The following is a 144179-nucleotide window of genomic DNA, read 5'->3' on the forward strand; positions in this document are numbered from 1 at the left end:
AGGCTCAGCTAATCTCAATGTACACATGTTGTACTTTGACAATAAAGGTTTATTATTATTATTATATCACCATGCTCGGAATTGCATATGAGCCTAACGTCTGCAAAATGTCACTGCATTGTTGCGTGGGGTTTTTTTTTTTTTTGGGTTTTTTGGCCAGGAGATGAGGGAGGGAGGTGTTTGATTCAACAGCTGGGTTTGCAGATATTGTTTTGCTAATTATTTAGTATTCCATCCTTCCTACCAGGAACTCAATGACAGGCCTGATGTTTCCCATTGACTTCCCATCCCATTATAAACCAGATCCAGTCCTGCTTTATTTCAGAGACAGAATTGTCACAGTCTTGGCTTTAGCTCTTCTCTCTGTCATTTAGTAATTGTCTTTATTCTGTTCATTCATTGGTTCACTTTACAAACTTTCTTGGGGATTCTAGTTGTACATTCCATAAGAAGCAACAGGTGTCAAGAATATGTTGGCAGGTAGTCCTCAAGGTACAGCCACTATTGACCCCAAAGTTTCTGTTGCTAAACAAGACAGTTGTTAAGTAAGTTGCAACCCATTTAAAGACTTTTTTTTGGCCACAATTAATTATTAAGCAAACTACTGCAGTTCATATGACTATGAAGCGAATCTGGCTTCCTCCATTGACTTTGCTTGTCAGAAGCCGGCTGGGAAAGTAACAAATGATAATCATATGACCCCCAGCACAGGGCAACTGTCACAAATACATGCCAGCTGCCAAGTGCCCAAATTTTTATCATGTGACCATGGGGATGCTGCAACAATCATAAGGATGAAAACTGGTTTTAAGTCACTTTTTTCAGTGCTGTTGTAATTTCAGACAGTCACTGTTTTAAGTTGAAGGCTCCCTGCATATGGAATTTGTTGAATGGGCTGGGTTCACAGAGGAAATGGTACCATGGAACTTACTCATGGGGGTGTAATGGGGGAGTAGTTATATTAATAAGGACAATACAATTCAGATGAGAAAATAATATACCCAGCACATTAGGCAGTTGTTTTTACCTCTAAGCCACAGGATCTCTCTCGCTTTGTTAGCTTGAGAAGCAAGGGGAGATATGTGTCAAATGCTTGTTAACTATTTAGATTAAACAACTGCCTAATGTGCAATCAGCCCAGGTTCGAATCTCAGAAGGGTATGGCTGACTGATGAAAACTAGTAAGTTTGAAATGCATATCAGTCTCCCTTAATTCTTTGTTAGCAATTTACACAAATATATGAGCTGTCACCGGTGTGACTACTGCCTGTTCGATGGCCTTCAAGATAGGCTGAAACAGGAAATAAAGATTTGCCCCATGTTTGGGGCCTAGCGAGGTAATCTAAATAGTTAACAAGCATTTGACACATATCTCCACTTGCTTCTCAAGCTAACAAAGCGAGAGAGATCCTGTGGCTTAGAGGTAAAAACAACTGCCTAATGTGCAATCAGCCCAGGTTCGAATCTCAGAAGGGTATGGCTGACTGATGAAAACTAATAAGTTTGAAATGCATATCAGTCTCCCTTAATTCTTTGTTAGCAATTTACACACACACACACACACACACACACATATATATATATATATATATATATATATATATATATATATATATATATATATATATATATATATATATATATATGTGTGTGTGTGTGTGTGTGTGTGTGTGTGTGTGTGTGTGTGTTAAATGCCTGTTAACTATTTAGATTACCTTGCTAGGCCCCAAACATGGGACAAATCTTTATTTCCTTTAATTCTTTGTTAGCAATCTAAAATTTACACACACACACACACACACACACACACATATATATATATACACACACATACACACACAGACACACACACACAGAGAGAGAGAGTATGTATTTGTGTATGTGTGTGTGAGAGAGACAAAGATATACTGTATATACTGTATATGTATGTCTGTGTCTGAGGGACCACTAAGATTGGAGCAACTAAAAACCCAGCAAAAAATAAACAAAGACAGTCCCCTGCAATGACTAATTTTTCATCTCTCACATTTGGGATTAATGGTCCCTTCTCCTGTCAGCGCTGATGGACCTCATTGTTTATTACATGCACTGCAACACAGCACCTGGTTTTAGTTTAGATCCCAGGATGCTGAAAAAGCCACATGCTATTTTAGCAGCCAACTTAAGCTGTAGGAAACCTCCAATGCTGGGTTTGGTTAGGAAGGAAAAGATTTGACTCATGCCTCAAGATGTACTAGAACAGATCTAGGTCTGGAAGCAATTCAGGATGTCAAATTGAGATCAGACAGATAAAGCTAGATTTGTACAGTGCAAAATTAAAGACAAATTCCTTCTGGCATCTTCCCAAATAAACTGCTCCCACAATGATGTAGGTCTAGAAAGGGAAGCATGTATGCCACTAGTTTTCTCTCATTTCTTTAGAAACACATACAATGGCTAGTCCAGAGCCATTCACGAGGTTTAGTGATGTGAGATGTGAATAAATTTGCTGCAATATTTTCAAAATACATTGACAGTATAAAGCCAGAAGCTTACTAGAGAGGATGGTACAGTTTACTCCAGATGTTGCTGAACTTCTGTTCCCAGTTATTCTATTATAAGTAAATCTGGAAGTTGTTATTCAACATCTGGAGGGCCATGAGTGCCCCACTTAGCTTTACAGTTAGTGTTCAAATGAATATAGTACAGCCTACTTGTCTTTGATTCTAAAACAAGGACAGAAACCTTAGTATTTTACAAAAGTTTAGCATTTTCAGTACAAATGGGCCCTCGCCAATTGATGAACAGAGACTGTAGGGGCTGTAATTATACACTGCTGAAGGACATTAAGTTGCCTACTCCTTCCTTAAAAATATATCTTTGGAAATACCCATTTTAATTCAGGTGGACCTTATTTGTCACAGTAGCAAAATAGTGTCTACTGAAGCTACTTTTCCACATGAAAGCAATTTTATATTATGGGTCACAAAATTGACCTTGCATGCCAGTTAGTCAAAGATACGTACAGTATAAGCCGATGATTAGGCCACTATAACAGTTGTAATTACAATACTGTAACAACAGCAATAAAATCATTCAATGATTAATAGCGAAAAAACCCAAACTTAAAAAAAAATCATTTAATAGGGACTGCCTTCCATACATACTACCTGTGTGTCAGTGTGCATTTAATGCTTTTTAATAACTTTTGTGATAGTCCTGTCATTGAAAAAAATGCAACTTCAGTCTTGCTCTTCAACAAAAGAACAGCCATTTAGCTCTGTGTTTTATTAAAAAGGTATTGACTGCCACTATTTGAAAATGTTTCAATTTTTTTTTAGAAAAAAAAATCAGGACCCAGCTAAGACTAATGCTTCCTGGAGGCATTTTTGGCATGCTGTGATATAAATCCTTTGTACATGTGGCCAAAAAGAATAACATCTTGTTGCATTGTGCAAAAAGAAAACACTTCTCCTTCCTATATTCATATTTCCAATGTATATAAGCAGATGGCTGAATAAAGACAAAAGACTTGCCTTGGAACAAAAGAATGAAACCCACCTATCAAGGGCACAACTTCAGAGGAACAAGATCAAATCACGTGTGCGCTTTCCCACTCATTCAAAACAAATTTTGCTTATAACATTTCCCTCCTAAAAACAAAACAAAAAACCCACTGATACTATTGTGTAGTGGGTCCGACGCAAGGAAGAGACGCCAGCCGGAGTACGTGTTCAGCTCTTTATTGGAAGGGGGGGTAGCGTACTGAGGGAATGAGGGTTACCTGGCCTCCTTAAATACCTAGCCAGGTAAGCGGCCAGCCAATGTTGTTGGCCCTAGGTTTCCCGCCGAAACTGGGTTTCCTGCCAAAACCGTTCAGGCCAACGCCCCCTGGTGGCTGTTGCTATGCAGGTGCCTGCATACATAACAGATACAGTATTTCTCCTTTTTGCTGCATGCTCATATTGTTGTGTTTACCTCAGGCCACTTTATTTTTAGCTGGAGATGAGAATTGTTATTAATGTTTAAATGGGTGATGGCACTGCTAGTGAGATGGTGCTGCCAAAGTTCTCAATTACCTTTCTTCAGAAGATAAATGTGTCCAACTTCATAAGGTTCAACTACAAGACAAATTGAGCAGCATAAGGGAAGCCTTTAGGTGTATATAATAGCTAAGCTAAGAGTTCCAAAAGCTGAAGTAAGATACATTGTAGAGTAGAAACTACAACTCTGATGAATCTTGGAAATTCTTGGACATTGGATTGGAGTTAACAGCTACAGTAGTTCAAGATGTGATTGCAAGTTATCCTTCTCCAGGATAGTTACTTTCAAATACTATTGTAATAAGTAATAGAGTGCATCATTTTCGAAAGGCAGGCACCATACTGAGCAAGATTAAATATAACTGCTTTACTGAAACATTTCATTTTTACTGTCTGCTATTAGCTTCATAACTGATCTGAGGTCAGGAAGACCGATCTAAGTGTTTGACCAGACACACCAAGAAGCTATTTTGAGAAACTTTTATATCTGCCTCCTAATTTAAGTGGACATTTATCATCTGGCTGAATAGTGTTGTAGTTACCACAATGCTGCGATAGTAGTTAACAGTTACTTTTTAGTCTGTTTGTATGTAACATCGAATAAATTGTCAAAGATGTACAAAGGTATTTCAAATGTATGGTGGAAATGTAAATGTAGAGAATGAATTTTTTTAACCATCTTTGGAGGACTTGTGATAAAGCAAAGAAATATTGAGGTAAGATTCATATTTTAATACAGAACATTCTTAAAGTAAATATAAGAATTAGACCAGAGATCTTTCTTTTAGGCTTAATGGACAAAGAACTTGGGGGAAAAAAACCCTTGTTGACAGCAACAAAAATGCTTTATGCACAAAAATGGAAAGAAACTTTAATTCCCACAATAGATGAATGGCTGGAAAAACGGATGGAACTAGTAGAGATGGTTAAATTAACTGCTTTAATCAAGAAAAAGAATACATCTAACTTTAATTCCACTTGGAAACTGCTTCTGGATTTTGCACTTGAGATGGAAAAAAAATGAAAGGCTGACTTTTGAGTTTTGCTGCTTAGATAAGCTTGTTGTTGTTATAGAAATGGCTAAGTATGTCAAAATAAAAAGATGGGGCTGTAATATGACGTTATTCTACTGCACTAAAAAGTGTAAGGAAGTCAATGCTTTTCTTTTTTTCCTCTTTACCCTACACTTCTTACTTTCTTCTTTTTCCCTCCCCCAGTTTCCCACTATTTTATACTTTGATAAGTTTAATAAAATATTAATTAAAAAAGATTGTTCTTTTACAGTATTTGTTCTGAACCATTGTACTGTTGTTCAATGAATAGTAAAGTGAAACTACAGGTAGTCCTTGTTTAACAGCTACAGTATGTCGGACAACAACTGCTCACAGTTAGGATGGTGATGAAAAGTAACTATGGAACAAATCCTTGAATTTAGGACCTTCACAGGTCTTCAAGCAAAGGATAATTGAAGTATAGGTAGTCCTCAACTTATCACCACAATTGGGAATACAATTTCCATCATAGGTTGTTGACCGTTGCAGTTGCCAAGTCATCGTGTGACCAGACCCGATTTTATGGCCATTTTAATCTGGTCATAAGTCAAGTCATAAGTGTGTATCCAGCTTAATCAGTGGCGTTTTTTGCTGGAAACCAGAAAAAAAAGCACTGCAAATTGCACTTATGCGACCACAGGATACTGCAAGCAGTCATAAATGCAAGCCAGTTGCCAAGAGCCCAAGTTTGCAATCATGTGACCATGGAGACAGAGCAGTTATAAGTTTGAATTTAGGTCATAATTGATTTTTTCAGAGGCCATCATTAATTCAAATTATCATTAAGCAAACAGTCATAAGTTGAGGTCTACCTGTAAGTTTATAAGCACAGTTGCAGTTTTACTACTTTGCTTAATGATCAAGTTGTCAGTCGCAAATTGTGGTTGCTAAGCAAGGACTACTTGTAAGTCGCATTCATGATAGCTTCAGTGTAGTAACAGCCATCTTGGTTATATTATAGACTTTTTCATACTGAACTGTTTCATTTCATAAAACAAAGTTTCTCTCCTGAAGTCCATATATTTGAAGTTAAAACTGTTTACACCAAATAATTCCTTTAAGATTTGTGCATAAATTCCCAGTCTATCATATCCTTCCTTTGGCCAAATACTGAACATTCTTTTCTTGCCCTAGCTGTTGTCTTTGGCTATAAGAATCAATGTTTCCATTTTAAATAAAGTCCCTGAGTCTTTAATAGAGCATATCCAGTTTTTGAATAAACATTAGCTTTTTATCAAAACAGCTGTTTTTAGTCACTGTAATGTAAGCTTAATCAGATGGAATTAGTTAATGATTGGTGTGTGTGTGTGTGTGTGTGTTGTATATGCATAAAGAAGCTTAAAGCTGCATTGCTGTTCTATTGCTGAAATATGAATATAACCAACTTATTTAAAATGGAGGTTTGCTCCAAATTAAAATCATTCAAGAAAAGTAAAATGTTAGGTTAATATCATACACACTCTGTATATAATGATTTGACTTTATAAGATGCAACCTATATTATCATTGTAGGGGTGGGCGAAGGAAGCAAGAGTGAAAGGTGCATTGTCACTTGTGACACAAACTCCATCTTGTACATACTTGCATGTGATGTTAAGCAAGTACATAATCATGATCTCACAACATACATGTCATTATAGTTAGCTGTGGTTGCCTTTATTATCACTAGTCAGGCTCCAGCATCATACTATTTGAATGCCATGAGAATTATTATTATTAGTACCCAGCTTTTATTATTTTTACAAATAACTCAAGGTGGCAAAAATTTAAGTTCCTCTGACATATCTAAGTTTGGGTTTCAAGAGTTTCAGCTTTGCTACAGTAGCAGATGGTTTAAGCCTCCCAGAGTTAAATCTAAGAGGTGATCCAGGATGATTACAAAGCCCTGACTGTAGAGTTTTTGCTTTTACTGTACTTGCTTGTCTTTTCAGTCATTGCCATGTTTTCGAGTGTTCCTGTGACTTTGGGTCTACATCCATCTTGGCCTCTCAATCCAAGTTTGCTGCTCTGTCCCTTATTGGTGCTTGTCTTTTGGGATTATGCATTCACTTTTGACTTGATTGTCCAAATACTTCCTTATATTCACAAAAATTAAACATTCAAAAGTCATCTAAAATGTATTAAGAAACATCTGTTAACTCCAAGATAATATATCTTTGAGCAATTGGTGATACGCTATTGACCAAATATAAGGGCATCATGTACAGTGGAATGCACAATATGATTCCTTTGGCCTTAAGCTTAGGAAGAATTCATATAGGATTGATGTGTGGAAACCTTAACAGATGTCTCTGCTTACTCCTGTAGATCTCATCAATATTCATTATCTCCTTCCCCTTTGGAGATTTGAATGAGAGTAAAGAAGCTGAACCTCTTATAGATGAAATACAAACACTGATGGTTGGGAAATTTGTTGATGCTCTATACTAGCTTACTTGGGATGAGATTTAAAAATCCTTCTGAAAAAAAATTGGTTTGGAAGTGCTCCTGGCTTCAGCAGTATCTTTATGTATCAAATAATATAAATGGTTAGGAATGACTTTTACTAGCTTTTGCTAGTTGCATACTAATGGCCTGATTAGAAGAGAATTTGTTTTCAGTTGCTATGATCTATTTTCACATTATGCTTTACTGAGATAAGCTATAGTAGCACAGCAGCTAGGTTCACACATCACAATATAGCTCAATACAATTTGCTTGTTTTGGTTTAGAATGTGTGTTAAACTATCCTTCATAGTTTAGGGTTCTATGAGAGCAATATCTTGTCAGGTTCAGAAAGCATAATATAATCCCAAAGTCCTGCTTAGCACAATGTATGAATGTAACCCCTCTATATAATGCTGTCTAGAAAAACAAACTGGCAGCTACATTTAATATAAAATGCAGTTGTATCGTGATGCCTGTCCTTGATCAATTTATTATCTCTTTTTTAATATTCACTTTAAAATACTAGAGATGACCTTTATTGCCATACAAGGGCACCTGAATGGGGTAATGAAAACTGTTATTCAAAACATCTTGAGAATGTTTTATTTGTATTTACTTATTTAGCTTTATATGCTACTTGATTACATTTGTAGTTTTATTAAAAAAGATTAAATATGTGTAGAATATTCTCACGTGTCACACCAAGAAACAACAAAAACTTATCAGAAAAACACTTCCCACCCCTCACAGATGGAATCGCCACTACTATCAGCTCTAAAGGCCTCTTGAACCCTAAAAGTGGAGGTGATTGACAGAAGTGACTATCCCCGTTGTTGGTAAGATCTTTCCTTCCTAGGAATAGGTACCTCCCTTCCAGATATTATAAGGCACACAGATAGTATCAGGAATGTTTTAGCCTCCACCCCACTAAACATCTTTGTTACTCTTCTCTGCAACTTTTTCTTAAGAGTCTCAACATCTTTTTTGTAACATGGTGACTAAAACTGGATGCAGTGTTCCAAATGCGGTTTTACCAAAGCAGTATAAAGTGGTACTAAAACTTCACGTAATCTAGATTCTATCCCCATTGATGCATTCTAAAACTGCACTGGCTTTTTTGGCAGTTGCAGCACACTGCTGGCTCATGTGGTTGTCCACTAGGACTCTTAGTTACTACTGTTGAGCCAGGTACCACTTATTGTATACCTGTGCATTTGTCTTTTCTTGCCCAAGTATAAAATCTTACTTTTCCCACTGCTGACTTGCATTTGTTAGATAGGGCCCAGTACTCAAGTCTGTAAATATCCTTCTGGATCTTGAGCCTAAAGTGTTGATTATTCCCCCCAGTTTGGTGTCGTCAGCAAATTTGATGAGTTCCCTTTCTATTCCCTCATCTAAATAATTTACGAAGATGTTGAAGAGTACTGGGTCTAGGATAGAACCTTTGAATACTTCACTGCTTACTTCCCTCCATATACACGTAGTTCCATTAAGGACTACAGGTTGAGTGTGGTTGGTCAGCTAATTGCAAATCCATCTGGTGGTGATACTGTCAACCCACACGCCTTATAAAGAAGTAGGTTGCAGTCTACTTTGTCAAATGCCTTACTGAAGTCCAAGTATACTATGTCCACAGCATTTCGCTGGCCCACTAATGTAGTCATTTTGTAAAGAATGTAATAAAGTTTGTCTGGCAAACCCATGTAGTCTTCTAGTAATAGCTTTGCTTGTTTTCTAAGTGTTTCTAATTGGATAATAATGAGGGTGTCAATCAGTGTAAATTACAATAGGTAGAAACATAAATCAGCTAATACTTCCCCATGTCACTTATGCAATGAAATACTTCTCTTTTAAGGATTATGCAAAAAGTAAAATAGTAAAGCGTGTATGTGATTGAGTTCTTTCAGCAGAGCCTAAAATTCAGTACTCAAAAGGACCCACGCACATCACAGTGCAATTCTGTAACCGCAGTGAAAGAAACTCGACCTTGTTTAGCCTCAGCGTACTACGTTGGAACACAATACTGGATAGATCAGGGGCAGGCAACCTCGGCTCTTTTATGACTCATGGACTTCAACTCCCAGAATTCCTGAGTCAGCTACGCTGACTCAGGAATTCTGGGAGTTGAAGTCCATGAGTCATAAAAGAGCCGAGGTTGCCTACCCTTGGGATAGATGCACCAATGCCTAAATCAGGCTTTCTCAATTGAGAGTCTTTTGAAATGCGGCACGCTAAAATCCCCCACTGTGCTCCCATCAGTGGTAGTTGCTGTAATCCAAAGCCATCTAAACGGGCTCCAGATTGGAGAAACCGGATCTAAACCTCCGCCCTGGGAAAAATACTGTCCCGTTTCGAATACGGGTACAGATAGGGTCAGCACCAGGCGTGCCCACGCCAATCTCACCCGCGCTTCAACCCCCCCCCCCCAGTAATATCTGGTACAGCCGCTCGCCTCTGAACCTCAGCTCAGGCTACCCGAAATGCAACGCGCTTGGCGTCGAGCGTTGTATTTCGGGCAATCCAAGATGGCGGGCGGCACGGGTTGAGCGGAGCCGGGTGTCGGCTCGGCTTCAATTTGGAAGCGCCGCAGCCTACTCTCTCTCTCTTTTTCTCTCTCTTTCTTTCTTCCTGGAAAGTTGTCGGTGAGGAAGCCGGCGGTGAGGGATAAGGAGGGCAGGCGGTCAGGTGTGGTCGACACGGGGGTTCCTTCGGCTCCACCCTGCCCGCCCACGCGCCCACCCCACCGCTCCACCGCGCTCGAGGGGTAGCGGTGAAAAAGCCGATCTTTTGAAAGGAAGGAGAAAAGGCGGGAGCTGCTTGATAGACAGGCAAGGATCCAAGGCCGCGGCAGGAATAGGCCTGCTGTAGTTAATTAACCTGAGCTACGTTCGTAGTCCGTTAATAAAAGGTAGGCGAGGTCCTCGAGGGAAGCTCTTTCCTTTTCTTCGATGTAGCGATGGCTGTGGAGATCTGGGGGAAGTGTTGGATTTTGACAAGTAGAGAGCCCTGCTCAAAAGATAAGACTTTTCCATCGCAGTGGTATATATTTATTAATCATTGTGGCGAGATGTTATTTTAGGCCAGGGGTCTTCAAACTTGGCCCTTTTATGACTTGTGGACTTCAACTCCCAGAATTCCTCAGCCAGCTTTGCTGGCTGAGGAATTCTGGGAGTTGAAGTCCACAAGTCATAAAAGGGCCAAGTTTGAAGACCCCTGTTTTAGGCTCGTCGGAGAAGGAACTGAATAGAATTGTAGGAATCCGAAGGAAGAGGATCTGGTCTTAGTTGCAATAACAGAGTAATGTGGCATTTTCTTTTGACTGTTGCAGAACGTCATATGCTTAAAACGCTCAGCAGATTTCTACCGATTTCTAGCCCAATTCGTTGATGAAAGTACTTCGCTGTACCACTGTTAATAAAATCAGGCAGGTGGAAGATAGCTTAGGTGTTTAAATCATCGCATTAAATGGCAGTGTCTTCTGGATCCACTCCTGGAAGTCCTGAAACTCTTGTAGCCAATTGGAAGCTCAGTGTGCTGACTCCTCAAAGCTCTCTGGGAGAAGAGCCAGGTGAAATGAACCCCTTAAAAAAGGTGCATTTGGGCTGTGAGACCTTACTTCACAGAGTAGTAGCCAGAACAATGATTTTTTCCTTTATGAAATTATTTGCCCTGATAAATATTATTTTCCTGTAAAGTATCAGATTCTTGTTTTTTATTGGATTGGGTATGTTTTTAGATACTTAGGGATGTTGCTTTTCTGTGAATGTCTTTTGGATGTTGTTTTTCTGTGGATGTGTATCCCTATACAAGAGATTGGACAGCCATTTGTCTGAAATGGTATGGGGTAGGCAACCTTGGCTCTTTTATGACTCATGGACTTCAACTCCCAGAATTCCTGAGCCAGCTGGCTCAGGAATTCTGGGAGTTGAAGTCCATGAGTCATAAAAGAGCCAAGGTTGCCTACCCCTGGTATAGGGCTTTCTGAGCAGCCCTTAGTCACTTTGAAATCAGACAGGACCAAAAGGCAATCAATATAAGTAGTCCTTGTGTTACAACCATAATTGAGTCTGGCAATTACTGTTGTAAGTTGGGACAGTTGTACCATTTGACCAGATCCAATTTTATTACATTTTTCATGGCAAATGAAGCAAATATGGCAGTTGTTAAATAAACCCATTGTTTGCTGTGGTGTGTTTTTGCTGGAAACAGGAAGTAAACATCAGTTTCCAACAAAGCCATCATAAATAGCAGTCATGTGACTGTACAATATTGCAAATGTCAGTAAATACAGACTGGTTGCTTAGTGCCCAAAATGTGGCTATGTGATTGTAAAGAGAACCACATTGGAACTTCAAAATCAGGTTGTAAATAGCTTTTGGGGGTGTCTGTCATAATTTTGATTGGTCCTAAATAAAAGTGTAAATGATTCATCAGCCTTGCCTAATTATCCTTATAGGAAGGAACTAGAGTAGAGGTCCCCACCTATTGTGGCCACCAGGGACCGGTTCCGTGGAGAGAGGTTTTTCCACAGGCCAGAGGGTGCGTGGTTTTGTGTGTTGCCTGCATCCCGTGGATGGGGCTTTGCTTGTTTGTGCGGCCCAGTTGCTGGCATGCCAGGGCCCGGTACCTGTCCATGGACCAGGGGTTGGGGGACCCTGAACTAGAGTATAGGCTTAGGATTGTACACCAATATTTTTCATGCCAAGGATCCTGGGCTTAATCCCTAAGCAATGTTTGCACTGATTGGGAGATGACCAGACTGGGTAAAAGTGTTTGAGATATTTTGTAATTGAAGGTTTTCTGTTGCATTTGTCCCAGATTTCTTGCCTTGTGTGTATATTGTTTCTGCATTGGCCTTAAATGTCCTGCCTTCAAGATGTTTAAATAACACTTTTATTTCAGTGTTAGATGCCTGTGTTTCAAGTATATGAAGCCTTTTATATGAAGAGCTATTCACTTGTTAGGGTTCTTTGTGGAGAAAATGCTCTCAGTTTGAGAACAATGAGCATCATACAGGCAGCACTATAATAGAGATAAAAAAGGAATCTATGGTGCTGGTTATGTTGTCAATTAATGGCTTTTCTTACTATTATTCAAAATACTGCTGCAAAATAATTTCTTCAGTAATACCCATTCTAACAAAATAAACGTATGGAATCGGTTTCCTAATATATCTAGCTAATTTGTTTTTCTTTTATTCTTTTATTCTTCAGAAGTGTATCATTCTTGCAGTCAGAATCAGAGGAAAGACTGAGATGTATTTTTGGCCCTGTCTTCTGTCAAATCCCATCCTCTATTTGTTGCGGCCCTATACATGTCTCATTCAAGTACAAATTGGGTTTGACTCTCTTTAGATTTTTTCAGGTCAAACAGGGTTGTGTAGCTGTTCTCACCTATGGTGGTGGCCTGGCTCTGATTGTTCAATTTCTTTGAACTTTTTTGGAATATTAAAAATTGGGTTCCTATGTTGTGCAGAGAATATAAATAAGTAGGGAACTCTCCCTGTTGCAGTAGTGAATTTTTCAGTGTGGACAGCAGTGGGAATTCTAGCACACAATGGAGCCAGTAGGTCAGGGGTGTCAAACTGGTGGCCCACAGGCCGGATGCGTCACGCACAGGCCACGCCCACCCTGGCTCCGCAAAGGGAAAAAAGTCACGATATGTCACATGACGCGATCGAGTTTGACACTCGTGCAGTAGTTTGATCTCTCTTCTCTCTTGTGCATGTGTTTTTAGAGAACAATAGATGCTTGTTCTCAGCCACCAGTTATTTCTTGCTCAAACAGCAGAGTTGAAGATTTGTTAGCTTTTTTAATAGATGGCGTTTTCAGTATTGGTTTTAAGCGATATAAAAGTGATTGTCTTTACAATATTTGTAATCAAAATGATTATTTTCAGTCCTATGATTGCATCATCTAGTGTTGGAACCTTTTCTTATCCAAATAAATCTACCCCCATAAACTTATTTAACAAATAGGTGGCTTCTTGGTGGATACCGATTGGCACAATAGCTATTCTTTATATTGAGTCTGATCAGGGGAATGTATCCTGAAAAATCTGTAGATTGTTTTTACATATTAAATATTCCTCTGAAATGTTTATGTAAATATAAACTGAAGTTTTGTCAAATATTCAGTTGCTTCTAAACCAATTCATTAATAATTAGCAAACAATTGTACTAGTTGAATTTTAATTGTTATTAACTTGATGTATATGATATTATTATATCACATGACATGCCAAGCCAGAAATTGCGCCTTCTTCCTGCATATTGTCCAATTTTTTGAGGTATTGGTATATGGTTATCCTGGGGTTAAAGAATTTAGATAAATCAGGATATGTGTACAAGCATGAAGCTTCCATGTTTGAAGTCATGGGATAACTTGCTTTTTTTTGCAGTTATGTGTTCTCTGTTTTGCCTATATTTAAGCTGTACATTTTGTCTATATTTATGTTTCTCTAAATATCATTAATTTGCCTTCAATTAATGCTTGCAAAAGAATAAGCATGAATTCAAAAAAGTGATTATTTTGCTTTGAAGTTTGTATTTAAGTTTTTGGCAAGTTAATTTTCTGTTAGTTTTATCAAGTTGCATCAGGAAAATGGATATTTTATCTCCCAAAGCAGTCATTTTACAGGAACAGCCATGACAGTAAAATGATTCCATTAGCTGTTGTGGACTTATAAAATTGTTGAAAGGTAACCTGAAACATTTCAAGTCTACTGAGCAATTATATCATTATTACAGAAATAATCCAGATTTTTAAACATCTTCCATTTGTTTTATTAAAATCTGTAAGACAAAGAGTAATTTGAACATTGTTGAGTGTATGTTTTAAGAATCTTTTTTTCCTTAAATGCTTGCCAAAAATTATTTATACAAGTCTTATGCAAGTGAAGAATTGCAAATAATTCATGGAAAGGATGGTCTATGAACAGGCAGTATAGAGAAGAAAAAGATAATTGCTTATCAATGACAATTTTGTCTTGAAGTGTTTAGAAATCGTTTATTTTAATTTTGTTTAGTTTCTTATAATCATAGTGTTTTGAATTTGCAGTCTTTTGGAAGAAGTAGACATAGATTCTGTAATGACATTTTTCCATTCATTTTATAAATGTTGATCATTACATAAAACCTTTTTAGAGAATTTTTGTTCAAAAAGTAGCATTGGTAGTTGAATCTTATGAATACCAATAGTAAAAATAACCAAGTGACATGCTAATATAGTTAATGGCACAACTGAAAGTACAAAATTAATACAATCTGATTTTGTTAATACAAAATATTATTTTCTTCCTGGAAACCATAAAGTCTGTGAATCAAATAAATTGAAGTTAAGAATTTGGAAGAGAAGTTTGAAGAAATGAACACAGGCTAGGATCCAGAGGCCTGTGGAAGTAATTTTGAAAGCCCCTAGGAGGATTTGAAATTTCATATGTTGAAGTGCTCTTGGAGCTAAAAAGAGAGTTGTGAAGCCATTTGTGCTTTGTTGTGAGAATCAGAAACCAAATTCACAAGAGCTCATGCAAACTCTGCATGATATAAAACAGCCAAGATATTGAATTTCTACCAAAGATGTATATCCGTATGTAGTATGTACATTTATACAAAAAACTCATCAGAAACCAGTGTAGGATCAAGTAGAAAGTATGCTGATATGCTGGGACTTTTTTTTTCTCAACCAAAGATTTTGAAGACATACTTTATGCAGGACTGAAGAGAGAAAAAAGCATCTCTCAATTCTTCATTCTGGTGATAGAAACCTTTATTCGGTTCTACTGTTAATTTGTTAGCAATAACACATTCATGGATGTAAACAGTTGAAACAATCGAATGTACCGTGGAATAATAAATAGTGGTGAGGATGTTCTTGGGCCTAAAAACTAGTTTTATGAATATAGAACCATAGTTATTCACTGTTAGGCTTTTTATGTTTATATTCCACTTTATATATTTGGAAGTTTTTTTTATATAGAGACATACTTAATTTATCTTCACTGAGTTCCTTGGAGAAAAATTAAATGCCCTCTACTAAGATACAACATTTTTGATAGTTACAACAGCCCTTTAGGTCTGTTAATTTACTATACTTGTCTTTTTCTGAAAATCATGCTAAACATTTAACTGCATACCCGAGTAAAGTTGTTGAAAGACAAAATATCTCTGTGAGGTCAATATATTCAGTCAGAAATGGTGGCAAACTTAAGTTTAATCTTTGAAGCATAGATTTTAGCTTTCCAAACTACACAGGTACATTTATGGTCCTCAGTTATATCTGTTCCGTATGGTCATATCAAACGTTCAAATGTCTTCCTTTTTTTTTTAGACCAATACACATCTCCAGAGTTAAAGACAAGTGTCAGCTTTCTTTTCCAGTCCTTGGGTACCATTCCCCTTTGTTTCAGGTACCAAATTTATTTTTGCTTAAATATTGTAATGCCACTTTTTTTTTGGGGGGGGGGGCAGAGTGGCCTGGGGGCACCTGTTTGGAGGCATACAACTGACTCTTCACTTAAGAAATGATGATTCTTTCTCATAGGATTGTTTTACTCAGATATCATTTACAGTTTTATTTTCTACATTCAGTATTGTAAAAGGTTAAACTTCGACAACTACTTGGATTGTGTATTTTCTCATATAAAATTCCTAATATGGAGGGGGGGGGAAATGGGAGCACAGATAATCCTTGATTTACAACAGTTGAACTCAAAATTTCTGTTGCTAAGCAAGACAGTTGTTAAGTGAGTTTTGCTCCATCTTACAAGGTTCTTGCCCCAGTTGTTAAGCTAATCACTGCAGTTGTTAAGTTAGTAACACGGTTGCTAAGTGAATCTGGCTTCCCCATTAAGTTTGCTTGTCAGAAGGTCACAAAAGGTGATCATATGACCCCAGGACACTACCCGTTATAAATACATGCCAGTTGCCAAGTGGCTGAATTTTGATCATGTGATGCTGTAAGGTCATATGTGTGAAAAATGGTCATAAGTCATTTTTTTCAGTGCTGTTGTAAGTTTGAACAGTCACTAAACAAATGGTTGTAAGTTGAGGACTACCTGTATGAGCCTGTAACTCTTAGCAAGTAAATCTTTGGTCCAAAATGTATTTATTATTTCTACTGTCAAATAATTGTTCCAGTGGTCTTGGGGGAAAAAAACACAAGTTTTTTTCCTGGCAAGAAGCAAGAGTAGATGTAATTTTGTAAACTAGATCATATTAACTTTTCAACTGGCAAAAAAGAGGAAGAGATTAAATTATTTAGACTCATTGAACATTAGCTCTATCTTTCCTCCATCTATCCTTCCCCAGTCTGTTTTTGTGGCTTTAATTACCTTGTTTATAAAGTAAATTGTAGTTCATGGAAATCACTAAGCAACTCAGTCAGAATTACTTCTGTTGCTGCTATAGGGACATTGGAGGAGTGAGGACTGAATGACTACAGATAGTCCTCGACTTTTGGGCACAACTGAGCCCAAAATTTCTGATGTTAAGTGAGACTTTTGTTAAGTGAGTTTTGCCCCATTTTACGACCTTCCTTGCCGCAGTTGTGAAGTGAATCACTGCAGCTGACAAGTTAGTAATCCAGTTGTTAAGTGAATTGGGCTTCCCCACTGACTTTGCTTGTCAGGTCACAAATGGGGATCACCTGAGCTTGGGACACAGCAACGGTCATAAACATGAACCAATTGCCAAGCATCTGACTTTTGATCACATGATCAGGGGGATGCTGCAAAGGTCGTAACTCTGAAAAATGGTCATAAGTCACATTTTTTCCGTGCCTTTTAATTTTGAATGGTCACTAAACAAGCTGTTGTAAGTCGAGGACATAGGATATGGTGAATGATGTGTGAGAAAGCTAGAAACATGAATATCATTTGGTGGTTGGGCATCACTTTAAAAAAATTGTTGTGATTGCTCATGGGTGTGAGTTGCATTTGATATCCATACAGACTGCTCTTGGGTAATGCAGCATATCCTACTGTTCTTTCCCTGCTTCCCCCAACTACTTATATGTTCCCATGCCACTCACCCACCCTAAGTATTCCTTTGTGCTGCTTCTCAGTGTAGCAGCCACACATCTGTCCTCTTAGATCAGGCTTGTCAAACTGCCGGTCCATGGGCCGGATGCATCACGACGAAACTACGCCCTCCCCATGGCCGGCAATGGGGAAAAAGTCACGATATGTTGCTCGTCGTCATGTGACATCGCAAGTTTGACATGCCTGTCTTAGATGCATTTAATCCTCTTCAGCGCATTTTCGTTCCTGTCTTGGAGAATGAGTTCCTTTCCTGTAATCCATCTACTTCCTCTGTTGCCTGACTGTTTTTATTTCTTTTTAAATATTCCTTCTCCATTTGCTAATTTAAAGCTGCTTTCAGTGCAGTTAAAATGCAACCAAATAAGCTATTAGGGAGAGGCAAATGTCACTTTCAAGCATTAGGTATATAGTTGCTTTTCTACTCTTATTTTTATGTCTGAGCTTATCTTGAAGGAAATGACAATTGGAAGCAGCTATTGGAAGCCTGTACCATAAGAAGGATGGAGGAGAAAACCAAGCTGTTGACAAACATTTCCCTTTATATGTTTCCAACTGTAATTGATTCTGAATTACTGGGTTTTAGGAAGTCTTAGAGAACAACTCTTTCATGAAAACAGCTGTCAGAGTAGCAGATAAATATGAGATTAGTGAAGTTCTAAGTACATCTGTAGTGATCACGTTCTCACTTTTTTTTGCAGCAACATATACTGCATAATGGTGTGTTTGCAGCATAAAAAGTACTTGAAGTTAAATAATAAGTCTGGATCCTGGATCACGAACATGCATTTTTGCTGGACCTTTGTACTAAATTCTGTATTAATCCCATTATTATGGTAGAAATTGTTAGTATTTAGAAATTAGTATTGCACACTGTGTTTGTTACTGTAGAAAGCCAATTTAGTGGTTAAGGTGGTGCCCTAAAAATCAGGAGACTGTGAGTTCTAGGTCTTCTTTAGGCATGAAAACCAGTTGGGTGATTTTGGGCCCATCATTCTGTCTCAGTCCAATCCACCTTACAAGGTAGTGATTGTGGGGAAAACATCAGGAAGGAATATTAGGTATGTTCACCACCTTGAGATATAGATATACTAATAATTATATGTATTATAATAATGATGATGTAATAATTGGTGCCTTGGGTGCAATTCTAAAAGATCTGGAGCACCACTTGAACCACATTGGCTTTGGCAACTCCCCATCAGTCAATTGCAAAAGGCAGCTTTACTTGGAATAGCTTACATCCTGTGAGAATACTTTTAACATCATCAAACAACAGCATCTGCCTATCTCAAATCCTTGAAGAGGACTCAAAAGCTGGGGAAAACTCCAGTCTAAACATCTGGGTGACTGTACAACCAACCATAATATTTTAAGTGTTTTATATGCTGAAAAAATTGCAACAGTGGTCCTGATATTTTATCTTGCCCTGTCAAGGAAATATATCTGTTTTACATTGTATTATCTTTGGGAAAAGACCTCAGTTTCTGATTATTATTAATATTTCTAAAATCTAGATTGCAAGTCACAGATATTTTTCTCAGAGAAAGTGTTTCCATAAAATAGAAAGTTGTTCTGAACATAAGGTTTAAATTTATTTCCCTTCAAATCAAGTCTTAAATAAAACTTGACAAGTATCCACTGTTTCCAGTGTTTATATCTGGCAAGATTCTCATTCCAAAATGGACATTTCAATTTATAACTTTGTTATCCCACATATCTTGAATTTCAGTTCCCAAAACATAACTTAAATACTTTTTAAATTCAAGTAAGATTCACTCTACTTCCTTCTTTTTTTTCTTACATTAATCCATGTAGTCTCAAGGGTCAGTTTTCTCTTCCATATGAAAATAGCATTTTAATATTTCATTTAATATTGAAATATGGTTTAGCTTAGAACATTGCAGTGTACACATTACTGTTTTATTCCAAATGTTGACTGACATTAAATAATGTACATCCATTCTAGCCAAAACAGAAATGAGCAGACATCGTCATCATCAAAATGTTGATGTTGATGTTAAGCATGTTTTTCTTTAAACTTAAATAGAAAAAATTATCCTGAAAGTTTGCTGCACTTGTTCATAAAATGTCAAGCTTATCCAAATAGTGATTATGCGCCATCAACTTTTATTGACTCTTATTGGCCAAATAGACTGATCTTCCTAATAGTATTATCTTAGATAGCTGTTATATATATTAAAGTTGAATGCTAGCACAGTATCCTTATATAGTGAAAACATCACCTACAAAAAGAAGCATGCTGTGGAGAAATACAATCTTAAGAAAAACAGAATACGTACTCAGGAAAGTCTTCCTCCTTGAGAGTATTCTAAAGACATTTAAACCTATTTATTTATTTGCTTACTTAGTATGGTTCACAGGCTGTTCAGTTTTCTTTGGCTCTATGCAGGTTACATGAAGCAACAAAGAACATTAAAGTAGAATTAGTAATTAAAACAGCAGCATCTAATGGTGGAGATAGATCAGTCCTCATTGTCCCAATATGTTTTCCTGAAGATCCATGTTTTCATGGCTGTTTAGAAGCCCATGGGGGGAGGGGAGACAGAGAAAAATAGACCACACACACACACACACACAGAGAGAGAGAGAGAGAGAGAGAGAGAGAGAGAGAGAGAGAGAGAGAGAGAGTTAGTTTGGAAGATGTAATGATTGGCTGGAGTACTAAACAGAAGCATGTACCACTGAAACATTTTGTTGCAGTTCCCCTTGTTTAATCAATCACACTCAAAAGCGTTTCTGATTTCATCTGCAAATTATTAGGAAATGTGGCTAGGATAGCTTATAGCTGGTTCCTGGAAGCTAATGTATCCCCCCTCAGTATGTGGGATTTTGGTGGTGTGGGGTCAGTATCCTAAAAAATACACTTGTTTCATAAATTTACTTAGCAGCATAATGGAAGAATGTAATCCTACTCTTATTAGGCAGTTTCAGAATAAACAGGAGAAATCACTCTTGTTTTTCTTGAAATTTGCAGCTATGAACAGTTACTTCATTAATAGTTTTACTGGAACTTTTAAGCAGATATGTATGTATAGGGCTGCATTTTTTGCATAAGAAGAACATGTTTGGTGACCACATACATAATTTTATACATATTGTACTTTCGCAGTTAATTGGCTTTCTTTGGATTTCTGCCTAATTATGGGATTGCCACTCATACTCTGTCCATAATATTAGGAATTTTACTGTTACTCTGAAAGTACCTTCAGTGGAATCTGCCTGTCCAGCCAGATCCTGGAAGAAAACGTTTGCTGAGAGAAGGCTAACATCAGGACCCTGAGGCAGACCCTTCTTGATGATAGTCCCCTCTTTCTGGTGTTTTCAGGCACTGAAGAGCTGGTTCTTCTAGATCAGAGGTCCCCAACCTTTTGGGCACCAGGGACCAATTCCATGGAGAGAGGTTTTTCCGCAGACCAGAGGGAGTGTGGTTTTGTGTGTGGCCTGCATCCCACAGATGGGGCTTTGCTTGTGCGGACCGGTTGCTGGCATGCCGTGGCCCAGTACCGGTCCATGGACCCTGTTCTAGATGGTCTCTGGAGGTGGAACAGAATGTTGAACTGAATGAGTGGCTTAGCTGATTTGGTTCAGGTTTCCAGTTGTTCCGTAAGTTCTACTACTGTAGACAAGTATGTAAGTAACATAGAAACTTATCAGTCAATAAATAATTGTAGTTATTTGCATAAGAATGGACACCACAACACTGTAAACAAGTTTCGTAGTTTAAGTGCACCATGCCAATTCAGCTGTACAATTCTTTGAAAGAGTGACCAGGGAATACTGGTTTTAAAATAAAAGCTGGTACGTTTCCCCCAGTAGGTTAAGTAATATATACAAAATGCCATATTTTCAACACACAGTGTGATATGTTGGTGTAATATAATTCTTTTGAAGGACTGACACGTGATTCTCCCTTTCCCTTATTCTCAAGAGTATTGCTACAGAGACTAATAACGGTAATATCAATTGGTTAGTAAAAGTCTACAGGGAGATGATAGGGAACTATGTCAGGTTAAATCTAATAATGCATCTCTTTTCAGTCTCCACTTGTTCTACAGGTAGTCCTCGACTTATGGCCACATTTGGGACCAAATTTCAGTCACTAAACAATGTGGTTGTTAAGCAAGTCATGATGTGACTGGACCCCGATTTTAATGACCATTTTCACTGCAGTAATTGAAGCAAATCACTTGGTTGGTAAGTGAATCACACAGTCTTTAAGCAAATCTGGCTTCCCCCATTGAAAGAAGCCAGCTGGGAAAGTCACAAATCATAATCAAGTGACTGTAGGATGCTGCCACCATTGTAAATGCTAGCCAGTTCCCAAGGTCCCTAATAGTGATCATGTGACTACAGAGATGGTGCAATGGTTATTATTTTGAGGACCTGTCGTAAATGAGGTTTTCTTTAGCACAATTGTAACTCCAAATCATGGTTAAATAAATGATTGTAAATTGAGGACTCCTGTATCCTCCTTTTCCTGGAAAGGTAGCATACTAGCCTGGCTGATGCAACTTGAAAATAGAGAATGAGTTTCCTATTTAAATATGTTCTTTTGATAGCTGGATTATCTAAACTCTTTGTAGATAGATTGCATATAACTTGATTGTGATATTTTTCAGAATCCCCTTCAGGTTTGGGAGTGGGGATGTTTTGTAATAATTTTCTTCCATCCTCTGTGGTTATATCTTGTTGAAGATGTAGAAGGAAGATATTGAACCCTAAGCTCTTCCTTTGTGAGGTGCTACAGAACGGTCCCCTTTCTCTCTTGCTGCTTATTGACTGTGGAACTATTGGAGGACATGCTCCAATGGCGTCTCTTCAGGTATCATCAGTATGATAATGGTACTCAACTATGTATCTTTTTCATGGGCTGAAAAGCAAATACAGTCAGCATGCTTTCCTGGGACCTGGAAGCTATGAGAATCTGGATAGGGAGATGAGTGACTTAGCCTTACAGTCAACTGTGGCCAATGATATTTGATTTTGGATAGAATTACGCTTCCCCCAGACTGAACTAGTGCATAATCATCAGTTACAGCTTGAAAGGTACCTTGAGCAGAAGGTAAATGTGTCTGTGATTGCCATTGCATAGATCCATCTAGTACAGTGGCCCCCCAATCTTGGGCACCAGGGACCGGTTCCGTGGAGAGAGGGTTTTTTCACAGTCCAGAAGGGGCATGGTTTCACATGCTGCCTGCATCCCGCAGATAAGGCGTCACTTGTTTGTGCAGACTGGTTTTTTGCATGCCATGGATCGGTGCTGGTCCACGGACTGGGAGTTGGGGACTCCTGATCTAGTATACTGGTTACAGCTCCTCCCATATCTGGGAGCTCTTCTCACAGTCTCTTATGCTTTGTTTACCTCAGATGTTTCCTTTGAAAATCATCCAGAAGCTACAGTTGATCCAGAATACAGCAGCTCACATAGTTAAGGGTAAATTTCATTAACCCTATGCCACTATTTGAAAAGTTGTCCTGTTTTGGGATTGGCTTCCAGGAGCAATTCAAGATGCTAGTTGGTTTAGAACTTTGTTACTTTTGGAATTAGTTGCTTGTCTATTCAATACGTTCTGCAATGAATGGGATCTTGTAGGTTCCTACCCTGAAAGAGTATTGCCACCCAAAAGTGATGGGGTGAACCTATGTAAATGCCTGCTTGCAAGTTGAATGAAAGTGAATCCCCAAAGAACTAGGTGTTCATTATGAGAGGTCATACTTACAGTGAGGTGGCAAATAACCTTGTTCTAAACTGGATCGCATTCTTTCAGATGGAGAAGGACCCTTTATCAGTTTTGGTTGATAACAGTGTTCTATCCAAGGGGGAAAAAAACCTGTGGTGCAACATGTTGCTGCCTCCAGATTTGATCACTGTAACCACTCTGCACGAGGCTATCATTATAGCTAGTCTAGAAAAAGAATTGAAAAGTCATGTAGTCTCAAAGAGATTACATTATACCTGTGCTAAAAGCTTTTTACTGGCTGCTGTTTTGCTGATTTTAAATAGTGTGATAGTTTTGAAATTAATACTCCTGGGTTGTTGTTGTTTTTTTGTGTGTGTAGTATAAACAATTAGTTTATACTAATTAATGCAGGTTCGCATCCCACCAGGCTCAAGGTTGACTCAGCCTTCCATCCTTCCGAGGTAGGTAAAATGAGGACCCAGATTGTTGGGGGCAATAAGCTGACTTTGTAATAATGCCGCTGGGGGGGGGGGGCGAAAGCCCTAATAAGCAGGCATATACATAGAATGAAGGCTACTGCTAAGCACATTGGTTTGTGCTTAAATTGTAAGCCGCCCTGAGTCTTCGGAGAAGGGCGGGATATAAATGGGATTAAAATAAAATAAATAAATAAAATAAATTGAAAGCCTTTATGGTATCATAATAAAATCAATAAATAGTAGCTATGTATATATCCTAAACAAGAATTTAGTAAAAAATACTGTCTTTTCAAAAAAAATTGTACAGCATTCTATAATAATAATTTAGAACTAATATAGCCCTCAAGACTACAACTCCAGAGCTTTTAGTGCTTTAGTAGTTACCTTGAACAGGAATTAATTCTTGAAAGAATGAAATGCTTAATCCACTTGAAACATTTGTTAAAGAAATGCCGGCTGTCAAGAATGTTGAAACCAGTGTTGAGTTATTACAATAACATTTTAAGGAAGTTTTTATTAAGGGAGAACATATTAAAATACTGTTTCCAAAAATGGGTTGCAAATCTTTTGGGATGTCCTTATCAGTGACTAGATTAAATGCTTTTAGCTAGATGAAAGGATTCTGGAATGTGAAATTAATGGATTGCCTTTTTTAAAAAATTAAGGAATGAATAATAAAGGCAAATACTCAAAGCATTATGAAATTAATAAGGAAGTAAAACAGAACAAAATAAATAGTAATATAAATTCACATATATTCACATAATTCATATATATATATATATTTGTATACATATATGTGATTTTGAAATAATGCATGAGGATTTATTTTCATTTTTATGGGAGCGATTTATCATCTCAGTCCTTAATAGTTTTTATGTAGTGTATGGTTTTGAATGATATTAATATTAATAATATCAAATGTAACACTGCCACTGGTGATTCTACAGTCAATCCCAAAGATCTTCTGGAAGACCTAGTTATTACCAGCTTTCAAATGCTATAAAAGTAGGGGCCTTTCTCACTATAAGGGATATATTTGCTCTCTCAAGAGAATGGCTTCCACAGAGAAAGTCCATCATTGGGCCTCCACTTCAGGGTAGATGAAGATACTTGGTGCTTTCTAACTGTTCATATTAGGCAGATCAAATCTATCTGGGAAAGGCCATCTCTTAGATACTGGCAATTAGTTATATAACATATAGCACTTTGGATTGCACATGCAAACACAGTGGTAGTCAATGCAGCTCCCACACCATCTATACAAATGGCAGTAGTATGACTGGTCAGAAATCAGCTATATTGTGAAACAGGTGACATTTTTGGTAGTCTTCAACTAATAGCTAGGTAACTTAGTTGAAGCTAACAGTTATAGCAATCACATAGGCCAATATTCCACAACCTAGTTAGAATAGACTTCAACTTTCGTAGTTCGCATACAGATGGAAGAAGGCCAGTTTGTGTGGAGGTCTAGTTGTGGAGCATAGCTTATGATGTCCTGAGAGGTGCAAACCTTTTTGGTATGGCTTATAAACAGGTATTTATTTCCGTTCTCTGGTAATTCCCAAGATGTAGTATGCACTTAAAACATGGAGATGTTTGCTTCACTTACGCTGTGCAGGTAGTCCTTGACTAACAACTGTAATCGAGCCCAGAATTACAGTTGTAACTTGTGCCAGTCATTAAGCAGGTCATCATGTGACCACACCTGATTTTACAACCTCTTTTGTGTTGGTTGTTAAGCAAATTCATTGTTCTCAATGGGAGTTTATTGCAAGAAACCAGCAATGAAGACCAAGTTCCAGAAAAAGAAAAACCATTATAAATTACAGTCATGTGGTAACAGGATGCTGCAAACAGCTATAAATATGGGCCAGCTGCTAAACACCCAAAATGTGATCATGTGACTGGAGGTTGGTGTGGCCATCAGAACTTTGAATCTGGATTGTAAGTAGCACTGTGGAGGTGTGGCATAACTTCAAATGGTTGTTTAGTTCTGGTAAATTGAGGACTACCTCTCCTGTTTGGATGTCTTGTTTAATTCATCTAACAGCAGACGTGTCAACTCACGATGTGACGTGATGTTGCAGGACATATCAGAGCTTTTTCTCCATTGCCGGCAATGGGGTGGGCGTGGTTTCCTGGTGACACATCTGGCCTCTGGGCCGGCAGTTTGGCATCCCTGATCTACAGTATTAATTTTGATTTTGTTCAGATTGTGTACTTGTCCAATATGAGGGAGGGAGGAATAGCATGGACGGCACTGCTAATCCTCTAAGTTCTGAGGTGCTCGATACCGGCTTTTTCTTATATCTATGACTTGGATTAGATATGCCATATTAGTAGTCCTCATTTAATGACAGTAATTGGGACTAGAGTTTCCATTACTAAGTGATGCAGTTATAAACCATGACCATGCCACTTAGCAACAGAAATTCTGGCATTTTTTTCCTTGCCATCATTAAACACTGTAGGTTGTTAAGTGAGAACATCACGTGGTTACCTTTCACAAACCTTTCTCTATAGCTTTGCTTGTAGAAAGCTGGCAAAGAAGATTGTAAATTGTGGTCATGTGATCACACAGAATGCTGAAATATTGTAATTAAAAGATTGCTTGAATCCCAATCACTTGATTGCAGGGATGTTGCAACCAATGTAAGTATGAGGACCAGTTATAACTGATGAACTACTTCATTAGTTTCATAGATCAGGGGTCCCCAACTCCGGTCCATGGACCAGCACCAGACCGCGGCATGCCAGCAACGGTCCACACAAACAAAGCCCTGTTCATGAATGCAGGCAACACACAAAACCACACACCCTCTGGTCTGCAAAAAACCCTTTCTTCACGGAATCGGTCCCTGGTGCCACTGGCATAGATGGTTAAACATATGTAGGGGATGCAGTAAGGTGGAAGATGAGAGAAGAAAATGTGGTTATGCAGATGCAGGCTACATGCTACATGGTTTAGAACCTCATAAATTAGCAGTTGTAATATGTTAAAAAGCCATTGGTAAGATCTTCTGAGATAGCTGAAACCTTTTGATGTATATCAGTTGGCAGTCTTTCATATAATGGTGGCATAGTTTTCTTGTTCTAAAATTGCAGCTTTAAAATCTGTAATGGAGTATCCGGCATTAGCTTTGTCTTTGTTGATGGTTTTTGTTGGGGTTTTTATTGCGGGTTTTTTATACTATTATTTATTGTTTTAGCTCGGGCTCCTATTTAATTCTCTTTTAACTTTTGTATTTTGCATTTTATATGTGCCCTGTTCACCGCCCTGAGTCCTTCGGGAGAAGGGCGGTATACAAATATAATAAATAATAATAAAATAATAATAATACCCCCAGCACTATCACAGGCCCCAAAACTTCACATATGAAAGAGGCATCTTCACAAGCACTTCCTCCTGATATAAGCCAGCATTGCAATTGCTAATTGTTCAGTACCATAAGGGGGCATGATGGTTCAGTGGTTAAAGATGCTGAGCTTGTCATCTGGAAAGCTGAGAGCCTGGGTTTGAGACCCAAGCACTGCACAACAGGGTGAGCTTTTGTTACTGGCTGCAGCTTCTGCCAATCTAGCAGTTTGAAAGCATACAAGTTTGAAAGCATGTGAGTAGATAAATATGTACCACTTTGATGTGAAAGTAACAGCACCTCAGAATATAGTCATGCTGGTCATATGACCACAGAAATATCTTTGGACAACATTGACTCCCTTGGCTAAGAAACGGAGATGAGCAAGGACCCCTAGAGTGGGACACGACTGGAAAGGGAAAACCTTTACCTTTCAGTACCCTGAGTTCGAATGGTCACTGAATGAATGGTTGTTAAATGTGGACCATCTATATAACTGGACAGATGAATTATATCTTTAATAAAGAGACATGCAAGGTCAGTGCCAGTAGAAAAGTAGTACAGATGATCCAAAACATTTGGTTTTGATATGCCAGGTTTGCAGCTAACTATCCCAGCTTGGGCATATGCTTTTGAGATGAGGTCATTGTTTTCCTTTAATGTCGCACATTCCAGGTTCTCCAGAATTGAATAAACATATTTGTTGGTGAGTGTGGAACAAGTGATATCATAAAAGGTAATGCTTGTGAAAAGTAAGATGGTGGTATGTTAGTTCAGCATTCTATTAAAATGAAATGAAATTATATTAAAAATAAGATTCAGTGAAGGGAAAACAGAAAGCGAAGAAGTAAGAACAAAACCTGAATCAAATATTACTTAATCTGCTGAGCGCTTAATTGCTTCCTTGTTATTCAAAATATAAAATTACTTAAAAAATCTTTATCACATCCTAATTTTGCTATTTATATTATTTTTAATATTTTAAAATACAAGACAATTTTGATTATGAATTGATGCTTCTGGTCATTCGCTTGGATACTCAGCTACTCTGTAAACTTTACTGAGACCAGGCAAGATAAAAAAGTATTTGAATATTAATGCTACAGTAATATGAAGGTAGAATTTTCTAGTTCAATTTTATGTAAAGGAGAGAAGATTGTTAGATTGTAACTTGTCAGTTTAGTATTTGTATTTATACACAGAATGTCAATTTTATAGAGCAGATATATTTTACAACTGGATGAACTCAAGAAAGATAACTGAATGAACAGTCTTCATTAAGAACTTATTTTTAAATCTATCCATTTGCTTTAGTGGGAATCTATATAATTAATAATGAGAATAAAAGTATTTTTCTATTTTTTTCTTAATTCAACATTTCTCTGACAGGCTTTATGGGAGCTGTAGACTATATGAAAAACTTGCTGCATATACTCTTACATTTCTGTATTATTCCCTGGATTAACTATATAAAAATGATTAATTGAAGCATCCTTGTACAAACATTGAAAAATTTGGCCCATGTTTGAATTTTCTACATCTTTGCTGCAGGAAATGGCATTGTAATATTAATGTAAAAGTGGAGGGACCACACTTGAATCTTAAAGTTTGTAGCACCTCTCTGTGCATTTAAAAATTCCATTGAAAAGGAAGGAGGTATCTCTTAAAATCAATGGATGTTTCAGTAATTGGCTGTGGTATATAGTTAAGGGTTACAATCCAGGGATAGATTTCTATTTCTGGAAGGACTTGGGGGAAAGAGAATTTTATCTCTGTATTCAGCTCCCTATCTGTCCATAAAATGTGCCCTGGAAAGTCTTCAAACTTTCAGAAGCATATTTTTGAGGATTTACAAAATGGGAACAAGTTCCATTATCTAAACAAGCATGTATCCACACAATAAAGACATTTCCCTAAGAATCAAATTTAGTAATTAATTTATAATTAATTTTATTTTTGCTATCGCTTCCAATCATGTTTAAAGGCAAATCAGATAGCTATAGAATTGTAGTAATTGAACCATTTTGTAGCTGGTAAGCTGACCAGTAGGTACGTGAAATTGTTTGACACAGTTTTATAATTATTCATGAAATTACAACATAGTTCTTTTTTTCTCCTAGTGAGAGTATTGACTTGATGTTTAAATACAAATTTTGGGAGAATTTATGAACAGTGGTGCAGCTTTCAATAAAAAGTAGTCTTTCTATACATTTTATGAGGCAGCTACTTCATTTTTTAAAAGCCTGATTCAGAGCAACATCTGTTCTTGCTATTATTTCTTGCTTTAGTACAATTCCCTATAGAAATAAAATCAGTTAGTCTGAGGAAAATAAGAAAAAATATTGAGGATTATTTAGTTGCAAAGATTGAATGATAAGTTCATTCTTATCAAAACAAATTTAATTCATTGAAAATAGTGAGATTTCTCTCAAGCATCACTATTGGTTGAACTGAATTTGTTCTTTATGTCAGTGGAAAAATTATATTCTCTATTCATTGATAGCCATTTCATTTTGCTCTGAACAGTTGAGAAAGCAATTAATCATGTTTCTCCTTTTTAGAATTAGTCCCTCCATGTGGTCCTTAAAGAGGTTAATAATTTCCTTGAAGAAACCAAGTTTTTTTTAAAAAAAGTTAGCAACAATGGATTAGAACAGTGATGGCAAAACTTTTAGAGACAGTGCCTCAAAACTGCCTCGCCCCTGCCCTGCCCCTGCCTCTCCTGCCCACAGGGCCACCCACCACCTCTATGGCCCACCACAGCAGATCGCCCAGGCGGCCCAGCAGCCTCATAGCAGCCACACCCTCTGTCCACGCTCCACAGCATCAGCTGCCATGTACTTGGCTGCGCTGTTCTCCAGCATGATAGATGGAGAATCCACGAATGGGTTAACTCTGTCTTCCTGCCCAATTAGACTAAGTCAGTCAAACTTGCCACACCTCTCCTGGGCCAGAACACCTCCCATTCACGACTTAGTCTGTGCCCAGAAAAGACGTAGCAAATTTGGCTCCCAGAATCCTGCTGAGTCTTCTCTTCAGAGTAATTTGAGCAGGTCGTACAGTTCCCCCCTCCCTTCGTGGATACTTCTCACCCCCTGCACTGGGATCAGTGCAGTATCTGGCTTCTTCCCCTTTCCAGCTTCAAGCTCTGTCTGAGCTGCAGCCTTCCAAAAGCCTCAGGCTTTCATTTTTGGTGGCCGCCATTTTGAATGCCTGCTGCTTATTGTCAGTTCGGGAGGAGTTTTTCTCAGTTCAGCTGTCTTGTTTAAGATTGCCTAAAATTGCAGGAGCTCGTGAAAACATTCCCTTTTTTTCTAGCTGCAAGCTCTGACTAAGCTGCAGCCTCTTCTGACTCTCTGGCTTTCGTTTTTGCAGCACGTTTATTGTGGCAGCCATTTTGAATTACGTTTTTGAATTTTGCAAGTCTGTGGGGAGGCTTTCACTTAGAAATTCTGTGTTGCTTGTTTTTTTCAGCGTGTCTGAAGTAGCAGAGGCACACGAAGAGTTTAACATTTGCTTGCCTTCTATCCGGTCTTGAGGGGAAGGAACAGATTCCCTCCTGTGCTCATTTTCCATAGCGGCCGCCATTTTGGGCATTGCTATTGTCCCAGTTTTTCCTGAAAGCTTTTGGCTCGATTTGTCCTTGTCAGCTCAGGAGGGAGAGGGGATGGATTTCAAGCACCCCCAAACTACAGAGTTACAGTTTGCTTTGTCAATCCAAGGGAAGCTGGCCTCTGAGGCGCTGCACAAGCGCAGGGCCCCTTTTCAGGCTTCTTCCTTGTAATCATTGCAGAGGGCTCTGAGTTCAGATTCCTTCTGCTTGCAGTTCATTTTTTTTGTGTCATCAGTTTTATGCTGACTCAACAACATCACACCCATTCATTATTTCAACCAGGGACCAGAGACAGACCCAGGTTGCAATTCCAAGCAAAGTGGCCCTTTCGAGGCACGGGGGGCCGCCCCTTCAGAAAGTCTAAATGACTTCAGGGTGGTCTCCCCAATTGGTGGCAGACTGACGTTGTTTGTTCAAAAATGGGAGGCCACCACCACAGACGCTTGGGTCCTCAACACTATCAGGAGCACTTCATTCCTTGTCCGCTGTCAAAAAATGCGGTCAGGAAAGCTCTCATGTCAGAGGCTATTCAGCACCTCTTAGAAATAAGGGCCATAGAACCAGTCCCAGATGGGCAGCTAGGAAGGGGGTTCTATTCCATCCTTTTCGTCGTTCCGAAGATATCTGGAAGATGGAGGGCAATACTCGATCTAAAGGGGCTGAACGCTCATCTCACATACAAGAAGTTCAAGATGCAAACACTACAGTCCATCTTGGTCAGCATCAGGAGGGGAGACTTCCTGACATCCATCGACCTCACGGAAGCATACCTTCACATTCCCATCCTTCCTGCCCACTGGAGGTTCCTCAGGTTTTGCTACAAGACTCACCATTTCCAGTACAGAGCCTTACCGTTCAGCCTTTCGTTGGCCCCAAGAGTGTTTACCAAGATCTTGGCGCTGACCGCGCATTTGAGGTCTGTCCCTGTACGCATCCAGTGCTATCTGGACGACATTCTCATCCAGTCCCTATCGGTCCAGGCGGCTCAATTGGACCTGGCTTTGTCTATCGACTCTCCAGGACCACGGGTTCTCGGTGAACTTTCAAAAGAGCCAGACAGTTCCCTCAACCCGCATTCTTCATTTGGGCGCGGTCATAGACACTGAACTGTGCAAGGTCTATTTATCTCATGACCGTCAGGACAGCACCACAGCCCTGGTCCTTCAGGTCCAGAGGGAGAGGGTAGTCACCCTGGCCATTCTTTCCCAACTATTAGGGAAGTTGGTTTCCTGCATGGGAGCAGTCCCATGGGCCAGACTACATTCCAGGGACCTGCAATGGTTTTTGCTCCCATTTCAGAGACTGGGCACCAGCTCCTCCAACCAAATGGTAAGGGTTCCGTCTCGGACCCTAAACTCCCTCCAGTGGTGGGCCTCGCCAGCGGTAGCCAGGGGCTCTTTATTCCAGGAGCCTGTTTGGATCACCCTGACTGGACGCCAGCATGTTTGGCTGGGGGGGGCACATCTAGGGTCTCAGTTGGCTCAGGGCCAGTCCCGGTCCAACCTACAGCACAACATAAATTGGTTGGAGCTCAGAGCATACATCTGGCCCTACATCACTTCTGCAACGGGGTTGAGACAACATGTTCTGGTCCTCACGGACAACATGGCAGCAAAAGCCCATGTGAGGGGGCTTTTGCAAGGGGGTACCTGTTCCAGGTCCCTTATGGCCGAGGCCTAACTGTTGGGCTCTTGGGCAGAGACCAATCTCTCATCACTCAGGGCCGAGCACATCTCGGGGGAGGCAAATTAGCAGGTGGACTTTCTCAGCAGGTCGACAGTGGATCATTCCGAATGGCGCCTGCATCCCGGTCTCTTCAAGGAGATATTGGAGAGGTTTGGTCAGCTGGTACTGGATCTGTTCGCTTCTCCGGCAAATTCCCAGCTTCCGAGGTTCTTCTCCCTGTTCCCCTCTCCGGGGGCAGAGGGAACGGATGCCCTCCGCAGCCCTTGGCCCAGGGGCCTGCTGTATGCCTTTCCGCCTTTCCCTCTGATCCCGGCAGTCATCCGCAAGTTACTGCAAGAGCGGGCAGAGGCGATACTTGTTGCACCACACTGACCAAGACGGCCGTGGTTTGCTGACCTCGTGAGTCTGTCAATCTCTCCCCCATGGAGGATTCCTCCAGATTGCATTTTACTCAGCCAGGGAGCTCTGCATCATCCAGAACCCCAGTGGCTCCAGTTGACTGCTTGGCACTTGAGGGGCGCTCCTGACACATGAGTCTTATTCATCGGAGGTAATTACGATGATTCAGGCCTCTAGACAGCCTACAACAAACAGGATCTATGACTCCACTGGGAAGAGTTTCTGTAGTTGGTGTGCAATTAACCAGTTAGATCTTTCAGCTGTTACTATCCTGAGGATCTTGGACTATTTATTGGAGGGGCTCAACAAGGGCTTGGCACCCAATACCATCCGCCGACAAGTAGCAGCTCTCTCCACCGTATTTACATGGGGCAATTCAGAGGCATTGGCTCAACATCCTATGGTATGCTCATTTCTCAAGGGAGCGACCAACACCAACCTCCAGTGGTTCACCGGTATTCCTCTTGGGATTTGTCATGGGTCTTGCAGGCCCTTACCTCTTCTCCATTTGAACACATCAGGACCTGTACTCTGCGGTTCTTGACAATTAAGGTGGCCTTGATAGCCGTCACGTCGGCTAGATGCATTTCTGAATTGGCAGCTCTCTGTCAGACGACATGCGTTTTTCATGCTGACAGGGTGGTCCTTCGATTGGATCCCTCCTTTATTCCTAAGGTCAATACCTTGTTTCATAGAGCACAGGAAGTCATTTTGCCAGATTTCTGTCCTCATCCATCTCATGCCTTGGAACGGCAATGGCACACTCTGGACATTCGCAGGGCTTTACACCACTATATTAAGCAGACAGCATCTTTTCACAAGTCAGAAGCCCTCTTCGTTTCCTTTCAACCCTCTACTATGGGGCGGAAGGTTTCTGCCTCCACTATAGGCAGGTAGATCAGGGCTTGTATTGCAGGGGCTTACCAATCTCATTCCCTGTCAGTTCCCAGGCATATCACTGCTCACTCCACTCGTAGTGCTGCAACTTCTGCGGCTTGGGGGACACAGGTGTCCATTGAGGACATTTGTAGGGCAGCGACATGGTCCTCGCCTTCCCCTTTCGTGAGGCAGCCGGGGAGTTCTGCAACAGGTGGTGCCACAGGGTGGGACACAGGCCCAGACTGATTCCCTCCAATAGGGACAGGGCAGCTTTGGTATGTCTCATTCGTGGATTCTCCATCTATCATGCTGGAGAAGGGGCATTGTCTTACCTGAATGCCTTTTCTCAGCATGATGATGGAGAATCCACACCCACCCCTTAGTGTCTGTCAGGTCCTGTGTCGGGTATGGGAGCCAACACGTCGGACTGTCGTCATTTGCTTCACCTTTGTCGTGACTGGGAGTTGTCCTGGCCCAGGGGAGGCGTGGCAAGTTTGACTGACTTAGTCTAATTGGGCAGGAAGACAGAGTTAACCCATTTGTGGATTCTCCATCATCATGCTGAGAAAAGGCGTTCAGGTAAGACAACGTCCCCTCGGCGCAGCGCCTGGGGCAACTCTCCTCCAGGGGGGGCTGCTGATGAGGAGGGGGCCACGGAAGTGGTGGGGTTGGGGCAACGGCATGCTTGCCCACACAGAGAGGGCTCTGAGTGCCGCCTCTGGCAAGCGTGCCATAGGTTCACCACCACTGGATTAGAATAACGATCCTCCAAACTATATAAACAGGCAAAAAACATGCACCAAAATATTTGAAAAAATTCACTAAAATGTTTTTATAAGAGAGAGAGAGAGAGATAATAGAAGTCAATCAGAATAAGAGATGGAAGTGACTGTGGAGATCTTATAGTCTAACCCCCTGCTCAAGCAGGAGACCCTACAATTTCAGATAAGTGACTGTCCAGTCCCTTCTTAAAAACCTCCAGTGATAAAGCACCCACAACTTCTGACGGTAAGCTGTTCCACTGGTTAACGTCTTCAGTGTTAGGAAGTTTCTCCTTAATTCCAGGTTGCTTCTCCTTGATTAGTTTCCATCCTTTGTTTCTTGTCTTGCCTTCTTTGGAAAATAAGTTGATCTCCTTCTCTTTGTGGCAGTCACTCAAATACTGAAATTCTGCCATCATGCCCCCTTTAGTTCTTCTTTTCTTTAGACTAGCCATACCCAAATCCTGCAACGGTTCTTCATTGTTTTAGTCTCCAGGCTTTTAATTAGTTGCTCTTCTTTGCACTTTTTCCAAAGTCTGTGGTGACCAAAATTGGATGCAGTATTCCAGGTGTGGCTTTACTAAGGCTTTATAAAGCGGTACTAATACTTTACGTGTTTTGGATTCTATGCCTGTTTATACACCAAGGATTGTATTAGATTTTTCAGCTGCTGCTGCACAGTGCTATACTTAAATAGTTTGCAGTTTATGTATATATTTTGTATATGTACACACATACAACTTTTAATATCACATACATACATTGTATCTATACACTTTTTATAAATTGAGATCATATGATCAGTAATGTAAGCAAGACATTGCTGGGGAGGAAGAAAATAAAAGTATAACAAAATAATATAATATACTTATTTCAGAATTTTAGGAAAGTATTTACTGAAAGAGGTAGTAGGGTACAAATTTTCATACAAAGGGTTATTTCAGATTTCAATTTATGAATTTTAAATTTCTAGCACAATAGGTTAATAAAATATGAAGATGTGTTTTATTTATTTATGAAGTTTAAATCCCACCTTTATTTTTGTGCAAGGAGGCATACATAGTGTTCCCTCTCCTATTTTCTTCATAACGAAAGCCCTGTGAAGTGGATTGGGCTAAGAGAGTTGTTGGTTTATAGTCATCCAGCCGGCTTTTACGTTAAATTACCTTGTCTGTAAAATTCATAAATACAAATAATCTAATGAATTTGAAAAGCCAGTAGTGTTGTGGTTAAGATACTGGACTAGAAAATTCTGAAGCATGAACGCTCATTGGTTCACTTTTAAACCAGTCATTTTCTCTGAATCTACCTTTCTTATTGTGTGTGCTGTGAAGAGAATTAAATGGGTAATGCTCTCTATATCACTCTGAACTATTAGAGGGAAGGCAAGATGTAATCTTAGTTAACTAAGAATGATTTGGAAAAGTAGAAAAAGGATGATTGCATCAAGGAAAGCAGAAGAGAATTTCTGCCGATTGAAATGTTGTTATGGTTTTCAATTTCATAAAAATAGTACAATTTTTACTTTTTTATTAATTATTCTATAGCTAGAAGTTGAGAGAGTGGAAAACTGATGTTTGCTCAAATGAAGTAGAAAATGCAATTGCAAAGCTTAAAAATATTTGACTAGCATAGATAGTGCTTGCTCAATGACCCTAAATGGAACCAGCAACTCTGTTGTTAAGTGAAGTGGTTGCTAAGTGGGAAATCATCTGATCATGATTGTGCTTTCTGGCTGGAAAGAGACAAGTCACTTTCACATCTTTAGCTTTTGCTTGCCTCCTAACCACTCCCCTGCCTCTTAAAATGCTCAGGTGCCTATTTACCGTCTTACACATATTGAAAGCAATGCAATCATGCTGCAGCCTGGAGCTTGGAGCTGTGGGCACATGCTACACAAAGAGTTTACTCTCTTGAAATCCTTTTCAATTTTTCCATTCAGGCAGGGGGTCAGGCAAAAGAGAAATGGCCTACAGAAATTGCCTGTTTCCCCCATCGCAGAATGGAGAGACTGGAAACAAAGATATTTCAAGAGAGTAAACTCTTGCTCTTCTGAACATCAAGATAAATGTGATCCTGACAGCAGTAAAAAGAGTCTGGCAAAGGAGATATTGTCTACAGAAATCACATGCTTCTCCCTTGCAATTGGCCAGATGGAAGAGAAAGAGATTTCAAGAGACAGTTGTAAGCTGGCCCCACAGTCTTTGAGATCACTTTCAGTGTTTAGAAAAGCAACAGCTCACTTTCTTGCAAACCTTTTATCTCTAATCTCTGCTCCACAAGGAGGGGGGAAAACATAGGACAGTGCATACTGAATAATGACTGTAATGGTGATGACTTGACTGAGAGATACTGCAAAGTTTGCAAATGGTTATACATGGTCTGTAAAAGTATTTTTTCAGCACTGGCATGTCTTCAAACACTTACTAAACATATGATCTGTAGATCATTGAGGGCCGCATCAGAATTGTGGTTGCCCTCGGGGGTGTGTGTGTGTGGCCGGTGTGGGCGTGGCCTACTGGTTGGGTGTGGCTGAAGTGCATGTAGCCTACTGGGTGGGCATGGCCAGCTCTACATTGTTTGTGTCAAGTGTGCCTATGGGGGCCTGGGCAGGAGTGGGACAGATCTGTGGGTCTCTGGCAGAAGAAGATGGTACCAAGGCAAGTGCCAAGGCATGGTCCACTGGAGGAGCCTCACTGTTCCTCTCAAGCCATGCGGGGGTGCTGGATGGTGGTGCGGAGGTCAAATGCCCAGCCCAGCCCTCAAGCACCTGTGGCACTAAGCCCACTTCCCCAAGGTGGCGCCCAGCTGCTGTGCTTGCTCTCCTTAGGTTGCTCATGATGGGTACGAGGGCAAAGTCAAGAGGGAGGCCCACTCCCTCTCCATGTGAGGAGACCTGGCTTTGTATCCAAAGCTTCCTTAGCAATAGGATGGGAGACACCCCCCTAGGATAGGCCAGGAGGAGGGGGTGAGGAGATGGTGAAAGGGCAGTCACACATGTACGAGGGGGAGAAACAACGCCGGACTGCCAGCTGCCTCTTCCAGCCGTTCCGGCGGGTCTGACACACATACAAACATAGAAGGGGGAGAAACAACGCCAGACTGCCTGCTGCCTCTTCCAGCCATTCCTGTGGGTTTTACACACATACAAACGTATGAGGGGGGAAAACAATGCCGAACTGCCGGCTGTCTCTTCCAGACGTTCCCGTGGGTCTGACACATATACAAACGTACGAGGGGGGGGAAACAACACTGGACTGCCAGCACCTCTACCAGCCGTTCCCGTAGGTCTCACACACATACACACATGCACAAGGGGGGAAACAATGCCGGACCGCCGCCTCCCTAGCAGACCTCCCCTGTGGGATGTGCTGCCTGGAAGCCAGGTGGCCCGATGAGCACAGAGGAGCCAGCGGAGGCGGGCCAGTGACGCCGCTGGGGCAAGGCATCCCCGCGGCTCGCAGCACAAACAGGGTGAGGGATGAACCGGCGTGGTAGCTGTGGGGAGAGGAATCCTTGTGGGTCATGGTTCAGAGTGAAAGAAGGTGGTGCGGAGCTGTAGGAGGCAGTGGCTCGCTGGTAAAACCAACAGACTGTCACTTGGAGGTGCCGTGGACCTCCATTGATTTCCATGGGGACGCTTGGCAATTGGGGCTGATTGAAACTGCTGCAGGATGGCTTTGAGTGGCAGAGAGAGACACAGAGAGACGCAAACGCGTCTCCACAGGAGAGGCAGCAAGGGCAGGAGATGAGGCAGCAGTAGCTTGCTGGAAAATCAACGGATTTGGTCTCTCTCTCTCTCTTTCTCACAGAGAGAGAGAGAGAAAAAGAGAAAAGGGGGGAAAGAAGGAGGGGGTCTGGCAGCGTCCAAGACTCCATATGCTGCTCAGAAACACCACCACCATCACCACCACATGCCCCATCTGACCGACCCACTCACCTTTCCAGCAGTCCTCCCGTCTCTTCCTCCTCTGCCGCCATGTGCAGTCTGAAGTGTTTTTTTTCCATGAGAAGTTTGAATTGATTGGTTGAACTTTTTTAGTCCCACTTTTTTTTTCTGGACTGCAGATGGCGGCGGAGGAGGACTGGGACCTGAAAGAGCCACATGCGGCTCTGGAGCCGCGGGTTGCCGACCCGTGGTCTAGAAAATAGCTTGTGGCATTTGTGGTGTTGCTGATCATTTGTAAACTGGAATTTCACAGTAAAATTGGTCAAACTATGCAGATCTTTGGGCATCTTTAATTTTAAGGGAAAAAATGACCTCTTACTTTTAATCTGATGTTAACAATGGATCCCATATTGTTTCATGTCTTTTATGAAATTGGTGGCTGAACAGGAACTAAACAATTATTAACCGATCTGAATTAAGCTTCCTGTTTTTGTAACCTCTTACAAGGTGTGACTTGTAAAAATGTGTTTTGTTGATTTCATCATGTAAAGGGCAGAAGAAAGATAAACCAAATACGTAAACTGTCAAAGTAAATAGTGTTTTAAGTATCTTGTAATAAGACAACTAGACAGAAGGAAAACATTGATTATCATTACAGTGAAATCTCAATGTGATGGGAGTTGAGATTTAGAAATAACAAATTTGTTATTTAAATAAAGCATACAATGTTCCTATTTCACATAACAGAATTTGTCGCAAATAAAAAGGTAGGGTTACAGCTGCCATCACCTTAATTGTTTGTTTTTGGAAGAAAAAGGAGATCTGATTACTTGTGGTATAGAATAAGATAGAATATGAAGAAAGCATACAATGTTTTAAGTTGTAGAGAACTTATATGTTGCTATGCTAATGTTTCATAAAACCAGAAAACTTAATCTCAAGAAACAGTGAGACTTCAACCAAATGTGGATTTAGCAGGACTAATATGATGATTATTGTTGTCATTATTTACCTGTATTTTGAAAACAAAATGTGAAGCTAAAGGGTTTTAGAATCTTACAATCTGTGGGTATGATTGCAAAGAAAAAAAAACAATTGCACTCTTGCACTGTTCATGTTCATATTCTGATATTTATCATCCACCTCCCAAACCCATCTTTTTTATGAATGTGCATGTGATTTAGAATATTTGTTAAATGCTGAGCTGACTTTATAGTCAACTTTTGTTTTGTATATTATTGAATTTATGTAGATACCTTTTGAACAATGTGTTGTTAGTGGAACTGAAATTCCAACAAGTTAGCCAGATTGCTTTTCCACTGCTATTTTTCCCCTAAAATTAAAAACATCAGTTTCCTGTCTATCCAGTGCAAATTTTTGTATGCAATTTTAAACTGATCTTTTAGAGAGCTGTTCAGGATTGTGAACAAGAGCACCCTCTCACTTTTTACCAGCAGCTAGTTTAATATTGTAATAAATAGTGGGAAATAACCTATTTATAGTTTGTAATTTGGAAAATTAGTGTTTCAAAATTTGTGTAATGATAGGAAGTTGCCTACTAAGGTGGAAAAATTCCTAACAAATGGTAGAATATTCTGGAATTGAGTCATATTTAATCAGAAAGGCAGTTGTATGCATCTGATTCATTAAGTAGTAGATGTTTATCATGGAATTGATGCATATTTTATAAGAGTAAGTTTGACATGTGTTGAATATATTTGAAAATGTATTGCAACCATAATTTTGGCTAGTAACACTTTTCAATAGAAGAGGTGCAGAATTTATAAAATGCCATTGCTTTTAAATAGTTAATATATCAAAACTAGTTCTTTGAGTCTGTTCAGAGATAGTTTGAGAGTCAGTTCATTTCCAAAATAAATATTTTGGGTATTGGTATCACTGGCTGACATGCTAACCATCAGTTGGTGTATGACTTTTATTTCTTGATATGTATGAATTATTTCTCTGAGTACATAAATTATTGATTTTATTTAATGTGTAAAACAAATAATTAAAAATAAAAATAGAAAACCACCATTGGAAAGGCCAGAAGAGAGATTGTTTGGGGAAGAAGTCAGCATTAAAACTGTTTACCAAATCCTTATTCCATTGTGTTTCAGAACCATGGTGCTATGGAGAGGAATTTATTTTGTACTTGCATTATTTTTGGGAAGTTTTTTTGGAAGCATCTTCATGCTTGGTCCCCTACTGCCACTGATGTCTATTTCCCCAGCTTGGTATCGCTGGATTACTGATCGTGTTGTGGCCACTTGGTTCACACTTCCAGTGGTAAGTTGCTGATGTCTATACTTTATAAACTCCTCCCCACCCCACGCCCATGTTCCAAAATAATATATTACATGTTTCAGGACAGATAATATGCTTTAAAGCTCAGTGTAAAATGTTTAGACAAGGCTAGCTTAATAGCTTTGGATTGGTGAGTTAATGGAGACTATGCTACATATATTGGTTGAACATTGGTTGCAGAATTACTTTTTCATCACCGTCATAACTATGAATGATCACTGTGTGAGGAAGAGTCAGTCCAGAACGAACAAAAGTCTCTGAAAGATCAAGGAGATGTAGGATGAATGTATTGTCCCCATCCTATTTCCACTAGAAGTTATCAAAAAACACAAACAATGCTGTTTGGTCCCATTCAGAATTCAAACTAGACTCAAAGTGGTGTAGATGATTTTCCTTTTCAGTTCTCTGAAGCTACAGCACGGCCACTTTCTAAGCAAATTTCCTTAAAAAGGGAAATTGGGGCTGAAAATTGTCCAACATAATTCACCAGTAGCTTCTAGAGCTTTCTTTTTGGTGCCCCCCCTCTCAAGAATAATTCCCCCCCACCAAGGGTCAATAACATATTGTCTCCCAGCAAGCCATGGCTAATCAGCAAGGTCATTGCTCTAAAAGACAGGAAGCCAAGTTAATAGTTCCAAGAAACCTGTCTACTTCATTAGAACTATCAGGATCAAATTTAGCCCAGATAACCAGGTTATGGAAATTTGATTAGCTGTTGAGGAACTTAGTGTCAAAGGACTTAATAATACTAGCTCTTAAGCTATGCGAAGCTTTGATTCAACTATTCCTTTAAACTGTGTGTTGATTCAATGCATCAGATTGCTTCCTTTGAATTATTCAATATTTCAGTGAACTTTTGTGCATGTATATTCTCACTTTTTATCTAATTGACTATTTGAATTGGCAATTTGTCTACTCCTGAGAAACAGAATATGAAATTTGCAAAATAGGGAAGCATTGCCCGTTTCTCTTCTGAATGGGTTTGCTGTTTTTAGCAAAGTATGTAATGTTGTAGCCAGTACAAATGAAGAGGAGGTTTAGCTCACTCCTTTAATTGAAAATACCTAGAGCTTCCAGGTTCCAAACCTCTTTCCTCAAAAAGTATCTGCAGCAAATGTGATTGTGGAGGAGGGGTAAGAAGGAAAAATGGCTCTTCTGGCTTTCATTATTTTCTAAAAACACTGCCAACAAATGATTTCAGAAATTTGTTGCTTTATCAAGTGCCAAATAAGATGAGCAAACTAAAATCTCAGGGGTTTATGCTGAAAACTTTTCCATGGTAAGTGAGGAAGGAGCCCATATAGACCATATAGACTACAGGTTGAGGCTTCTGATGGGTAGAACTAAAAAGTGAAGATCCCCAACAAAACAGGGTAGTGGTGTGGGTGTAGGTAAGGCTCTCAAAATGTTACTAAATCACATCTTCCAGTAGGAGTTGTAATTCAGATATAACAAAGAGAGCTGTTAGTCTTCCCCTTCTGGTTTTACACGTTTGGTAAGAAATATATTCCATTGGATTAAATTGTACTTTCTCCTGAAGAAGTTTACTTAGCTTCAGTGACTTAGCCATTTGCTGCAAAGAAACATTTGAAAGTCAACTGGAAGAAAAGAAGGACACCTACATTGGACAGTAAAAGAAAGTGGCTACTTCCTTGAAATAATTGATACCCAGAATTTACTAAGATGAGGATTAAAAAAGATCAACCGTTAGAAAAAAAATGTATTATTCTATTTTGGAATGAAAAATACAATGATATTTGACTTGTTATACATTGTTCATAAAATCCTGAACTCCATTCATTTTATGTGTGTTGTCTTCTTTTATATAATGTGCATTATTTTGAGAAATTTGATAAAAGATAGGATCTCTGCTAACATTACTTCAGTGAGCCTCAGTGACTTACTGCCCGTTAGCTTCATTAAATAGATTAGACAAAGAATCAACTCCACAGAAGGGCTGATGAAACTACTTTTATTGAGAGGGGCTATAATAATATAATAACAGAAGTCTAATTGTGCTATCCCTTCTCCCATTCTCTTTTTTTTTTATTAAAAAGTTTTACAGTACATTTTATTTTTAACAAAACAAAACAAAACCCCTCCCAAACCCCTCCCCTCTTCCCAACTCTCCCCAACACCTCCCTCCCTCCCCCTCCCCCCTCCCCGACTTCCCAGAGCTAAATACAAGGTATAAAAGTAGAAACAATCATAATCTACCATGTGCAAACAACAATAAACTATTAAATCTATCGCACTTTAACTCTTATAAATTGACTACAAGCAATATAAATTCTCCCATTCTTATAATCACTGAATTTGGGAGATGTTAACATTACACATTTTTTGCTTATTATAGACTTAAAATATGTTTTTATCTCTCATTGTTTTGGTAAAAGATTTTGCCTTTGCAAAGGTTACCTTGCTTATTTTATACCCTGTTGGTTCCTCTCTTCAGTAGTTATTGCTCGAGCCCCTTGTCTGCTCGAGCAATAACTACTTAGTGTTAGTTCTGATGTGTTAGTATTAATAGTAATGAAGCTTTTTTAAAAATTTACTCAGTAGGTTTTAGTTTTACCCACACGCAAATCTTGTTTCCTCATTTTAAATGTTATCTTGATTGATCTAGATCAGGGGTGTCAAACTCAATTTCATTGAGGGCTGCATCAGCATTGCGGTTGCCCTCAAGGGGCCGGGTGGGTATGGCCTGGGTGGGCGTGGCCTACTGGGTGGGCGTGGCTAGAGTGCGTATGGCCTACTGGGTGGGCGTGGCCAGCTCTACATTGTTCGCATCAAGGGTGCCTATGGGGGCCTGGGCATGAGTGGGACAGATCTGAGGGTCTCTGGCAGAAGGAGGGTCTCTGGGCCAGGGCCAAGGCAGTGGGGGCCGTTCCCTCACTGTTTCCAGAATGGCTTCACGGGCCACATGAAACCACTTTGCGGGCCGGATCTGGCCCCCGGGCCTTGTGTTTGACATGTCTGATCTAGATAATTATAATATTATTGCTATTTTATGTAAAAAAAAGCTTTGTGAAGTCACCAGGCAGATTTGTCAGTAGAAAGGTCTTCAGTATTCATATTAAGCATGATTATACAAGCTTTTTGAGCCATTTGGTAGAAATCCTGAGACCTTGAGTGCTAGTCCTGTCTTGGGCACAAAGCCAACTGGATGACCTTGGGTCAATCTCTTCACCTCTCAGCCTTAGGAAGGAGGCAATAGCAAACCACTTGTCAAAACCTTTGCCAAGAAAATTACAGGGATTTGTCTGAGCAGATATGATTGAATGGATTTTTTTTAAAAAAAATGCAAGCATTAATCTAATAGTAAAACTTTTAATGTGTAACTTGAGATAGATCGATGTTTGTAAAGCCCGATTTTATATAAACACAGACTCTTTTTTCCCTAAGTGTAGGATTTATTTGTCTCCCTAAGTAATAATAGCATTTAGAAGACTCAACAATATGCCACTTTCTGTCATCTCAAAATGGATTCTAAATGTCTAATACTTCAAATGTACATTAGATACTTCTGAATTCCATTATATTTGTTTGTCTTGCTCTTGCCTAAAAGCCTGCAAAGTATTTTAGCGTATGTCCCACCCTTCAATGTCACTAGAGTCCTCATCCTGTGCATTCCTTAATCTAAGACTGAGGAAGTCTGATGTAGGAAAACGACAGAACTACAAAGTAATACCGTAGCCCCTGGAAGTTACAGCCAACCCAGCAGTGTGGCACAAAGCCCTGGGGACCTCAGCCACTCTAGCCATCTTGCACTCACAGTCTCTTGCCACCCAGTGTTTGTCACTGCAACTGACCTTCAATCTTCTTGCTCCCATTGCTGACGAGGTGTGCCTAGCCTGGCACTTCATGATGCAGCTGCTGGCCACAAGGCCATCTTCTCCAAGTCTTGCAAGGAAACCACTGTGTGTGACCTTGGGAAGAAAACCTCGGGGAGCCAGCAGTTGCCTTATGAAAGACCATTCTGGTCAGATACGGTGTTAGGAGCTGCAGAGTACAGGAAGCCAAAATGGCACAGATGGAGGGGTGAGATACATGTGAAGGGGGAGTTGTATTGCTCTTGTGGCTGCAAGTTCAGGGTACGCTGTCAAACAAATTTTGATCACATAACAAAAGGGGCACTGCAATGACTGCAACTTTGTAGTTGCAAGTTCTTTTGTTCGGCATCACTGTAATTTCGAATAGTTACCGAATAAATAGTTGTAAGTTGAGAATTACGTGTATGAAAATATGGTGGCAAACTGCCACATCATAGAACTATAACTTCCCAATTCTTTTCAAAAGGAAAGCAAGAGGAAAAGTTTTAGTTTTTCAATACTTCCCAAAGCCTCTTACTGAAGTCTGCAGAGTAGTGTGTCCCAGAGCAGTCCTTGGTCTTTGGCTGCCCAGATGATGCCTACAAAGTACCATACTTTATGAATGTGCAGGGCTCTGCCACAAGCACCAAGTTAGTACAGTGCAAAGAGATTCATGTGAAAAAGATGTTCATGATTTTATAATTAAATATGTCTATTTTGAAACAGCATGTCTGTTTTCTGGGTGGTTTTTTTTTACAACATAACTAAAGCTTCTTTCAGACCATGTGGTGATTCAGTAAGACACTGTTTCAGTGTTTAGCAAGTAAGGATTGCCCCACAGTTCTCCCAACATTTTCTTTCATCCTCTGTGGTTGAACAATATGCCAACCCTCAAATTAAGCTAAGTTTCCACTGGAGTTTGAAGAAATACTGAAAATTATTGATTTACTCCTTTAGACTATAACTCCTGTATGTATCAACAACCCTCTAAATAGAGGTTAAAAAATTAACTTCTCCCACATTTCAGTCTACAAGTATTTTGTGTACTTATTGTTCCTTTCCTTTATAGCCTAGAGCAGGATTAGGCAACCTTTTTTGGAGACCTTTAGAATTTTAAAAACATCTGTGGGTACTCTAACAAAATGGTTGCCTTGGGAACAAATCCAGTTATAAAACACATATACCAAAGGCAAATTGGTCTCTGTGATTCTCTGTATCCCAGTTTAACTTTCTTTTTCGCTGGGTTCATTGGCATTTGCTTAGTCTTCTAAAATGTCTTCTGGAGGCCTATGTTATAAAACTCAACCTTTAAATGGTTTACAAAAATTATAAAACATCCAAAAATTAAAGCAAAATACAACAACAACAAAAAATAATAAAATAAAATGAATTCATTATATAAACTTTCTTTTAAATTTATATGAAACTACAGGAAGAATTTCAGGAACCCATTTGAATATTTTTTAACAAATAAAAATAAAATCAGATGGAGTCCTGTAAATACTGGGGAGGCATCTGTAGATATTGTATTCCCTGTTACATAAAATTCAAGATCAGAATTGGGTAATACTTTTTTATTTTGTTAGATTTTATCTCATCCTCTTTTTATGAATAACTCAACGTGACGAGCATACCTAATACTCCTTCCTCTTATTTTCCCTATAACAATCCTGAGGTGAATTAGGCTGATAGTGACTGTCCAGTCACTCAGCTGGTTTTTCATGCCTAAAACAGAACTCGAATTCACAATCCTCTGAATTAGAGTAACACTTTATTCAAGTCACTTGTCTCCCCTGATATAGAATTTGTACATAAAACTTTTGAAGTAAAAGTACTGACCAAAAAACTTGCTGATATATTAGACTCACCTTGCATAGCCATGTAGTTGCTATTATATTCATTTATGCAGCTACACTGTTGTGAAATGTTTCTCTAATTCTTCAGGTAAATTATAATTTTTCAAAGAAAAAAAGATACTGTACGTGTTGAGGTAAGCATAGACTAGTCTAAAATTTTAGTGCAATGTAATGGTTTTTTTTTATTTGATCAGTGTTAATATTTGCTCTGAGATATTTAGCCATTTGCAGGATTGTCAAATAATATTTTTGTTTTTTACCTAGGCCCTGCTGGAGATAGTGTTTGGGTCAAAAGTAGTCATAACAGGTGATGGATTCATCCCCGGAGAAAGAAGTGTCATAATCATGAATCATCGAACACGAATGGATTGGATGTTTTTATGGAGTTGCTTGCTGAGATATAGCTACCTTCGACTTGAAAAAATCTGCCTCAAATCTAGTCTCAAAGCCATTCCGGGATTTGGTAGGTTATTGATTGATTTCCTAAATAATATTCTAAAATATATTATTTTAGATCTTCCATTTTGTTAACATAAAATTAATTTTTGAATATATTTTCATGATAGAAAGCCCTGAGGGCTTTCTGGAGCCACTTGGAGAGAAAAGTGCCAGGATAATAAAAGTGTTTAACATTATATCCTTCTTTCCATTTTACCAAAGCAAATATAGATCTTGCTTCAAATACGTGTTTTAAAAAATTCTCTCTTCATATTTATTTTTAGTCTTTAGCCTTTTGTATAACAGCCATACTGGATTAGATCATTCAAGTCTTCTATCCTATCCTGCTTTCTAGAGTGTCCAACCGGATACCTTTGACAAACCCACAATGAGGAGATTGGGTTATTGGCTAGGTTTATTTTGGGTCTTTTCTATTTTTATGTTTTAACTATACCAAGAAAACAATTTCTTTCCTTTTCACAATTCCAAATTCTGCTGTTAGTAGCTACATTATTGGTTGGAATTTATGTGTGACAGCATAGAAATTGTACAGTGTGAGACTTAAGTGTGAATCAGTTTAGTATTTACTGAAGAATAAGTCCTGGACCCATGTGCTCCTATTCTTCATTTTCCACAATCTACAGTTCAAATGCTGAAGTCAAATTATTTTTTTTTTATTAAAAAGTTTTAACATACAATTTTTCCCTTAAAAAATCCCCCTCCCCCCCTCCTCCCTCCCCCCTTCCTCTCCCCCCTCCCCCCCTCCCCCCCCCGACTTCCCAGAGCTAAGTACAAGGTATATATAAAAAAAAACAATCATAAACAACCATATACTAACAACCATAAACTCTAAAATCTATCACTCTCTAGCTTATATAGGATAAAACAAACCTTAATAATATTAAATATACATAAATATATATAAAAAAAACAAAAAAAAACACCAATATAGAAAAAAAAAATGAAAGAAGAAAGAAGACTTATTCAACTATAAAACTTCTTAACCCTATACTTATTCTGCTGAAGTCAAATTATTTAAAAGAAGTGAGATATAAGTATACTTGGCTCCTGTCTGCAAACAGCCAAGCTCAGAGAGCACCAAGGACTTCACATTCTATTTTGTTTTGTCTTATAAGTGGCAAGAACAGAACTAAAGTTAAGATACAAATACTTTCAGGTATGGCAAAGATATCGACAACCACAATTTATGTGTGGCAACTATCAAAACTTTTTTTAACATTTTGTTTGATCTTCGATGTAAATTCACTAGAAATAAATTACTGAGAGCGTGTACAATATTATAAGGACATAACCTTGATTGAGAGCTCTGCTGGACTCGTGGCCATTTGAGCCCATACCCATGTGAGGAGCTCACAAACAGGGCATAGCACAGCCACTTTCTCACCACTTGACATTCACTAACTTGTCAAAATAAGGAAAAAGAGAACCTTTGTCTTTACCCATGAGAGTTGTTACAATCTTTGCCGCTGAAGTAAGCATTCATAATAAATCAGTGATGCATAGAAATGAACTGTGTGCTAGTTTAACAACTCCACAAAGATTTGGAGCCATAGTTTCTTTCTTTCTTTCTTTCTTTCTTTCTTTCTTTCTTTCTTTCTTTCTTTCTTTCTTTCTTTCTTTCTTTCTTTCTTTCTTTCTTTCTTTCTTTCTTTCTTTCTTTCCACAGCAACACAAAACTGGCAAAATGTGTATAATGTTGAAGTGAGTGGCTATTTAGAACTGTCTGTTCTTGCTTTTGCTTTTAGTTGTATCTCAATAGAATTGGCCAGTTTTGGCATACTTGGCTTGTACAGGATGGTGCTGTTATTTTCTACAGATATAAATAAATACCTAATAGAAAACCAGCAAGTAATATTATATAAGTAATCTGAAAAAACTTGAATTAATGTATATATTGAGAAAACAATTTAAAAGAGTAAAGCTTTCAAATGCAAGACTGTCACAGTCCTACAAGGTCTACTACTTTTTAAAAACCTTTCACTGTACTATTTTTTAGAATTAATAAAGTCCTTATATTTTTCCTTTGCATATAGAACTTCATAGTATGAAGTTACCATGGCACAGATACTGCATTGTTTATTTTATTTATTAAATAAATTTCTAAAAGGTAAAGGTTCCCCCGCACATGTGTGCTAGTCGTTTCCGACTCTAGGGGCCGGTGCTCATCTCCGTTTCAAAGCCGAAGAGCCAGCGCTTGTCCGAGGACATCTCCGTGGTCATGTGGCCGGCATGACTAGACGCCAAAGGCGCACGGAACACTGTTACCTTCCCACCGTAGTGGTCCCTATTTTTCTACTTGCATTTTTACGTGCTTTCGAACTGCTAGGTTGGCAGAAGCTGGGACGAGTAACAGGCGCTCACTCTGTTACGCGGCACTCGGGATTCGACCCGCCAAACTGCCGACCTTCTGATCGACAAGCTCAGCGTCCTAACCCACTGAGCCACCGCGTCCCAAATAAATTTCTACCCCACCACAATTCAACAAAAATTCTTGGTGGCTTACATAGAGTAAATAATACACTTAAAATATTCAGGCAGTAACAACAAACAACATGAGCAAAAACACAATAATATCACAAAAATTTTGTTGTTGTTAGCTGCGAAGTCGTGTCCGACCCATCGCGACCCTATGGACAATATTCCTCCAGGCCTTCCTGTCCTCTACCATCTTCTGGAGTCCATTTAAGCTCACGCCTACTGCTTCAGTGACTCCATCCAGCCACCTCATTCTCTGTCGTCCCCTTCTTCTATTGCCCTCGATCTTTCCCAGCATTAGGCTCTTCTCCAGTGAGTCCTTCCTTCTCATTAGGTGGCCAAAGTACTTGAGTTTTAGCTTCAGGATCTGGCCTTCTAAAGAGCAGTCAGGGTTGATCTCCTCTAGGACTGACCGGTTTGATCGCCTTGCAGTCCAAGGGACTCGCAGGAGTCTTCTCCAGCACCACAGTTCAAAGGCCTCAATTCTTTGGCGCTCAGCCTTTCTTATGGTCCAACTTTCACTGCCATACATTGCAACTGGGAAGACCATAGCCTTGACTATACGCACTTTTGTTGACAGGGTGATGTCTCTGCTTTTTAGTGTGCTGTCTAGATTTGCCATGGCTTTCCTCCCGAGGAGCAAGCGTCTTTTAATTTCTTGACTACAGTCCCCATCTGCAGTGATCTTGGAGCCCAGGAAAATAAAATCTGTCACTACCTCCATTTCTTCCCCATCTATTTGCCAGGAATTGAGAGGGCCAGATGCCATGATCTTGGTTTTCTTAATGTTAAGTTTCAACCCAAGTTTTGCACTCTCCTTCTTCACCCGCAACAAGAGGCTCTTTAGTTCTTCTTCACTTTCTGCCATTAGAGTGGTATCATCTGCGTATCTTAGGTTGTTGATATTTCTTCCGGCAATCTTAATTCCAACTTTTGATTCATCTAGCCCTGCCTTTCTCATGATGTGCTCTGCATATAAGTTAAATAGGCAGGGCGACAGTATACAGCCTTGCCGGACTCCTTTCCCAATTTTGAACCAATCAGTGGTTCCGTGTCCAGTTCTCACTGTTGCTTCTTGATCCGCATATAGGTTTCTCAAGAGACAAATAAGATGGTCTGGTACTCCCATCTCTTTAAGAACTTGCCACAGTTTGTTATGATCCACACAATCAAAGGCTTTAGCATAGTCAATGAAGCAGAAGTAGATGTTTTTCTGGAACTCCCTAGCTTTCTCCATGATCCAGCGTATGTTGGCAATTTGATCTCTAGTTCCTCTGCCTCTTCGAAATCCTGCCTGCACTTCTGGTAGTTCTCGATCCACATACTGCTGAAGTCTAGCTTGTAGGATTTTAAGCATGACTTTACTAGCATGAGAAATGAGTGCAATGGTGCGATAGTTTGAACATTCTTTGGCACTGCCTTTCTTTGGAATTGGAATGTAAACTGATCTTTTCCAATCCTGTGGCCACTGTTGAGTTTTCCAAATTTGCTGGCAAATTGAGTGTAGCACTTTTACTGCACTGTCTTTTAAGATTTTGAATAGCTCAGCTGGAATACTGTCACCTCCACTAGCTTTGTTGTTGCTCAGCTTTTCTAAGGCCCACTTCACCTCACATTCTAGGATGTCTGGCTCGAGGTCAGTGACCACATCATTGTGATTATCAGGGACGTTAAGCTCATTCTTGTATAGTTCTTCTGTGTAATTTTGCCACCTCTTCTTAATCTCTTCTGCCTCTGTTAGGTCCCTGCCATTTTGGTCCTTTATCATGCCCATTTTTGCATTAAACGTTCCCTTCATTTCTCCAATTTTCTTGAAAAGATCTCTGGTCCTCCCTATTCTATTATTTTCTTCTATTTCTTTGCACTGTTCATTTAAGAAGGCATTCTTATCTCTTCTAGCTATTCTCTGGAATTCTGCATTCAATTGGGTGTATCTTTCTTTTTCTCCCTTGCCTTTCGCTTCCCTCCTTTCCTCAGCTATTTGCAAAGCTTCCTCAGACAGCCATTTTGCTTTCTTGCATTTCTTTTTCTTTGGGATGGTTTTGGTTGCTACCTGTTGTACAATGTCGCGAACCTCTGTCCATAGTTCTTCAGGCACTCTGTCTATCAGATCTAATTCCTTAAATCTATTTGTCACCTCTACTGTATATTCAACAGGGATATGATTTAATTCATACCTGACTGGCCTAGTGCTTTTCCCTACTTTCTTCAGTTTAAGCCTAAACTTTGCAACAAGAAGCTCATGGTCTGAGCCACAGTCAGCTCCTGGTCTTGTTTTTACTGACTGTATAGAGCTTCTCCATCTTTGGCTGCAGAGCATATAGTCAATCTGATTTCTGTGTTGACCATCTGGTGATGTCCATGTGTAGAGCCGTCTCTTGGGTTGTTGGAAAAGAGTGTTTGCTATGACCATCGTATTCTCTTGACAGAATTCTATCAGCCTGTGCCCTGCTTCATTTTGCACTCCAAGGCCAAACTTGCCTGTTATTCCAGTTATCTTTTGGCTTCCTACTTTAGCATTCCAATCCCCCATGATGATAAGAACATCATTTTTTGGTGTTAGTTCTATAAGGTGCTGTAGTGCTTCATAGAACTGGTCAATTTCATCCTCTTCAGCACTGGTGGTTGGGGCATAGACCTGGACTACTGTGATATTGAATGGTTTGCCTTGGATTCGAACTGAGATCATTCTGTCATTTTGAGGATTGTATCCCAGTATTGCTTTTCCTACTCTTTTATTGACTATGAAGGCTACTCCATTTCTTCTTAAGGATTCTTGCCCACAGTAGTATACCTGATGGTCATCTGAATTCAATTCACCCATTCCTGTCCATTTTAGTTCGCTGATACCTAAGATGTCAATGTTCAGTCTTGTCATCTCTTGTTTGACCACGTCCAGTTTTCCTTGATTCATGGATCTTACATTCCAGGTTCCTATGGAGAAAAAATCTTTACAGCATCGGACTTTCCTTTCACCACCAGACATATCCACAGCTGAGCGTCCTTTCGGCTTTGGCCCAGTCGCTTCATTCTTTCTGGCGCTACTAGTACTAGCCCTCTGCTCTTCCCCAGTAGCATATTGGACGCCTTCCGACCTGAGGGGCTCATCTTCCAGCGTCATATCGTTTTGCCTTTTGGTACTGTCCATAGGGTTTTCATGGCAAAGATACTGGAGTGGTTTGCCATTTCCTTCTCCAGTGGATCACGTTTTGTCAGAACTCTCTGCTATGACCTTTCCGTCTTGGGTGGCCCTGCACGGCATAGCTCATAGCTTCATTGAATTACGCAAGCCCCTTCGCCACGACAAGGCAGTAATCCATGAAGGGGATCACAAAAATAGGAAATGCAAAAATAAAGTTGGAGACATCAAGTCAGAGGAAAGGTCTTCGAAACAGCTCTGCCAAACTACCTAGTAGCTGAGTTGTGAAGAGTCATTGTGAGAAGACAGCCAAAGTTGCAAGGCCATCTGTATCCATGTCATGTACATCATGCCTAGCTTGTCCAACACACATATTCTTATCTTTTTAGAAGTTAATAAGTAGAGCTGGTTATTTTTAATAGGATTACATTGTCTTGGAGTTGCTGGATAGATTTTCAGAAAATTAGCTGCTGTTTGTTGAAGGGAAGATAGCACAATGACTGTGGTGCCCAAGGAAATGAAGCCAAAGCACTCCTGGTTGACTAAAGATATGACTAGTATGTCCAATGACAATGTAATGGCTTATGGTAGCTTTAGTGTGAAAACTGGTGATGGTGAAATGGGAGCAAATCATACTGTCCCCTTTCTAAAAATCCATAGCAGTAGCTGAGATAGAACCTCCAACAGGGTCACCAGCAGACTCAAAGTGCTGTCAAAGGGAAGAGGCAAGAATGTGCCCAGCAACAGAACATGTACCTGAGAGCTAAAGAATTTTCTCACACCTGTTGAGGGACTAGATAAATAATTAAGGCTAATTAAGGGAGGAAAAGGGTAAAAGGTGAATTGAACATAGACAGAAATGTAAGAAACGAAACACTGGAAAAAAGATAAAGCAATTTGGAATGTGAGAGTAGTTTTGAAATAACGTGTTTATTAGGATAGAATAGATATGAAGATGGATTGTGCAATCAAATCCTTGTAAGAGGAGTCCTGTTCAAAGACTGAAGCAACACAGTTTATTTTGCAACAGTCCATTTATAATTAAAGTGATTTCCCAACCAGGAATTGCCTTGCATTTTGCTTGCATTTGTCGCTATGCTTGTACTTAACATCATATCCATAGTTGCTTAGAGGGAGGTTATCCATACTTGCTTAGAGGGAGGTCTGTTGTTATACAGTGCAAACCAATATCTGAATAGGGTCAAAGGTGTGTGTGTGTGTGTGTGTGTGTGTGTGTGTGTGTGTGTGTGTGTGTATTTGCCCCATGTCCCTTTAAACCTTGTATTAATAGCTTGTGGTTTGCTTTGTGGATTGTAGGTGATGACCCTTCTAAGTGAGAGTCTGATCAACAGTGTCATATGATGTTTTCCAGCAATTCTATCAGGAGCTGTCATACTTACTTGGTTCCTTAGAGTTATCTATACTGTGAATTAGCTTTGAGTCTACATGCTGGAAAATGTTCTTTATAATGTTATTTTTACTGAATTGTTTATACCAGAAATATGGATACCAAAATCTTACTTTGCAATGTGAATTTTAACACTGAACTAGATAATGTGTTCAGTGGAACAAAAATTATTTAAATCAATACTTTGTTTTAAGGATTTAAATAAAGTTACTTCTGGCTTCCCTCTTGGTTGTTGCAATCTAGCATTGAAGCTTGGCCTAGAACTGATTGCACTTCCACTTCCCCCAAAATAATGTGTATGTATGTGTGTATGTGTGCAATTTTTGTTTTTCAGAAATATTCATGAAACAAGCTTGCTTTGCCTCATCAACACTATGATGCTACAAAAACTGATCTATAGACCAGTCTCTATGCTTTATAAAAGGGATACCCAACCCTTGGTCCGCAGCCCAGTGCCAGGCCACAGCCCATTGGGAAGTGGACCAGGCAAGCAGCAGGTGATCGCGTGAAGCTGCGCACATGAACACGCGAAACTATCCCCTCTCCAACGTCGGTTCCACAGAGCTGGAAAGGTTGGGGACTGCTGCTTTATAACACAGAATAAGACGATACCTATAGTTTATAGTATGCATATAATTTTGTTGAATTATTTGACTGCAGGCAAATGTCAGTTATCTTGTCTGTTTTACAATAAAAACAATTGAAATTTGATGAACCACAAGATCATCTTCTCCTGATCTTTGGATGCCTGGCTGTGTTGGGGTTGTGAGAATTCCCCAGTATTTTAGAAGTTGTAGTACCAATATATCTTGATACCAGATTGGAAAAAAACTTCACTAGGTTATTAGTAACAAGAGAAAGCTTCTAATGGTTAATGGTAAATAATGCAGAAGTCTAATAGAAAATAGAATTTGGAAAGAGTTGAAATGGTTCTATTTTTTGCCATTTTAAAAACAATAATTAAAATTATATATGGTGTGATAGTTCTGTACTTAGTATCTAATTTTCTAATGTGCTTAGACTCATGTATATTTCATAATGTTGAAATATTTAATGTTTAAACTCAGTTCAGAAGGAAAATAGAAGTAATGGCATGCATTTTTTGCAAACTTTCACAGTTTGGTTAGACATCTGTTTCCTCTTTAAAATCATCCCTAAGGAACAAAATGTAGAATTTATTCCAGTAGAAATATAAGTTTCTAATTATCCTTTAACATCAGCAGAATGGGAAAGGGAGATTGATTTTTCCTGCACTTTCTTCAAAATCTCCTTAAAATAGATTATGAAATATTTTCTTAAAATAATTTATAGGAAGAAATATCAAGCCATTGTTGCTGCAACATTTTATTGCGTGAATGCTGATTTGATTTTAAAAAGAAACAGTTAACATGAGTCTTGCTTTTCCACAAGCTTTAGCAAAATATCTCAAAATCTTTAGGCTTTTAATATAATCATAGACACTGTGATATATTTTTTATTAAGAAATATGTTGAGTTCTTATATTAAAGCAACTTTATATACTTTGGGAATCTAAATGAGGTTCAGGGACCATCCAAATAAATAATCAATTCAGTGTTTAAGAAATTCTTCACATTTGTTTTAGGCTGGGCCATGCAGGTTGCTGCCTTCATTTTCATTCAGAGGAAATGGGAAGAAGACAAAAATCATTTTGGAAATATGCTGGATTATTTTTGTGATATTCATGAACCACTACAACTTCTCATCTTTCCTGAAGGAACTGATCTCACAGGTACCTCAGTGTTACCTAACGTAATGCTGCACAATGCATTTAAGACATTTACTGGAAATACTGTAAGTAGGTTGAATTACAGTATACCATATCAGAAAAGGATTTTACCATTTAATCCAGAACAATAAATAGATATTTGTAAACACTTCTTAAGGCAGGGGTGTCCAACCTTTTAGCTTGCGCAGGTTGCACCAAGTGGAAGAGGAATTGCCTTGGGCCGCACACAAAATATATAACATAATTAATGTAATGTTGATATTTCTAAAAATAAGGTCATAGAATTGATGTGCATTGTGAAAGAGTTTTGGACAGAATTTTAAAAATGTACATCCAGAATTTAAAAAAAAAACCAATAGAATTCAGCACAGAAGAGTGACGTGGTAGCTGAGTGGTGAAGATGCTCGCCTCCCACTCAGAAGGCTGAGAGTTCAATCCTAGGTAGTGGCAGTTCTTTCTTGGGGCACAAAGAGAACATACCTGCTGCAAACTCCTTGTAGGCATCAGGAAGGGCATCTGGCCAGTAAACACTCAACTCCCTGACTCTACCCCGAATTAAGGGATTACAGGGTCATGAAAAGAATTCAGCACAGAAGTGAATAAAAGGTTGAAAAGACAGTGTGTCAGTGTCAGGCTTTCAAAACATACTGAAATTCTAATTAAATGCAAACTAACATGGCAGTCTTGGATTTTTTAAAAAAAATGCAATAATTTTGTTTGTACTTTCTATTCAAATACAGCGGCATTTCTTTATATATCAAGTCAGGCCATTGATGTCCAGAATTAGTCAAGATCTTCAGAATTGCCAAAATGTTATTGGCCAGGTTACTAGTTAGTTGAAGATCTTTACTTTTATTATATGTCTGAGAGTTAAGTCATTCTTAGAATGTGTTGCCTGGCAAAGCAATGCTATATAATACTAAGGAGTGGTTCTTTCACATCTCTGTGCTTAGAAATGACTAGAATAAATAAGTAAAGTTAAATGTTTACTTTTGTTTGTGTTAAATAAATTGTGGAAAAAATATTTTTGTAAATCTGATAATAGAATCAGTACAATATTTATGAGGAGGCATATCTAGGATCTTTTAGCATGATTTTATATATGCTAAGTTGTTTTATCTATAACTTTTGTGTATTATAGATTTAATTTAATATGTTTAAAGTGAAAAATGTAATGTAACATTTTATCTTCAGTTTTTAATTTTTTGTGTTATTTTATTAATTTTTAAGGCATTATTAGTTGTTTTTCAGACTTATATGGATGGTGATAATATTATTCCATTTAAATATAGGAGAAGAAAAATGAAACTTGTTTTGAAGAGTTCTGTTGTTTGATTTGGTTTGGTTTTTAATGTGAATATACAATATAGAGAAGGTTGTACTTCCTCACATGTCCTGACATGTATCATTGCTCTTTGTTACTGCTGTTTCTCATTATATTCTCTCTGGATGCATAATGTCCCAAACATTTCCTGTTCATGAAAAAGCATACTAACAAATTTTAGTTTTGAACTTAACTTAGTGCTTTCATTCCTCCTGTTGGGTTCAGAAGAGACAACCTGGTAAGCTATTTGGAAATTTGGGTTTTGCGTTAACCCCCCCCCCCCCCCCGTGCTTCTTGGCTAATGGAAGTTACTGACTAAGTTTGCAAGGTTTATTTATGTACTGCTTATCAGTATGGACTTCTAGATTCCTTCTTGCTATGCTTTGTTATCTATTCTTAATTAAATGCAGAAATAATGTCTAATATAACATTGGGGTCCTGGATCTGTAATCCTATAAAACATACTAGATAGATTCTAGGTGTTGTTGCTGATTCAAACTTTGGGACTAGGTCCAGCAAATTTTGAAACCCTTTAGATTAACCTTTGCCCAAGTCAATTGTGTTCTGCATTCTAAGAATTGGACTTTGAAAGTAAAGCTTTGTCTATTTTTATGTAAGAAAGTGAAAAGTATTTTGTGATGATTTTTATGGAAATAAACGCATTCTCTTTTATCCTTTATTCTAGTGATGTTCTGTGTAATACTGAAATTTAAGGCATTTTAATAATTGTTTTTTCTACTACTTTTCTCTGTAGATGAAACTAAAGCCCGCAGTGATACATTTGCTGAAAAAAATGGACTTCAGAAGTATGAATATGTCTTGCACCCAAGAACTACAGGCTTCACTTTTATAGTGGATCATTTAAGAGATGGTAATGCATGTTCAGATGCATTTTCCTCTTTTCTTTACAAAATAATATATTTTAAATGAGAAATGGTGGTGGTGGTAATTACTTCGAACCATTGCCCTAAAATATCTTTTTAAAAGCTTTGTGTGTTTCAATAGATTTCCTTCCTTATTTACTCAGGGAAATTTTTTTCCATGCTTAAAATAGGAAGTAATTTGATCACTTCCAGTTAAGTTGCCAGCATTGTGTCATATTGCTTCCATTTTCTATGTGAATTTTGCATTCTGAAGTAGGGAAAGATCTACATTAAGTTTGGTATTGAGGTTTTGCTGCAGTTTTCTGCCCTGTCTGACAACAGTGAGATTATTATAAACAGTATTATCAGAATTATCCACAACATAATGTAAGCATTCAAAGTCATTTATAGCCTCCTTGGTGAGGTGAGCCATAAAAGCAACTTACAATTACTGTCCATCTTATATTTTCTAGATTGTGGTTTGGCAACTATGGGCTAGATCAGGCATGTCAAACTGTCGCCCTGCGGGCCGGATGCATCATGCCAAAACTGTGCCCACCCAACTGCCGGCAATGGGAAAAAGGTCACAATACATCACGCGACGTCGTGGGTTTGACATGCCTGGGCTAGATGAAGATTGAATCATTTCTGATGCTGCCCCAGAATGCTTTGTCCATTTTCCCATGAAGTTATAATACTCGGAGGGAAGGCATCAGTGTTTCTCTGCTTCTGCTCGTAATGGGAAAAAGAGATATTCAGCAATCACTAGGACATAGCGGGAAGCATCCTTACTAGTGCTAGCAGGAAACTAGTGATCTCAAAGAGAATTGAGGAACAGTAGCATCTTGCTAACTGGGAGGAAGATTCAAAATTGGAACCTTTTTTTAGGTCAACGACGGCACTTGAATTGATACAATTTCCCATGTGGTAAATGGTTTTCATGTTCTGTCAGATTAAATATTGGGAGTCATGGTGTAGCTATTTAAAATGAGTTCAGTCTCTTCCAACTTTGCGATCCAGTGGACATCATTTCACCATCATGTGGCAGTGACTATTATTTGAGTTCTTAAAAGTTCATGCTTGCTTGAGCTTTCAATAAAGTACATAGATTTGTGCAAGTTTATTTAAAAAAAGTACAATGTAGGCATTATGTATTCTGCTAGACTCTTTTCCAATGATATTCGGTGTTTCTAAATGTTCTAAACCACTTCTATAGTATCCATGTCTTCTTATTATGTGTTCAAAATATTTTACTATTTTTCTTCATTATAAGTGCTTAAAATGGGGAGTCTTCATCTAGGATTGAATTATTTATTTTTCTTGCAGGCTATTGGATTTTTTTAATCAATGTACTCCAGCATCACAGTTTAAAGATATCAGTTTGTTTTCATTCAGTTTTCAGAGCCATGTCTAGTTCTGTCATATTTTTTCTCCCAGAGATGGCTTTTTATTTCATTATTATAGTGGCTCTCCTTGCGAATTTAAGCCTAGGAAATTAACGTCTTTACTACTGCAGGTTCTTCTCTGCTATTTACATTGGGATTGCCTGTTGACATAATCTTAGGGTCTGTTTTTTTTAAACATACTGAATGGCAGACTGGCTTTTTAATCTCTCACCTTCAGCAAAAAAATCCTTAAGTCTTCACTTCTAGCCATTTAGCCATCTAAGTATTACCAGAATATCTGAGATTGATGCTTCATCAAGTAAATTTAATTCCAGCTGTTATTTCTTCTAGTCCATCATATTCCCTGCTGCATTCTGCCTGTAAATTAAATAAAATGAGTGACAGTACATGGAACCTTAATGTACATGTTTTCCTCTTTTGACTTGTTTAAATGATATGTAATACAATTCCAGTCATTCATCACACAAATTCTTCATTAGGCAGATAGGTTGGAAGTGTTTAAATGTACCGTAATTCATTCTATCTATCTATCTATCTATCTATCTATCTATCTATCTATCTATCTATCTATCTATCTATCTATCTATCTATCTAAATTTGGGTGCTGCCTGACTCTGAATTCTGGATGGATTTCAATATAATAAAACAATAGAAAGCAAAACAAAAATAGAGCCAAAATTATCTCCAGTCACCCTAACCCAAGGCAAACACTTTACTGTGTTTAGAGTCAAAAGTATCAGTAAAAAGTATGCAGCAAAAATGTATGTATTTTGGAAGTTGACTTACTTTTCCATTATTCATCATATGTTAGCAATGAGATCATGAATGCATTTCCTCTTCTGAATCAGAGCCATTGTAGGAAGGTAGTTGATTCATATTTTCTTTCCCCAAGTGTCTTGGGTACATTTTTATTACATGAAGTTTATTAAGGTACCTGCTGCATGCAAGACAGTACAACTAATCAAGTCTTTTGTTTACATATATTAATATCCTCTCTTTTCTGAAATGTTCGAAATAGTTAAAATTCTGGTTAATATCATTACATGGCATAAAGTTCCATTTCTTTCAGTGGAATAATATCGGTTTATTTATTAAAGAATATGTCTGCACTGGATCTTCTCTATCAAAGCTACGTAAAAGAATGAATATGTAGTTTACTGTAGCTCTGGGAAATGGAAAAGTTTCAGTGGAGACAGATTTCCATGTATTAGCTTCTGCTATTTCAAAAAGGGAAATGAATGGAAAATCTGTAAAGCAGATGTTGGAATGGTACTGATTGACTGGGAAATTTTAATTTTTAGGTTATTATCATGAAACTTTTAGTATCATGGCAGATCTCTTTAAAAAGATCCCATGCACAAGAATGATAACCTTAAATGTCTCATGCTTTTCTGTGAATAATGTTTAGATTATGACAGTTTTCCCATCCTCAGGCTGATATTCATTCTCTTCAGGGATATGTGCATTATGTTACTCCAAAAATAGTTCTGTGGATAAGAGGGAGAATGTCATCTGGGGAGAAATTGCTATCTCTAAATGGTCAGATCGTGTACAGGGAAATGAAGGTTATAACATATAATATATTATATATATTATAACGGGATACTTGCAGGACCATCTGCTGCCAGGAACGAATTCCCATCACCCAGTACGCTCACACAGAGAAGGCCTCCTCAGGGTACCGTCGGCTAGACAATGTCGGCTGACGACCCCCAGGGGAAGGGCCTTCTCTGTGGGAGCGCCAGCCCTGTGGAACCAGCTCCCCCCTGAGCTTCGGATGGCCCAAGATCTCCAGTCCTTTCACCGCGGCCTCAAAACACTCCTTTTTCACCTGGCTGACCTGGACTGACAGGGATTTTAATTATGTTTACAATTTTTAACTCTAATTTTTAATTTATTTTAATTTTTAATTTTAATTTATTATACAGAGGCCTTTAATTTTAATTTTATCTTAATTTCTGTATTTATTGTATGTTATTTTTGTTAGCCACCTTGAGTCCTTTGGGAGATAGGGTGAGATATAAGTCCCATTAATTAATTAATTAATTAATTAATTAATTAATTAATTAATTAATTAATTAGTATGCATATGGAGAATATTCTAGGATGTGGAAGTGACCATTCAGTATTCTAAAAGACCAAATAGGGAAGTGCTTTTTAACATGCAAAAAAAAAAGTAAAGTTGAAAGGTACCTTTATTCAGTGAGAAATGGGCTATTTGCACTGTGCCTATTAATGATAATGCTGATATCTCCTCCTGCAGATAGCTCCAATAATGATTGTTGAATATTTATTTTTATCTGTTTGTCTCTACTAACTAGAGCATCATTATTTCATAATGTCATGTTAAAAAAAACTTTGCAAAAATTAATTTTATTTGTCAAGAGCTACATTTAATTTGTATTATAGTCTGTATGGATGAATTATTAGAAATGTCTCTGTTACATGAACCATTAAAATGCTGAGGAAGTATTTGAATATGAGAATCAGTTTGTGGAGGAACTATATTGTTTTGTACCACAGGCTAGCAAAAAACCTAATGTTCCCTAAATTAAAATATTATATTTTACTTCCTAATGCTTAATCTACATGTAGTCCTCCATTTACAACTGCAATTGGGACTTGTGTGTCTTACTTTATCACACTCTCTTTGTTCAGGCTAAAAATCCTGCTTGTCTCTGGTGACTGGTTGAAAGAACTGCCGTCCAAAGAATTTCAACTCCATTTCATGCTTGGATGTTGGCAGTCCAAGCAGATTCAGCAAATCCAACCAATTTTGACATTCCAAGGAGGCATGATGCCGAAACACGTTGACTTGATTTTTTGCAATCAAAGCAGCACGGAGCTTAAATTCTCAGCACACAGCTCTTTTACTCTGGGATCTGCTATAAGAGTTGCCTGCCAAAGATTTCAGCTCATGCTTACTTGGATTGCCAAAATCTAAGCAGACATAGAGCTGAAATTCTTTGACAGCCAGTCTCCAGAGATGAGAGGGAATGCTCTTGGCAAGTGGCAGAAACTTGTAGCTTTCCCTGCCAGCTTCCCCATTGTCTTTGGGGATCCCAGCTAAGAAGGTTGCAAATGATGATCATAAGGCACTTAGCAACTGGTTATCAATAAGGGGGGCCTTCGCCCAGGTTCGCCTGGTGCGCCAGTTGCGGCCCTATCTAGACCGGGATGCCCTGCGTACAGTCACTCATGCGCTCGTGACCTCTCGTTTAGACTACTGCAACGCTCTCTACATGGGGCTGCCCTTGAAGACCACTCGGAGGCTCCAACTGGTACAGAATGCAGCCGCGAGAGTTGTGTTGGGAGTCTCCCGATACTCCCATGTTACACCTCTGCTCCACGAGCTGCATTGGCTCCCAGTTGTCTTCCGGGTGAGGTTCAAGGTGCTGATATTGACCTACAAAGCCCTACATGGCATGGGTCCGGAGTACCTTGGGGAGCACCTGCGGCCGGCATCAACTTCCCTCCGCCTAATACGCTCCCACAGAGAGGGTCTCCTCAGGGTGCCACCGGTCAAAGAATGCCAACTGGTGGCCCCCAGGGGGAGGGCGTTCTCTGGGCGCGCCAGATTTATGGAACCATCTTTCGGTTGAGCTCCGGATGGCACCTGACCTTCGCTCCTTCCGGCGCGATCTAAAGACGTATCTTTTTGAACAAGCTGGCCTGGCCTGATGGGAGGGGGTTGGGTTTTTATTACTTTTAAATGCGTTTTAATCTATCTAAGAGTTCTGGGCACTTGTTTAATCTTTTTTTAATTTTTGTATTCTGTCTTTTTAACATGTATTGCCCTGTTCACCGCCCTGAGTCCTTCGGGAGAAGGGCGGTATACAAATAATAATAATAATAATAATAATAATAATAATAATAATAATAATAATAATAATAATAATAATAATAATAATAATAATAATAATAACAACAACAACAACAACAACAACAACAACAACAGTTTACCAATAACCCAGATCATGACCATGTGACATAGGGTGGTGGTGCTATGTTTTGCAACAATCAGAAGTGCTTTATAGGCTGTAAAGCACTCTTTCTGAGACCATTATGAATTCAAACTATTGTTAAGCAAACAGTCACAAGTTGAGGATTACCTGTACTTGGATTCTGTGATGGAATGTGCACCTTGAGGAGCAGAGAGGGAGAGTTGGCAATACAGAACTTTCCAGAGAGAAACCTGGATTAAGTGCAAGTGTGTGGGAAAGAAGGGAAGAGGTGCAGAGTAGCCACATCCTACAATCTCTAAATATATATCTAGTGAGTTGGAAAATTCTAGTTATAGTTTGTCAAGATTGTGTCCATTCAGTAAAAGCAAATAAAGGATAGAACTCAGTTGGATTTCTGTGTATTGTCTCTGGGATTGGGCCTGACAGTTTCTCCTCACATCCAAAATTTCAGAATTTATAAATGTTGATTTTTAAATTCAGCTTGCACTGCTGTGTTTTTGCTTCCATGTAGGTGTTAGTCCAGTTTACATAATTTTTTCAATGGATTCCTGAGGCTGATAGTTCTTAAAGTCAAATTGTTTTTCACTTTTATGCTTCTAGAGGTTTATTTTGTTTGTGACATTTATTTTAGTTTAATTTTTTATTTTAACCTAACAGACTTGCTATTTGTCTTTATATTAGTCATTACTTACCAGATTCTAGAGATTTGTTTTTATGTGCTACTGAGATATGTATGTTTGTATACAGTACATACATGCAAAATTCCTTAAAAGTAATTTATTAATCATTTTAGATTGGGCTTCTAAAATGACACACTTTTTTATTGTAGTAGGCCCTGCGCTCAGTCACTCAGACCCTGGGCATCTCCTGCTTGGATTATTGCAAGTGGGGCTACCCCTTGACTATCAATTTGGTCCATAATGCAGCAGCGCAGAAAGTTTTGGAGGCCCTAGGGTGGCACATGTAACACAACTATTACATGACTTGGGGTTTGGGACCCCCGTTGTAGACTTCTTAGAAGAATGTTGGCTTTGGGACATTTCAACATTTATGATGGAGGCTGCTCAGGATATTACAGTTGCTATAACTTCTATGGCTCTGTCTTGCTGAATTAATTGTCCAATAACAGGTCACACTTTGTTTTGTTTTTTTTTTACTTAGGCAGAAAGATGGATATCTGAATATATGGCATTTTAAATCTTTTACTTTGTCAAGATAGCAATAGTACTTAGCAATAGCACTTTGACTTATATACCGTAAGGTTCTGCAGTATTCCATTTTCTCCCCCAAACTGTTCATTGTCAACATAACACCATTGAGTGAAGTCATTTGGAAATTTAGAGTAAAGTGTCATCAATACATTGATGATACCCAACTCTACTTTTCCTTTTCATTAGATCCAAGTGAGGAAGTTGAATTCCCGAATCAGTGCTTGGCTGTGATAATGGACTGCATGAGGGCCAGCAAACTGAAGTTCAGTCCATTTAAGAAAGATGTGCTGTTAGTGGATGATTTATCTCTAGGTGAGTGGTGTTCAACCTGTTTTGGATGGGACTGCAACCCTAAAAGATCAGATTTAGGGACAATTCCATTTAATTGCTGAAGGATGGCATAAAATTGATAAATAAATATGCAAGTAGCCTCTGTGATCCGAAACACCTTTCATCTGTTCAGGCTGTTGAACCAATCATGGCCCCACTGTGGCAAAAGATTGCTTCATTATGATAATTTCTGTTCTACTAATCTCTTATTTAGAATACGTTATACATGAGACTGCTCTAGAAGATATTTCCTACATCTCAGCTGGTATAAAATACTGTGGCCAGAATTCTGAGCACAACTGAACAATTGAGTATATTATACCAATTATTAATTTATTTTTACTAACTCCTAGTTGGTTTCTGGTTCCAATTCAAGGTGCTGATATTCATTGCTTGGGCCACAATATCTAAATGAATGCTTTTGCTTATATTTCCTACTTTTACTCCAGGATCATATTTGAACAGTTTGTTTTGGGGCCTCTGCTATTGAAGTGTGTTGAGTGGCTATGTAGACCTGAGTTTTTCAAATGGTCATTCCTTAACTTTGGAATGTTCTCCCCAGCTAAGTTCACTTGATAACCATCTGTACTGAATGGTGAGTAATCTCATCCCAGGCGATTCACACCTGAAAGAATTAAATGAAAAATTAATTTGTCACTCTAAGTGTAGGCAGACACAATAAAGTCTGGGAAAATCAGAAATCTGAGAAATCAGATAGAAGTGGGACAGTTTTTCTTCTGCTGAGGTTAAAAAAGGAGGAAGGCTGGTTTTGTGTTTAATTTTGAGCTTTCTGGGAAGTGGAATCATTTATTTTCAGGCTAGCTCAAAGCTAAGCAAGCAGTGGTTGGGATATCCAAGAAAATATAGCCATTTGAGGACTAATGAAAGCTAGAAATGAATCAGGATGTTGTTTTTATTTTATGAAAAATCATTTTATAAAGGAACTGCAATGCATTTGTTTTGTCCTTTTTTGTTACATGTTCAGAACATGTACATGTATGTTCATGTTCTGACTGAGGAATCACTGGCTGAGATAAGCCTTCCAGAAATGATTGCTATGTTCTTTTTTATTACTCCTTTTTTCTTTCAGCTTCCCTTTAGTACTTTAACTTTCATATATATAATAAACACATTTTTATTAAATCAATAACTGCCATTAAGTACATGACTTCACCTTTGCCCATACTTTTTCTGGGTTGGTTAAAGTAATAAAACAAAAACAAAAATGGGGAACAAGGTTGCCACTTTACCCACTTCCAATAATTCCAGAGAAGATTTCTTAGAAAATTGGCTTGTGCAGTGGTTGTTCATTTATTTATTTAAAAGATTTATATGACTACCCATGATATAAACAATAACCCTTGCAATTCATAGCATAACAGTGAAACATAAAACAAATAGGCTTTTCCAAGGAATTGTAGGAGGGTGCAGTAGGGGTTATGGAGAAGGACCTAGCAACCTCTTTATCTTTGCATAATGATATCATGATACATTTATTAGTCATTATTCATCCCCTTACATATGCTTGCCATATATTAGAGTTTTGGAACACCTTGTAATGAGGTAATGTTTTATATTACATTTTTACTAAGTGCGTTACTGGCCTTAATCATTACTATTGCCATATGTAGTGTTCCTTGCCAATCATAAGAACAGAACAGACTTGGCACATTATGACCAGAAGTAAAGATTTTCAATGTGAACATTTTGAAGTCAAAATAACCTTTTTTATATTTGAAATAGTTTGGTTGTAGAAGAAGTATAATGAAAGCTCAGTGTTATCCAAAACATGTTCACACTAAACTATGCAATAGTTCACACTATTTTATTCTAATCTATAGGCAGTCAATATATACTCAGGATAGTGATGGAAGAAATAGATTGAGAAGAAGGGGAACACTGGGAAATGTATCATTTGATAAGAGTTTATTGGCTCCTCCAATGAGAGGAGAGATAAGTTTAAAAAAACAAAGGCAAATATTTTGAATATGAATATTTTGAAATCAAAATACCCTCTTTCATATTTGAAGCAGTTGTTTTGACTGTGAGGCAGCTGTTTTGCATTTCAAAATGGGCTGCTTCAACCACCTTGGAAGGTATTTTATCTCACAATAGCTCCAAACCAAGGGTGAAAAAACAAACCAATCAAAAAAAGAATTTTTGAGTGCTTTAAAGTTAAAATTTGAAACCTTGTACTAGTGAAAATAGTTTCATATTCTCAACAGTGGAATATTTTTTCTCTCTTTACAGTTCATTTTAGCATTTGTCAGTAGTAATAGTAGTTCTTTTTTAATCTATAAATTCAACAGTATATTTTGAAAGATGATCATCAGAAAGACTAAATGAAGAAAGATGATTTTAGATTTTTAGATTTAGATTTTATTAGATTTATATACCGCCTTTTTCCCGTAGGACTCAGGGCGGTTTACAAGGTGTTTAAAACATCAATACAAAAATTAAAAAACAATTAATGATTAAATTCAATCCCTGGAGTAGAAATATAAAAACCCCAATTAAAACTCTCAGCCTGGGCCGGAAAGCTCAAAGAGCTAGGTCTTCAGGTCCTGGTGAAATGAGCGAAGGTCGGGGGCAGTCCTAAGCTTCACGGGCAGCTGGTTCCAAAGGGCAGGCCCTCCCCCCTGGGTGTTCTCCGCCGGCAGTCTTTTGCCTCTGAAGAAATGGTTTTAGGATAGTATATACTTCAAAAGTATAAATCATTCAATGAAATAGGAAATAAAACCTGGAAGCATCAGTGATAATCATAACATAGTTGTTATTATTAATTTTAATTTAATTTAATTTAATAACATTTATATACCGCCCTTCTCCCTGAGGACTCAGGGCGGTTCACAGGGCAGAATAAAATAGCAAATACAAACATTAAAAAAAGATTAAACAATTGCCCTAGTTAAAAACAATGGAAATACAGTGCTAAAAACCCCAAGAAAAATTAAAAGACCAAAGATAAAACAACCCCAGCAATCCCCATCAGGCTAGGCCAGCTTGTACAAACAGAAATGTCTTAAGATCGCGGCGAAAGGAGCGAAGATCGGGCGCCATCCGGAGCTCTACCGGTAGCTGATTCCACAGCTCCGGAGCGCCCACAGAGAAGGATCTCCCCCTGGGGGCCACCAATCGACATTCTCTGATCGGTGGCACCCTGAGGAGGCCCTCTCTGTGGGAACGCACAGGGCGCAGGGAGCTTGATGCCGGCAGCAGATGTTCCCTGAGGTACTCCGGCCCCATGCCATGGAGTGCTTTGAACACTGTTACCAGTACCTTGAATCTCACCCGGAAGACAACTGGCAACCAATGCAGCTCACGGAGCAGAGGTGTAACGTGGGAGTATCGGGAGACTCCCAACACCACTCTCGCGGCTGTATTCTGTACCAGTTGGAGCTTCCGGGTGGTCCTCAAGGGCAGCCCCATGTAGAGAGCGTTGCAGTAGTCCAGACGAGAGGACACGAGCGCATGAGTGACCGTGCATAGATCATCCCGGCTAAGATAGGGCCGCAACTGACGCACCAGGCGAACCTGTGCGAAGGCCCCCCTAGTCACAGCTCCTATATGGTCTTCTAAGGTGAGCCGTGAATCTAGGAGGACCCCCAAGTTGCGAGCCCTATCTACGGGGGGTAATAGTTCACCCCCCATAGCCAGAGGTGGAATGTCCGAATAAACCCGGGATGAAGGTATGCAAAGCCACTCAGTCTTGTCGGGGTTGAGCTGGAGTCTGTTCCTCCCCATCCAGACCCGAACCGCCTCCAGGCAACGGGACATCACGTTGAGGGCATCACTGGGGTGGTTTGGGGTCGAAAAGAAAAGTTGGGTATCATCAGCATACTGATGATACCCAACTCCAAAGCCACGAATGATCTCACCCAGCGGCTTCATGTAGATGTTGAACAGGAGAGGCGAGAGGACCGACCCCTGAGGAACTCCACAAATGAGAGACCTCGCGGTCGACCTCTGCCCCCCTGCCAACACCGACTGCGAACGTCCCAAGAGATAGGAGGAGAACCACTGTAAAACCGTGCCTCCCACTCCCAATCCCCTGAGACGCCGCAGCAAGATACCATGGTCGATGGTATCGAAAGCCGCCGAGAGGTCTAATAGGACTAGGACAGAGGAATGCCCCCTGTCCCGAGCCCTCCAGAGATCATTCACCAGCGCGACCAATGCCGTCTCCGTGCTGTGCCCGGGCCTGAAACCCGATTGGTACGGGTCTAGATAATCCGCTTCATCCAGGACCAGAGGGAGCTGATGCGCCACCACACTCTCAACAACCTTCGCAAGAAAGCGAAGGTTGGAGACAGGACGAAAGTTGTTCAATACAGCCGGGTCCAGGGCAGGCTTCTTGAGGAGAGGCCTCACCACCGCCTCCTTCAAGACGGCGGGGAAGATACCCTCACTCAAAGAAGCCGATATAACTGCCTGGAACCAGCTGCGTGTCCTCTCCCGGGCTGCATAAACCAGCCAGGAAGGGCACGGGTCCAGTAAACATGTGGTGGTGCTCAGCCTCCCCATGATCCTGTCCACTTCCTCCGGAGTCACAGAATCAAACTCCTCCCAGGTGATATCGACAAGACCACCCGTGTCCTGATCGTCAGACTCTGCCCAGTCAGAGTCCAGACCGGTCCGAATCCGAGCGATTTTGTCCGACAGATGTTGGTTAAACTCCTCGGCACGTCCCTGCAAGGGATCCTCCCTCACCTCCTGATTTAGGAGGGAGCGAGTCACCCTAAACAGGGCAGCCGGGCGATTATCTGCGGACGCAATAAGGGTGGCGAAGTGGTTGGACCTCGCCTCCCTAATTGCAGCGAGATAAGACCTAATATAGGCTCTTAGTCGCAATCGGTCGGGTTCGGATCGGCTGGACCTCCAACCGCTCTCTAGGCCCCGTCTCCGACGCTTCATCTCCCGGAGCTCCGCAGAGAACCATGGAGCTCGACGGGATCTGCACCGGGTCAGGGGCCGCAGGGGTACAACTCGGTCAAGGGCCTCAGTGGCCGTCCTTTCCCAGGCTTCCACTAAGGCCTCGGCCGAGCTGTGAGAAAGGGAGGCAGGTGGGGACCCCAGCGCCGCCTGGAACCTCTGGGGATCCATTAAGCGTCTGGGGCGGTACCATTTGAGTGGTTCCAAACACCCACGGCGGGGGGTGGCAAAACGGAAGACCAGCCGCAGGAGATGATGATCGGTCCATGACAGGGGCATAATAATTGGAGAGCCCCCACCAAGATCATCTAACCACCGTCCAGACAAGAAAACAAGGTCAAGGGTGTGGCCTCCCTCATGAGTCGGTCCCGAAATTACTTGCGTCAGGTCCATGGCCGTCATGGAAGCCATGAACTCCCGAGCCAACTCAGATGATCCTCCCAGAGATGGTAGGTTGAAGTCCCCCAAAACTATAAGTTTCGGGAACTCAACCACCAGCCCAGAGAGGGCATCGAGCAGCTCGGGCAGGGCTGCTGCTGCGTGACTAGGCGAAAGGTACACCAGCAGCAAGCCCAACTGCGCACCAGGGCCGCATCTCAAAAAGAGAGACTCACACCCGACTATCTGGGGAACGGTGGCCTCCCGCGGACACAAGGTCTCCCTCATAACAACAGCCACTCCCCCACCCCTACCCTGAGCCCGAGGCCGGTGCAGCACCCGGAAACCTGGTGGGCAAAGATCAACCAGAGGAACACCGCCCTCTGGGCCCAACCAGGTTTCCGTGATGCAAGCCAGGTCAGCCTGCTCCCCCTCGACCAAGTCTCGGACGAGAGGGGCCTTGTTAACGACTGACCTGGCATTCAAATACACCAGCCGGAGCTCAGGAGGCTGCACATCCTCACTCCCGGGACCTCGGGGCGGAACCAGAGGGTCGGAGTGCCTCACCGCTTGTAAGCAGCGGAGAGGCCTTCCCTGAGATCGATACGGCCCTCTGTTCCTACACCTGCTGCCATTCCCTATCGTCGTGGGAATAGATAATCCCACGACTGGCCCTGAAGCCCCAGAAGCAGCCGACCCCCGCTCCTCCCCTCCGCGATCAGCCTCAGCACTAGCCTGAACAAAGGTAGTTGGACTGCCCCCCTCGTCCAAACAACCAAGAAAAGAACCCTCCCTCCTCCCTAACCCCCAAAAAAAATTTGACAAAAAACAAATCAAGGACCTCCTATTAGGTTTACGTCGGAGGCCCATAACCGTGCCCGGCCATCTCTCAGGATCCCAATAAATGGGACCTTCCTCGAGATTATACTCGGCTGGAAAGGCGGGCCGCCTCCAGGAAGGGGGAGCACCCCTGAGGGCAAGCAAGTCCGTAGAGGAGTACCTAAAACAAGGCATAAAAGCAGTCCAGATATAGGCAGTCCATAGTCAGTTGATTTAAGGAGGAACCAAACAGAGAGCAAATAGATGTCCCGAGCCTCCACCCAGCCACTGCCACTCAGCTGGGTGCCACCCCAGGACAGGCCAACCAACGCCCTCTCACGACAGTTGGAGAGCCTATACCAGGGGGGAATAGTCCGAAACATCCATCCTGGGTACAGCATGTCCCCTAGAGCTCTCACCTCTAGGGACAGCAGATGTAAGTTCAGGCCACCCTCTCACTGTGGCCAGTACCCAGGGGACTCTGAATCCTTTGGGGCCGATATGTGAATGGCAATAAGGAACAGTCCGAAAGAAGGGATGAGATAGTGTGTTACATCATCAAAGTCTGCACTACTAGGTGGCCAAATCCTCCGCTGCTCTGTCCTTCGAAAAAGTTGATCATGGCCAGTTCTGCAGTCATTGGGGTCTTCCAAATTATCTAATTCTTTTAGGTCCACAAATCCAATGGCACCAACCAGAGTCACAACTGGTGCCACGGGAAACATAGATCTTCCAAGGGACCATTGGGCTCCACTGGGATCCACCGGCATTAACCGGCTAGCCCAGGAACCTTCGATGCCACCAACAGCAGTAAGAGTACCAGGCCATCTAGAAAGAACAAAGTAAGCAGAGGGAGCAATAAGTTGATTACAGCGTCGCCGCTGTGCCGCCAGGGCCACCGCCACCACCGGAGCGTTGCTGCAGACGCCGCCGCCATTGCTGCCGCCGCCAGGACGCTGATGGAGCCGAGAATAATAAGCAGTCGATGGAAAGGGAGGCCTAGAGCGGCCCTGGCGCAACGCCACCGCCGCCGCCATCCCCGTCGCCATCGGAGCGAGCCAAGAACGCCGCCGCCACAGCCGAGGGAGACCAGGCCGACCACAGAAGGGGCCCGAACGGCCCGAAACGCCTCCACCGAAACCGCCAGAAGCGAGGGACCATCCGAGGGCCGGCTCCGCAACCGCCGAGGACGCCCAGCGAACAGTCGATGGAAGGCAGGCCCAGAACAGCCCCGGAGAACGCCGCCGCCGCCGCCGTCCCCGTCGTCCTCGGAACGAACCAATAACGCCGCCGTCGCCACAGCCGAGGCAGAGCCGCGAAAGACCCAGCCGACCACAAAAGCGGCCCGAAACGGCCTGAAACGCCTCCGCCAAGGCCGCCAGCAGCGAGGGACCTCCCGTGGACGCCGGGTCCGCCACCGCCGAGGACGCCGCTGCCGAAACCGCCGGCCGCCAAAACCACCAGGCACCGCGAAAACGGCCCGGAAAACGCCTGAGGGAGCAGGTAGGCGCCGCCAACATCCAGTCGGAAAAAAAACGGCAGAGCTGGCAGCTAACGGAGTCCAAACCTTCATCCTTCAGCTGCCAAATCAATTGCCCTCGCTATCCCCCCAACCCAGAGGGTGTAAACACCCCTGGGGGGCTCCTAGGACACCTATTTTTTCTGGGACTTGCAGAGCTCACTCTAACAGATCCGCCCGCACGTCCGCCATCTTATAAGCTTAGATATTTTGAACACAGTATAAGGACAAGATTCATTGGAGAGCATTCTAATGCTTGAAAAGAAGAAAATCAAAAAAGAGGTTAACAAAAGTCAAGCTAGATTCTATTATAACACATACATGAGCTCACAAGAAGATAAAGAAAAAGCTACTGACAAACTGGTAAAATAATGTGCATTACATCACGAACTGGAATTTACTGAACAATGAACAATCACAACAACAAAATAAAATGCTGTTGAACCCATTGTGAGAATTGCTTTTTTCAGCAACCATCTATATGCTTAAGCATAGAAGAAAATAATTTGGAATACATATAGTAAGTACATAAGAAGTAGCTATGAAATAGTTTTGTGAACTGTGAGACCATAATCAGGAATGACATTAGAAGAGGACTTTCAGGGGAGGCATAGTTTTGAAGATGTGTCGGCCAAACCAACCATAGTAAAGACCAAAGAACCATGAATGGACCTATGCTTTGAAACATCTCCTGATAAGGAGAGGGTGGCGATTGTCCACTTGTGTTCTGGATAGCTGTTTCTCATGAGATCTCAGGACAGCAGCTCCAAGAAATTATAGAAAGTTAGAAATACAGAGGGGATACTGTTCATAGAAAGTGGTTGTCCTCTTTACTCCCAGTGTTAAAGTTAAGAAAAAAGTATCTAACTGCAGCTGTCATAATAATGGCAGGGGCTAGGTGCAGTTTAGAGGTAGAAAACAAAATAACAACAGCAAAAACCTCTCAGCTTTTCTGCTTGCATCCTCTTTATAAAAGATTTTGGTCAGTTGCTTTGCTCTCTTGAGGCATGTGCCTCCATTTTGGCTGAAATTATGAGAGCCAGAAAGCAAAACCAAATCTCTCTAGGGATACATTTTATTTAGAGCAGTTTTAGGAAATTCAAACCAGGGAAGGAGTAGGACCTGCTCTAGATTAACCATTTGTTTGGAATGGCATAGGGTCTTCTTCTTGAGCAGGGGGTTGGATAGAAGACCTTCCAACTCTGTTATTCTGTATTCTTTTAAAAAAAAAACAGCTCACTTCTTTCTCATGCTTTAGGAAAAGGTCAGGCTGTCACCTATAACCTCTAGAGGGAAACTGTTTCAATCAGAGTGCTTTTTAAGGAGCTACAAGGATAATTATGTAGGAAAGTTTCTATGGGAGATGGTCCATCTTAGGAAAAAAAACCAGATTTACAATGGTGCTTCTACAAATCTGAAGAACTTGGAAAACTTTTCCGTTTGGGTTTGTGATAAGTCAAATGGATTTTAGTGTGCAAGAGAAAGCAGATAACGTAACACCTTCTGGCTATAACTGTTTCTTTGGGAAACATAATTGACTCATAAACATATTACTTGCTACATTATAGTTAAGAGTTATACTTAAGAGATTTCTTTGAAATTGGCTTAGTGGGATATGAAATATATGAATGTCTGAATTGCTTCCCTGTTTTTCTGTAAACAGTGTCCCTGGCCTTAAAAGTGTTCTGTGCACAGGTTATTTAGATAATAGTTTATATGTCGTGCAGATCCAAAAAAAATAGCTGTTGACAGAAGACATTAACATCTATAATATTTGCAAATTACAACCATGAGTCCTTTCTTATTGCATATTGGTAGGCTTAAACAGTCCGTAGATATGCACATTCATTGGAGAGAAAGCTTTATCTTTCTATAGTTGTTTTATTCAGAGTGATGTTTGTCTTTTTCTTCAGCACAACAGTACTGGCCCCTAGAGGACAATCATGCTCATTTAATACATTTTTGCCAATGAACATTTAAGCAATGTGGCTCTATCCTTGCTGATTAGGCAGTTAAGATACATGAAATTTAAAACTTTACTTTCCTGCATTAGCATTATGTTTGCTTTTCATTTATATCCTAAATGTGTTTCTTGCTTTATATATTGACACTAAATTTATTTTGCTGATTTTAGCTACTTTGAAAAGCCAAAATGTATCTCATCTTTTTCTCCCTTCCCTTTTATTCCCGATTTGCACATATTTTGGTCTATTTTGAGCTGACTTACATTTTTCAGTCTGATAGATTTTCCTGAAGAGTTCTTAAAATATAAGCATATTTATTCTGGTTACATGTTGCCATAGATACAGAAGTTGAAAAGTTAAAACAAAAAGGGCAGAGAGGCTTGGGAAAATATTACCCTGGAGCCAGAAACCATTCTCTCTCCCTGCCCTCTCTAAATATAGATCAAAAAATAGAGTTTGGAAAACAAACTTCAGTTTAGTTTTACTCTTACAAAATAGATATATTATTAAACATTTTTCCTTTATCAAATTTATTTGACCAATTGTGTTCTGGTATAGAGACAGAGATATTAAGTTACATCAGATAAAGAAAGATCCAGAAAGTACTGATTTCTGTGCTGGATAAATCCTGTATAGGGAAAAAGTAATCCAGCACGCAGTATTTTTCACAATTATGATAACTTTTTAAGTTTAGATACTGCAAGGATTGTAAGAGACTGCTGAAGTCTTGTTAAATTTTAGTAATTGCTAGCATGAGTTGGAGGATTTTATTATTGATCTTGTTCTTGATCTTAAAATACCACACATGCATCTGCTTATGCATTAGCAGACAAAAGAACTCAAAAGGAGCAGCTGCAAAGGAGAAGATGTTGGTGCTTCATCACTGGAGGCTTTCAAGAAGAGACTGGACTACCATCTGTCAGAAATGGTGTAGGGACTCCTGCTTGGGCTTGTAGGACTACATGACCTACAAGGTCTCTTCCAACTCTGTCATTCTATTCTAAATCCCTAGAAAAGGCTACTAGGTAGTATGCCTGTTGTAAAAAAGGTCTTCCATGAAAATCTTTATTTCCACCTCTTTGCACTTGTTTTCCAAAACATTCAGATTGTGCCTAATTCAGTCCAGATCATATCTAATCCAATTTAATCTACATCCATTTCTTGAAAAGTTATTCTCACATTTCACTTTTGTCTGCTGACATTGGTAGAGTTTCATCCCTATATCCAGCAAATGAAGCACAAGCTCAGAATCTTTTGTCAGGTACATATTTTTTTCTCAAACATAAATATATAAGGTAGTTTCAATTCTAAACATTTTGTGCATCTCTTCCTCTTACAGTTTAAAGAGCAGTCTAGAACCATTTAAAAAACATTTATTCAGTCAGTCTGTCAGTAAGTTAAGACTATCCATTCCACTCATATAAAAATCTACAAAAAGGCATAGACTAGAACTTATCAAAGGCAATTTTCCAAGCCTGTTACGGATGGGTGTACTTTCTGGTAGAATATAACATATGAAAAGAAGCCTGATGGCACAACTCAGTATGTAAGGGCTACTATGCCTTTGAATGTTGGCTGATAGACAGTGAATCCATTTTCTCCATTTAGTGTTTAATTTTGTCTGTTCATTATCATACATATGTTGCATTTGCAGAATCTCAAATTCTGCTCGTCACCATCCTGCCAAAAATCTTCAAACCACATTGCTTTGATTTACTTTCAGCATAGCTGACAGAGCAGAATGTATTTGTTGGAACTAACAAAATTTATCCAAATAATTGTAAGGAGTCAAACTTGTGTTAACTTACAATCCCTCTTTTTATTTTTTTTAAAAAACAGATGATTATAGAAAATAGAGCCAAGTGTCTCACATCTTTGTCATCAGCTTAAGTATCTTGTAATTTGAATTTCGTTTTCGCTTATTTCCCCAACCAACAAGTTATATTTAGCTAAAACCAGACTGTTAAATGTAATTTTCTGATTCAGAATATATTTGGCCTGAGAGTGCTAAGAATAATCTGCTCTGAACCTCAACTATGAGAAAATGTAGATTATCCATGCATCATTGAAGGGAAAAAAGCTGAGGGCAGGAATTAAGAATAACCACAGACTTTTACTGTATATCTGATTAAAAGCTGAAAAGCAACCAGTTCTTTTTAAAACACTAGATATGTGAGTTACTCTTACTTGTGATAAATCTACATTGTAATGATGAAAACCTCTTTCTTAACTAGTGTACTTGAAAGATATCATGCCCTCTGTTCCATTATTAACACAGCAAAACCACTGGAAAACCTAAGTGCAGATACAATCCACTTAATGTCATTTAGCACAACAGTACTTTCCATTTTAAACTATAGCATGCGTAGAATAACAATGAAATATACATGATTCTTTTTAAAGGTGGTGCTAGTTCCCAGGAAAAACAGTTCAATCGACAAGTTTATGTTTAACATCATTTCAAATTAGTTAGATGGATATGGGGATATTTCTGTAAATGGGAAAGTACTAATATAATTTAAAAACACATTACTAATTAGATTATCTAATTTTTGAGCTTTGACATAAATAGACCATTTTTCCAGGCATATGATAGCAAAGTAATGGCAAATTTTGAAACATGAAAACCTAAAAATAATCCAGTAATTTATACATCTGTTGAGGACTTTAATGAGAGCATAACTCATGAAGGACATGCTGATCGCTCAGAGACAGAATATGTGCTTTGTATATAGAAATTCCAAAGTAGAGGTGGAAAATTTTCAGTCTGAACCCCTGTAAGAATCTGTTTTTATATGCAGAACCATTGAGAAGCACTGCTCCCAATGGGAGATTTTGTCAGTGTGCTTGTGCATAGAAATATCTGTAGAAGAGAGAGGGGGACCAGATTTTCTTTGAAAAGCATTTTGAAAAATCACTTTCAAGGAGTAGGATTGCAAACCCTTCTTAGGAGGTAAACATGAAAGGAGAAAAAGAATATTCAATTGAGACTTCCTTTAAATTTCTAGAAAAATCTGTCTAAAGGCAATTATTTCTGAGGTAGATACTCTTCTGAGGTGGGACATTTTGTATATCAATTTCAATCAATCAGAACAAAGCTGATTTGTCATTTCTAAATGATAGATGGATAGATGTAAAGATGAATAATTGCAGGCATTTGTTAAATTCATATATGGAAAAGACACCCCAAAGCCTGGCATTGTTATGTGAGTCCATTTTCACATCATTTCGCAAAATAATGCCAAAGTATGCAAGTTGTGAAGAAGATTTGGCAGGCTTGAACTCTATTGCTAGATCAGTTCTCTAGTTTTTAAGTGTGGTTTAAACATGAAGATTGGTCACATATCTAAATATAAATTCTTTTTTTTTCTTTTTCTGTTTCCCCCTCCTTTGTAAACTGCTTCTGAGCAGGTGATTTCAGAAGCCATTTTACTGTTACAAGTAGTGCAGAATAAATGCTTTCTTGCATATCTTTTTACAAAGAAGTGTTTTTTGGAAATGAAAGTATTGGTAAGCTATGGACAAGAAAGCTGGTAGCTGCAGAGTCTTTAGATCTTTATGGAAGACAATTTTGATAGAAGGAAGACATTCAAATATGCTATCTTCCATGTACATCTAAAACAGGGACTTGGCTAGATTTTAACTACATTCTATTCAACAGGAAATGTTGTTCTTAGTGTTCTTTCCTGCAACTTTAGTGTTCTTTCCTGCAACTTTGTCAACGCACAACTCAGGTCCCTTCTAAGGGAGTCTTAGGAAAAAAGTCAATAAATTTTACCGTACAACTTGAATCATCTCAAAGAGTTCTTTTTACTAACCAAAGAGGGCTTAATTCCTCTCTTAGCAACCGAAATACTTTTTTCTTTTAGTGTCCAACATTTTTCATCTATTCTAAAAACTTTTTTTTTCCTTATTGCATTTATAACATGTTTTCTCTCAACATAATTCAATTTCTTTGTTGAATCATTTCCTCCCCCCTCCCCCAGCCTCTGTACTTTATTGTACCTATTCTTTTTTCTGGTTAACACAGAACATATCTTTGATCTTTGCCTGTGTTCTCATATCTGGTCTGTGTGGAACAACTATATAAATATGTTGAATGAATGAAATGAAATGAAATAAACTTCATTTCTTACTTGCTTCCCACTTTCTTCCCCCACAATTCTTTTTTCCTGCATGTCCACCTATCATCACAATTCTTCTTACTTCCTCCATTAGTCAGCTATTTCTCTTTTTCAATTTCTTTTCTCCAACTTTATTGCTGTTTCCCAAAGTGGTTTTGGTTCTTCTCACCCACAATCACTTAATTCCAGTAAGAAACCCAGGATAAAAAGCTAGCAAATAAAGTAAATAAAATTTCTGCTCCTTGCTTGCATGTTCATTCTATAATCTATACATTGCATTCAGGCAACTATAGCAATTTAGATAAGGAGATGCTGAAGAAGAGGTAGCCCACTGCGTGCTGAAGCTAGGATTGTTTATGCTTACATGTGTTTTAAACTGTATTGAGGGGACTGTCATGATCAAAGGATTAACTATTGATTGATGGTATTTGAATTATTTTATTAATCTCCTCACATGTAAGTACAAACAATCCTATTGTGGTTTAGCTTCAGCATGCAGTGGGCTACCTCTTCAGCATCTCCTTATCTAAATTGCTATAATTGCATGATGATAAATTGAGTGTAATATATAACCAGACTTAGTGGTAGCGAAATCCAAAATTTTTATTCTCCCAGTTATTTATGTACTGTAAAGAAATCTTAAATTAAGGTGATCTGGCAGCAATCTGTTGCTGTCATTAATACTGCTGTACTACTGCAAAAGATCAAATGATTTTCTGAATCAAGAGATAGAAGAAGCATCAGTAATTCAGACATTTAGTGCAGCCTTATTGTTGCACTGTTGAGAGTATCAGATCCAAAAGTACTGTGGACCACATCTACACTAGTGGTTTTTCATGTAATTAATGAAAGGTCAGTAATACAATCTACTGGAAAAAATCATGTTTTAATTAAATATGCATTAATGCTTTTAGGCAAGGACACTTAGTAATCATTACTGTAATAGTAAAATACATGTTTTCTCCACTTGGTAAGAGTACATAAAATAGGGAAAAATTAATGCAGAACTATATCTCATCTGTGGAATGAAGACTTGCTGTTATATACATGCACCTTTGGTTTTATTGAGTACAGTAAGAGTGCTGGAAACTAATTGTTCATTAGTGCCTAATCTGAGCTATTAATCCATATTTCAAAATCTCCTAATGCAACTGTTTTAACTAATTTATAAGCTTATTAATGATCACACATTTAAAATTTTGGAAGTGTACTAATAATCCTTTTTTCCCCTTAGGATCATACAGTAGTTATACACTATTTCTCTTTAAATCTCTCACACATACCTATTATAGGTTAGAGTGGCTAAAAAAGTATCAAAAGATTATAAATATAGAGTAGCATAATATAGCATTAACCAATGCTGTTTTAATGTATTTCTATAGCTAGGGTCATAAAAATAACTTCTTGCTAGGTATGCCAAAATCAAACAATCAAGAACATGATATGTCCTTTTCAAATAGCAGAAATGATTTATGAAACATATAGGAACTTTGACAATGAACCCATAAACTGTTGGTGATCTAACTTTATAACAGTTTCACGGTGTTAGGATTGGGTATAGGAATCTTGAAAGCTTTCTAATGTAGAAGGGAATGTTATCAATAGAAAGGTAAGTTGATTGCTTCCTAAAAACAATGGGGTATTTTTGAAGGTATTTCTGGAACTACTTTTAACTAGTTTTAATTGCAACTTTCCACATTGTTAACATTTACCATATGACTTTGGAATGCAGTCAGTGCTTGTCAGGAATCCAGCTATTTATTGTATGATGAGGAAATACATTTTAATAATGGATTTAAGTAATAGGTTCAAACTTTATTTATTATTAACCTTGGATTATTGAATATCATTTCCTTTCCTATCATAAGCTCCCTAATTATGCATCTAAGTCTGAGAGAATTTTTCGGTAATTGCAGAAGGACAGTATCGTACATTATTTTCCATTCACATAGCTTGTTTAGTTTTAAATTTGTTTTTTTTAATAGGTGAATGCCCTGGGTGAGGTCAATTTACTTATTTATGATTCACTGTACTATTATGAATCCTAAACATGGATTTCTGCAGTAACTAGGCTAAGTATTTTTAGTGTTCACTCAAGATTTATTTCTAAAACACAAGTGAGTTGATTAGTGTTAAGTATTCATGTGGTTGGAAAAAGTGACAATCAGAGATGAAGTAATATTGAAGTAATGATGAAGTAACATTGGTATCCTACTTATAGAAGATAACTGTAGTTCTTGCAGAATGCAGAGAATCCTATAAGGAAAGATAAAAACTATAATTATAGTATAGCTAATCAAGAAGAGAAGCAACCTTGAACTAAGGAGAAACTTCCTGACAGTTAGAACAATTAACCAGTGGAACAACCTGCCTCCAGAAGTGGTGAATGCTCCAACACTGGAAGTTTTTAAGAAGAGATTGGACAGCCAGTTGTCTGAAATGGTATAGGGTTTCCTGCCTGAGCAGGGGGCTGGACTAGATGACCTCCAAGGTCCCTTCCAACTACTTGTTGTTGTTGTTATTTGAAGGTAGGACAAGAAGCAATGGATGGAAACTAACCAAAGAGAGAAGCAACCTAGAATTAAGGAGAAATTTCCTGACAGTTATAACAATTAATCAGTAGAACTGTTTGCCTGCAGAAGTTGTGAATGCTCCAACACTGGAAGTTTTAAGAAGAAACTGGACAATCAATTGTCTGAAATGGTATAGGGTTTCCTGCCTGAGCAGGGGGTTGGACTAGAAGACTTCCAAGGTCGATGATGATGATGATCTTCATTTACCTTACAATGAGCCACATTTGCCCTTTTAATTCCTATTCTTCCTGTGTTTTTGGAGCCTTTAGTTGAAACTTTTATTTGAAGCATCTAAAATGATATCTTCTGCAAGATTAGCTACCATAAATAGTTCTGTCCAGTTCATTTAGGAATATTTGGGGAATTTTACATTTGAATATTCTTATCTTATCTGAATCTGAGACATTGATTTGACTTGAACAATGCTAATAGCAAGTATTTTATTTACTGAATGAATGGCTAGGAAAGAGTGTAAATATTTGCACGGAAGCTGTTCATTAAAGTTACAATGATTATAAAATTATATGAAGCTCCTTTTTGAGAGCTGCACAATTTTGAGAGTGTGCAGCAAATATAACCACAATATAGTTGTTGGGGAAAATTTGTTTCTTTACAAATGACAAGCATGGTTTACATAAGTATTTCTCAACCATGGCCATTTTATGATGGGTGGAGTTCAACTTCCAGAATTCCTCAGTCAGCACCCATCTTAAAGTGGCCAAGGTCAAGAAACATTGGTTTATATGACCAGTCATAAAACAATTTGTCAAAAGACAAAACTGTCCCGCATCATATTCTCTGACAATCCAGGAGATTTAAAAGTGTTCTTGTCACTAAAGGCAGTGCTGGAAGATGACACTTGGCTTTCAGCATGCCAAATTCCTTTTTTTGTTTTCCTTGCAGAGAGGGAAAGTTAAAAAGACAATGAATGAGTACCTGGTATAAACAAAATTAGGGAGCATCTTGGTGCCTATCTGTGGTTTAATGTCAAACTTTCTAACTAGGCACTGTCTTCTGAACAGTACTTCTTCAGAGTCATCAAAAGTGGTCTCCTTTGATAAGATTATAAACTAAATTAGAGTAAAAATGTGGCAGCTTTATGAGAACAAACAGATACTGAACGTATGTGTTGGAACTGGGACATTCTTATCCACATGCAGCCTTCTTATATATAATTATCACTTCCATATTTTTTTAAAAAAAGAACAAAGAGAAATGAAGCCTGCACCAGTGTTTGTTAACTGAAGTATTGTTAATTTAAGCTTTTGTTATACTTAAATTTGAGCAAGCTATTAACCAGCCTAGACATGTTTGTACACAGAGGTGTCTTTTCATTTAAATTCAATCATAGTCACTAAACAAGCCTGGCTAAGACTAGCTGAGGATATAAACTTCATTTTCATCTCATTAGGCCACCTGGAAGCAGCAATCAGTGAGTTAGTCTTGACGTCAATAGTCTCTCTGCTTCATTAAAATGTTAATTTCATGGCTTTAATTCCTTTTGTAAAACGTGCTGCTGCAAGACACTTTCTGCTACTTTCCCCCACCCCTCTCCTGTTCCAAATAAATCACTACTTCATATTTCTTTTTATTGCCATCAGGGTTTTTGCTTTGTTTTGCTGTTTCTTTTTTTAGTACTCTGAAAGGACACTGAAGACATTAGACAAATATATATAATCCTTGAAACAGGAAGCCCTTTAAAAGGACCTAATGACGTCCATGTATTAATAATTAACAAAATATCTGTTTTCTTTTGTTATTTTGATGTGATCACAAAAGAAGACTACAGATCACTGAACTAGAATAATAATTTTAAAAAACCCATATTAACTGTTTTTATTCCAAAGTCTGATTGGAAGAGTGTATACAGTATATGTTATTAATAATACTACTTGATTTATTAGAGTCAGTTCATTACTGTAATTCTAATTTGAAAATCAGTCTTGGAAGCCAGACAGTCTATAAATTGAGGGGTGCTTGGTGCTCTCTGTTTTCTTGCAGACATTTCATTACCATAACTAGGTAACATCAGTGCTAGTAAGGAGTGCTGTTTGCTGTTTGATTACTGGCAGGGAGGTGTTTTAGTCCTTTTGTTTCCTTTGTGGAGTTTTGATTCTAACCACTGGTAGCGCAGTGGTTAGAATGCAGTACTTGCAGGTTACTTGTGCTGACTGCCAGCTGCCAGCAGTTTGGAAGTTCAAGTCTCACCTGCTCAAGGTTGACTCAGCCTTCCATCCTTCTGAGGTCGGTAAAATGAGGACCGAGATTGTTGGAAGCAATATGCTGACTTTGTAAACCCCTTAGAGAGGGCTGTAAAGCACTGTGAAGCGGTATATAAGTCAAAGTGCTATTGCTATTGTCTCTTTTGAGTGGTATGTAGATGTTCTTTATCTCTATGTGCCTATTGATGGCCCAGGCTTCCAGGAAGTCTCTGGCATTTTTGGACTTGGCTTGCCCTAGGATGCTCAATTTCCCATTGAAACTGTGTTTGAGTTTGTCCATGTGCTGTGAAATTAAGGAGGTTTTTGTCACGTCCTCTGGTTGCTAGCTGGAGTTCATGGATGCACTCTGCTAGTCTTCTGCCTATTTGTCCTTCATACGGTTGCTACACTCTTATATTCTAGGTGATCCTAGATGACTCCTTTTCTTGTTTCTTTTCTGTTTTTTTCTACTGGGGCTTCAAGAAAAGAACAATTCAGACCTATTTCTTTTCTCTGTTCTAAATCTCCTTTTAGTCAGTTTCATTTAGATGGCTGCTGGTCCTAGAGTGTTAAAAAAAGAAGAAGAAGAAAAGCTTCTCCTTGTCACCTATTTCCATGCTATCCAATATTTGGCTCCCTTTGTCACCTTTTTAATCTAAAAATGTTCTTAAATATTCTGCTTCTCCCTTTTGTCAACATTAGAGACCTGGAATCTTGTCCCACGTATTATAGCAATCAGTGGATTAACAAACTACTATACTGATGCAGTGATGCCCTCTTGACCTGAGTTATGAAAGGCAATTTTAGATAATATGTGACTACAAGATACTTTTCTGGAAAAGCAACATTTCTATACACTCTTATGTAAGCTTCGGGAAAATAAGAATTCTAGTGTAAAATTTAACAATAAACTTTTTCTGGATTTTAAATATTAAAAAACCCTAACTCCTTCTTATTCTCCCTATCCACTCCCCAAAATGTTTTAAATAGAAGACTGTTACTTAATCTGGAACACTCTTAGGTATTTTAAACAATGGATATATTTGACTGACCTAGAATATGATCAATTTTGTTTCACATTGAATATTGTCTAGAAGGTCATTTACTATAAATAGGTCATTCTAAATGCTATTCTTTGTCATCTGTAAAAATACACTAATGATATAAGCACTTGTCCTTTAAACCACTCAGGTCATGAATGTGTCTTTTAATGCATAGTTTATGGATAAGACAGACAGATATACAGATATGCTTATATACACCACTCTTTACATCCACACACAGTAAAACATATTTATGACGGGCTTCAGTTGCATAACTTTAAGTACCTTTTTAAAATTACATAAATTCTGATCTATTTGTGAAATAAATGGATGAAATTATATAAAAGGCTGACTATAATAGATTTCCATGAAAGTTACAATGGAATAGGTATTTTATGTTTAAAAGCCTTTCTAACAGAGTCTGTCAAAGTTTTTTATAAAAGTGTCTTTGAATTTGAAATTAAATTTAGCTATCTCATATTTCATCCCTACTTTAGATTTACCTGCTTTGCTAACAGGTTGATACCAATCTGATGGAAACGAGCAAACCTTAGGAGATCGATTAGCTACCGTATTTTCCGGCGTATAAGATGACTTTTGAACCCCTGAAAATCTTCTCAAAAGTTGGGGGGTCATCTTATACGCCGGGTCGTCTTATACGCCGGAAAAAAAACATAAATCAGTCGAGTGTCCCCGTTCTTGCAAAGCAACTTCAAGCCTTAGTCCAGTCCCCCCTCCATCGTGACTCTCCCTTCCCACCCCCAAGAGCCTCTAAGCCCCTTCCCCTCCCCCTTGCAAACGCCAGACCCCGGGAGCTGCAGGAAGCCCCTCACCCTCACCCAAGCGGCATCTGAGCATAAGCAGAGCGCGCCCTGCTACCCGCTATCTCTCCCGGCAGACGCCCGCATCCGGCCTCGCAACCAGCCGCAGAAGCCCGCGCCTGGCTTTCCTTCCCCCCACCCGCACCCGGCTACCTGTTCCTGGGCCCCGGCCCTAGCCGCGGGCCAGCTCGCCAGCGACCAGGCCGACGGACTCCCGGCTGCCAGACGCTGCGCTTTGGGAGACGCTCCCCGGCGGATTGGAGAGGGAGCACCCGCCCGCCGCCAGGCAGTTCCAAGTTTGGGGGACTTCCGGCGGGCCGGGGAAGAGCGTGCCTGCCAGCCCGTTCCGGGGACTTCCGGGGACTTCCGGCGGGCCTGGCGCCCCTCTCGCCCGCAGACCACGCAGCGGCCCTCGCCAGCCGGCCTCAGCATGGCCGCCCCAAGCCCGCCTCTCCAGCGCGTCTTCCGAGCCCACCTGGCTGACCGCCTCCTGGGCGGGGCTTGGCTCCAGACGCGCGGCTGCTCCGTCTGCAAATGTGCTCTCAAATGGGTGGGTGGAAGGAAAAGCAAAGGGGCTTTGCACCATCTGCATCAGACGGGGCTGAATCGGGCTTGTGTCGGACACTTGGCAACTGGCATGTAAGTATTTTCCGGCGTATAAGACGAAAAACCTTAAAAATCGTCTTAAAAGTCGGGGGTCGTCTTATACGCCGGGTCGTCTTATACGCCGGAAAATACGGTATTTCACAAAGACAGACTTGCAGAATTGATTTCATAACTACACAGTTGTTTTATGATGGACAACCTCTGTGTTTGCTAAGTTTTACTCTTAGGAAAATGCATAGAAATACAGCTTGAGAGAACCAATTCTAGCTAGAATTAAACTATACAATAATGCACAGTTCACTTCAGACATCACAGTACATGCACATTTTGAATTTTGTAAGATTAAGTATACTTTTTTAAAAAAAATACTAAGATGCAATTTCTGTTAAAAATGCAACTGTGAATAAATATATCTTGTGGAACGTTTGAGGCTGATGCAATTGCTTTTCAGGCCAAATTCAGCATATAAGCTGTCAGTTATCTCTAAAGAAGTGAAAGAAGGACCTGGGTGGGACATGAGCGGGAGGCCTGACTGACATGTGAATGGAGGCCCTGGGTAGGGTGTGAGACAAACTCCCACTGCATCAGCATGAAAGAAAGCCCCAGTTGGTACATTGATGGCACGCAGTGTGATAGGCAGGGCATAGTGGCATGGGCAGGAGGTAGGTGGGCAAAAGTGCTGAGGTAGGGAGAAATAGACGGGTGAGGAAGTTTAAGAAGAGGCAGTTCCTTACCTTATCAAGTCTTGAGGCTGCTAAGGTCCAAGTGGAAATGGCTTGGCTTGGCTAGTGTCCTCACCTAAAAACCAGTGAGGTTTGGTTAATGACTGAGGACTACCAGGATTTCTGTCACTGAGTGATGTGGTTATGTGACATTGCACTTCTGACCGCATTGCTTAGCAACAGAAATTCCACTCCCAAAGACTGCACCTTTTAAGCAAGGAGCATTATCTGACTCAACCAAAGATTTTCAGTAAGACATAATGCTACTTCCAATCATTTCTCTCTTTTATGGAGTTGCATTTTTATTGCCAGATGCAACAACTTAAAAGCAATTGTACTAAACAATTATGTGTGCTACAAAGCAATATATTACAGTTATGAATCAATTATTTTCTCATTAGGCATTCCGTTATTATATTGATGTGTTTGATTTCTTACAGGTCTCAGGTTAATCCTAAAACAAATTATTTGTGAATAAATATTACTCATAATTAAACAGTGTTTATTGAAGCCAAGACTTTTCATTAAATTCTTTTCAGATTAAGGAGGCTCCCAGAGTACTGGGTTAATTGAACATAATAAGATTTGTCCACTTGTGCATTTGGTATGGCAGAAACTGTTTTAGTGCCAGCCAGTTAGCAGCTATAAGTTCTCTTCTTCTTCCCCATCCCCTCATGAATTTAAATACCTGTCACTTTCAGACTTTATACAGGCTGCATTATGATCAGCCACTTCATATCATAAAGGCTATCATGTCCTATGCCTTATGCCCTATGCCTGAATCAAGGGATTCATGAAGTAACAATAATGACTGCATGATGGAGCTAACGTTATGTTATGCCATATGCTCACCAACCTCTTGCTCCCACTGCTGACCAGGTAGCCTGGCTGGATTCTGTGATGCAAGACTGAAAGCAACCTCAGAGCCTCAGTGTGTCCCAAAAAAAAAATCCCCTTGTACATTGGGCTGGGCTGGACCTAAGCTTCACACTGTAAGAGGAAAAAATGCAGCCCCAGACCACAACACTCTTGAAAAGTTCCAAATACCAACAAGGAGAGGATCAACAGGAAATGCCTTTTCTATGGCAGTCCCTGCCCTATGGAACAACCTTCCCCCTGAAGTTCAGTAGACTTTTAGCCTCCTAGCTTTCCACAAAGCACTGAAGACCTAGAATGAGACAAAATGATTTCATATAGGAAGCTTATTTTTTTATTATTATTTTTGTTAGTTTTCCAATATTACAATATTACCTTTAAAAAGCAACGTGGTGTCCGGGTTACAATAGTTCCATTTCAAACAAATACATATTATTACAAATCTCCAAATTGTTGTAACCAATACTTCCTCTCTCTTTTTTCCTTTAATACATACTATCTCTTATCTAAATTAACATACTTCTCATTGCTATCCATCAGTCATTTAATAGTTTTCTTATATTTATCAATACTTTAGTATATTTTATATTTTAACATTCCATCTTTAAAACATCAAACACCTTATATATTTTTCTAGCTTTAATTTTACATTGATATTAAAATTAAACATTTAAGATTTCTCATTTTCATATTGCTAAATAACGTCCTTTCCCTTTACACAATTTTCTCCAATACCTAGTAATGTAATACATTTCTTATTTATCTCATTTCCATATCAATATTAGTGGTACAATATTAGAATAGTAGTCATTAGAATACCAATTGCAAGGAGGAGAAAGAGGAGGAGGACAATATAATATTCTTGTTTCTCATTCATAGTTTCCACATATTAAAAATTAATCACAATTTCTTCCGTTTCAACATTTAATACATCCTCTCATGGCACTACATCCATGTATATTAGTTACATTCTATCATTTTCAACATATATACATCTTATTCCATATCATTTAAAGAACTCAATATTTCAATGTTGGTATTCATACATCTGTATTTTATTTTATTTTATTTTTTTATAATTAGTGTTTTTATCTACTCATCAAAACAATCTCTTGTAATCCAAATACAATCCTGTCTATTTTGGTATTATCTATTTCAGGCCTCTTAAGAATGTCCATATTTCTTCAATCTTATTCTTGCTTTCTTCCTTTGTCATGTCATTTTTCGCTTCTTTGCCTCAGGGTCATCAAAGCATTCTTGTGTTGTTGTATCATATTGAAGTGGCCCTCCAGTCTCCACTTTTGAAGGATTGAGGAGTCTGTTAACAGCACCAAATCTTCTCATTATTTTCACCTCTTGATATAATTGTCCTGGTCTGAATAACTTTTTTTCCATCTGTTTTCCATAATAATCTTCAAAAATCTGTATTTGTTGAATATTTAATTCTTCTGCCAATGTATTTAATTGTTCAATTTCTTCCATTAAGTTCTGTCCCAATAAAATATTAGTTGTAGTCACAGTTTGAGTTTGTTTCTTCAAGATGTTTTCTAATTCTTTCCCAAAAGCTCTTATTTCATCGCCAGCTGTAGAAAGGAACTGATAAGTTTGGTAAGATATTTCCCACATAGCATAGATTTTTTTTTTGAAACTTCCATAGTGAAGTTTCACATTTGGTGTTCAAGGTTAGCCTTATCTTGTTTTTCTTAAATATTTTCTTGATTTTTTTTAAAGAGAAAGTCAGATTGCAATTTCAGGTGTCCCCCAAGTACTTTGAAAATTCTTTTCTTTTAGTCCATTTCTTTTTTCAACTTTTTTTTTTTAAAAAAAACACCCCTGGGCTTGCTTGCCACTTATTTGAAGGGAGGGTTGAATTCCCCCCTCCCTCTCCACAGGGGGGAAGGTACTTAGCAGCTTATTTAGGTGAAAAGAAGAAGATTAAGGTATAAGAGAGGAATCTTACCCCCGTGTCTTTCACGCTGCTTTAATGTTGCCTGATGGTAAGTTTGACTTCGGCTGTCTGCAGCATAGTAACTGGTCATATTACTATGGCCAGTCTTTCATCCGCCGGTACAAAGGGAATGCAGGCACTAACGGGGGGGGGGGTTGCAGCTCCCCCGCATTTCTGCAAAAGCCCCTTCTGTCTGGTCGCCTCTCCAAGGCGACTCTTCGGCCCTTTTAGGAACCCCCAGCTATGCGAAACTGGACGTGGAAGATGAGAGCCGTCCTCCAGACGTCCATGTTGGCTGGCTTGGCAAACCAGAAGCCTTATATAGGAAGCTTAACTTGGAACAGGTTTTTGTTTTTAAAGTGTTTGATTTTTATAACTTTATTGTAGTTTTTAATGTTTTAATTTTTGATTGGGAGCTGCCCAGAGTTTGTTGTAAAATGGGCAACTATATAAATGTTTGTAATAAAATAAAATAAAGTGGTTCTGCAGGGTCATGACTGCCATTGAGAGGAGCATCTTCTTACTTCAAGCTCCTGAAAATGGGGAATCACTAAACATTTCTCCCTGTTGGATCTGATCAGTCCAACTACTACTGTTTGGAATAGATTGTCCTGCAGATACTCAGGTTCCAAGTCATAAAGATGTACATTGGTTTAAATATACATCTTTATGTACCCAGAAACCAATCCACAAGGTTGGCATAAAATCCATGTTATATCCCATAGGAGCCGTAAACTATACACAGCACCATATTTTGGATGAACTGTAGTTGTTTTTAAGGGGCGCCCAAATACATTAGTATAGTAATCCAACCCAATAATGAGGGCATAAGATATTGTAGCTAAGTCCTCCTGCCCAAGTAGGATAACAACTCATGCATCAGCTTTGTTATGTCTTCCATCTGCTGATCCAGCAGGAAATGATCCTCCAAGTCATAAAGCACTCTGCAATGGACGGCGCTTGCCTGTGAAGAAGCAACTTTGGTGGCAAAAGAGAATTTTGATATATCCATAGTAACTAAGGCCCCATTGGTTTATGGAATGTTTACTATGTTCTTCAGAGTTTGATTATTAATAATAGCTATGGCATTCATAGTAAACGTGAATCAAAAATCCATTAGCTATCTTACTGCAACTAATCTCGTCACACTAATGAATATGTAAATATATCATGTAGCATTTCAGTCTTTCACCTTAAAGCTATTCAAAGGATTGTTGATGATGCTTAAAATCTAGTTGTAAAGATCAGGGAGAAACTACAGATATTCTGTAGTGGCTGAATTAAAGCACTGTTGAAAAATTCAGAAACCTAGCTCTTGATGAAACATCTGGCAATAGTATTGTATCTAGAGATTTTATTGGAAGGAAACCAATCTATCTCATATTACACATAATTTGCATTATGATTTCTGTTGAAATAGATTCTTCAGCTTTTTTATAACAAAACAGCATCTAATCTAAAAAGCAGATTTTCAGATCTTTTCAAATGTAACGATTCTCACTGGTTTGCTGGCAGTAGTAGTTATTTATTTAAATATTTTTTTAAGGCAGAGAATGCAATCTATATACTATTAAAACTCTTGTTATCATGACCTTTAACTGGGTGACACTGTTCCACAAAGTGCAAAATTTTTTAAACCAAGGTATTTCAAATGGGCTTAAGTGTATCCACAATCCAGGACCGATGACTCCGGAGGGAATAAAATTTGGAGAAATTGTAGTTGTTTCAGTCCTGCTGGCTGCTGCTGTAATCACATGATCTTCATTTTCAGTGTACTGTTTCCCAGCGAGTCTTGCAATCCTTCATTACTTACCTGTCTGCTGGAAAGGGAAAAGTAGTGGGAAGAAAGCAGGCAGCGAGAGAGAGATATTTCTGATGCTTCCTGCCAAATTCCCACAAGGAAAATCAATGGGGAAGCCAGTAGGAAGTCAGAAGTCACTCTTGTTCCCACAGTTCTCTCCCCCCCCCAAGCCATTCTCTTTCTTTGTTTATTAAGCAAATTTCTCTGACTCCACAAGACATGTTATCTGGTGTAAAATAAGTAATTAGTGTCTGTCCATAGTCCTTTTATGAGCTTTAAACTTACCAAAATGAAATGATTTTAAGGGCCATTCAGAATGCAAGGAGAGTTGGAGCCGATACCCCTCTGGGGACTGTGTTCCCTAATGTTCAAGTCGCAGCTGAAAAAGTCTGACTTTTGATTCCTACTGCTCTTATCTGAAAAGGAGAAGAGATATTTTTGAAGGGCTCCTCTTGATATTTGACTAGGAGAATCATGCTTGGCAAAGTGGTTCATGTACCAGGTCAAACATAGCTTTATAGCCAGCACTTTGGGGCCTGGAAGCCAACAGGTAGCCAGTGTAGCACCCTCAAAATAGGCTTCGTTCTATAATCTGGCCACTCACTTTTGCATCAGCTATAATTTCTGACCGATTTTCGAAGTGTACCCATGCAGAGCACGTTGCAGTAGACAAAACAGGAATGATACGGGTGATTGTCACTGTTCTAAGGCTTGCTGATCCAGGTAGGCTGTAATTGATGTACCAGCTGAATTCGTGTACTTGATCTTCTGAATAGCAGGTTGAACTGAATCTAAAGTACCACTTGGCAAAAAAGGTACCATTTTGGCAAAGCAAAAAAACCCTATTCTCAAGCAGACATCTCCATTTATTCCTTTAAAATATTCTTGTAAATTAATATATGGCTTTACTGTTGATTAATTCAGTGTAAATTGTGGAGGTTTATTTTGATAAAAACTGGATCATGTTCCAAAGGACTGCATGCAATCTCAAATATTAAGTTTCTTCTGTACACTTTTAACAAGTGCTCTCCATGTTTGTAAAAACAGCCCAAGATATGATTTTCAAAAGCTGCCTCTAAAATAGTTAATATCTTTTACATATGTGATTCTTTCAACCCCAGCTGTTGTAGCATGTGTTGGGGAAAAAGTTCAATCTGTGAATTTCACTTCAAAAGAGTTGATTTATATGGTATACTTAATTTAGTGCAGCTTTTTTACCTAGTAACATTTTCAGAACAACTCAGTAAATAGCAACCTTTTTTAAAAAAGAATAAAATAAATATTGTCAGTATAGCTTTAAATTACTTCATTTGTTAGCTGACAGTTTAATTTACAAGATTATGCTCAAACCAATAAAAAATTTAAAATTTAATTTAATTTAATTTAATTTAATAATATTTCTATACCGCCCTTCTCCCTGAGGACTCAGGGCGGTTCACAGGGCAAAAATAAAATACAAAATACAAACATTAAAAAGAGATTAAATGATTGCCCAAGTTAAAACAATTAATATACAATTATAAAACCCCAAAGATCAAATTAAGAATACAAAAAATAAAAAACCCCACCAATCCCCATCAGGCTAGGCCGGCTTGTACAAACAAAAACGTCTTAAGATCGCGACGAAAGGAGCGAAGATCGGGCGCCATCTGGAGCTCTACCGGTAACTGATTCCACAGCTCCGGAGCGCCCACAGAGAAGGATCTCCCCCTGGGGGCCACCAATCGACATTCTCTGATCGGTGGCACCCTGAGGAGGCCCTCTCTGTGGGAACGCACAGGGCGCAGGGAGCTTGATGCCGGCAGCAGATGTTCCCTAAGGTACTCCGGCCCCATGCCATGGAGGGCTTTGAACACCATTACCAGTACCTTGAATCTCACCCGGAAGGCAACTGGCAACCAATGCAGCTCACGGAGCAAAGGTGTAACGTGGGAGTATCGGGAGACTCCCAACACAACTCTCGCGGCTGCATTCTGTACCAGTTGGAGCTTCCGGGTGGTCCTCAAGGGCAGCCCCATGTAGAGAGCGTTGCAGTAGTCCAGACGAGAGGCCACGAGCGCATGAGTGACTGTGCATAAATCATCCCGGCTAAGATAGGGCCGCAACTGGCGCACCAGGCGAACCTGGGCGAAAGCCCTCCTAGTCACAGCTCCTATATGGTCTTCCAAGGTGAGCCGTGAATCTAGGAGGACTCCCAAGTTGCGAGCCCTATCTACGGGGGGTAATAGTTCACCCCCCATAGCCAGAGGTGGAATGTCCGAATAAACCCGGGATGAAGATATGCAAAGCCACTCAGTCTTGTCGGGGTTGAGTTGAAGTCTGTTCCTCCCCATCCAGACCCGAACCGCCTCCAGGCAACGGGACATCACGTTGAGGGCATCACTGGGGTGGTTTGGGGTCGAAAGGAAAAGTTGGGTATCATCAGCATACTGATGATACCCAAAACCACGAATGATCTCACCCAGCGGTTTCATGTAGATGTTGAACAGGAGAGGCGAGAGGACTGACCCCTGAGGAACTCCACAAACGAGAGACCTCGCGGTCGACCTCTGCCCTCCTGCCAACACCGACTGTGAACGTCCCTGGAGATAGGAGGAGAACCACTGTAAAACCGTGCCTCCCACTCCCAGTCCCCTGAGACGCCGCAGCAAGATACCATGGTCGATGGTATCGAAAGCCGCCGAGAGGTCTAATAGAACTAGAACAGAGGAATATCCCCTGTCCCGAGCCCTCCAGAGATCATTCACCAGCGCGACCAATGCCGTCTCCATGCTGTGCCCGGGCCTGAAACCCGATTGGTACGGGTCTAGATAATCCGCTTCATCCAGGACCAGAGGGAGCTGATGCGCCACCACACTCTCAACAACCTTCGCAAGAAAGCGAAGGTTGGAGACTGGACGAAAGTTGTTCAATACAGCTGGGTCCAAGGCAGGCTTCTTGAGGAGAGGCCTCACCACCGCCTCTTTCAAGACGGCGGGGAAGCTACCCTCACTCAGGGAAGCCGATATAACTGCCTGGAACCAGCTGCGTGTCCTCTCCCGGGCTGCATATACCAGCCAGGAAGGGCACGGGTCTAATAAACATGTGGTGGTGCTCAGCCTCCCCATGATCCTGTCCACTTCCTCCGGAGTCACAGAATCAAACTCATCCCAGATGGTATCGACAAGACTGCCCGTGTCCTGATCGCCAGACTCTGCCCAGTCAGAGTCCAGACCGGTCCGAATCTGAGCGATTTTGTCCGACAGATGCTGGTTAAACTCCTCGGCACGACCCTGCAAGGGATCCTCCCTCACCTTTAGCAAACAAAAACATAATTCTCAGTCATAAAAGACTCTTAAATCTAAAAGGACATGATCTGCAACTTGGATGGCATGCATTTCTATGGTATGAGAAGAATAAAACTCGTAGATACTTTCAAAACCACTTTGTAAGAAATTCACTACTTTTTGTGTGGGAAAAGATAAAAGCTAAAATCTACTTGAAAGTCCCAGGATGGTCTTTAAAAAACTATTGCAGTAGTATTTAACTTATTCAATTATGTTAGTTAAATCAATCAACTTTATTAATAATTTATTCTAATTTATTATTTATAAATGCAGAAGAAAATAGACACAAAAATAAAATTGATAAATTAAGTATATGTAGAATGAAAAACCACAGTTCTTAAACAGCAAATTAAACCTTTACCACACAGAATAATACTGATTGAACCTTCCATACAACCAATCCATATATGCTCTGAAACAGAATTCAGTCCAGAATTTTAAATCAAGTATAGCAGAGTCTTTCCTTCAGAATACCGTACAATAATCTTTTGGGCAGTAAATCACACAGCAATAAATCCCAATTTTTTCAGTACGTAATGCAATAATGCATCACATCTTTGAACCATATTTCTTTTTCTGGCACTGTATTAACAACCTGAAATACATATATATAAGGCTTATATATATATATATATATATATATATATATATATATATATATATATATATATATATATATATATATATATATATATATATATATATATATATATATATATATATATATATATATATATATATATATATATATATATATATATATATATATATATATATATATATATATATATATATATATATATATATATATATATATACAGGAAACAGAAAAAAAATACTTTGTTGAATTAATCCCTATTAAGACCAGACAGTACACATTTAACTTTCTTCAAATACTAGCCAATTAATTTATTAAAACAGAATGTTCAAGCTCTTACAGGTATCCCATATCCTAGCACAAATCAGAAACTATGACACAATTAAGCAAAGTCTACATTTGGGCTGGGAGTGGACAGAGAAGGTAAATCTAAATGTGTGGCTATCAATAAAAGTTACGTCTTTTACAAACATCTATCATGTTGTTTTTGCTTTTGAATTAAAAAGTTCCCTTGAACCCACTACTTGGCAACTTTAAAATGTGTGGACGTCGACTCCCAGAATTCCATTGAAATCCACAAAACAGAACTTGGTAGCTGTACATGTTTAGGATTAAATGGTATGTGAGAACTGTAGATCTGTATATATAGCCCAACCTCAATAGTTCTAGAAATAAATGCAAGGTATTCCCTCCCCACCCCACCCCCAGAAATACATTAAAGGTTGGGGATGGAATGGGCCAACTTGCTGTGGCCATCTCACCACAGCCAACACATTGTGGGACAATTCACTGCAAGACAATTCATGTGTGGTAACTCAGTGCAATAAAAGCTATCCACCACTGTTTCTTCTACGCTATTTCCATTCACAAAATGGAACTAATGTAGAAGAAACAGGCGGATAACATTTATTGTGTTGAGTTAATTGTGTGTGAATTGTTCTGCAGTAAACTGTCCTGTGGTGAGTTGACTACAGTGAGTTGTTCCGCAGCAAGTTAGCCATGGCAAGATGGCTGTGCTGGGATGGTCGTGGCAAGATGGCTGGGGTGAGTTGTCCTAAACCTGTTAGGGGAATGAAGTTTTGCAGTTTTAAGTTATTGTGCTTCCGTCCTCCTGGCATTGTCTGTCTTGCCTTACTTGGGAGTTTTCTGGAAATATTTGAATCCACCAATCCAACTTTGAAGAACCTAATTAACCTTTCTGAGTTAGCATATCTATAAACTACTAGATGAGATTTCTGCTACAAACTAGGCAACCTTCATCATTATTTTTCTGTCCATCTGGACTTTGCAGATAAATGAAAGCTGGCTGGGTGACTGGGCTCGTCACTCTCTCAGCCCAATCCATCTCATAGAATGATGGCTGTGGAGAAAATAGGAATATTAGTTATGTTTGCCAGAGAGAAAGCGAGTGAGAGGATGGGTTCATAATTATACTAATAATTATATTTCTTTCTAGGTAATAACCTTGATGCTGTTCATGACATAACAGTGGCATATCCTCAAAACATTCCACAAACTGAGAAACATCTTCTGTGTGGAAATTTTCCCAAGGAAATTCATTTTCACATCTGCAGATATCCTGTAGAATCCCTGCCAACCTCTCTGGAAGACTTGCAACTCTGGTGTCAGAAGCGCTGGGAAGAAAAAGAAGAACGGCTACGCCATTTCTACGAAGGCAAAAAATACTTTGATGTGTCAGGGAGAAGCAAAATCCCACCCTGTAAATCTGAGCTCAGAGTCATGGTTGTTAAGTGCATTTCCCTCTTGTATTGGACATTGTTCACACTCTCTGCAATTGCACTGTTATACATGTACAACTTTGTACGATGGTATGTTGTGATTGTAGTTGTCATTTTCACTGTGCAAGAAAAGCTGTTTGGTGGACTTGAATTGATAGAACTTGCATGCCATCAGTTTTTTAATAGATACAGGTTATCCAACGTAAACAGAAGTTAAATTTATCTGGCATATGTACTGATTGGATTGGTGATGTTTGTGAGCACTTTTCCAGTGTGCCATAAACTTTTCATAATGGAAGGAGATTTTGCATGGGAATTAATATTTCTTGATGCTGTTTTGGTTAATGCACTGTACTCTTATTGTAAAGGACAAAAGTTCATATTGAATTTTTAATTTTTGAATGTATCAATGTTCTCTTGCAGCTAGCCTCTGCAGCATCGCTGGAAAAGCATTTGCTGACCAATCAAAGTTTATATCCATTAAATTGTTTAAATATATAGCTCTAAATTGCTGGGCAAATTAGGGAGCTAAAAAGTCATGGACTGTGATTCTTGCAGTGCCTTGCTATAAATAATGTGTGAGATTTGAAAGTCCCAGTTAATTAAACAATGAATAGTTCACTATCTTCATTTCTCTACTTTTATACCTTACACAGAGTTAAATGGGTGATGCAATTATTGTCATCAAAATAAACAAATGAAAGAGAAAACAAAACCCAGGACCTAAAGTTGGATGAATGAAGATAGTCTGCTTTGAACTATTATAACTTCTATTTTGAGAAAAAAAAATCCAAAGGTCAATAAGGCTTTGGTAAAGATGCTGGTAAAGGTAACTGAGCTGGACCCCACTGTCCTTTTGCAAGTCCTAATTCACTTTCACGATTGCATTCCTGTGAATTATTTGTCATATGGTGAAGTCACAGTCCACCTCCATTTCAAGTTTAAGCTGCCCTGTAAACCTAACTGCTAAATGCTCATGCAAAACAACATAAAACTGCAAGAAGCATTGAAATTATTTTTCCCATGATATGAAAATAGGAATAATGTGAAAAATTGCCCCATTGGATTATTAATATAACAAACATTAAGATTTTTCTATTAACGTTTGTCTCCTTTCCCAAAATCTGAATTAGAATACTTTTAGCATTGAAACTGAAGGACATTTCAGTCCATGTTTGACCATAAGCAGCCCCCTACCCCCAAGTCTTCTATTCCATGTAATGAACTATTATTTTTTCCCCAATTTCCTAATTGAACCCTTTTTTGTTTCTGGCTGAACATCTTCCCTCCTGCTATTTTTAATGGAATTAGGCTAAATTCTTGAACTGGCTGCAGTTTTACATTGCATCTTTTACACTTAACAAGTCAAGACATTTCTCTTCCGTGCACTGAATGTTAAAAATACCAGAGCTATAAACTATACGTTCAACATGTTAAGTGTCATGGCTACTTCCACATCTTTTTCAACCCCTGTCACCCCTACAGTAAGTTTTCATAGAATCATTTTATAAATAAATTGTATAAAGAGCTGCTGGCATATGAAAGGTCTGTAAACTGGTCTTACATTACCACTGTTATTGAAATGTCAATGTTTTAGCCGTAAAAAAATATTTACTCTAGAGCAACAATAAAGAATTTAAAATGCAAATTGGTATAATTTTATTGAATTCTTTGACTAATTTATATGACCATATTTCTTAACCTGGGCAGCTAGCAAAACACATTAATAACATAACACAATATAAAATCTATAAGGCAATACAGTCTTTAAAACTGAACTCCAACCAAGATTCCTTAAAAACTCTGTCATGATTCAGAATAGGACACACATACTGGGCTCCACTAACATTCTGACTCCCATGTCTGAAAAGGAAACCTAGTCTTCAAACTTTCCAGAAGACTGACAGGGCTGTCCAAATTTCCTGGAAGAGGCTGCGACAGAATGCATACTTGTAGTTCTGAAGTATCGCCCTGTGCCGTGCAGGGCTTTAGATGACAACCAGCATTTTTAATTGCATCCAAAGCTTCAGTGTTACATGAACATACCATGGTGAACTGAATACCTTATGTGCTGTTACATTCTGAATTGGTTGTAGCTTTAAAGTGCTTTTCAAGGATGGCATGAGGAATTCTGGGAGTTGAACTCCACGTCATAAAAGGGCCAAGTTTGAAGACCATGGACTAAAGCATATGTCTTCAGAAATAGGAGCAACTGGTGCACAAGATGGATTTGTGCAAATCCTGGGCGTGATTGCCACCTGATCTCGATCAGTAGCTACCAGTTCAGATGGACTGCCAACTTGTACATCAACTCTGAGGGAGTGTTGCCCCATCCAGAGTTAATCATGGTAAACCTCCAAACCTAAAACCTACAGCCACATGGTCTAGCTAGAGTTGCATCAAAAGCCTTTGCTTTCTCACCCAGAACCTCAGTCTTCAGGCACTGGGAAGAATCTTGATGGCATCGTGTGGGGCAGGGATATATAAATATCAGGGAAGACATGGATCTAAAACACAGATGACAGCACTCAAAGCCCTAAGATCCTGTCCTGTTCCTTAGGACTAACATGTTCTAGCTCTCTCCAGATAACTAAGCAAGATGTGCTTCTGTCAATTCCATAAGACCTTCATAGCCAGAATCTTAACAAATTCAACTGACTTTATCTGACAGATGCCTAAAATACCGTATTTTTCGGACCATAAGACGCACCCAGTTTTTAGAGCAGGAAAACAAGAAAAAAATTTCTCCTTCTCTCTCTCTCCCTCTCTTTCTCTCTCTCTCTCTCTTTCTCTCCCTCCCTCTCCCATTGTCCCTTCCTTCCTTCCTTCCAGTCGCCATTAAATGGATTGGACTTCAGGCAATGCTGGGCGTTACTCGAAATACTTCACATGGGTTATTGTTTGAATTATCCTTCACTAATCCCGCAAGATGGGGTACCAGCAACTCTTTATTTTGCATCCCAGAGAAATTACGAGAGAGGATTGCAGCGGGGGTCTTGTAGAGACAAAAACTATGGCTGGGCCGCTAACACGTTTATAAGCAAGCATGGCTTGTGGTTTGTCACCATTGCAGATGTAACCTGAGAATTTTCACTTTGTCTGGAATTAAAGAAACAAAACAAAACCATGGATCCCTTTTTAAAGTTCACTTGGTTGACGGCTTCCTTCCATACTCTTCCCAGCAGAGAAACTTGTGGCTCCTTGTGATGTGCAGACTTCCTTCTCTCTGAATTGCAGTTCCAGATTGTTTACCAGATGTTAAACGGGATCTTTTCTCAGAAATGCAGCTGGCCCTCTGTTTGCTTTCACTCGTTTTCCCACTGAAAATCTGAGCCACTCACCTTGCTGGTCTTTGTGCAATAGGAAATGGTCCGTGTGTGAAACGGAGTGAGGGAGATTGCCAGAAATGCGAATCGGCCGATCTCGCGCTCCTGCAAACTCCCTCGCTCGGTTTCAGCTTCCCTTGCTACAAGAGAAAGCAGGCTGAAACGAGGCAGATTGCAGCAGCGCAAGATCAGCCGATTTGCATTCCTGGCAATCTGCCTCTTTCGGTTTCAGCCTGCTTTCTCTTGTAGCAAGGGAAGCTGAAACCGAGCGAGGGAGAGTGCAGGAGCGTGAGATCGGCGTTTCTCAGCACGTGCTGATTCGTGCTCCTGGCAATCTCCTTTACTTTCCACTTGCGGAGGTTGGGGCTGGCCATACAGATCACCTTCGGACCATAAGACGCACCCTCATTTTTCCCCCACTTTTGGGGGAAAAAAGTGTGTCTTATGGTCCGAAAAATACGGTAGTCCTCAGCAGGACCTGGAATGCAGCATTGATACCAAGCACCAAGGCTACCTTCCCTGAGAACAGTCCACACTTGATCTTCTACCACATCACTCTATGCCCTCCATCACCACTGCCTACTCTCTCACCTCTTCATAACATCCATCACCCAATGATGCTTGTCCTCCCTTCCCCCCATCAAAGGAACCCATGATACACTAGATGGCACAGTAAGATTGGCATGAGATTAAAAGTAATCAGTGCTCATAAAATAAAGCATACTACTTCCATCCTACAGTCTAGCTAACTGTTGGGTTTGCTCTTAAGATTCCCAGCCTCAAAGGAGTAAGTATATTGTGATGTTATGTGACTTCAAGATATACCGCTAGAGAGATTATCTCACTGAAACTTATTTAAATAAGTTATTATTAAATCATTTAAAATGTAACTGACTTCAGACATCATGTCAGCAAGTTATAATCGAAACCCAGTAGGTGTAAACTTCAATTTCCTGGAATTTCCTTTTACTGAATCTACGAGGCTATCCTCAAAATAGAAAAATCACTTCCATCAAGAACAGATGGGCTGGATTTTATTAGAAAGTTCAACACTTTCTCAGTTTCTTATTGCACTCCAGGCAATAATTAACTCACAAAATAGTTGTCATACTTGACACCTATATATCTGCACATAATAAGATGCAAGTTTGGAAATGCTGAGGGAATGAATGCTTAGGAGTGCCCATTTAAATGCAGAGGTTTTGTGCAGAATCACAACAAAATGGCATGAATTGGAACTGTTCTAATTAGCAAATAAGAGTTTTTATTGATCACATAGTTCCATTTATTTCAGTGTTTCCTCTTTGTTTCATCAATTTTCACTTTGTGGCATTGATCCTGGCCTTTTAAAGTACTTTAAAAAAAGTATTATGAAGCTACACAACCTCAGCAGTCAAACACTGCTAATAAATGCAATTCCATATATATAGTATATTTAGAATAGATTATCTTTCCCTTGAAGCCAATCTTGCTTCAGCACTGGGGAGATGCTTGTTGGGAACTTGTAAGCTGAGGCATAGAAAAAGAAAAACTCACATGTTAGACTTTGGAGCAAACTCACCTGAATTCAGTATGCTAAAAAAACAACAAACACCATTCAGGCATTTTACATCTGAAGATGGCGGACGTGTCGGGCTGAGCTCCGTGAGCTCCGGTTGTTGGGCGTCCCTTTGGAGCCCCTCAGGGGTCTTTTTGGGCCCGCTGGGTAGGGGATGTGGATTGTTAAATCCATGAAGCTGAATTTAAGAGGCAAATAAGGAGGCAGTTTTGCTATTTGCCTGTTCCATTTGCGTGTTGCCTTTTCCATCGCCTGTTCATCTTCCACGGTGTTGCTGGGCTCGGCTTCTTCGGCCTGCCGGTTCCTGCTGCCCTGGTGTCTCCGGGCCTCTCCTAAGAGGCTGCGGTCGGCAGCGGGGGTGTTTCCAGCTGTTTTGGGCCGCCATGGGCCGTCGGGTCGGCGCTGCTGTCTTGGACGGTTTTCGGCCGTTTTCGGCAGTGTTCTCGGCGTCCTTGGAGTTTTCGGCGTCCTCGGAGCCCCAGCTGATCGGCGCTTCCGGGAGAGGGGAGGAGAGCCTGTGCGAGATGCCTGCAGACCATTCTGGCGGCAGCGGCAGCGGCGGCAACGGCGGCAGCGGCGGCAACGGCGGCAGCGGCGGCGGAGACACTTTGTTATTGGACCTGCCTGTGCTGTTTCTTTGGCGGCTGCGGCGTCTTCGGGCCGTTTGGCGGCGGAGAAGACGGCCGCTTGTTACTTTATTGACAAGGCTTCCCCTTGTGTTGGTTTCGAGCCGCTGCCGGCGACGGAGGTGGTTATGGCGATGGCGTCCTCGGGCTGCTCTGGGCGGTGGAGAGGACGACCATGGCGACAGCGACTCGTTGGGTTCCGGCTGCTTGAGGTGATGGCGGCGACGGTGATGGCGATGGCGGCGTCTTCGAGGCCCGCTGGCCTGTTTTACCGGCAGCGACGATGGCAGTGGCAACGGCGGCGACATAGCGGACTGCCAACTTATTTATTAACCTTATTTATTAATTCCCCATCTGCCTCCTTTTTTCCCCTTTGGACTGGGACGGACCTGGGCACAAGCCACAGTGGGAGAGTGGCTTGTTTTACATCGGCAGCCCCATAGAGGTGGGAGCTCTATGGGTGCTGCCCCACCCAGGGTGTGCATTTCGGACCATCCCCGGGAGCAGACTTGCGGCCCGTTGTGAGAGGACGGGTTGTGGTCTGCCCCTGGGAGCATCCAACCGAGTGGCAGTAGGTTGGTGGATGGCCCAAATGTTCCACTCCTTACCTTCGAACCTCCTGTTGGATTTTTTTTTTAACCATTGGACTGCCCTCTCTGGACTTGCTCGGACTATATGCACCGATATTCTGATACGGACTTGCTCGCCCTCAGGGGTGCCCCCCTCTCCTGGGTGCGTCCCGCCTTCTTTTCTATCCCCAGTCTCGATGAAGGGCCCAATTATTGGGACCCTGAGAGATGGCCGGGTAAGACCAGGGGCTCTCGATATAAATTTAATAAGAGGCCCCTGGTTAATTTTTTAGTCAATTTTTTTAGGTGGTTGGGGAGGGGTGTGGGGGGTAGTGGTTGTCTGGCTGTGGGGGGTGGCCATACAACCGTGTTGCAGGCCAGGCCTGGGTCTGACGGCGTTCGGGGGGAGCGGGTTGTGGTTACATCTGGGGCTCGGGAGCGGGTCGTGGGATTACCGATTCCCACGACACTGGGGTATGGCAGCAGGCGTATGGACAGAGGGCCGTATCGTTACCGGGAGGGCCGTCTCCGCTGTTTGCAAGCGGTGAGGCGCTCCGACCCTCTGGTTCTTCCCCGAGGTGCCAGGAGCGAGGATGTGCAGCCTCCTGAGCTCCGGCTGGTGTACCTGATTGCCAGGTCCGTGGTTAATAAGGCTCCCCTTGTGCGGGATCTGGTGGAGGGTGAGCATGCGGACCTGGCTTGTATCACCGAGACCTGGTTGGGTCCAGAGGGTGGGGTCCCTTTGGTTGACCTTTGCCCACCAGGTTTCCGAGCGTTACACCGGCCTCGGGCTCAAGGTAGGGGCGGGGGAGTGGCGGTTGTTATTAGGGAGACCTTATGTCCGCGGGAGACCACCGTTCCTCAGATAGTCGGGTGTGAGTCTCTCTTTTTGAGGTTTGGTTCGGGGGCGCAGTTGGGCTTGCTGCTGGTGTACGTTTCGCCTAGTCACACAGCGGCAGCCCTGCCCGTGCTACTCGATGTCCTCTCCGGTTTGGTGATTGAGTTCCCCAAACTTCTAGTTTTGGGTGACTTCAATCTGCCATCCCTGGGAGGGTCATCTGAGTTAGCCCGGGAGTTCATGGCTTCCATGACGGCCATGGACCTGACGCAGGCAATTTCTGAACCAACTCATGAGGGAGGCCACACCCTTGACTTGGTTTTTTTATCTGGACGGTGGTTGGATGATCTTGGTGGGGGCTCTCCATTTATTATGCCCCTGTCATGGACCGATCATCACCTCCTGCAGCTGGTCTTCCGTCTTGCCACCCCCCACCGTGGGGATGCGGAACCAACTAGATGGTACCGCCCCAGACGCTTAATGGACCCTCTCGGGTTCCAGGCAGCGCTGGGATCCCCACCTGCCTCCGTCGCTCACAGCTCGGCGGATGCCTTAGTGGAAGCCTGGGAAAGGGCAGCCACTGAGGCACTGGACCGAGTTGTACCCCTGCGGCCCCTGACCCGGTGCAGATCCCATCGAGCTCCATGGTTCTCCGCGGAGCTCCGGGAGATGAAGCGTCGGAAACGGGGCCTAGAGAGCTGCTGGAGGTCCAGCCGATCCGAATCCGACCGGTTGCGGTTAAGAATCTATATTAGGTCTTATCTCGCAGCGATGAGGGCAGCGAGGTGCAATTACTTCTCTGCCCTCATCGCGTCCGCAGATAATCGCCCGGCCGCCCTGTTTAGGGTGACTCGCTCCCTCCTTAATCAGGAGGTGAGGGAGGATCCCTTGCAGGGTCGTGCCGAGGAGTTTGGTCAACATCTGTCGGATAAAATCGCTCGGATTCGGACCGGTTTGGACTCCAGCTGGGCAGAGTCGGACGATCAGGACACGGGCGGTCTTGTCAATGTTATCTGGGAGGAGTTTGATTCTGTGACCCCTGATGAAGTGGACAGGATTATGGGGAGGTTGACCTCCACCACATGTTTATTGGATCCGTGCCCTTCCTGGCTGGTTTATGCAGCCAGGGAGAGGACGCGAGGCTGGTTCCAGGCGGTGATATCTGCTTCTTTGAGTGAGGGTAATTTCCCCACCGTCTTGAAGGAGGCGGTGGTGAGACCTCTCCTCAAGAAGCCTGCCTTGGACCCAGCTGTCTTGAACAACTTTCGTCCTGTCTCCAACCTTCGCTTTCTTGCGAAGGTTGTTGAGAGTGTGGTGGCGCATCAGCTCCCTCTGGTCCTGGATGAAGCGGATTATCTGGACCCGTACCAATCGGGTTTCAGGCCCGGGTACACCACGGAGACGGCATTGGTCGCTCTGGTGAATGATCTCTGGAGGGCCCGGGATAGGGGATATTCCTCTGTCCTGGTCCTATTAGACCTCTCGGCGGCTTTCGATACCATCGACCATGGTATCCTGCTGCGGCGTCTCAGGGGATTGGGAGTGGGAGGCACAGTTCTTCGGTGGTTCTCCTCCTATCTCCTGGGACGTTCGCAGTCGGTGTTGGCAGGGGGGCAGAGATCGGCCCCTAGGTCTCTCGTTTGTGGAGTTCCTCAGGGTTCGGTTCTCTCGCCTCTCCTGTTCAACATCTACATGAAACCGCTGGGTGAGATCATTCGTGGTTTTGGAGTTGGGTATCATCAATATGCTGATGATACCCAACTTTTCATTTCGACCCCAAACCACCCCAGTGATGTCCTCGCTGTGATGTCCCGTTGCCTGGAGGCGGTTCGGGTCTGGATGGGGAGGAACAGACTTCAACTCAACCCTGACAAGACTGAGTGGCTGTACATTCCGGCATCCCGGGACATTCAAAACGTTCCATCACTTTCTATGGGGGGTGAGTCTTTACCCCCGTAGATAGGGCTCGCAACTTGGGAGTCCTCCTGGATGCACGGCTTACCTTAGAAGATCATGTAGTAGCCGTGACCAGGGGGGCTTTCGCACAGGTTCGCCTGGTGCGGCAGTTGCAGCCCTATCTAGACCGGGATGCCCTGTGTACGGTCACTCATGCGCTCGTGACCTCTCGTCTTGACTATTGCAATGCTCTCTACATGGGGCTTCCCTTGAAGACCACTCGGAGGCTCCAACTGGTACAGAATGCGGCCGCGAGAGTTGTCTTGGGAGTTTCCCGGTACTCCCATGTTACACCTTTGCTCCGCGAGCTGCATTGGTTACCAGTTGTCTTCCGGGTGAGGTTCAAGGTCTTAGTGATGGTTTTTAAGTCCTTACATGGCATGGGTCCGGAATACCTCGGGGACCACCTGCTGCCGGCGTCGACTCCCCTCCGCCCCGTGCGTTCCCACAGAGAGGGCCTCCTCAGGGTGCCTCCAGTCAGAGAATGTCGGCTGGTGGCCCCCAGGGGGAGGGCCTTCTCTGTGGGCGCTCCGGCTTTGTGGAACCAGCTGCCGGTTGAGCTCCGGATGGCACCGGATCTCCGCTCCTTCCGGCGCGGGTTAAAGACCCATTTATTTGAACAAGCTGGCCTGGCCTGATGGGGAATCACCTAGGATTTTAATATTTATATATATATATTATTGTTTTTATTGTGGGCAATAATTTAATTCTTTTTTAACTTTTGTACTTTTGTAGTTTTAAGATATGCCCTGTTCACCGCCCTGAGTCCTTCGGGAGAAGGGCAGTATAAAAATTTAATAAATAATAATAATAATAATAATAAATTCATTGTCTGAACTCCCAGGATTCCCCATCCAGCATTCATGTCTTACTCTGTCCCTGCTTTGGCCCACCTTTTATCCTGGTTTTACCAGCTGGGGTTTTTTTTGTGTGTGTATGACGATGCTTAATAAATATCAAGTTATAATTTTTGCTTGCTTGGTATATTCTTACTCTGATCTGAATATAGAGACTGACTGGGAGTGTACTGGGTACAAATTAAATGAAATTGCCACATAAACTTCCCAAAATTTCCAAGACCTGGGGGCACTAGTGACATGCAGAAGCCCCAGCAGCAGCTTTAAGTTCTCTCTGTAACTGACAAACGAGAGTGGTTCTGTTGCGTAATTTTTCACTCAACCTAAACCAACAGAATGAAAAAAGGGAGGAGGAAAAACAGAGAAACAAGAAAAATAGACCTGTGAAAAAGTTGGATAATTTAGCTCAGTTTTCAAATGGAAGACAAATTCTGAATTTTCTCAACCCTCTACAGTATGTGTCTTTTGCTCCCAATTCCAATAAGCCAAGTTAATTAAGCTGAAAGTTTCCTACACGACTCAGTGTTTCTTGTTAACATACAGCAGTTTCTGTAGTTGCCTCATAACACAAAGCCTGCAAGGTTTGTTTCAAACATAAAGCTTGGCAGAAGCAGGCTCTATCTGTTGCCAACCAGCAATACTGTCTGGGCACTAATATACAGTGTTTTCTGCTGCACTGTCAACAGGGACATTTTGCCCCACCAAACTTCATTTAGAACAGGGGTATCAAACTGCTGGTCCATGGGCCGGATGCATTATACCAAAGCCACGCCCACCCCATTGCCGGCAATGCAAAAATACATCGTGATACATCGAAACACATCATGTGATGTGGCGAGTTTAACACCCGTGTGTCATGGTTCCGATGAATGAGACAAATCAAACAAATTGCAGGCATATTATTTATCTAAAAAGTCTTAGTAATGAAACAAAACATCGGCACTCATGGAGGGATGCCAGAATCTGAAATCTCCTCCCCTCAAACCCATCATAACACACACACACAATCCCCACCCTTATCTACACGTCATAAATCACATTATCCAATTAGTTTTACATATGAGGTTTCACTTCCCATTCTGTACGCGGGCTTTTGCAATCTTATCACAACTTCCGGGTGATTTCTCCCTCCCAAATGAAGCAATTAAAATAACAGGCTGTCTCTTATATTGTCAGTGCAAAAACATGTCAATGTTTGCAGCATTGACATCATGATTTAGGGTCTTTTAAATAAAGATGATGGGTAAGTGACAGCTCCTAGCATTACCATGTTTAAAGGAGAAATTTAGGTGCAAATATAAGTGCTATCACCTGTCTTAGAAGGTAAAAATGGAGAGAAGCTACAATCCAGTGGTTTGTTTTGCAGTGTGCCCGCTTGCCCAGAAAAAAAGGCAGGGGGGCAAAGGGGTGGGAGTGGGATGGAGAACAAAATCACCACTTAGCCTTATAGTCTGCAACTGGGCACACCCAGTATGGTAGCCATATGGTAGCCCAGAATTGCAGTGCTTTAGGTATGTCAACTCTGGCTCACAAGTGACTCTAGCAGTCCAGCTCTGATTCCATTCTAGAGCCAAAATAAAAATAAAAATGCTCAGCTCCAACTCCAGATGCTCCAGTAGTCTCTGCTCTGGCACCAGAATTGCTCCAAAATAAGTTCAACTGTCTCCTGTTTCTTCAGCTGTTCTACTAGGCTTCCTCTTAGTAGGAGGGGAAAACCTAATCTGGGTATGGTGCTGTATTAAGATTGATCTTGTTTATCTGGTGTCACTGGATCATAAAGATCCCAAAAGTATTTACCCATATGAAATGAACTACACGCTGCTATTGCTGCATTTTGCATTACTATTTTAAAATGCAGGAGGAGCAGCAGCAGCAATTAAACAGCTCCATGCTCCAGAGTCGGCTTCCAGCTCCATTCTGACCCCAGCAACTCCTGCTAAAACACCATTCCAGTTCCAGAACATACCGTATATACTTGAGTATAAGCCGACTCGAGCATAAGCCGAGACCCCCAATTTCACCCCCCAAAACTGGGAAAAGTTGTTGACTCGAGTATAAGCCGATCCGCCGTTCTGCATGCCTCGGAGGCTGGATCCGCGCTCTGCAAGCCTCTGGGATCCTGGGAGGCCTAATGCAAGCACCAGCCCGCCTGCCTCAGGTCTCCCCCACCCCCAGATACTGGGCTTCAGCACAGCTGGCTGTCTTGCCAAAGAGAAACATCTGGGAAGGAAAACCCTGTCTTACCTCTTTCCCAATTCTGCCTCTGCCCTTCCTCCTACCAAGGTGTTCTGGGACTAGTTCCCTAGCCTTTTGGAGCTTTTGGTGTTCGCCCATCAGCTGTCTACGGGGAGGCAACAAAGCTGCCTCTCTAGGCTTTGAGAAAAGGCCCCTTGCACAAAAGGCAGCTTCAGGACGAGCTTCCAAAAACCCTTTCCTTCCTTAACGCCCTCCCCACCTTCCCCCAGAAAGCCATATTTCTTTTTTTTTTATTGAAAATTTTTATTGAAGTTACAATATTATCCCCTCCCCAACCCACCCCAGAACCCCTCCCCCTCCCCCATATTTCTTCAATAACAAAAACATAAAAAGCTGGTTGGGATGTACTCGCTGATTTCCCCCCCCCTTTTTTTAGATGCTAAAACTAAACTCTCCCTCTGCCTTCCAACCAATATCCCTTTTTAAAATCTTACCTTGGCTCCAGATGGAAGAGTAGAGGAACTAAGCTAGTAAGGAGAGAATCTTTTTCTGCAACTTTTTACTCCTGAAGTAGTAGTAGTAGTAATAGTAGTAGTAGGAATAATAATAATAAATCCCTAAAAGTTGTGCCAGAAAATGGAGGACGCTGGGTCTTTGCAAGTTTTAGCTGTCTGTCAGACTGCCTGAAAAGGGCGGCCTTCAGGCAGCCAGGCGGACAGCTAAAGCTTGCAAAGACCCAGCGTCCTCCATTTTCTGGCATAACCTTCGGAGATTACTTTAAAAAAAAAAAACCTTCAGAGGAAAAACAGCTGCAGAAACATTTTGTCTCCTTGCTGGCTTGGTTCATCTACTCTTCAGCCAGGAGGGAGTCCAAGGCCTAGAGAAGGAGAGCTTTGCAGCATCCCTATGGACAGCTGATGGGCAGACAGCTGAAAGAAGCAGGCAGGCAGGGCGCGGAGGAACGGAGACCTGCAGGTCTCGGACGGCGGTGGCTTGGGAGAGGTGCGCGCGATCCCGGAAGCACCAAAGCCTCGGCCGCGCACAAGTCCTCGGTAAGTTTTTTTGTTGACTGGAGTATAAGCCGAAGTGGAATTTTTCAGCCCAAAAAGTGGGCTGAAAAATTCGGCTTATACTCAAGTATATACGGTAGCTAAAATTATGGGTCTTAGTTCTACAGGCAGAACACGGAATTTGTCAAAAGGAACTTTTGCTCCATAGCAGATTTGGAGGGTTTTGTGGGCATGTTTCTGTGTGTGTGTGTGTGTGAAATTCATGTCCTCACAATTTTAAAAGATAATTGCTTACAGTACCACATTACAGTACTGCTTATACAGTATTTTCATCCTGGAGTACTGGGGAACTACCAGAGGACTGGAAAAGAGCTGATGTAGTTCCCATCTTCAAAAAAAGGGGAAAAATGGAACCAGGAAATTACAGACCTATCAGCCTGACCACAATACCTGGGAAGATTCTGGAAAAGATAATCAAACAACGAATCAGCGAGTACCTGTTGTTGTTGTTGTTAGTTGCGAAGTCGTGTCCGACCCATCGCGACCCTATGGACAACGTTCCTCCAGGCCTTCCTGTCCTCTACCATCTTCTGGAGTCCATTTAAGCTCATGACTACTGCTTCAGTGACTCCATCCAGCCACCTCATTCTCTGTCGTCCCCTTCTTCTATTGCCCTCAATCTTTCCCAGCATTAGGCTCTTCTCCAGTGAGTCCTTCCTTCTCATTAGGTGGCCAAAGTATTTGAGTTTTAGCTTCAGGATCTGGCCTTCTAAAGAGCAGTCAGGGTTGATATCCTCTAGGACTGACCGGTTTGATCGCCTTGCAGTCCAAGGAACTCGCAGGAGTCTTCTCCAGCACCATAGTTCAAAGGCTTCAATTCTTTGGCGCTCAGCCTTTCTTATGGTCCAACTTTCACTGCCATACATTGCAACTGGGAAGACCATAGCCTTGACTATACGCATTTTTGTTGACAGGGTGATATCTCTGCTTTTTAGTGTGCTGTCTAAATTTGCCATGGCTTTCCTCCCGAGGAGCAAGCGTCTTTTAATTTCTTGGCTACAGTCCCCATCTGCAATGATCTTGGAGCCCAGGAAAATAAAATCTGTCACTACCTCCATTTCTTCTCCATCTATTTGCCAGGAATTGAGAGGGCCAGATGCCATGATCTTGATTTTCTTAATGTTTAGTTTCAACCCAAGTTTTGCACTCTCCTCCTTCACTCGCAACAAGAGGCTCTTTAGTTCCTCTTCACTTTCTGCCATTAGAGTGGTATCATCTGCATATCTTAGGTTGTTGATGTTTCTTCCGGCAATCTTAATTCCAACTTTTGATTCATCTAGCCCTGCCTTTCTCATGATGTGCTCTGCATATAAATTAAATAGGCAAGGCGACAGTATACAGCCTTGCCGGACTCCTTTCCCAATTTTGAACCAATCAGTGGTTCCGTCTCCAGTTCTCACTGTTGCTTCTTGGCCCGCATATAGGTTTCTCAGAGGCAAACAAAGTCATTACTAAAAGCCAACATGGGTTTGTCAAAAACAGATCATGCCAGGCAAATCTTATTGCATTCCTTGACCAAGTGACAAAATTAGTGGATCAGAGGAATGCTGTGGATATAATTTACTTGGATTTCAGTAAGGCATTTGATACGGTAGATCACAACCACCTACTTGATAAGATAGAAAAAATGTGGATTAGACAGCATCACCACCAGATGGATTCATAGCTGGTTGACCAGCCGTACTCAGCGTGTGGTCCTTTATGGAACCACATCTACATGGAGGGAAGTGTGTAGTGGGGTGCCCCAACGCTCTGTTCTGGGCCCAGTGTTCTTCAACATCTTCATCAACGATTTGGACGAGGGGATAGATGGGGAACTCATCAGATTTGCAGACGACACCAAGCTGGCAGGAATAGCCAACACTCCAGAAGACAGGCTTAAGATACAGGAGGATCTGGACAGACTTGAACACTGGGCGCTATCTAAAAAAATGAAATTCAGTGGTGAAAAAAGTAAGATTCTACATTTAGGCAAGAAAAACCAAATGTACAGTTATAGTATAGGGGGTACCTTGCTCAATAGTAGTAACTGTGAGAGGGATCTCAGCGTCCTAGTGGACAATCACTTAAATACAAGCCAGCAGTGTGCTGCAGCTGCCAAAAAAGCCAACACAGTGCTAGGCTGCATTAACAGAGGGATAGAATCAAGATCACGTGAAGTATTAATACTACTTTAGAATGCCTTGGTAAGGCCACACTTGGAATACTGCATCCAGTTTTGGTCACCACAATGTAAAAAAGATGTTGAGACTCTAGAAAGAGTGCAGAGAAGAGCAACAAAGATGATTAGGGGACTGGAGGCTAAAACATATAAGGAACGGTTGCTGGAATTGGGTATGTGTAGTTTAACGAAGAGAAGAGTGAGGGGTGACATGATAGCAGTGTTCCAATATCTCGGGCTGCCACAAAGAAGAGGGAGTCAAGCTATTTTCCAAAGCGCCTGAAGGCAGGACAAGAAGCAACGGATGGAAACTAATCAAAGAAAAAAGCAACCTAGAACTAACTAGAACTAAGGCGAAACTTCCTGACAGTTAGAACAATTAACCAGTGGAACAACCTGCCTCCAGAAGCGGTGAATGCTCCAACACTGGATGTTTTTAAGAAGAGACTGGACAGCCATTTGTCCGAAATGGTATGAGCAGGGGGTTGGACTAGATGACCTCCAAGGTCCCTTCCAACTTTATTATTATTATTATTATTATTATTATTATTATTATTATTATTATTATTATTATTATTATTATTATTAGTAGTAGTAGTAGTAGTAGTAGTAGTAGTAGTAGTAGTAGTAGTATTTAATCTTAAATTTGACTCACAGTATAGGATTGGTAAAGACTTAACAGCTCAAGTCCTAACAAAGGACCTAAGAGCGGTTAAGGTAACATCTGAGTATATGGGCAGTTATGAGTACAGTGGTTTTTTTGCAGTCAGAATATTCAGATGTAATAAATTCAGGATATCCATGTATCTAGGAAGCCCTTTGAGTATTGCTCCAAGCACTCTATTACTATTGGTATACAACCATTGATTCTTCCTCCAAAATCGCTCAACTTCAATTTGCAAATCACAATATTTTGATATTTTTTTTCTAGCTGTTTCTCTTCAATTCATGCATCACCTTTTGCAATATCAATGAACCAGACTTTTTCTTTTCCACAATTGTGATGTCAGGCATATTGTGGGCCAGATGCCTGTCTATACCACAGGATCTTGACTTGCTTATTTGCAAGAACTTTTATCAACTTGGTGTTCCCAGTGAGTTTTGTTACATTTGAACCCAAACTTCTGGCAAAGCTTCCAATGTATGATTTGGCAATTTGATCATGACATTGTAGATAATCAGTCTGTGAGATTTTGCTGTAGCCGCTGATAAGGTGATCCACTGTTTCATCTTTCTCGTTGCATAAGCGACATTGGCTGTTGTTACTGACAAGTTGAATTTTTGCTTTCATGGAATTGTTCTGCAAGCTTTCAATTTCTTTCTTCAGCACCCTTATCTCAACCAGCTCCCTGTTAGCTTTGTATCTACCTTTCCTTCAATGTTCTTTAGCTATTGACTATGCATAGGCTTCTTTTTCCAGTTGGAAACTCAATGCTCGATGGTTTCCTTTTGATATTCAGTCTTATTGTTTTCAAGAGGTTTCCCTTGTTTACCTCCTTTTGCTTTTTTATGTCGTCATTTCAGCCACGTTTTTCCTCTTCCACAGTTTGTTTCACCTGTAAGAGTCCTCTGCCAGCCTGAGATCGAGGCAAGCACAATCGATCAATATCACTTTTTGGGTACAGAGGATGGTGCATTGTCATTAGTTTCCTTGTCTTTCAATCCAAGTTATCAAGTTCTAGCTGAGTCCAATCAATTATTCCAGCTGAGAATTGTATTACAGGCACTGTCCAGGTATTAATTACCTTTATAATATTTCCTCCACTCAGCTTTGATCTTAAGATTTTCTGGACTTGCTTTATGTATTTTGTTGAAGCAGCTTCCTTGACTTGGTTATGCAATAGGTCAGAAGCTTCCAAATCTTCTAAGTACTTATACCATTCTTCTGATGTTACTGCTTTATCAGCTTCTCATTATCAAGTTCAAATCCATCACCTTCAACAATTTTTCCTGCCTTAACAGCAATTGTTGCACATTTGTCAATGCCAAATTGTATTTCAAAAATGTGTATCAATTGCTGTTAAGGCAGGAAAAATTGTTGAAGGTTGTTATTATTATTATTATTATTATTATTATTATTATTATTATTATTATTATTATTATTATTATTATTATCATCATCATCATCATCATCATCATCATCATCATCATCATTATTATTATTATTATTATTATTATTATTATTTCAGGTTTTTTAGGATACTCTACAACAGGGCTTTTCAACCTTTTCACCCATTGTACCACTTATGAATATGGCAACATCCGAGTACCACCAGTCACCTAGTAAGGTGTCAAAAACCTGATGACCAAAAAAAAGGGGGGAAAAAGTGATGAAGTACAGGTAGTCCTTGACTTACAACAGTTCACTTAGTGACTGTTCAAAGTTACAATGGCACTGAAAAAAGTGCCCCCCAAGCCACATCCGAGCAAGACACCTGCCTTCCTGCCTGGCGGCGCTCTTCCTCCTGTCCGAGGTTTTCATTGTTGTGAGCATTTCTTTTGAGGATTGGCAGCGGGGGTGGGGTGGGGTGGGTGTTTGGTTTTGATTCCCCCCATCTGCTGGGTGGTTGCAGCAGGTTTTGGTCACTTCACATGACCCTAGGACACTGTGACCATCATAAATATGAATCAGTGGCCAAGCATCTGAATGTAAATCATAAGGCCCTGGAGATGCTGCAACATTCTAGCTGATTGGCGCTTCTTCTGGGCTCAGCAGAAGTGCCAGGATCAGTGCCGAGTTCCAGCTGGAGCCGGGCGCTGATCCTGGCGCTTCCACTGAGCCCTGACAGCTCCGAAGAAGCGCTGATCCTGATGCTTCCGCTGAGCCCTGACAGCCCTGCAGCTCCAGCCATCTCTCACTCAGGCTTGTGCAGTGCTGCCATTCCCCTCCCCCGCTACCACTTTTCTAGGATGGTCGCGTACCACCTGCCAGGTGCCAATGTACCACAGGTGGTACCCGTACCACTGGTTGAAAAGCCCTGCTCTACAACAGTATTTCTCAACCTTGGCAACTATAAAGTTTGGCTGGGGAATTCTGGGAGTCAAAGTCCACACATCTTATAATTGCCAAGATTGGGAAGCACTGTTCTAGGATTATGTTTGGGCTGTATAAATAGTTTGCCACTTCCTGAGGGCAAACAGGTTACTATAGAAGAAAAACCGAGTCAACTGAGAATTGCTTGGTTTTGATGACTGTCCAGTTGCTGCAAAAGTAGGTAGGAAGCTGTCACTTTTCTTCTTTTTTAAATGTATTTTTTCAAAAATAAAAATAAATGTCATGGTACAATCAGGGCTGATGTCATCAAAGAGAATGGGGAATGGTTTACTCACTTACTCCTCTTTCTTCCTGTTTCAAACCTCCCTCATCCAATGTGACTACAGTGCTGAAAAGTAGAACGGAGAAAGGTTGAGTTTCTAGAGCAGCCTCATAGTGAAGGCTTATCTGAAAACTGAATCTGCTGCAGGAAGAGCAGATGATTTCTCCCTTCAGTAGTCAAACCACATGGTTCACCTGAGGGGATTATGAGATTGAGGCTAGAAGCCAGGCATCCTCATGTCAGAGATGAAATTGTGTAGATACAGAACAATCACTTGGCTTTAAAACCATGTCAAGAGTCAGCTATTTCATGGGAAGGGACAAAATAAAAAAAACAAGCTTAAATTCCCATGGGTTTGAATTATTTGCACCATCTCATTAATATAAAAATAAAAATAAATAAATAAATAAATATGCCAATAAACTGTGCAAGGTAGTAAAGCATTATTCTTGCCTACTAGACTCTTTCCTAGCCAAGACATGATTTTGCTACGAGTTTTTTACTACCACTAACTGGTACCACATGACAGAAGTTATTTTAGCTCAGAATGACTTGGGTCTATGTGGAGGTAAAACTCTCATCCCTCTATCAATCATTTCCTCAATTCAAGCAAATTCTACACTTGGATTAAATTTATGGAGTTCACTTGTTCATATGACACATGCACCCAGGTGTACAGAGATACAACTAACATCATAGAAATACACAAATGCAGACCTGTTGATGCCAAAGGAACCTTGTTACTTAAAGTGAGAGGAATGTCAGAATCAGTCAGAATCAGTCAACCAGCAACTGGGCTGCACAAACAAGCAAAGCCGTATCTGCGGGATGCAGGCAGCACACACCCTCCGGTCCGCGGAAAACCCTCTCTCCATGTAACCGGTCCCTGGTGCCCAAAAGGTTGGGGGCCTCTGCTTTATCAAACCTCTGTCAGTTGGATTATAGAAGGAGTATTTGGATTTAATAATTAAGCTTCCTCAGTGATCCATAGAGCAAATAAACTTATTTGAAACCTCGAAGAGTAAAATTATTGAATAATTAGATAAATGTACCAGGAAGTAGTGCAAAACCTATGATAATGAAACCATTTTATTAGGAAGGCAAATATTCTTCGGCCCAGGATAAATAGGAGAATGCTTATTAGTTTAGATAAGAAATAAAATTAAAAGCAAATTTCTAGCAAGGTAGCATTACATGCATTAATAGAAACAGTTAAGAACAATGTTTATCACGGTTCAGCATGACCAAACTGATTGCTGATATATTTGACTGACAGACTGTCACAGGAAGACTTCATCAGGACAACCTGGCCCTTGCTGAGATAGATGTAACATTTTCCTGTTATTATTATTCCTGAATTCCACTGACTCTTATTTACCGCCAATTTCTCTTGACTGTTGGTAATTCAGATGTTTGTAGTGAGCTAGCATTGATTAAACTTGAACAAACTTGATTCTTGATTTCTTGCACCTAACAATAGGTCTAATATTGACATTGTAATTATAGGGACTAGAATGGTATAATATAAAATATAATAGTATGTAAATGAATTATATAACTTATAAGCTAAACAACTAAAAAGACCAACTATAATAACTGTTTTCTACATTACTAACAGTCACTCTAATGTTTATAAATAATATTTAAAATTCAATAATCAATAAAAGTACATATAAAGATTAGACAATTTATTGACTAATTGGAAATGTATAAGGTCTACTTGAAGAACAATTGCTGCATATTGTACAGACAGTAGTACGTGTAATCAATTAAATAGAATCAGATTTATTTGACAATAACTTGGAGGTAAAAGGAATCCGAGTGACTAGAAGACTACTGCCACCAGCATAACCAACCTCCTCTGAAACTATTTATGTTAGTGTACAGGCTGTGTTCAACAGCAAATAAGGACAGGGATAAGGTCAGGGACAAGTCCCCCTTGAGGAAAGATGGATGATGGCAAATGTATCTGACAGGTGATTTAGCATTTAACATGTGAATTGTCAAAGTGGAAGCCCTGAAAGTGGAAATATGATGGTGTCTTGCTCTCTAGAATACTACAACTAACTGACTGACTGATTCTCTTAAAATCATTATCTGAAGGAACAGGTGTGGTGGCTCAGTAGCTTAATGATGCTAGAAATGGTATCTGCTCCACCGGTTTGAATCCTAGCACTGTGTGGTAGGGTGATCTCCTGTCAGTTGCCTCTCCTTCTGTCCATCTAACAGTTTGAAAGCATGTTCTATACAAGCAGATAAATAGGTACCACTTCAGCGAGGAGGCAAGTTGGTTCTCTATGTAGGCAGTCAGATTCCTGCTGATTCTGAACCTTCCTGGTTGAGGTGCCCATTTGCGAGGCAGCTCCAGGGAATGGAGGGGGCCTATGATGCTGCTGCAGGAAGAGCCACTCATCTTTCTTTCTGGTGTGAAGCCAGTTCGCCCTTCTGTGGCGCATCTTGGAAAGTATGCAAGTGTGTCCTACAACATATCTGGTAAACTGATAGCCAAACTACTACTCTGCAATAGCATTGTGGTATCCTAGCGAATGTGACAACACCATACGCTAATCATCATCATCATCATCATCTGCAAGGGATAGTATCTGGTAATGTATAAAATTATAAAAATGAATGTATGATAACAGAAATGAAGATTTCAGACAAAGGAAGCACAAAGACTTGTTGTTCAGTCATGTCTGACTCTCTGTGATCACATAGACCATAGCATGCCAGGGCCCCCTGTCCTCCACCCTTTCCTGGAGTTTGCCCAAATTCATATTCATTGCAACAGTGACACTATCTAACTACTATCATATCCTCTGCTATTCCTTTCTCCTTTTGCCTCCAATCTTTCCCAACATCAGGGTCTTTTCCAATGAGTCCTCCCTTCTCACTGTGTGGCCAAAGTACTTGAGCTTCAGCTGTAGTATGTGTCCTTCTTAAATTAACAGTCAGGGTGGATTTCCTTTGGGATTGAGTGATTAGATCTTCTTGCAGTCCAAGGGATTCTCGAGAGGCTTCTCCAACATCATCATTCAAAAGCATCAAGTCTTTGATACTTACCCTTCCTTATGTTCCAACTGTCACAGCCATATAATATTACTGGGAAAACCATAGTTTTGACTATACCGGGGTAGGCAACCTTGGCTCTTTTATGACTTGTGGACTTCAACTCCCAGAATTCCTGAGCCAGCATGGCTCAGCTTGGAAACACTCCCTTTCTCCTCAGCATTGCTGGCTCAGGAATTCTGGTAGTTGAAGTCCACGAGTCATAAAAGAGCCAAGGTTGCTTACCCCTGGACTATACAGACTTTAAGACTACATAAAGCATAAAGATTACAATTACTCCAAACAAAATTTATAAAGAAAGTAATTTTATTGCAGTGAGTTTGGGACATTTAAATGTGGTTGAATTATGTTTTAATCTGATGGATAATTTTTATTTTGTATCAATGTGTGATTTGATGACTATTGACTTTTGTGTCTTCATTCCACTCTTCTTATTTTACTTGTAGTTTGAGGACTAGCTTTAGAAGAAGTTAGCACATACAGTGAATGATTCAATCTATGTCTCCTATTAGGAGCATTTGGAGAACTAGATCCTCTGAAAATTGAAAAGCACTAAGAGGACTAATATAATTTCATTTTCATTATTAAGTTATTAGATTCCTGATTTTTCAGAGTAAAGCTTGCAACTATGGTAATATCCACGCTAAGAAAAAAAAAATCCCTGCTGATATACAGTGGATATAAAAGGTTTGCACACTCCTGTTAAAATGCCATTCCTGTTTCAGATGAAAAACAAAATCAGATGAAGATAAATCACTTCATAATTTTTCCCACCTTTAATAAATCATATAAGCTGTACAATTCCATTGAGAAACAACATGAAATATTTTATGGAGGAAAAAATTACAATTAAAAAACATACAATAAAGTGGTTCATTATTTCATAGGTACACTACAAATATAAAGTATGACAGTTTGGGAATGTGGTTCATGCAAACCTCAGCACCTTTCAGCAACTTTTTCTGCAACTTTCTTTCAAAAATTACCTTTCTGAAGTGAAACTGACCTAGGGCTACAAACTCTGGCCTGCAAAAATACAGCTGACCAATAGATGGCAACAAAAGAATTAAGACTATAGTTGCAGACAGTAAATTTAATCTGATTTACTATCAAACACATGTGAAGGTCTTTTCCATCATTTTGCCCTGTGCGGTTATCACTGAGGAGGAGAACCAGAAGAATCTCACCACCTCCATCCCTTACAACGTGGACTATCTTGCCTTTCAGTGTTGCGGGTGCATATAGATCTCAACAATAAATATCAGGCCCTGTTTTGCTTTCAGGTGTTAAATAGCTGCTAAGAACTGATAGGAGAAAGATGCTGAAGGAGAATGCTTGGATAAAAACTCATTTAATGACTGAAAAAAATATCTAAACCTAATACCACAATTAGGAACTTTTGATAAGTCAGCTTTCCCAGTTAAGGCGAGGGAGGAGAAAATGTTCAGGGCTTGTGGGAACTACCATTATATTGAGTTGGATCCTTCCTTCCTTCCTTCCTTCCTTCCTTCCTTCCTTCCTTCCTTCCTTCCTTCCTTCCTTCCTTCCTTCCTTCCTTCCTTCCTTCCTTCCTTCCTGTTCCAGATTACCAAGGAAACCTCAGGGAGACTCAAATTCAGTTTAGTTTCCCTTTGAATGAGTCAATTAGACAACTCCTGAATATATCTAAGTCAACAGGATTGGGTTCAGATGTACCTCCCCCTCCTTTTGCAGGTATATGACCAAGTGTAATACTTAAAGAAGACATGTCAAACTCACGATGTCACGTGACATCGCACAACGTATCGGGACAGTTTTGCCATTGCCAGCAATGGGGTGGGCATGGCTTCCAGAGGATCTGTCCAGTCTGCGGGCCCGGAGTTTGACACCCCTGACTTAAAGGAATGAGCTGTGACCTTAGGACTGGCTCACATCACACTAGGGAGCCTTAAGGCGCTCCCGAAGAATTTCAATCCAATCACTTTGTGCAATTATTCTGCTTGATTCTCCTCATTAGATGTTTTGCAAAGGGAAAATTGATGAGAATGATGAGAAAACAGAATATGGTGATGTTCTCCTTTGCCCATTCATAAATGTCTGTAAATTTGGTAAGGCAGTTAACAAAAGAATCACAGCTAGAAGCTGCTTACCATTCCACGGTGGTGAAAGTGAATATGGCAGCACTTCAGAGGATTACTGGAAAAAACTTTGAGATGACAAATGTAAGCTGTTCCTGTCAGGAACTAAGATTCAGGATTGTGATATAAGTCATATTTTTTCATGAATCACAAGTACTCAATGTTCTGTTAGTGGTCCTAATAGTTCCTCTTTTTATTATTTTTCATTTCACACAAAAATGCTAAACACTAAACCTCATGATTCACTCATTGTGCCAGATACACGGAGCCAAGTATGTCGGCAGGAGACTGGAGGTGGATATTATTCTATGAATGCATTGTTCTTAATTCTTTCTGCTTTTTAAAAAAACAAGAAGAGCTGGTTCTTTACTTTTGGTTCTGATGATACATCATACTGGCTGTTTTTCTTTTCTCCTGTAAGTTGTCTTAGAGGGTTTAACTTAAAAGTAAGTTGAATATGAATGAATGATAAATAGATAAATCAATGTTCACTTATTACTCTGTACACTACATCTCTACACTATATCTGTACCAGTGGTGGGATTCAAATATGTGAACAACCGGTACTCTGTGTAGATGCCACTTCCAGAAGTCTGTTCTCGGGCTGGGCAACAAAAAATTAGCTACCAGTTCCGCTGAAGTGGTGAGAACCAGCTGAATCCCACCACTGATCTGTACACTACATGCTTCTTACAATCTTGCCTTGAAATAGAAACACAGATCTTACTCCCTGGTATAAGAAGCATAGATGACACCTTATTGTTTTTTTAATATATGCATTTATCTACAATTTTATATGGATGATGCAATTTGAATTGTGAATATATATATATATATATATATATATATATATATATATATATATATATATATATATATATATATATATATATATATATATACACGCAGTGGCACAGTGGGTTAGGATGCTGAGCTTGTTGATCAGAAGGTCGGCAGTTTGGCGGGTCGAATCCCGAGTGCTGCATAACAGAGTGAGCGCCTGTTACTTGTCCCAGCTTCTGCCAACCTAGCAGTTCAAAAGCACGTAAAAATGCAAGTAGAAAAATAGGGACCACTACGGTGGGAAGGTAACAGCGTTCTGTGCACCTTTGGTGTCTAGTCATGCCGGCCACATGACCACGGAGACGTCCTCGGACAAGCGCTGACTCTTCGGCTTTGAAACGGAGATGAGCACCGGCCCCTAGAGTCGGAAACGACTAGCATGCATGTGCAGGGGAACCTTTACCTTTACCTTTATATATATATATATATATATATATATATATATATATATATATATATATATATATATAGTTGTTCTAACATTCCAAAGATATTTTAAAATGATTGTCCCATTTGAGTTTTTGATTGTCTCCCAATGACCTCATGGGTCCATCCATGTAGTTTCTCACAGAGCATCAAAAAAGTCAAAATGGTGTATGGAATTGAAGTCTTGATCCTTTTTATATCCATCTAGTATGATTGCTATCTTGACTTTGCTTTGTGGGTAGGGCGAAACTTTCGAAGACTTTTTTGGGATTTGAGAGTAGAGATTCAGGAGCAATTTGGACATCTTAAGACATTAAGAAGCCAACTTTATCCCTTAAGCCTGCCAAAGAGAGACTGAAAAAATGACCTTCCTCACTCAAGGAATGCTCTGGGATTTCTAGGAGTACTCTGCACGACACAAAAGATGAACAAGAAGAGGGCCACCTATGGTGCAAAGGTATCTTGAGCATTTCAGCAAACAATATTGTTTTTCTTCCCCTACACTAAGGCTCACCTGATCATTTCAGCATCACACCGATATAGACACACCCTGGCTATGCTTTTGTTCCATCAGCCATCACTAACCAGTCTATGCTTGCTGACAGTAATGCCAGTTATGAAAGCCTGCATGAATGTCTAAACAGCCAACCGGGTGGAAAACCCATTAACAATTTTTTTTAAAAGGCTACTACACTCTGTTATGAGGTTTTTGCTTTCTTCTGCTCTACCCACCACCCCACCTTAAGGAAATGAACTTCAGGCAATCAAAATCCTCTCCCAGGAAATCAAGTAGACCACCATGATGCAGTAAAAATAGAAAATAAAGGTAAATCATGTTTTATGCATTTCCTCTTTCCTTAACTGTTTTTAGGCCACAATGATTTCAACAGACTGTAACAGAACACAATAAGAGGGAAAGAAAAAAACCCTCTATTTTTGCTGAACCAACAGATCGTTACTGTATTTTAAACTCTTATTGTTTTCAGTTGCTGTCATCATCCCTTCTCATCCCTGTTTCTTCTGGGTTCTGTCTTTCATATTGCAGGCCTACAAAGTATTTGGAAGCATTTTGGCTGATGAATGAAAGAAACATGTCCTCCTTGATTAGGGAATAAAAATTTCCCAAACTATGAGCCAGCAGTGTACAGCAGCAGCCCAAAAAGCTAATGCAATCCTGGGTTGTATAAACAGAGGCATACGGTAGAATCAAGATCATGCGAAGTATTAGTACCACTTTATAAAACTCTAGTAAGACCACACCTGAAATACTGCAGCCATATCACTAAAAAGATGTTGAGAGTTTGGGGGAAAAAAATCAGAGAAGAGCAGCTAAGATAATCAAAGGCCTGGAGACTAAAACATACGAAAAACAGCTGCAGGACTTGGGTTTGGCTAGTCTAAAGAAAAAAGAAATAGTGAGGGGATGCCACAAAGAAGAGGGGGTCACGTGATTCACCAAAGCACCAGAGGGCAGGACAAGAAACAATGATTGGAAACTGATCAAAAAGAGAAGCAACCTGGAATTAAGGAGAAACTTCCTGACAGTGAGGACAACCAGTGGAACAGCTTGCCTCCAGAAATAGTGGGTGCTCCATCACTGGAGATTTTTAAGAAGAGGCTAGACAGTCACTTGTTGGACTGAGATGGTATAGGTTCTCCTGCTTGAGCAGGGGGTTGGACTAGAAGACCTCCAAGGTCCCTTCCAGCTCTATTCTATTCTACTAGATTTAGATACTATATATTTATGGTTAAGGTGCCATCTAAACTGCAACTTTTACATTTCTTTTGCAACTAATCTACATGCTTCTTCCTTCACATAAGCATTTTCTTATTATTATCTGCTGAGAATGGCATTTCAATTTTCAACTGTATAGTTTTTGTTTTTATTTTTTTAAGATTGTAAACCGCACAGAGTTATCCTGTGGTAAGATGGGCACTCAATAAATTTTAGTAAATAAAAAAAGCCATTGTAACAAAAGCATCATTTCACAAGGCCCCATAGTTGCTGCTGGGAGAATTCAATTGTAGTTAGCAAATAATACCTTGATAATCTCTTTAAAAGCAAATACTGATGACCTTTACCCCTCCCGCCCCAAAAAAGACCCACCAAGAATCCCAACCTCATTTTATTTTATCAAATTATAGGGAGAGAAATAGCTTGCCAACTTCCTTCTTTCAGTTTAATCTCTATTTATCCTTTTTAGATGTCTAATCATAACTCAAATGCCCTTTAAGCAAGTGACTAAGATAACTTTGAGTTTTTGTTGTTGTTTTTTTTAAATCCATCTGTGTGTGGAGTAGGGCTGGGAATCTTTGGCCAACCTTCCTAATGTTAGCAGCCTGTTAGGTGAGCTCATGGAAAGAATGAAAAGTCTGAAGTGTTTCTCTTGTGACATTTCCGAAGGGCTTAAAGAAAGATGTTTCTTGAATGGGCTGCTCTGTATCACCTCTCAGTTATGGCTCCTGCCATTTCAGCTCAAGTGCCACTTCACTAAATTCAACATCCTTTCAGTCCCAAGGAATCAGATAGCGTACATCCAAGTGCAGTTAGTTGTCTGACAAGGTCAATCAAACAAGCTTAAAGCAAATACAAAATCACACTAGCAAATAGGCCAGGCTAACTCCTGCTTCAAACACAGAAGCAGAGAAAGAGAAGGTGTTTGGTGGGGCAGGAATGGCAAGCTTATTATTTGGGAATGGAAAAGGGAGCCTGAAAATTGGATGAAGCCACATTTGGGGACAGAAAGGGGGGGTTGAAAATTGGGTGAGGCCACATCACACAATCCGGGGAGACTGAGGGGTATAACTTTGTATTTTAAATACAGTATGCCTGGTTTAGGGCTTCCATTATAGTTTTCCTCTGTTCTATACCAGACAATGGCAGGAACTGGTATTTTCAGTTCATCCTTCATGAGGGCCACTAGAAAGAATCCTCAAGCCCCATGCTGCCCATTCCTAAACTCCAAAAACATCGCAGATCTGAAGCATTTCACTCTCCATACTTGTCACTGAAACCTTGATGGCTCTCCCACATGTCCAAGTCTTCAAGTCACATTGTATCATGCAGTCCCCAGTACCTGCCGTTGTTTGAGGGCAATTCAGAAATAAACCTTCATTTGGTTATCAGTGATGGACACTCATAGATACAGAACTTTTATTATACACATTAGAAAACTACAACATTACATAACTTTTCGCCATTCAAATTTAGGCACTTGTCATAACGTCTTACAAGGTTTGAAATTCCTTAGTAGTAACCGCTTGGTGCCAAACCTGGGCTATAGGGAGGTGATCAAAAACATCCCAAGGTAACTGCTTCAAAAGTTCTTGGGTGTGTCTTGCGGTGTGCAGGCAAGCATTATCATGAACCGACACCACACTGGAAATGGTGCCATAGAAAATCTCACCAAATGTGAAGATGCCACAGGAGTACTTCTAGTGAAGTTCATGGAGCATGGTTCAACCATCAATGCAAAAGTCTACTGTGAAACATTACGAAAACTCAGACGAGCAATCCATAACAAGCGTCGGGGCATGCTGACTGTGTGGTGTTGGTTCATGATAATGCTCACCCGCACACTGCTAGATGCACCCAAGAACTTTTGAAGCAGTTCCGTTGGGATGTTTTTGATCAACCCCATGTAGTGCAGATTTGGCGCCAAGCGACTACTCCTAAGGAATTTCAAAACTTGTAAGACGTTAAGACAACTGCCTCAATTTGAATAGCAATTATGTTAAACGTTTTGCATCTGCAAGTGTCTGTCATTGATATTCAAATTGAGGCTTATTTCTGAATTGCCCTCGTAGTTTCTGAGGATCCCCAAGGAGGCCATGATGGGAATTGTCTCTGCTCTCCTCCTGCCATTCACTGGCAGGCAATGATGTGAAGGTGAAATATTTAAAATAGGCCTCTCCATGTGATTTTGTCCAATTCCCTTGAAAAGCTATCAAAGCTAGGAGAGCTGCAGTAGTAGTGAGCTGCAATTTCCATCTCCAATTTTCCTAATAATTTTTTTTGTTTCTTTCCTTGTTATTTTTCCAAATCATGCTCCAGCTGTTTAAGACTTTTTTCATTCTCTTTCTTTTTGAGTGTATTTATTGTTGTGAGGTGAAAGAGAGATTTGCTGTGTTTTGTATTCCACCCTCAGAAACACATTCACACATAGACACACATCTGCCATGTTGTTGACCTGTGTGTCCCTGTTTCCTGCTTTGGAAAAAGATTATCACAGACTGAGTTCCCTTTTAAAATTTCCTTTGCCAAGCTGTCTGTGAAGCTGCAAACCACCAGACAAATCTTTGTATGACAGAAAAGAGGACATTCAAACATAGTCTGTGAAAGGTCATCTTTTCCACTATAATAACTGCAGGAATTGGCCACCTGTGAGAATTTCATCCACATTTTCTGCTTCTTGTATAGAATGGTTAAGAAAAATATTTGACTCAACAAGAGCCAACATCACATTTAGTCAGATAATGGCATATCTTTATTAAATAAAATAGAGATGTTAGATAAATAAATATATTAGATAAACCTATTATAAAGGATAAAGGACGCGGTGGCTCAGTGGGTTAGGACGCTGAGCTTGTCGATCAGAAGGTCGGCAGTTTGGTGGGTCGAATCCCGAGTGCCGCGTAACAGAGTGAGCGCCTGTTACTCGTCCCAGCTTCTGCCAACCTAGCAGTTTGAAAGCACGTAAAAATGCAAGTAGAAAAATAGGGACCACTACGGTGGGAAGGTAACAGCGTTCCATGCGCCTTTGGCATCTAGTCATGCTGGCCACATGACCATGGAAATGTCCTTGGACAAGCGCTGGCTCTTCGGCTTTGAAACGGAGATGAGCACTGGCCCCTAGAGTTGGAAATGACTAGCATGCATGTGTGGGGGAACTTTTACCTTTTACCTTATTATAAAGGGTTATAAAGAACTGCTTTATTTTGTCTGGAATTTGGTGCTTTTATTTTCTTCCATTCAATTATGGTGGAGTCTCAGAGACTGCATGGACACATTTTGTTGGCGAGGTTTTTTTCAGCTGTTTGTCAGTCTCCTTCTTAGGGCTGAAAGAAAATAGATGATCCACGGTCGGCTTTGTGCCTCAGGCAGGACTAGAACTCACAGTATCCCAGCCTGATGTCTTAACCAAACTGACTCTCAAGAATCCAAAGCTATTAAGTTTTATAAAATTAAACCATATATTAATATTTTGAGAGAGCAAGGGAAATGACTATCATTCTCTTTCTCTCTGTCTCTGTCTCTCTCTCTTTTCTTTTCCAGAACAACCTTCTGCTTAGTCATCCCATCCCTTCCCATTTATGAATGGTTGCTTGGAATAGTTCTTTTAGGACGCTTAAGACAGGGATCCCCAACCGATCTGCACAAACAAGCAAAGCCCCATCCATGGGATGTGGGCAGCACACAAAACCATGCACTCTCCAGTCTATAGAAAAACCTCTCTCCACGGAACCGGTCCCTGGTGCCTAAAAGGTTGGGGACCTCTGACTTAAGACATCTAAGCTGAGTAAAGAAATCAAGCAAAAGGAGGCCTTACAACTTGGGAGTGGGGGGTGGGGAGGATGAACCACCAACAATCAAGACGATTTCAGAAATCAAAATGAAAAGGGGAAAGATCATCAGCAATACCTTGCAACTCCAAACTTTCAAAACAACTCTATAAACATTCTGTATATATGACCCAATTGGTAAGAAAGCAGGAATTTTAGTAGTTCTTTTGTGAGGCATATAGCCATGAATATGGGATGGTTCATTTCAGATTTCCTTTGGGGACTTTTAAATAAGGATATTTCCACTCCTCAGACCAGGGGTCTTCATACTTGGTCCTTTTATGACTTGTGGATTTCAACTCCCAGAATTCCTCAGCCAGGCACGCTGCCTCAGACTAATTTTCACTCCCCACAACAGTGGACACAATATGGACAAATACATTCAAGTGGCTTAAGTGCAACTCTTTCTAGCTTAGGCTGCGTTTATTTACACTCTTGTGTGGTAATTACTTATTGGCTGCGTGAAAATGCCACTTTCAGATCAATCATTCATATATGGGAGTTGTTTTAAAAGAGAACCTATCCTGGAGCATTAGTGTCAGGATGCTTTTTTTCATACAGTCACTGCCTCACCATAGAATTACATAGAACGTCCAGATGGTGTCATCTTCAGTTTATAGCATTATCTTGTTTTCCAACTGCTTTTACCTTAAAAAAAAATCTGAAAAAATATGGAATAGTTAGCCACTTGAAAGCCCAATGGCAACCAAGTGAGATGTAAGAAATATATTTCCTGGCAACATGTTTCTTTAGTTTGAAGAGCTGGAAGACTTTTTTTTCCCCAGCAGTTTGGCAGGTCGAATCCTGAGTGCCACGTAACAGAGTAAGCGCCTGTTACTCGTCCCAGCTTCTGCCAACCTAGCAGTTCAAAAGCACGTAAAAATGCAAGTAGAAAAATAGGGACCACTACGGTGGGAAGGTAATAGTGTTCTGTGCACCTTTGGCGTCTAGTCATGCCGGCCACATGACCACAGAGATGTCCTCGGACAAGCGCTGGCTCTTCAGCTTTGAAACGGAGATGAGCACCGGCCCCTAGAGTTGGAAACAACTAGCATGCATGTGCGGGGGAACCTTTACCTTTACCTTTTAGCCTTTAACAACCCAACTTTCTCCAGATTCTTGGGAATTCAACTTCCTGAACTCTCTAGTCAGGAGACCTCCAGGTGAGACACTGAAACCAAAGTCACTTTTCAAGAGGACCTGCAACCATCCAGAAGCTGGAAAGAGAATGCTGTTGACTGCTGTGGAACTAGGACATGTTTGAAAACAGTATCTAAAGAAAATAGCCTGGAAGGAGAGCGGGGTGGGGGGGGGTGATTTAAAATTTCTTATTTCTGTGAGAGTGTAATTTATTTGGGTGAGAAATATTTCTTCTCTTGGCAGAGTTCTCTGGGTACATATTTTGCTGTCTTGGCTCTGCTCCATTTCTCTCTATGGCTAAGGCTCCTTCGTCACTGTGCCTTCAGCATTCCCCCCTCTCCTCTGCTTCCATTCTTTCCCAGCATGAAATTGCAAAGGCTGTCTCTTCTCAGCTCTGCCTGATGAAATTGCTTTTTTATTTTTATACACTCTTATACAAAAGATCCACCTTTATCGCTTGCGTGCAGCTCCTGCAGTTTCGCATCTCCTAATTAAGCAACACAAGCCATCAAGCGTGCCTGACAGGTGCCAAGTCACAGAAAGTGGCTCCCAGTGCAGGCACAGCTGGCCCTCTCTTTATTCCAGCAGCAACGGGGAGGGGGCCTAAGGAAGGAAAAGGCCTCATCCATTATGGGGTGTCAGTCTTCAGTAAACAAACGCCAACCTTCTTGTTCCCTTCCAATACAAAGAAGCAGGGACGCATCTTTTCCCCAGATCCTAGAGGAGGCTGGTGGAGCTTGTCTGATGGAAGTGGGGTGGGGGGGTGGGGCGGAAGTCACAGGCAAGCAATCCAATTTTCTATTTCTGGAATCTATTTCCATAACTCCTATTTTTAACTTTGCAGACCACATGCTGCTTCAGTTTGATGCTTAGGTGCCAAAGCAAACATCATCTTTGGGTGGCTGCTGCTTAAAGCAAGTTCTGGTGAGAGACGTACCTGAGCTTCCAAAAGCAGAGAAAGATTTCATTCAGGCTCAGCAGTAACTAGGAACATTGTTGTTGTTTTTTTTTTGAAATGTGGGGCTCGGCCTTAGCACCGAATCTGTGCAGATGTCAGTCTCGTTTTTAAGATGGAATGCCAACTCAGACTGATTTCCTGTTCCTGTGCTCAGAATTCAGTTGCTTGTCCTTTGAGGCTAGTATGGAGTGAGAAGAAAAGTCTGTCGTCTTTGTACAACTCTGGTATCTTCAAGGGACTTGAAGAATATGGCACCCTTTACTGCCAGCCTTCTTAAAATGTTGAGACCCTCTGTAACAGACATGTCAAACACAAGGCCCGGGGCCGGATCCGGCCCACGAAGTGATTTCATGTGGCCCGCGAAGCCATCCTGGAAACAGTGAAGGAACAGCCCCCTCTGCCTTGGCCCTGGCCCAGAGACCCTCCTTCTGCCAGAGACCCTCAGATCTGTCCCACTCCTGCCCAGGCCCCCATAGGCACCCTTGATGCGAACGATGTAGAGCTGGCCACGCCCACCCAGTAGGCCATACACACTCTAGCCACGCCCACCCCAAACCCATATTTTATTTTCCTTCTTCTCTGGTCCCTTCTGTAAAGCCAGTTTGTGCCTCTCCAAGATCAGTGTCATGACCCTCTCCTTCCATGCCTTCATCTGACAATCCAATTATCTTCCAGTTCCTGCAGTGGAAAAGAAATTAGACAGTGCAATTTTGAAGGAGGGTCCTAGAGCCTCATTTGGATGGAATTCATGTGTTCCCCCCTCCCCCAAATCCTGGGATCTCCTTGATCTTCACAGCTAATGAAGTGCCAATGGCACCTCACTATTCTTATCCTTTTTTTAAGGAATAGATGCAATTATGCAGGTCCTCCATTGCAACCATGGGTTGTATTGATTAGAAGTCCATTGGGGAAACACTAAAATCCCAGATACGTTCAGGCATAGTAGGACTAATCAATTGTAGTCTCCTGTGGATCAGATGGATGGGTGAAATGTTAGTTGGTGTTTTAGTGGTAGGACAATTGCAAGGCATGTGGAACACAATTTTGATGATTTGGGGAGTGGGAAGGGCATGACCTTGTACCTTCATGTGGCTGGGCAGCTGACAGCATGAGCAGTGAAGTGTGCCAGATTGGATACACCCTCACCTTGATGTGTTGTCTTAAGGGGAAAAAGTTATGTTGGTCCGAAGTGATCTAAGGACGAGACATGATAAAGGTGACATCATTGGGATATGGCAGAGCAATGATGCTATCAGAGGATATTCATTCTGTGGTTAGATGCAAATAGGAAAAGGCCACAAGTAAGCAATGTCTGATATAATGACAATAATATAAACATATTTTCAAACACTATCATAAACAATTATTATCAAGGAGTTGAAGCAAAAATATGTATATGGAAGATATTACAGCAAAGACAAATTTTCTAGCATTTAGAAAATCTGTATTTAGGCCAGAGTAGATAAAATACAGAGCACTAACAGTTTTATGGCACCAGCAATTAAAAGAACAATGTTGTTTTTTTTCTAGGCTATTCAGAAGCAATTAAAGTCTCACCACTGAATTTATCCTTTCCCTGGAATAACTACCAAAGTCCTCCTCTCATTTTTTTTTCCTGGCTAGAATATTGCAGATGGCTCTTTCAGGCCATCCTTCCTCGTTACCGAGAAATGACGCATATTTCATTGCATTTGCAACCATCACCAGAAACCAGTAGGGAGTTGCTTTTTGGCAAAAAAAGGCCAGATGATAAGACTGCAGCCTTAGTCTAGCTGCTGGAGGTCTTTAAAAAATAACAAACATCAACTTTAGGAGGAAAGAGAAAATGGACAAAAAAACCCATATTCTCAGTTCATTTTATGTAACTAATAATGTAGATGGGAGTATATGAAAGATAGCCACAGCCTGACAATTCAGAATGACAGAACTGCTTGTTAAACCACATTTACAGAGTAAACAATAAAGATAGGTTCACACGGAATGCTAAACCAGAACCAAATAAATCATATGATGGATTTGGGTGTGTTTGTGTTTGTCTACTTCATGCTCCAGAGACATGGCATTAGAACTATCAAGCCATTTAGAAGTATATTAGCAGCACCATTTCAAAATAAGAAGTGCAAAATTGGTGGCATGATTGGCTAGAAATATATAGTACGCTGATTTGAGCCAGAGCGATTACTGTAATATGTTTTTACCTTGGTTTTCATGCAGAAAGGGAAAGGAAAGAGGAAAGGGAAATGATGATGATAATTAAGGATTGTTGGATGGCGTCCATCCAGCCCTCCCCATTTTTCCAAATTGCAAATGTAAATTAGCTTTAATGCATAGCTTCAAATAAATCATAATGAAGCCATCTGCTAAAATACCCCTTGTTTGTTCTTCAGGAAATCTGTACCATGAGCAACCACCTTATTTTCCCAGACTCAGTGAGGTATGAAGAGATTTAATCTATTTCTTGACTGGAGTGAAAAGAGAAAAGGGCAGTAGATCTAAAAATATAATCAGGATATGACATCCTTGAACAAATGCTAGAGACCTTCAAGGAAGTTCCATTCCTATGTATAAACACATGTTTCCTTGTCTATCTTCCACTTGCTCATCTAGAGAACTTAGATGAAAATAAGTTGGCAAATATTTCACAATGCACTCTAGGTTACATCAGTTAGATGCTCTATTGAAAAAAAACAAAACAACAGTAAGGAAATAGTATTATGTTTTTCAGTTATGAAAGTAAAAAAAAGTAAAACAGAAATGTGATATGCTCTACATGCACCTGGCCTTGAAGATGGCTTGGAAGCTAAGCTGGTCCTAAACATAATGAAGGACAGGTCTTATGTTCATGTGATCCTACTGCTGCACAGCTTACTGTTTGATTTCTGAGATGAATTCAAGGTGCTGATAGAATAGAATAACAGAGTTGGAAGAGACCTTGTAGGTCATGTAGTCCAACCCCCTGCCCAAGCAGGAGTCCCTACACCATTTATGACAGATGGCAGTCCAGTCTCTTCTTGAAAGCCTCCAGTGATGAAGAACCAACAACATCTGAAGGCAGTCTGTTCCATTGGTTGATTGTTCTCATTGTCAGGAAATTTCTTCTTATTTCCAGGTTGAATCTCTCCTTGATCAGTTTCCATCCATTATTCCTTTTCTGGCCATCAGATGCTTTGGAAAATAGGTTGACCCCAACCTCTATGTGACAGCCCCTCAAATATTGGAACAATGCTATCATGTCTCCCCTGGTCCTTCCCTTCACTAGACTAGCCTTGCCCAGTACCTATAACTGTTCTTTATATGTTTTAGCCCCCAGTCCCCTAATCATCTTTGTCTCTCTTCTCTGCAGTTTCTCTAGAATCTCAACATCTTTTTTATAGTGTGGGGACCAAAACTGGTTGCAGTATTCTAGGTGTGGTCTTACTAAGGCTTTATAGAGTGGTATTAGTATCTCAAGTGCTCTTGATTGAATTTTAATTTTAATTTAATTTATTAATATTTCTATACCGCCCTTCTCCCGGAGGACTCAGGGCGGTGTACAGGGCAAGAATAAAACACAGAAATTTACAAAAACTAAAAGATAATTAAATGCATGCCCGATTAAAATACAATTGATACATAGTAAAAACCCCAATAAAAATGATAAAAACCCCACCAATCCCCCCTCAGGCCAGGCCGGCTTGCTCGAACAAGTATGTTTTCAGATCGCGGCGAAAGGAGCGCAGATCGGGCGCCGTCCGGAGCTCAACCGGTAACTGGTTCCATAGCTCCGGGGCGCCCACAGAGAAGGATCTCCCCCTGGGAGCCACCAGTCGGCATTCTCTGACCGGTGGCACCCTGAGGAGGCCCTCTCTGTGGGAACGCACAGGGCGCAGGGAGCTTGATGCCGGCAGCAGATGTTCCCTGAGGTACTCCGGCCCCATGCCATGGAGGGCTTTGAACACCATTACTAGCACCTTGAATCTCACCCGGAAGACAACTGGCAACCAATGCAGCTCACGGAGCAGAGGTGTCACATGGGAGTATCGGGAGACTCCCAACACAACCCTCGCGGCTGCATTCTGTACCAGTTGGAGCCTCCGGGTGGTCCTCAAGGGAAGCCCCATGTAGAGAGCGTTGCAGTAGTCTAGACGAGAGGTCACGAGCGCGTGAGTGACCGTGCATAAATCATCCCGGCTTAGATAGGGCCGCAACTGGCGCACCAGGCGAACCTGGGCGAAAGCCCCCCTAGTCACAGCCACCATGTGATCTTCCAAGGTAAGCCGCGAATCTAGGAGGACTCCCAAGTTGCGAGCCCTATCTACGGGGGGTAATAATTCACCCCCCATAGAAAGAGATGGAATATCCGAATAGACCCGGGATGAAGGTATGCAAAGCCACTCGGTCTTGTCGGGGTTGAGTTGAAGTCTGTTCCTCCCCATCCAGACCCAAACCGCCTCCAGGCAACGGGACATCACGTTGAGGGCATCACTGGGGTGGTTTGGGGTAGAAAGAAAAAGCTGGGTATCATCAGCGTACTGATGATACCCAACTCCAAAGCCACGAATGATCTCACCCAGCGGTTTCATATAGATGTTGAACAGGAGAGGCGAGAGGACCGACCCCTGAGGAACTCCACAAACGAGAGACCTCGCGGTCGACCTCTGCCCTCCTGTCAACACCGACTGCGAGCGTCCCTGGAGATAGGAGGAGAACCACTGTAAAACCGTGCCTCCCACTCCCAATCCCCTGAGACGCCGCAGCAGGATACCATGGTCGATGGTATCGAAAGCCGCTGAGAGGTCTAATAGGACTAGAACAGAGGAATGACCCCTGTCCCGAGCCCTCCAGAGATCATTCACCAGCGCGACCAATGCCGTCTCCGTGCTGTGCCCGGGCCTGAAACCCGATTGGTACGGGTCTAGATAATCCGCTTCATCCAGGACCAAAGGGAGCTGATGCGCCACCACACTCTCAACAACCTTCGCAAGAAAGCGAAGGTTGGAGACCGGACGAAAGTTGTTCAATACAGCTGGGTCCAAGGCAGGCTTCTTGAGGAGGGGCCTCACCACCGCCTCTTTCAAGACGGCAGGGAAGCTGCCCTCACTCAAAGAAGCTGATATAACTGCCTGGAACCAGCTGCGTGTCCTCTCCCGGGCTGCATAAACCAGCCAGGAAGGGCACGGGTCCAATAAACATGTGGTGGAGCTCAGTCTCCCCATAATCCTGTCCACTTCCTCCGGAGTTACAGAATCAAACTCCTCCCAAGTGATATCGACAAGACCACCCGCGTCCTGATCGCCAGACTCTGCCCAGTCAGAGTCCAGACCGGTCCGAATCCGAGTGATTTTGTCCGACAGATAATTGTTAAACTCCTCGGCACGACCCTGCAAGGGTTCCTCCCTCACCTCCTGATTAAGGAGGGAGCGAGTCACCCTAAACAGAGCGGCCGGGCGATTATCTGCGGACGCGATAAGGGTAGCGAAGTGATTAGACCTCGCCACCCTCATCGCAGCGAGATAAGACCTAATATGGGTTCTTAGTCGCAATCGGTCGGATTCGGATCGGCTGGACCTCCAACCGCTCTCTAGGCCCCGTCTCCGGCGCTTCATCTCCCGGAGCTCCGCGGAAAACCATGGAGCTCGACGGGATCTGCATCGGGTCAGGGGCCGCAAGGGTACAACTCGGTCAAGAGCCTCAGTGGCTGCCCTTTCCCAAGCTTCCACTAAGGCATCTGCCGAGCTGTGAGTGGGGGAGGCAGGTGGGGACCCCAGCGCTGCCTGGAATCTCGCGGAATCCATTAAGCGTCTGGGGCGGTACCATCTAACTGGTTCCACACACCCACGGCAGGGGGTGGCAAAACGGAAGACCAGCCGCAGGAGATGATGATCGGTCCATGACAGGGGCATAATAATTGGAGAGCCCCCACCAAGGTCATCTAACCACCGACCAGATAAGAAAACTAGGTCAAGGGTGTGGCCTCCCTCATGAGTCGGTCCTGAAATTACTTGCGTCAGGTCCATGGCCGTCATGGAAGCCATGAACTCCCGAGCCAACTCAGATGATCCTCCCAGAGATGGTAGATTGAAGTCCCCCAAAACTATAAGTTTCGGGAACTCAACCACCAACCCAGAGAGGACATCGAGAAGCTCAGGCAGGGCTGCTGCTGCGTGACTAGGCGAAAGGTACACCAGCAGCAAGCCCAACTGCGCACCAGGGCCGCATCTCAAGAAGAGAGACTCACACCCGACTATCTGCGGAACGGTGGCCTCCCGCGGAGCTAAGGTCTCCCTCATAACAACAGCCACTCCCCCACCCCTACCCTGAGCCCGAGGCCGGTGTAGCACCCGGAAACCTGGTGGGCAAAGATCAGCCAGAGGAATACCGCCCTCTGGGCCCAACCAAGTCTCCGTGATGCAAGCCAGGTCCGCCTGCTCACCCTCAACCAAGTCACGGACGAGAGGAGCTTTATTAACGACAGACCTGGCATTCAGGTACACCAGCCGGAGCTCAGGCGGCTGCACATCCTCACTCCCGGGACCTCGGGGTAGAACAAGAGGGTCGGAACGCCTCACCGCTTGCAAGTAGCGGAGAGGCCTTCCCTGAGATCGATACGGCCCTCTGTTCCTGCACCTGCTGCCATTCCCTAACGTCGTGGGAATAGGCATTCCCACGACTTGCCCTGGAGCCCCAGGGGCGACCGACCCCCGCTCCTCCCCTCCGCGATCAATCCCGGCCCTGGCCTGAACAGTGGTTGCTGGACTGCCCCCCATATCCGAACAACCAAAAGAAGTTCCCACCCCCCTCCCTAACCTCCTAAAAAATTTAACCAAAAAACTAACCAGGGGCCTCCTATTTGGCTTATATCGGAGGCCCCTACCCATGCCCAGCCATCTCTCAGGGTCCCAACACTCGGGCCCTTCATCAAGAGGAGGTGTAAAAAGTAAGGCGGGTCGCTCCCAGGATGGGGGGGCCCCCCTGAGAGCGTATAAGGTCGTGCTCGAATAAGTCAGACGCATGATCTTAACAAGTCCGACAGACAAAAAAACAGCAAGGCAGACCAGATCAACTCAACATGGGAGGATCTCAAAATAAATAAATCGAAGGCAAATGACCAGAGAGCCAGCCCAGCTCCACTGCCACTAGAGCTGGGAAATCCCGGAACAGATCGAATCGAATCCCGCCCTCTCACGGCGGTCAAAGCCGGGGGGGCAACCTGGTACATACAAACCGGGGGAGCAATACCCCCCAGAGCTCTCACCTCTGGGAGGCAGCAGATGTAAAAACTTAACCACTCTCCCACAGTGGTTGTACCCCGGGCCTTCCAAAATTATAGGGGGGGGGAGGAGAGAAGAGGGAATTAGAGCGAGGGAGTCAGCGGAATACATCAGGGCTGATAAGCCTGTAGAGATACAGAATGGTAGGAGAACTCCGGTTACAGTTCAAAGTCATGTTGTAAGAGGACCAGATAATAGTCGGCCAGGAAGGGAAACCAAGACCATGGTAGTTCAACCGAACCACAAAACATGGTCTAGTCAGTTTCTGGCGGCGCAGAGGTTAAAATTATGTCTCATTAACGTCCGAGGCATCAGCGTCCGCATTCCCCCACCAGGCCAGGTCACCATACCAGAGAGGCCGCGGTACTCCACTCTCCTCGCCGCCAGCCATCTCAGACACCAGCCAGGCAATATCTCCACCACTTGAACACTTCTACGCCAACGCTGCTCCAAGCCGCGATTCATAGTTAGTCAGTCAACACGCGGCTCTCCCAAGCAGCTGAAAGGCGCTCCGGAACACCACCAAGCTCTAGAAAGTTGTCCCGGGCTCCGCAGGCTTCAGAACACCACCAGGATCCGCAGACTCCAGCTGGGGCCGACAATCAGCTGGCCGACAATCAGCTGGTCCATCAGGGGCCGGCAATCAGCTGGTCGGCGGAGCGTAGGCCTCCAAAATCCTCCGCCCGGCTCCAACGAGTTCTTAGTCAGGTTCTTAAAATTCTCAAACTCCCCCGGCATCAACATTCACTGGTCGGCGCCGCGTAGAGCAGAGCTCCGAAAAATATCTAGATCTTCCCGGCACTCCAGCCGCCTCCTCCGCTAAGATTTGCCGAATCCGCCGATCCCCCGCGGTCCGACAAACAGCTGGTCGTGCACACGGGGAACTACTCAGCTCCTCCGCGTCCTCTAGGGCCTCCAGCAACTCTTCCGGGCTCAGATGGAAAACCTCGGAGAGTCCGGGGCTCGCGGGGCTCACGGGGTGTTCCGGGGCTCGCGGGGCATTCACGGGGCCAAAAGATGATAATCCAGAAGCTCACCTCGTCCCCCATCCCATGTCCATCACAGGGGAAAATCCTGTGAGGCTCCCAAAGGTCGCCACATTGCCGGAGCTCCGCACGGAGCTCAGCCGAGCACGTCCGCCATCTTGGGCATGCTCACCATCCCTCTGTTAATGCAATTTAGGATTGCATTGGCTTTTTTGGTTGCTGCCACACAGTGTGGCTTATATATAATTGATTGTCCACTAAGACTCCAAGATCCCTCTCACAGTTGCTGGTTTCACTCAACCTATATTTGTACTTTTGGTTTTTCTTGCCTAAGTGTAAGACTTTACTTTTCTTTATGTTGAATTTCATTTTGTTAGATAGGGCCCAGTGTTCAAGTCTGTCAAGATCCCTCTGGATCTTAAGCCTATCATCTAGGGTGTTGGCTATTCCTGCCATCTTAATGTCATCTGCAAATTTAATGTTCCCCTTCTATTCCCTCATCTAGGTTGTTTATGAATGTATTGAAGAGTACTTGGCCTAGGACAGAACCTTGTGGTACTACACTGCCTACTTCCCTCCACGTAGAGATAATACCATTAAGGACTACTCTTTGAGTGCAGTTTGTCAGCTAGTTAAAAATCCATCTGATGATGATTCTGTCTATCCCACTTTTTTAAAGCTTTCCAAAAAGTAGTTTCTGGTCTACTTCATTGCCCTACATTGCATAGAACTTGGTTGTTTGAGGAACAGCCTGTCTCCAGTTGTTTCTGCTCATATAAGTGGGCACATACAGTGCTGTCGCTTAAGCAGTGTCATCTTGTGAGATCCAAGAAGTGTTCCTCCCCATGATATCATCCCAGAGATCATCCTAATAGCTCCCATCCTGATAACATTCAGGAAGGTATTAAAGATCTGGCTATTTTCTCAGGTTTTAGAGCAGAGTGGTGACTGAATCACTGTAAAATGGAATTAGGGATTTGTTCATTTATTTGGTTTATGTGTTCATCTTCCCACTGTTTGTGATTTCTTTGTATTTTTAATTTTTTAACTGTAAGCCACCCAGAATGCTTGGCAGTTGGTACTACAAGCAAATGATGTATAAATAAACACTGCTTATCTGTGCCTACTGCCACCCGATCCAAAATGTATGACAAAGCAGTATGTTGGTAAATATGTCTATTGCAGGGTAATGAGGGAGAGAAGAAAATTTACTACTTTCCTCAGAACTGTTCAGTAATCCGAATGGTGGAAAAGGGTGCTTGGCTATTCCAGCAAAGCTACTGGCTACAGAGATAAGCCTCCCTTTTTTTATTATGGGTAGTCCTTGCCTTGCAACCTTTCATTTAGTGACTGTTCAAAGTTACAACAGCACTGGAAAAAGTGACCTATGACCATTTTGCGAGAAGGCAAATGAATCTCCAAAAGCAGATTAGATGTGGCTGCTTAAAAGTAGGCACATGAACAATGCTTTTTTGTCTCAAAGGATCTTTTTCAAATGGCAACTGAGCTTTGTTTTTTGTTGTCCCAAAGGTCCTTTTTCAAAAGACAACTGGACTTTGGAAAAACAAAGTCCAGTTGTCTTTTGGAAAAACACCTTTGGGACAACCATGACCTGGATGACTGTGAATCTCAATAGACAAATGCTTCTTTGTGTTATGTTGTTCTAAGGAGAGAACATTTTTTTAATAGATCAGGCAAGGAAACAGATCTCATGTTTTTTTTTGCCCATCAGGAATCTTTGTGAGCTGGTTGTTCCTCTTTTGTTTATGTAGCATAATTGTTCATGAGAATAGCAACAGCAATAGCACTTAGATTTATATACTGCTTCACAGTGCTTTACAGCCCTCTCTAAGGGGTTTACAAAGTCAGCATATTCCCCCCAACAATCTCAGTCCTCATTTTACTGACCTTGGAAGGATGGAAGGCTGAATCAACCTTGAACCAGTCAGGATCAAACTCCTGGCAGTGAGCAGTGAGTTGGCCTTAAGTGTTGCATTCTAACCACTGTGGCACCACCACGAAATAACATTTGTAGTGAGGAGCAAAGTGATTTCATGTAACCCTATAAATGAAGAGTAGTGCCTTCCAGTTATTGTGAACTTTCACAGTCCTGCCATTAAATAATGTGGCTTTCTTCTGAATAAACATTGATAGAATCACCCTATAAAACATCTTAAATTTGAAATGCTGGTATGGAGGATAAAAAATAGATGGCAGTTCATAAATATTTTTCGGGCTTTGCTGAGAAATGTCCAAACAAGTAAGGGGTAAGATTCAAGTGGGGTCTTAGCCTTGAATTGTTGCACAGCCACAAGAGATCCAGGACAGATACAGTATACACACACACACACCAAGCAGTCTGGGGAGATTCCTTTATTATAGGCAGAATACAATAGAATAGTTAGCTTGAACTCTACGTGTGTGGATACTGTTGCTTGTGTCTGATAGGCATCTTATGTTGGACCTAATGATCAATTTGTCATGGTAGCCTAAGAAAAGTACAGTTGATGAAATATATTTTTGATCACCAGTTATTCTCACCGAATACTCAATTTTTCATAGATTTTTTTCTAGAGTTTTCCACATTTTCCCATAGATTAGATTAAGATTGAATGGAGAAAGCATAACTTGTTGGGGTTTTTTTAAAGGTGCTATAAGAACAGAAAAACAATTAATTTATTTTGGTTGATTTAGTTCAGGAACCTGTAAAGGTTTTGGACAACATTCATAACTCATCACCATTAGACAATTTAATTGGAGGCTGTTCTGTAAAATACGTTACTTCTGTTCTGCATTTTTGCAATTCAACATATTTTAACACTATATTTATTAAAATACTATTGTCTCCTTTGACAAGAAAGTGATCCTACAGTGTTGCTTTGGATCTCTCTCATTTTGCCAAAGAGGATGCAAACAGCAAGCATTGTCTGATCAGTTAGTTCCTTGAGGAGGAATAACATTTTTAGCTATGCTAGACAACATATGAATGATTTCCATATATATCTATTCTTGTCTCCATTTAAGAATACTTTGATGAATGAGTATTGAAATGGATGGATCAAAGATGGAAATGTACTAAATCTAATTGGAAGAGATGAAAATATCATTATGTATCATTTGGTGCAGGCAGATATGTCACAGGAGAAAAAGGACATTTGTTTTCTTCTTCCAAGAAGCCTTCATTAAAATGTTCTGTGGATATTACTGAGTGAAAAATGATCGATTTTGCATGAATGATTAGGCCACCTATATTCAACATAATTTCAGTAATGCAATCTTAATATTTCTTTAAATGTCAGTCTCATTTGGCCATATCTTCTTCCTAGGAAGACCAGGACAAAAAGAAGACATAAGCATTCATTTCTAAGATCAGTGTTAGCAACAAACTCTCTCTAAAAGCCCAAGGATGCCACCACATGGCAGTCTGAAAGGTCACAATGTACATTTTAATCTGTTCTTGAAGCTCACACTGCCATTTCTTCTTTTCTTATCTACAAGTGATAGTTCCCATTTTTTTTATTATTTCAATCAGAATAGAGCTGGAAAGGAACCATGGAGGTCTTCTAGTCCACCCCCCTGCTCAAGCAGGAGACACTATACCATTTCAGAGAAGAGACTGTCCAGTCTCTTATTAAAAAACCTTCAGTGATGTCGCACCCAAAACTCCTGAAGGCAAGGTTAATTGTCCTCACTGTTAGGAAGTTTCTCCTTATTTCCAGGTTGCTTCTCTCCTTGATTAGTTTCCATCCATTGTTTCCTATCCTGCCCTTGAGTGTTTTGGAAAATAAGTTGATCCCCTTCTTTGTGGCAGCCTCTCAAACACTGGAATACTGCTATCATGTCCCCCCCCCCTAGTCCTTTTTTCTATACTAGCCAAACCCAAATCCTATAACCATTCTTCATATGTTTTAGTCTCCAGGCCAAAGTCTCAACATATTTTTTTGTAATGTGGTGACCAAATCTGGATGTAGTATTCTAGGTATGGCATTACTAAGGCTTTATAAAGTGATACTAATACTTCACATTATTTTAATTCTATGCCTCTGTTTATACAACTAAGGATTGTATTAACTCTTTTTGACTGCTGCCACACACTGCTAGCTCATATTTAAGCGATCATCTACTAGGACTCCAAAGTCCTCGTCCATTTGTTTGTTTTACTGGAAACACAAGCCACAAAGAATGACATATATCCCAATATTTGAAAATTGGGTTAAAGCATGAAATATTGGAGAAGGAGTAATCAAAAGTATAAACCATGAATGAAGGCAAATATATGTGTCCCAGGATAATGTTGCAAGATCCAACAGATTCTGGTAGAGAGAAGTTCCCCAAGGATGGGTTCCAGCACAAGTCTAAAAGCTTGGAAGACTAAACCTCTGGTTCCAGTGACTGACCCAGATTGGATCTTGTAGAATCACAACCAGCCATCCCCAAGGTCTGCTGGAATAATCACATGTTAATGGGTTTCCTAAAAACCAGTAGGAAACAAGCCATATGGATACCTGGGAGAATCCACAGATGAAGGGCAACAATTGAGAAGGCTCACTTTTATGTTCTCACGAGAAGCTATTCCCTGAGAGAAGCAATATGAAGGAAAACTATGCTGCCAGATCTTATTGCTTGGAGAGCTTATTATCTATTGGAGATAAGTGGTCCAAGAGGTACCCAGGTTCTGAGCTATTAAGGGGTTTAAAGATGACAACTGTCACCTTGAATTTAACCCACAAAATAGCTAACTGGCAACCAGTGCAGTTCTTGTAATAGTGGTTTTTATGGAACCAAAAATAAGATGAACAGCAGGCAAAGTCATATTGTGCTTTGAGCTAACAGACCAAAATTGAGAGAGGAACATCCGCCTAGTGCTTTCTATACTTCGAATTTGAAAAGCAACTTTAAAATTGAATTAGGAAGCTTCTATTAATTCAATACTAGGGACATGTTATTTTCTCTTGAGCAAAACACAAAAGATCATTTTCTTAGTAAAAAAAAATAATCACTGAGGCATCCAAAGGTGAGAGCATTGTAAACATGGATAAGTGATCTTCCAATCACCACAAAGAGATACAACATCTACTTAATGATATTGTTTTAATATGCATTTCAATTCTATTTTTTCCTGTTCTATTATAGCTATTCTTCCCATAAGGGCAACAACTTGGTGGAGCAGTGGGCTAATGCCTCCTTAAGTAACACCAGCTGCCTGCAATTAGTGCAGGTTCGCATCCCACCAGGCTCAAGGTTGACTCAGCCTTCCATCCTTCCCAGGTAGGTAAAATGAGGACCCAGATTGTTGGGGGCAATTAAGCTGACTTTGTAATAATGCCGCTTGGGGGTGTGTGTGAAAGCCCTAATAAGCAGGCATATACATAGAATGAAGGCTACTGCTAAGCTTGTAAGCCGCCCTGAGTCTTCAGAGAAGGGCGGGATATAAATGGAATTAAAATAAATAATAATAAATGATGCCCTTTGAAGTACTTACAGACCAATCTCTGATGTGTTTCATAAGACACACATTTCTTCTTTGGCTTGACTGACTTCATGGGATTCTGTTCTTTCTTTCCCACGGAAAGAAAGATTTACAAGGTCACATTCCTGAAGCCAAATTTATAACAAAGCAGAAAAAGTTTATTTCCTTGCTATGTAGTATTGGTTTGCATGATCTGCTGCTCTGGCATGCAGGGTTTTGTAGGTCCCAGGAACTGCTGGAGTTATATCCCTCATGGAGTAAAGTTCTGGTGAGAGCTTCTTAGTGAAGTACTGTACCTTTAAATCGATAGATAGATAGATAGATAGATAGATAGATAGATAGATAGATAGATAGATAGATAGATAGATAGATAACCTTTATTGTCATTTTTTACTGTGGGCATAATGGCTCACATTAAAAATGAAATTTAGTTGCTTGCTCTCACACATTTAAACATGCTATATACAACATATGGAGTCATTGTGCTTACCTATCCAAATTGCCCATTAAAATATTTTGGCTGGAAGTTAGAGTGCTTTCTTTGGAACAATAATTTCTTTTTGAAACCCAATTAAATCCTGTGTCTTTGGTTATTCTTTGCCATCTGTGTGAGTTCTTAATTATTTTTAGGCTTAATGTCTGAATGGAACCTAGATGCTACTTCCAGGATTATGTTTTGTCCCTGACATTTGGCTTATTTCTCAGACTTGCTGAGTTGTTTGTCTGTTGGTCCTGCCTTACACTTTAGACCATAATGTTGACAAGTAAGCAGTGGGGTACCACAAGGTTCAGTCTTAAGCCCAGTACTCTTCAACATCTTCATAAATGACTTAGATGAGGGAATTGAAGGGGGGCTCATCAAATTTGCAGATGACACCAAACTGGCAGGAGTATCCAACACCCCAGAAGACAAACTCAAGATCCAAAAAGATCTTGACAAACTTGAACAATGGGCCCTATCCAACAAAATGAGTTTCAATGTGGAGAAAAGCAAAGTCTTACATTGAGGCAGGAAAAACCAAAGGTACAAATACAGATTAGATGAGACCTGGCTTAAAAACAGTAACTGTGAGAGGGACCTTGAAGTCCTAGTGGATGATCATTTGACTATGAGCCAGCAGTGTGCAGCAGCAACCAAAAAAATCTAATACAATCCCGGGTTGTATAAACAGAGGCACAGAATCAAGATCACGTGAAGTATTAATACTGCTTTATAAAACCCTAGTAAGACCACACCTGGAATACTGCAACCAATTTTGGTCACCATATCACAAAAAGGATGTTGA

The 144179-nt window shown here is 40.9% G+C and overlaps 1 protein-coding gene across 9 annotated transcripts; it reads left to right on the forward strand.

The window, feature by feature from the left end:
* The first annotated feature begins 10028 nt into the window (after positions 1 to 10028).
* LCLAT1 (lysocardiolipin acyltransferase 1) lies at positions 10029 to 98246 on the forward strand. Of its 9 annotated transcripts, none has more exons than XM_081323862.1 (8): positions 10029 to 10409; positions 15829 to 15907; positions 21598 to 21754; positions 40427 to 40595; positions 46546 to 46744; positions 55366 to 55512; positions 57588 to 57704; positions 96316 to 98246. In XM_081323862.1, the coding sequence occupies exons 4-8, from the start codon at positions 40431 to 40433 to the stop codon at positions 96813 to 96815; spliced, it is 1128 nt and encodes a 375-aa protein (XP_081179988.1). In that variant the 5' UTR covers positions 10029 to 10409; positions 15829 to 15907; positions 21598 to 21754; positions 40427 to 40430; the 3' UTR covers positions 96816 to 98246. The 9 variants fall into 9 exon arrangements, with proteins under 9 accessions (XP_081179988.1, XP_081179990.1, XP_081179989.1 ...); XM_081323864.1 differs by having other exon boundaries at positions 10029 to 10329; XM_081323867.1 differs by lacking the exon at positions 10029 to 10409 and adding an exon at positions 14059 to 14200.
* The last annotated feature ends 45933 nt before the right edge of the window (positions 98247 to 144179 follow it).

Source organism: Vipera berus (genome assembly GCF_964194415.1).
Source record: "Vipera berus genome assembly, chromosome: 1".
NCBI classification, from domain to species: Eukaryota; Metazoa; Chordata; class Lepidosauria; order Squamata; family Viperidae; genus Vipera; species Vipera berus.

Coding starts and splice junctions, on each gene's coding strand:
- LCLAT1 (XM_081323862.1), top strand. CDS start 40,431: ATGGTGCTATGGAGAGGAATTTATTTTGTACTTGCATTATTTTTGGGA. Junction 46,745..55,365: donor CAAAGCCATTCCGGGATTTG/GTAGGTTATTGA, acceptor CATTTGTTTTAG/GCTGGGCCATGCAGGTTGCT. Junction 57,705..96,315: donor AGTGGATCATTTAAGAGATG/GTAATGCATGTT, acceptor ATTTCTTTCTAG/GTAATAACCTTGATGCTGTT.